This window comes from Phascolarctos cinereus, unplaced genomic scaffold (assembly GCF_003287225.1).
Source record: "Phascolarctos cinereus isolate Bilbo 61053 unplaced genomic scaffold, phaCin_HiC Scaffold_4;HRSCAF=312, whole genome shotgun sequence".
Lineage (NCBI taxonomy): Eukaryota > Metazoa > Chordata > Mammalia > Diprotodontia > Phascolarctidae > Phascolarctos > Phascolarctos cinereus.
In genome coordinates this window covers 136383167-136485732 of record NW_027555847.1, presented here as the reverse complement: position 1 = coordinate 136485732, position 102566 = coordinate 136383167, and the positions used below count along the sequence as shown (strand labels likewise).

Genomic DNA, 102566 nt, shown 5'->3' with positions numbered 1-102566 from the left:
AGGGCTAAGTTCCCTGTTCTCACACTCTTTGGTTCATAAAACCTCCACCCTGGAGCCCTAGGGAAAATTTATTGAAACTTTAGGTTATGGCATCTGTCTAGGATTTCTTCAAATGAGAGTAGAAGGGTGTTTGATGTATAATATGACTTGGACATGGGACAGGCATTTATTTCCTACACACAAAGGAAATGCTTAAACAGAGCACTTATAAGTATGTGTTTAACATATGCAAGCTTAAAATTCCCCCGCCCCTCACTTGATAGTATTTTATTTTTTCCAATTGCATGCAAAAAAATAGTTTTCAGCACTCATTTTTACAAGATTTTGAATTCCACATTATTTTCTCCCTCCCTTCACTCCCCTCTCCCCAAGACAGCATGCAATCTGATATAGACTATACATGTACAATCATTAAACATATTTCCATACCAGTTATGTTATGAAAAAAGAATCAGAACAAAAGGGAAGAACCATAAGAAAGGAAAAATAAAACAAAATAAGAGAAAATAGTATGCTTCTGATCTGCATTCAGACTCCATAGTTCTTTCTCTGGATGTAGACAGCATTTTCCATCATGAGTCCCTTGGAATTGTCTTAGATCATTGCATTGCTGAGAAGAGCTAAGTCTATCCAAAGCTGGTCATTGCACAATGTTGCTGTGTTACTGTGTACAGTATTCTCCTGGTTCTGCTCACTTTACTCAGCATTAGTTCATGTAAATCTTCCCAGACTTTTCTGAAATCTGCCAGTTCATCATTTCTGATAGCACAACAGCATTCCATTCCATTCATATACCACAACTTGTTCAGCCATTCCCCAAGTGATGGGCATCACCTCAATTTCCAATTCTTGGCCACCACAAAAAGAGCTACTGTAAATATTTTTGTACATGTGGGTCCTTTTCCCATTTGTATGATCTCTTTGGGATACAGACCTAGTAGTGGTATTGCTGGATCAAAGGGTATGCAGTTTTATAGCCCTTTGGACATAGTTCCAAATTGTGCTCCAGAATGTTTGGATCAGTTCACAACTCTACTAACAATGCATTAGTGTTCCAGTTTTCCCACATCTCCAACATTTATCACTTTCCTTTTTTGTCATATTAGTTAATCTGTTAGGTGTGAGGCGGTACCTCAGAGTTGTTTTAATTTGCATTTCTCTAATCAGTACAAACTTAAAAATGTTAGTTGCAATTATATTCTCTCCAGAGACTGTATTGTCTAAACCACTCTAGGTAATATATGTTAGTAAAATGCCCAGCCTTGGACCAGTCCTCTTTTGCTGGAGATATTTCCCCTGTTAACCAGCTCCATTCCTTGGACCCAGGACGTGTGGACTTCTTAGACTACTGAGATCACTTCCAGACCTGGACGTGTCCACACCAAGGCTAATGTTTTCCTATTCAGGGAATCAAATGCAAAGCAGAAAAGGCAGCTAAGGGCCTAGGTGGAAACTTACCTGTTGAGTGGGTGTGATTGGTAGATGGTGGAAATGACTACTCAGGGTTTGCCGTATTATAGCAAAAAACCAAGTCCTTTTAGTGCTGGATCAACACATGGCCGGAAGCAGGACCCAAAGCTCCCACATGATTGACTAAAACCAAGAAGGAAAATTCTTCCTAAAGTTTGGTTCTGGCCATGTCACACATCTACTCAATAAATTCTGTTGGTTCAGAGGTGGGGAACCTTTGGCTTCGAGACCACATGTGGCCCTCTAGCTCCTCAAGTGCAGGCGGCCCTTTGACTGATTCAAGAGCAGCACTTGAGGACCTAGAGGGCCACATATGGTCTCAAAGCTGCAGCCCCTGCATTGCAATGTTCCTTACTGCCTACACGACGGATCGAATATAAAATCCTCTGTTTGGCTTTTAAAACCATACCTTGTCTCCTTCCTACCTTTCCAAACTTCCTATACCATATTACCTTCCACCTACTCTTTGATTCAGTCACTCTTTCCTGCTTTTCCTTTTGTAGACACTCCATCTTTCTACTTTGCATTTTCACTGGCTGTCCCTCATGCCTGGAATTCTCTTCTTCCTCTTCTTGATCTCCTGGCCTCTTGTTTCCTTCAAGCTGCAGCTAAAATTCCACCTTGTACAAAAAGTCTGATCCCTCTTTAATACTAGTTGCTTCCCTGTGAGATTTTCTCCAGATTATCCTGTGTGTATCTAGTTTGTGTTGTCTCCCCCTTGGATTGTGAGCTCCTTGAGGATGGGGAATGCTTTTGCCTTTTTTTTTTTTGGTATGCCCTGCATCCCTCTTGCTTAGTCTGGCACATAAGGGTACTTAATAAATTCTTGTTGACCCATCTGTGGCCCTGGTTATGCTTTGATCCTCCTTAGCTCTGAGAGTCTATGGTTCTATGGCAGAGGGGGTGGGAGGAGTGAAGGGTAGGTAAGGCTGTATGTGTGTTGTATTCCCATGGTCCTCTTACCTCCAGGCAGAGTGGCATCCTGATTTCTTACTGGAAAAAAGTGGACCAACCGTAGACTACTAGAGCTCGAGGGGAACTTTTTATTTTTTAAAAACAGTATTTTATTCCCCCCCCCATTACATGTAGAAACCATTTTCAGCATTCGTTTTGAAAATGTTGAGTTCCAAATTCTCTCCTTCCCCCCTCTCTGAGATGGTAAATATCTGATGGAAGGTGTACATGTGCAATCAAGTAAAACACATTTTCATGTTGGTCATTTTTGTGGAAAAGAACTCTAACAAAAAAAATGCATTGTTCTGCATTTAGACTCCCTCAATTCTTTCTCTGGAAGTGGGTAGCATTTTTCATCATGAGTCCTTTGGGATTGTCTTGGATCATTGTATTCCTTAGAAAAACTAAGTCATTTATTATTCATCAAACAATATTGCTGTTACTGCATACAGTGTTCTCCTGGTTCTGCTCACTTCACTCTGCATCAGCTCATGTGAGTCTTTCCAGAGGCTTTTCTGAAATCATCCAGCTCATCATTTCTTTTTTTCTTTTCTTTCTTTCTTTTTTTTTTTGGCTAAGTAGTGGGGTTAAGTGGCTTGCCCAGGATCACACAGCTAGTAAGTGTTATGTGTCTGAGGCCGGATTTGAACTCAGGTCCTCCTGAATCCAGGGGTGGTGCTCTATCCACTGCACTACCTAGCTGCCCCCAGTTCATCATTTCTTATAGCACGATCGTATTCCATTACAAGTATATACCACAGTTTGTTCAGCCATTCCCCAGTTGATGAGCATCCCTCAAGGGGAACTTTAAACATAAACTATTAAGGATGAAGAAAATCTTATATCCAGCCTCTTTTACAGATGGACAAAATGAGGTCCAGAGGAAAGCGACTTGCCCTAAGTCATTCGGTTAGTGGCAAAACTGGGACTAGAACACAGGTCTGCTAAGTCCCAGTCTAAATTTTACTCCAGTATGCCATCCTGACCCCTTGCTTGTGTATAGGCTGTGGTTAAGTTCATGGAACAGAGGGTATTTTTGTATTTTACTCCTTGCCATGGTCATATTATCCTCACCTTTCTCATGGCTCTGGTGGAGATATATTGGTTTTTGCTTTTGCTATTCTTTGACTTTTAGATGCATTTTTTTTTGAGGGAGGAGGTGAATGGGAAAAAAGGAAAGGGGAAAGGAGAAAGTGGAGTTCATGACATTCAAACCACAGTTTAGGGGTCTATTCAACTTTATTAGGCACTTTAGGTTAGAATTAGGAAGCTTTCAGAGTCCCCCAGGGGCAGAACTAGGTAGGAGGAGCAATTCTAGAATTAGGAGGATCCTGGATCAGGTGGCCCTCTGAAGTTGTCAGGAAGTGGGGGAGGGACCCGGATGTTCATCTCTGTTTCTTCCTGAAAGAACCATCACCCAATTTTCCATGCAAATACCGAGTCTCACTTCCCTTCCAATTTCACTTTCCCAGCACACACTGAGCTGAGTTGGTCATTTTTAGAAACCAGGAAGAAATAACGGCAAGAGCTGGTGGGATTGGGGATGACTGGGCTCTTGGTGGGGGGGGTGCAGGGCTGGGGTGCTCAAGTGGGCCTGGATCCAGGGCCAGTAGTGGGCCACACTGGTGTAGACACCTGGGCGGTTGGGCAAAGCACATCCCTTGCCCCAGCTCACCACACCTTCGAGGACCCATCGACCAGACTGGATGCACACCAGGGGGCCCCCAGAGTCTCCCTGAGGGAAGACAACAGCTCAGCTCTTCTGGTGTTCTCTGCCCCCAATGCCTTTCTCAGAACTCAGGCTGTTGCTGTCCCGGCTCGCAACCCCCAACCTCAGCATCCCTCTTCCCTTCCTAGCTTGCCAACTCCTCCTTCCATCTTGGAACCCAAGTGTCAGGTCTTAAGGCTGCTACAGCTGAGGTCTCCACTGCATCCTGTTCACTGATGTATGGGGAATGGGAAAGGATCTGACTACTTGAGCCATTGTTCCTTCCCCTACCCTAACATGGGGCCATTAGAACCTAAAGAAGGCTCCTATATGAAACCTTCACATGATTTCCACAGTTTTTTGGCCAGGTTTGGTGGATCGACTAATATCCTACCCTTTTTGCAATGCTAAAGTGAAGACACCTTGGCAGGGTTCCTCACGATTTCTCATGCACCCAGTTCACATCCCTTCTTTGAGGTGGAGATGGGGGGAGGAGGCCCACCTTTGTGGGCTGGTACAGCTGGGAGGGCTGTAATCCTAGGTCCCAGGTGGGGTCTTACCTGGCAGGCATCCTTGCTGCCTCTGGCATAGCCTGCACATAGAGTGCCAGGCAAGACTATGGCCTCTGAGAGGGGGATGTCGGAGTCCATGTGGTAAAGCTGATCACAGGCCAGTCTGTCTATCAGGGGGACCTGGACGCCCTGCAGGGGCCGGGAGCCAGGCAGTGGTGCTGAGGGAACAGGACAGAACAGGGATGGGGCAGCCCTGGGGCATGGAGAGGAATAGCAGCCTCTCAGAAATACTTCTCTAGTAGGGGTAGGGGAAGGAGAGCAATAGAAATCTGCCAGAAGGGATAGGGGCACACTGGGAAAATAAGAACTGTGGGTTCGATGGAGAATGCGGAAGGGGAGCATTTGGACTCAGTAGTGAGGCGGTAGGTATGCAGTTCCTTCCTCCCCCCCAACTTGGGGGGTAAGTGGATGGGGCAGAATACAGAGTTCTCTGCCAGGAGAGGCCACCTTGGTCCCTCCTTCTCAGCTCACCTCCGAGCTGGAGGCTGCCCCAACCAGTGACCCAGCACCGGGTGCCTGGGGGTGGCAGGGCTCCAGGTCCAGGTAGGCAGACCGGCCGGATACGGGCACTGAATGGAACCGGGCTGTGGAGCTGGACCAGCGCTATGTCGCCCTGGGCCCCGTCTTCCGTAAAGTTGGCGTTGAGCACGACCCGCAGCAGTGGCAAGGAGAGAGCTTGAGGCGAGGGCCGGGCCAGGCGGAACTCCCCTAGTCGTACTCGGTACTCCGACAGCCTCACGGGTCTGGGGGCGAGAGAGCCGGAGAGAGGCTTAGGCGGATTAGAACTGCAACCCAGGGCCTGGGAAGGGAGGAGACAAGTCCCTCCAGTCACCTCTTCCTCCAGCAGCCCGCTTGCTCTGGTTCTTCCCGGGGCCCGAGGTTGGCCCTCGCCGCAGCACTCCACAAACCTGCCCGCGTCCCCACCCTCCCCTGGCGTCCCCCACCCCAGCCTCCACGTGGTGCAGGGCATCAGCCTCGGGCCTCTTTCTGTTGGCCTCTCTCTGCCCGACAGTCTTCGCGCCTCGGCCTTGCAGAGGAGTCAGGCGTCCTACTCCTGGAGAGGTCCCAGCGAAAGTTTTTATCTTCCTAGGGTTTACGGCTGGCGCCCAACCCTCCCATTTTACAGCTGGGGTTCAGAGTAGTTACTGAAGGTATTTATATACCTGTATTAAATACCGGAAGTATTTGACCGAAGGTCATCCAGGCACTAAATAGAAGAGCTGGATTCGAACCTGGGTTCTGTGGCTCCAAAATCAATGTTCGGAACACTCTACACCCAGGCTAATTGGTCCGACTCTGGAACTTATTTCCTTCTGGGACCCAGGTGTCCTCCCCCTTCCCGTCCTTTTTCCTACTCCGAAAATCCAAGTATCCTCTGCTTCTCTTCTGGCTTCTTTTCTGAGTCCTCTGACCTCCTACCTTCCCAAACCGTGTTCTTCCCATCCCCTGGCCCAGAATGAGAGGGGAACAGGAACCTACGAGTCCTGTTCCCTTGCCCCCTTTCCTTTCCTAGGGTCCAGGCTTTAGGATTCCTAGGGCTCCCATTTTTTCCCAACCACTCAGACATCCATTTCTGCCCATTCCCTACTCCAGGCATCAGGCTGTTTCCCCCCTCAGACCCAGCCATTCCCTTCCAGTCTCTGTCCTACCCAGATCCTTCTTTGTTCCCTCCCAGAACCAACCTTGGGAAGCAGTGAGCTGCGGTCAACACCCACTGGCGAGAGATGAGTGAGGCCCCGCACACATGAGACCGATGGTACTGCAGGCTGGCTTGCCATGGCCACTCCCCCTCCCGGGCATCCCTCCCGCCCACGATGCGGCCAGATATCCGGGGCTGCCCACAGCCTGGGGAGACATAGGGGCAGGCCTGGTGAAAAAGGGCATCGGAGTTTTGTGAAAGGGATAATGAGAACCCGGAAGATGGGACATTTCTGGTTCTGGGAATGGGGTGATGACAGGCTGAGAGGCAAGATGCCTCAGAGAGAATAGTGAGGCCAGGAGATAGATCAGGCCAGCGTTAAGTGGGTAGAGAGGCCGGTTCTGAGGGCTTTGTACCTGGAAACATCTGTGTTTCTGCAGCTCCTGGAGAAAGAATAATAATTATAACTGACTTTTATATAGTTCTGCAGTTGATCCTCATAAAACTTTGTGAAGGAGGCAGGCATAATTCTCTCCATTTTGCAGATGAGAAAATGGGGACTAAGAGAAGCAATGTTGTGTAATGGAATGACCATGGAATTTAGAGTCGGTAGACCCAGTTAGGAATCCTAGCTCAGCTACTTACTTCTTGTGTAACCTTGGGCAATTTTTTTTACTCCCCTGGGCCTCAGTATCCCTTCTTTGTAAAATAAGGGTATTGGACCATGATCTCCAAGGTTCTTTCTAGCCTTAAGTCCTATAAATGACCAAAGTAAGGGATTTGTCCAAGTTCACATGGTTATTAGGTGTCAGCACCAGGATTCACACTGAGGTTTCTATCGCACTGCAGATGCTCCACAGAGAAAATAAAGAGATGGGGCTGGTTAACCTGGTTGTGGGTGTAAAATAATACGGAGGAAGGGAGATAACACAGAGAAGGGCTTAGAGACAGTAGGAATCTGACAACCAAACTGGGATGGGATAAGGGGAGTGATTAGGTTAGTTCTCTTGTATTTGGTAGAGTTGGAACAGAAAAGGGGAATATAATTCTAGAATGGGGGAGGGGGTGACTATGAATAACAGAGAAAATGAGTAAGAAAACATGGGATGCAGTGTTTTTCTGTGGTGCTTGGGGCCTGGGCCCCAATAATCAGGTTGTAGTAATGGGAAGATGGGAAAATGCCTGGAGTCTAGACTGGGGAGCCAGCAACTTCTTATATGTCTGGGTTGCAGGGGAACCTCCAGAGAAAAGGGTCTTAGAAGGGAAATCTCCTCTAACCCTTAGGGATGCAGAGATTTCAGAGCAGTGGGGATGAATAAGCCAGAGAGGAAGAAAGCTGAAGGTGGAAAGGCAGATCAGGAGTTCTGGGAGGAGAGAGAAATAGTTCAGTGTGCTAAGAATCAGTGTTCCTCAGTATCAGTTCTCTTCCCACCTGCCAGTCCTGTCTACCCCCCCCTCCTCACTTACCCAGCAATAGCAGTAGCAGCAGAGGGCCCTGTCGGCATGAATACTCCCTCATTCTTTCTCACTGGGTCCTGAGGGAAAGGGACAGAGCCAAGGAGGTAGGAAGGACAACCCTAAATAGGTGTGGAGGAGAAGGTTGAGTGAACTCAGAAGCCTTGGCCCCCACACCTTGGTCAATAACCCCCATTCCTTTTCACCTTGTGTCTTTGAGAGTCCCACTTCTGCACCCTATCTGCTATTGTCTCCCAGAACCCAGGGGTCTGGATTCTTCAGTCCTTACAGCTTTTCTGGAACCCAGGAATGCGGTATCTCTCCCTTCTCACCCATTAGTCTGGGCTCTTCTCAGCAACTTTATGGAAAACATTGAAGGGGGTGGTGCTGGTGGGGGAAGAGTTTAAAATGTTGCAGAAGGGAGGAGGCTGGGGGGTAGGGGAGTAATTAAAGGGGTTGGGGGTAGGCCTGGGGTGGTGCTCTCTGAGGCTAAAGAAACAAAGATGCCTTCAGAAGCTTATTTGTATGCGGTGAGATAGGGAACAGGACACCTGGGTTTCCGGAAAGGAGCTGCTTCTCTGGCTCAGGACACCTGGGTTTAGGGAGGATGTTGGCCTGGGAAGGGGTGGGGTGAGGGCTGGAGAGTCAGATGTCCTGTGTTCTGAGAGGGCAGCAAGCCTGGGAGAATATGTGAGAATCTGGCAAAAAGGTGCCAAATAGGATGAAATCTTTGCTAGACTCCCAGAAACCCCTAGGAGGATAATTAGCAGCTCATCCCTGAGGAGCCTGTCTCCATTCTGAATCCTGTCCCATTCAGTTTCATATTTCACCTTCTAAGCCACTATTGTTTGTTCTGGACAGTTAGCACCACACATAGAAAAACTCTGTTCCCACAACCCCACACTGATCCCTAACCCTGACTCCAGACAGAAACCCCTCCTCAATCCTGGCCCCAGACCAATGTCCATCCCCCAACCCGAAACTGCCTTCTATACCTGACTCTAGACTGCCCACTAACTCTAGTCTGTCTCCAATGTGATGCTTAACCCTGGCCTCCAGATTGACCTAGGATTACAGAATGTTGGAAAGGAGTTTAGAAATCATTTAGTCCCTCATTTTACAGAAGAGAAAATCGAGGTCCAGACTAATAAAGGGACTTAACCTTAACTTATACAAGTTGCTGAGCTGAGATTCAAACCCAGTTCTTCCAGTGTGGGCCCTCATAACCTTAACCTGGCCTATTGAAACTGCCAGCTGATTGGGCTCCTTGCTTCAAGTCTCATCTAACTTCAAACTCTCCTCCACTCAGCTGCCAAAATGATCTTCCTAAAGTGGAGCTTTGACCATATTGTCCACCCTCTCCAACTCCCCCCCTCCCCTAAACCGAAGTAGCTCCATATTGGCACTAGAATGAAATACAAAATACTTTGGCATTTAAAACCTTCACAACCGAGCCTCTTACAGCTTGCTCCCTTTCACCCTCCATTTGTCTACTTGCTCTTCCTTGCATACAGTATTCAGCTTAAAATTAATTTTATAAGCATTTATTATCTCTCCTTCCCATTGTCCCCCCCCATTGAATGGCAAAATTAAAAATTAATAAAAAAAAAAAAGGAAACAGTCATATTGAGCATATATATAGCCCAGCAAAACAAATTCCCACTATGATGTTGTCCAAAAATATATGTCTCAGCCAAGGGGGTGTGGGATGGGGTACATCACAGGGTTAGGGAGTGCTAGTCCCAGTCTTGGCACATGGGAAGAAGGAGGGAGGCTCTACCATGGGGCACAAAGTTTCTGATCCAACCCTTTCCAACTGTTCTCTAAGCCTAGACTTGAGATAGCAGCAGCTTGCTGGAGGACCATTAATCCCTAGCCTTGACAATGACTGTTGCTTCTAAGGAGAAAACTGGTCAGGAGCATCATATGATAGAAGGGAGAAAGTGAAGGAAGCAAGCTTTATCGAACAGAACAACTCCCAAGATGAAGGGGAGATCAGGGAGGATAGAGGGAGAATAATATGTTGAAGTTCTCTGTGAAATGAGGCACCTACAACTGGAGAAGTGAGGTAAATTTTCGTAGGATTCTTATCTGGCATGGGGGGGGCAAGGGAGAGAAGTTTGGAGCTGAGGACTAGTGCTAATTCATGATGGGGGGAACTCTTGGGGAACTAATAGGTCAGTTGATATTCAAATGAAAAAAGAGATTTTAGGCAATTGCTACAGGCCTGACTTGGATGAGGTGACTGGGGATTTGAGTTTCCCTTGGGTTTCTTCCGTTAGCAAAATGGGGAGGCTGCAGAAATCTTTATGCCCTTCATTTCCAGTTTTAGGCTGCTATAAGTGTTTTTGTACATGCCAGTCCTTTTCTTCCTTTGGATTATAGGCCTAGTGGTGGTGTGGCGGGGTCAGAGGTATGCACATTGTAGTGACTTTTGGAACATGGTTTTAGAATGGCTAGACTAATTCACAGCTCCAGCAACAATGCATTAGTGTGCCTGCTTTCCTGCAGCCTATCTAATTTCATGCATTTTCCCTGGTTGTCACACACACACCTGTAATGATCTCCCTTTTCATGTCTGCCTCCTGGCTGACCTGGCCTCTTTCAAACTTCAGCTCAAATACCACCTTTTCTAAGATACCTTTTCCAGTCCCCTTTCCCTTCTAATGCCTTCTTTCTGAGGTTACCTTCCATTGATATATGTTTTATACGCATAAGGTTGCTTACATTATTCTCTCTTTATTAGATTGTGAGCTCTCTGAGGGCAGGGCCTGTTTTTGCCTGTCTTTGTATCTGTAGTGCTTAGCACAGTGCTTGGTACTTAGTAAGCACTTTTTAAGAAATGCAAATCGACTTAGCTGACTGACTGACTTTTTCCTATGTCATCCTTGCCTTCTGTTAAATCTGACACCAGACTGAGCCCTATACAGTCTCTAATCTCGTAACTTCCACATTCTTCATTTTGTTGGTAATCCTTTTGATGGCCACTGTAGGAAATTTTTATCTGGAAGTTTCTTCCCTACCAAACCTGGAATCCTGGAATGTGGTCTGCTTTTGCATACTGTCAGTCAATGGTCAATAAGACTTTATAAGTCACACTGTGTACCAAGTACTGTGTTAAGTGCTGGAGATTTAAAGAAAGGCAAAACCAGTTCTTGCTTTCAAGGAGCTCAGGATGTAAGGAGAGGGACAACAATGCAAACAATCATGTATAAATTAATATATACAATGAAAATGAAAGTTGAGGTGGGGGGGGAAGCATTCCAAGTGTGGAGGACAGCCAATGAAAATGCATGGAGTCAAGAGATGGAGTGTTGTAGGTGAGGCCAATGTGCAAGCAGGCCAATGTAGCAAGATCACAGAATTTGTGGAAAAGAGTCAAGTATAAGGAGGTTGGAAAGGTAGCCAGGGGGCCAGGCTATGAGGAACATGGAATTTTGTTGAGTAAGGGAGTGGCATGGTTAGACTTTAGGCAGTTGAGTGGAGGATGGAGTAGAGTGGGGAAAAACTTAAGGCAAGAAGACCAAAGAGCAGGCTATTTCTCCCCCCCCATAGTATTTTATTTTTTCCAATTACATGCAAAGATAATTTTCAACATTCACCTCTATGAGATTTTGAGTTCCAAATTTTTTTTCTCCCTTCCTTTTCTCCCTCCTCCCCAAGATGGCAAGCAATCTGATATAGGCTATACATATACAATCATACCAAACATATTTCCATGTTAGTTATGTTGTGAAAGAAGTATCAGAACAAAAGGGAAAAACAATGAGAAAGAAAAAAACAAAGAGAAAATAGTATGCTTTGATCTGCATTCAGATTCCATAGTTCTCTCTCTGGATGTGGATAGCATCCTCCATCATGAGTCTTTTGGAATTGTGTTAGATCTTTGTATTGCTGAGAAGAGCCAAGTCCATCAAAGTTGGTCATTGAACAATGTTGCTGTTACTATATTCAATGTTCTCTTAGCTCTACTAACTTCACTCAGCATCAGTTCATGTAAATCTTTCCAGGTTTTTCTGAAGGCTATTTCAATAGGCTAGGTGCGAGATTTGCACCAGAATGGCGGCTGTAGGAATACAGAGAAGGGGGCTTATAGGAGAGATGCTGTAAAGGCAGAAATGATAAGACATTACCACAGATTTGGGATGTGGAGTGTATATGAAAAGGCATGACACAGGGATTGTGAGCTTAGGTGACTGGGAGGATGGTGATGCCCTTGACAATGAAGAGAGAGTACTGGGGAAAGAAAACAAGTTGTTTTGGATATATTGAGTTTCAGAAATCTACAAGGAGATCCAGGTCAAGATGTTCAAGAGGCATTTGGAGACTGGAGCTTAAGAGAAAAGTGGGGGCTAGGTAAAGAGTTCTGAGGGTCATCGGCTTAGAGATGATAATTGAACCCATAGGAACTGATAAGACTATTAAGGGAAATAATGTAGAGAGAGGAGAAGAGAGCCCAGGACAGACCCTTGGAGGTCACCAACAGTTATTGAGCATGACCTCTAGGTAGATCCAACAAAGGAGATCAAGAAGGAGCAATCAGACAGGTAGCAGAAGACCCAAGCATGTCAGGAAAACCTAGAGAGAAGCTAGCATTCTGGAGAAGAGGGTGATCAGCTAGGTCAGAGGCCACAGAGAAGTCAAGAAGGATTGGGACTGAGAAAAGGCCATTGGATTTGGCAATTAAGGGATCATTGGTAACATCAGAGAGAGCACTGTTGAAAGATGAGGTCAAAATCCAGGTTGCAGAGGGTTTAGAAGAAAGTGAGAGGAGATGAAGTGGAGGCATCATCTATTATAGACTGCTATTTCAAGTTCCCCACCGAAGGGGAAGAGAGACATAGGTTAATTGCTGAGGGGAAAATAGTTGGATGGTAGGGAATGGAGGAGACTTCTCCATGAAGCACATCTTGTCAATTTTTTTTAGATGCCTATTTCAGAAGAAATACAGTTTCCAAAGATATCAAAATATATGACCTAAGGCAAGTGATTTCCCCTTTCTGGGTCTCAGTTTCCTCATCTGTTAACATGAATTAGCTGCGCTAGATAGTTTCTTTCAGCTCCCATATTCTAGTTCTGCTCCCATCCAAAAAAAATACCAGCGTTACCATGTTACCATATTACCACGCTAGGGGCTCAGTTCCGCTGTTTATGAGCTGTGTGGCCATAAGCTAGTCACTTTATGTTCCTGACCCTGAGTTTCCCCAACTTTAAAACTGGAATAATAACTCTTGCATTGTTTATGCAGGCATGGTGCTGTTGTGAGGATCCTTTAAACAGGTGCCCAGGAAGGCACTTTATAACCAAGGAAACATCCACCTTTTCCCTGAAGGACTCTCTTCTTTGAGGGGAGCCCACTCCTGCCGGAGACCGCTCATTCCATTCTCAGCTAGCTCTAATTGTTAGTAATTGTCCCTCCTTATATTAAACCTTCATTTGTCTTTTTGTAACATCCATGTATCGCTTCCATTTCTGTCCTAGTAAGTGCCTGAGGTAGGAGGTAAGGTCACATCATCCTGTCTCCAAGTTTAGCACTCTATCCATCACATCACCTAGCTGCCCAGGTGTGTCCTCAACTCTTCTCAAGGCTAAATAGTTCCAGATCCTTCAGCTGCTTCTCATACAGCAAATATTTAGTGCCCTGCACTTTCCTAGTTGCTTTCCCCTCTGGATGCTATGCAGTTTATCCGTGACCTTTCTAAAATGTGGTTTCTAGAACTGAACTGAACAGTGATGCAGATGCTCTGACCCAGGCAGCACTTACTCCACAGTCCTGGAAACTCTGCCCTCTCAGGGCAGCCTAAGATCACATTAAATTGTTTTGGTTGGCACTTTGCAGGGTTGGTGTAATATAGAACTTGTAATCCACCAAATATTCCAGATCTTTTTTGGACAAACTGCCATCTAATCATCCTCCTCCTGCCCTCACCCCACCATTGTACTTGTAAAGCCAATTTTTAAACCTAAATGTACTTTCCATTTATCCCTATTAAATTTCATCTTCTTAGATTTGGCAGTGTTTTAGCTAAGATATGATTAGATCCTGACTCTGTCACCTTGTGTTTGAGCTAGGTAACCCTCCCAGCTTTGTGTTATCTTTGAACTTCCTTAGGGTTGATGCCAAGTTGGCAAATTGCTGCTGCAGCGATCCTTACCAGGGAGCCAGAAGCCATTACTGTTGTTTGAGAGTGCTCTTTCACTTGATAGCGCCTGCGGGTCCATGTCAGTATTCCTTTGAACACGAACAGCCCATCTCTCCTCTTCCGAAAGGGTTTTACATCTCTGTTATTTAGTTCCAGTTCTTCAATGGTCCCTCCTCTTTACTTTCTCCTCTGTCACATTTCTCAAACCTCTGACAGGTACTTGCTGATTGTGAGTTTAATTCCTCTGCCTGTAAGGATGCTCTGTTTTGACTGTTTCTGTTTTCAGGTGTGAATCATTCATGTTTTCTGTTGGGTCCAATTAAATCTAACCTAGATTAAATATTCTGGTAGCTTGGGTGTTTATATGAAAGCTGAAAACCTTTTCCCGTTTGGACAAGAACTAGGCAGGAATTAGGTAAAGAATATCAGGAGCTTCTGATGTTCTTAGGGAACACTGTAGTTGGGAGAAAACAGGAACCAAATTCAAGTGTTTCCAGGGGAGCCCTGTGTTGGGACATAAGCCATAGGCTTCTTTATTAAGAAGCTTCCAACATTGAATCTGGTGGTTTGTGCTTAGACCTGCAATTATAGAACACGGATTACATCTTTGAGGAGGGAGACTAGCCTTCACTTTGAGCATAGACAATTAAATACTCGATTATGTCAGAAAGATGAAGATTGTGTTCCCTATGGGGATTAGTGCATAATTCTTATTGTTATCCATAGTTTTAGATTTTTAAATCTAAAAAGATTTTAAAATCTGTTTGAGGAGCAGATCCTTAGTTCTTTTTGATTCACTGTACGCAAATGTGAATTCTTCTTCTTATAATTATTAACATTACCAGCACTCCTACAAGTATCCTTCCATTAAGTTGAATAATAGTTTATAGCAGGTTTTTTTTTGTTTTCATTTTTAAGCTTTTATTTAGTATTTTATTTTCCCCCAGTTACATGTAAAAACAATTTTAACATTTGTTTTTAAAACTTTGTGTTCCAAATTCTCTCCCTTCCTTCCTCCCTCACCACTCCCCTCATTAGAAAGGCAAGCAACTCGATATAGGTTATACATGTGTAGTCATGCAAAACATATCCATAATAGTCATGTTGTGAAAGAAAACATAGATAAAAAGAAACTCATGAAAAATAAAGAAAAAGTATGCTTCAATCTGTATTCAGACATCATCAGTTCTTTCTCTCGGGATGGAAAGCATTTTTCGTCATAAGTCCTTCAGAGTTGTATTGGATCATTGTATTGCTGAGACTAGCTAAGTCATTCACAGCTGATCATCTTATAATATTGCTGTTACTTTGTGCACAGTACACTTCACTTTGCATCAGCTCGTGCAAGTCTTTCCAGGTTTCTCTGAGAGCAGCCTGCTCATCATTCCTTATAGTCCAATAGTATTTCATCATAATCATATAGCACAACTTGTTCAGCCATTCAATATAGCAGATGTTCTTGACCTTTTTCGTGTCATGGGCAGTCCGGTGAAGCCTTTGGACCCCTTCTTAGAATAATATGTTTTAAAATGCGTAAAATAAAATACATAGGATTTCAAAAGAAACCAATTATATTCAAATGTAATTATCTAAATATTTTTTAAAAGCCACCCCAAACAAAAACAAGTTCATGGACCCTAGATTAAGAACCTCTGGTTTTACAGATTCTCCTCAGAGAGGCAAAAAAGGGAATTGGAAAAGTTGGTTTTATTCGTGTGCTTGAAAACAATCAGGAGTGTTATTTGAACAGCTTTAAGCACTGCCAAGGAACTCAAGAAGGTAATTATTGATTATGCACCAATATCTGTGCTTCTTTCACTGATGCTGATAACAACCGTCTCTGAACTTTAGTAGGTTGTTCATGGTATGCTGTGGTTTAAAAAAAAAAAAGTTACCCTCCGAGCCAACCTGGTGATGAACCTCTCCGCATTGAGGTCGGTTGGCTCTCTGACATAAAGTCTATTGTTAGCCTGTCCTTGAAACATTTCCAACTTGGCGGGACCTGTCAGAGCCTCTCTGTCTCATTCACATAATCTTTAGAAGCCCAGAAGGATACTCTCCATTTTACTTTATTTCCTTTTTTTGGGGGGAGGGGGTGAGGCAATTGGGGTTAAGTGACTTGCTCAGGGTCACACAGCTAGTAAGTGTCAAGTGTTTGAGGCCGGATTTGAACTCAGGTCCTCCCGATTCCAAGGCCAGAGCTCTATCCACCACACCACCTCTTACTCTCCATTTTACACTAAGGAATCTGAAACTTTCTAGAGGGGTGGCATATCTAGAGGTCATCTAGTTCAACTTCCAACCACATGGGAACATTCCTACTTGAGGCAGGGTCCTGTGGTTCCAAGAGAAGAGGAACCATATGGCCACAGTGTCACAGTGACAGAGGACTTTCTAGACAAACAGGGAAATGCATGTCCAAGTCTAGAATAACTTTGAATTCTTGGTCTAAGCTTCCAGGTCACAGATTCCCAACCAAGGCTGAGTTCAGGGATGAAGTGGAGGATACTTGATTGCAGTTCTGGGGACAGAACTACAATATGGAGGAACAAATCTGACCTTGTCCTCCATGAAGAGTTGGATGGAAGTTGTCTCTCTAGCATCCCTCAGCTCTTCCTCCTTCTGAGATGGGACCTCCACCGCAGGGTAGTGTTATAAATTTGGAGAACTGTATAGGTCTGTGGGGAAGGTGGATCTCAGTGGAGGATGAGGGCTTAACTGTCTATTGACCCCATGTGCTTTCTCATTTTGGGGTATCCTCTGCTGGTACCTTGGGTGAGGGCCAAATGAGTAAAATTCTGATGTCCCTAGGGGAAACCTTGGGTGGGAAGCATTAGCCAGAAAGGGTAATTTGTGAAAATGATAGAAACTAATCCATAGAAACAAAAAACTAAGTTTCCAGTCCTTGTAGGGTGAGTGAGATCAGGAAGACGGGTGGAAGATAGGAGAAGGTCAGGAGGGATGGCTTATGGTTTCTGTATCCCACATAACTTCTTGTCATCCTGGGTGGCTGACTGAGGCCCAGTCCTGCGTAATATTAGGTAAAGAAATCTGTTTCTTTTTCTAGACAGCTATACACCCCCGTTTCCTACCTTTCCTGAGCACATCAGTCCCCTTTCCTGATTTCCTAAACTTAAACTCAATTCATGTCCTCTACCACTTCCCACTCCTATCATTATACTCCAAGTTACATAGTTGGTGTGTGTGTGTGTGTGTGTGTGTGTGTGTGTGTGTGTGTGTTGTGGCATTTGTCATTATTTTATCTGAACTGGGTTCCTCTACTGATCTGTTTCTCCTGCTTGATATTTCTGATGAATTTATTCTCTGCTTGTCGAGCTGTTATGCAGCCTTTTCTTCCATGGGAGGAGGAATCGGAGTCTATTTCCTCTTTTAAATAGTAGTCTGAGGGCTATTTTGGCTCTTTGTGATAATGGATCCCAGCAGTCTGTCCCCATCCATCACCCTCTGTAGGAGACCCCTCCTAGTCCCATTCTCTGCCAGTGCTCTTTACTCTAAAGTGACCTTTCATCTTTTTATTTTTGGTTAGGCAATGGGGTTAAATGACTTGCCCAGGGTCACACAGCTAGTAAGTGTTATGTGTCTGAGGCCGGATTTGAACTCAGGTTCTCCTGAATCCAAGGCTGGTGCTCTGTCCGCTATGCCACCTAGCTGCCCCTACCTTTCATCTTCCAGTTGTTGACCAGACAGGAAAAGGGTCTTCAGCTTTCACATAAACACTCAAGTTAACAGAACATTTAATATAGGTCAGATATAATTGGACCCAACAGAAAACACCAAAGAGTATGTACCTATTTATATATACACATTATCTCCTCCGGTAGAACATAAGCTTCTTGAGGGCAGGGACTATTTTTGCTTTTTCTTTGCATCTCCAATGCCTTGCCCAGTTCTTGGCACAGAGTAAGTACTTAATAAATGCTTGTTGATTGATTGATTTGAGTAAAACCAGACAATTTTTTTCAGCTCCTTTCACTCCATTGGCTGCATCCCTATGTCCCTGAAAATAATGCTGGGAATTCCTCTTAGCAAGATTGCAAAGAAGCTGGTAGAGCTATGGCAAGGGGATTCCTTTTGTGAAGGAGGTGGGATGGTTATTAGTGAGCATGTTCTGCACACTGATGTGATCTTTGTGTGGAAAAGGGCGAGGAACCTGCGCTGGAAAGGTGTGAGACCTGCCGTAATGGAAGGATCTTGCTCCCCCAGCTGAAGCGTATGTAGATATTTTATATCTGCTTCCGGGCTGCTGAGCACGTACTAAAGAGAAAGACTGTTGATTAACTACTGAGCCAGAATGGGGTGTATTCAAAGATATTATCCAGCCAAAGCAAGGTTCTGCCTCTTCCCTGTATGGCTGGGTTCAAATGAGGATACAAGCACTGCTGTAAGCCACTTGGTAGGGAGAAGAGCTTCAGCCCTTTATTTCCCCACTAGGAGCAAGGGTGAAATGGTGAGCTAGCAGAGACTGGGGACCTGGAGTTTATGCCCATTTTTGTGGCCAGCACAGGTAGAGAGGAATGAAGTATCTAATACCAATATGACCTAGCACAGATTGAAGACAGCCAAATGAGAACTGTAGTAGTTAACCCATCAGTTATGCTGAATTTGGAAGAGAGCTTTTGGAGCAAATGATATGTAGAAACTTCTTTAAGTTTGAGTCCCTTCTCCTCAGGCACTGAGGTGGTATTGAAGAGAACATATTGAAGTAGGGGCATGTTTATACGTCAATTTTTGCTATGTCTTCAGAATAAATATCCCTTTGTAAAAGTTAATGTTAATTGGTTAAATGATACTGGAGAACCAGTCACTGTCAATTAATATTGACAAGCCAGAATTGGTGTTTGAGCCAATAGCATTAGAGAAAGATACCCTTGACCCCTTAGGGATACTTCTAGAGCCCTGAAAGGGAAAGATATAGCCAAACAGTCTGGGAATCCAGACTGTTATGCCTGTGGGTTGGCATAAGTGCTCAGCATCTCACTACACTTTCCAACAGCACCATACTTCTGATCACCTCTGAGTTCATACAGATCACTTGGGGAGCAAGCCTGAAAAGGGCTGCTGAAGTTGGTAATCTTTATCTTCCTCCTCCTTGTATCCTTCAACCAAAATCTAGTCTCTATGATCGTTATTTATATATATGTAACCTATTCTGGTTCCCCTTTTTTTCCCCTTCTCTTTACATTATTTATGCCAGATATTTCTAGATATCTCATTTGGAGAGACTCAGTAGTATTCCAGGGCTCTATTTGAAGGCAGCTGTAAAGAGGACCATCTAGATCCTTTGTGTGGGACATTTTCCCGATGTGTGCCTTGACACAGGCAAATGACCTGTGATTTTATTGGTATAGGAAACTTCCAGATGAGGAAACTCCCTCCACCAATATAGGCACAGGCAGTTAATATTTGCTGAACAGTTTAACTCAAATGAACAAACACCCATTAAGTGTGAAAGGCACCATACTGGGACAGAGTTTGCAGAGGTGAAAAATAATAGTTCCTCCTTTCAAAGAAGTTATTTTCTAATAAAGGGTATATACATCAAACCCTTTGACACAAAGAAGAAGGCAATTGGAAGGAAAAGAACAAACAGTCTAGACAAAGTGTTCTAGAAAAATGTAAGCGGGTAGAGATTTGACAAATTAAAACAAACCCGGTTATTAGGCACCCATCATTATGCTAGACATAGGGAAACAGGAAAAAAAAGTCTTAGTTCTTGGCCTCATGGAACTTAAATAACTGAGGGAAATCAGTGACTTTTAGTGGAAGGGAATGACAGAGATCTTCATGGAAGAGTTGGCACCCTAGCTGAGTCTTTTAAAGGCTGAGAAGAAAGGATAAAACCAGGGAAAAGTAAGTGATGCAATTTGACTGTGCATAAATGCATCAAGGGAAGTAGTGTGGAATGAGGAAAACCACATTGGAACCAGATTGGTGAGGCTCTTAAATGCCAGACTCAGAAGCATTTTATTTTCTGGGTGATAGGAGGCTAATGAAGATTTCTGGCAGGGGGGCCCCTGGGTCAGCCCTGTGCATTAGGAAGGTCGTCATGACGGCTTTGGAAGGGTAGTTCAAAGTCAAGGAGAGAATGGAGGCAAGGGAGGGGGAGGGGCAGCCAGGAGACTATTGCAATAGCCTGGGTGAGCGGAGAGAAGGGTCCAAACTAGGATGGTACCCATGGGAGCAGAGAAAAGGATATGCTTTGAAAAGATAATGTATTTGATGGACTCGAATTGAATAACTCATACTTCAAGGCAGAGTGGGAAGGTTACCTCTTCAATGAAGCCTTGGAATCTTTATAGTTGTAAATTTTTTTTTTCCTTCTCGGAACTACCATACAGTCAGTGGTTCCCTCTTTATATACTTTTCATGGTCTATTTTGTAATTTATATGTGGTTCTAGCTACAGACCCTGTCTGTTTCACAAGGGCTAAACTAGCTAAGTATGGAAGGTCTTATCATCAGTAGGCTGACCATTTGGTGTTTGGACTTGTCAACCCATGACACAAAGACAAATATAAAATATCCCTGAGTCCAGCGCATTCCCCCTTTGGCTTCTGCAGTTTTGGTGGCAGAAAGATGGAGGGGGTGGGGTGGAGCATTTAGGGTACTAAGACTCAAATGGTTTTTGGACTATAATCATTAAAATAACTATTGGTACTCTATATGTATGAGTTTCTTGTCTCGTAACCAAGATACATACCTACGACTGGAAAAACTGAATCATATTAGTTTTGGTATTCTCTCAAGAAATGATGCCAAAAAAAAAAAGGAAGTTGTTAAATGGAAGGTTGAGTCATGGGTTCTCCCTGGAGAGGCAAATAAAGATTGGTTTTATTGTGCATCGAAAGGGAACAAGAAACATGACTTCCTGGGAAACTTCATGAGCTCACCTTACCGAGCTTATGATCAGTATTTGCATAAAGACTGCCATGAGAATACTTGCAACCTGTGGGCCTGCATCTATTGCAGAGAAATATGACAACTCTGTAAGACTCTAAATTAAATCAACAGATAGGATGACTTTAATGAAAAATGGGTAGATGGAAGATAGGGTTTTGGTAGTCTTTTGTAGCCCCCTGCACTTGCCTATATATCCATCTCATAAGAGCAAGACACTAATCTATGTCTATTGAACAGTATTCTTGAGTGAATGCTAACTGTTTTACTGTACCAATATAGAGAACATGCTTTGGAATCTGGATATTGGCTTGGGAACATCAAGAGTTAACTCAGAAATTCAGGTCTTGTACAAACATTAGTGGTATCTTTATTTCTTTTCTTTGTTGCTATTTGCTGCTCTCAGGTCTAGAATACACAGATAAGAAATGTTTTCCCCAATCCAAGGCCATGAGAACAGATCCCTGTTTCTATGTAGTGAATAATAAGAGTACAAAGTCAGTTGTGGGATGAGCCAGAGTCATTTTTCCCTTTTTATTTTCTCCCTCTTTTACCCCATCAACTAATTATAATGCTCAAAGTTCTCAAGAAATAAATTTGGGAACCAAAATAACAGATAATCCTGTGTTTCCTTACCAACCATTTGCTCTAGAACCAGGATTCCTTAGCCTGCTGTTTGTGAATTTGTTTTAAAAATTATTTTGATAACTATTTCAATATAATTTGTTTCTTGTTATCCTATATATTTTATTTTATGTTTTTAAAAACTTTGTTCTGAGAAGGGGTCTAAAGACTTCGTAGGACTGGCAAAGTTTTTCGGTCTATAACACTAAAAAGGTTACTAAACACTAAAACCCCCTATATTTAGACTCTCTTGGAAGGTGAAGTATCAAACATGTAGGAGATGAAACTACACACACACACACACACACACACACACAGAGACACATACAAAGCAGATATATATATATACCCACCCACACACATATATATATATATATATATATATGTGCATGTATCTATATCTATATAGGCAGCTCAGTGGTACAGTGGATAGAGCCCTGAGCTTGGATGAACTCGGGAAGACCTGAGTTCAAATGCAAACTCAAATGCTTAGTAACTGTGTGACCCTGGGCAAGTCACTTCACCCTGTTTGCCTCAGTTTCCTCATCTATAAAATGAACTGGAGAAGAAAATAGTAAACCACTCTAGTGTCTTTGCCAAGAAAACCCCAAAAGGGGTCGTGAAGAGTGGGACATGACTGAAATGACTGAAGAACAACAAATCTATACACACACACACACAAATATATGCATATAAACTTATTTGTCTATGTAGATATAATTAGTACACATTTCTAATGAGATTATATACGTATGTATGTCATTTTGCAAACCTCAAAATATTGTATAAATATTAGCTATTAATATATAAAGGGCAAGGTGGAGAGCCATTTTTGTGCCATTAGTTCTCAGTAACTGATCTGGGAATGCTAGTGCTTCATGGAACGATCTTTAAACCAGAAACAAGATACATACTTCCTAGAAATTGCTGGATAACCTCCCACAGTACCTGTGTCTTTGGCCTTTGATCTTTTTTCGGAGGCCTTGGTTGTCTATAAAAAATTCCTCAATAAATTTTTACTAGGATACACACGTTTTGTACGTGCACTGCCTTTCATTTCTTGGCTTTGCTAGCATGTAGATATACCACATGATCATCCAATTAGAAAACGTTTGCTATTAAATGATAGAAGATTATTAAGAGGAATTGATTACCTCTTTGATGTTTGAAAAATAACTCCCTACAAGCTAATAAAGTAAAAAAAAATGTTGAGAAAGATGTTGTAGCCCATGGAGAGCTGAGGACAGTGAGAACCACAATGTGGTAGCAAACATAACTGTTATTGAATAGGGATAAGCTCACTTTTACAGAAGCAAGGGGAAATGCTGTATTCAGGGCTGGGCTTGACTTAAGTCAGTCTTCTGGTAGCTTAAGACTGATACTGGAATGAAACAAGATATCTATAGGTCATTCAACTGTTAATAAAGGGAGATTTATTTATCCATAGCAGAGGAAGGATGTTTAACAGGGACATATGTTGAAGGTACTTTGGGTCAATTCAGTTGAATGAAACTTCTGTGCCTCTGAGTTGCCCATGGTGGTCCACCAACATCAATGAGCAATTAATTAAACATTGAGGATGCTGTCAATAACTTTTAAGGAAAAATTAGCCTAACTTATACGGGAGCAGGCAGTTAGGATATTGCTACCACCAACACTTACAACATTTTATAATATTTTGTAAATATTGTGATATTTACCACTTGTTAAAGACTCTGAAAAATGTCTGCCTGGAGAAACTCACCATTACCTCGTACCTGTGGACTGCCTACTTCTCCAAAGGCATCTCTTCTTTGGGGTCATGCTTGGTCTTTGTAGTTTTGAAAAATGCATTTTTGATACTTTTGTGGTCATTCTTTCTATTTATATTGTTGAAGTCATTGTAAATAGTTTTTTCTTGGCCCTGCTAACTTCTGCATCAGTTCATTTAAGTCTTTCCATGCTTTTTTGTACTCATCACATTTGTCATTTCTTACAACACAATGATATTCCATTGACATTCATGCACTATAATTTGTTTAGCCATTTCCTAGTCAATGGGCATCAACTTTGTTCCCAGTTCTTTGCTGCTGTGAAAGCCCTGCTATGATATATTGGTGTGAATGGGACCTTTCTCAGTTGATAACCTCCTTGGGGTTTATAGATGTAGAGCTTTTATTGATGGTAAGCATCTCCCTGAAAGAAAGGCTCATTTTTTCTTCCAGTTATGTTATATATCTCTACGTCATGGGATACCACAGTCTCTGAAGAATCAGAGTTGTGGGAGCACCCAAAAGGCAAAGAGGTTAAAAATAGCTTTCCCTCCTCAAATTTAAGAACTAAGCAAATACTAATAAATAAATAAAGCCAATCTGGAGCCAGTCTCCAAATAATTCAAACTATTCACATTTTGATGACAAAAAATACAAAGCAAAATAAGAACAATAACAACACATTTACTCTGTCCTCCTTCTAAATAAGTTTGTGTACTTAAGATTGAGATATGCTGCCTTTGTCGTTTTAAATATATATATTGGTGCAATCAGTGTGTATGAATTGTCTTTTTAATCCGTTGACCTTGCTTTGTATTACTTTGTCTTTCCATGGTTCTTAATATTCTTCAAATTCCCATTTTTTTATAGTGTCATAACATTCACAGAATTTGAGAGTTGGAAATGGCCGTAAGTCCAGCACATCCATGAAAGGAATCTCCACCAAATCGTACTTAACAAATGGTTGACCAGCCTCTGCCTGAAGACCTCAGAGGAGGGGCCCATCGCTTGGACAACCTGGCCATTCCACTTCTGGGCCATCACATCAAGCCCAAAGTAGCTTCTTTACACCGATTAGTCATTGCTCCTGGCTCTGCCCTCTGGGACCAAACAGAACAAATCTAATCCAATCCCCATGTGAGAATCTTTCAGATGTTTGAAGACAGTGCCCATCCCCACTGAGTAACCTGTCCTCATGTGTCATGACACAAGGCCTTTCACTATCCTGGTTGTTCTCTTCTTCTGTATTTATCAATGCCTTTGTTAAATTGTGGTGCTTAGAAGCCTGAACACAATACTCCAAATGAAGTCTGATGAAGGCAGAGCACAGTATGACTCTCATCTCCCTAATCCTAGAAGTTCTGCCTCTCTTAATGCAGCCTAAGACCAAATTCACTTTTAACTTGTAGGCCACTAAACCACTCATATCTTTTTCAGAATAACTGAAGCCATCCCTTCCCCCATCTTGTACTTGAGAAGCTGGGTGTTTTTTTTTTTTATAATTAATTAATTATTTATTTATAGTTTTCAGCATTCACTTCCATAAGCTTTTGAGTTTTAAATTTTCTCCCCCTCCCTTTCCGTCTCCCTCCCTAAGATGGTGTGCAATCTGATATGGGCTCTACATATACATTCCTATTAAACATATTTTCACATTAGTCATGTTGTAAAGAAGAATTAGAACCCATAGCAGGAACCACAAGAAAGAGGAAACAAAACAAAACAGAAGAAAAAAAAGAGCAAAGAGCAAATAGTATGCTTTGATCTGTATTCAGACTCCATAATTATTTCTCTGGATGTGGATAGCATTTTCCATCATGAGACTTTTGGAGATGTGTTAGATCATTGCATTGGTGAGAAGGGCTAAGTCTGTCAAAGTTAGTCATCTCACAATGTGGCTGTTACTGTGTACAATGTTCTCCTGGTTCTGCTCACTTCACTCAGCATCAGTCCATATAAGTCTTTGGTTTTTCTGAAGTCTGCCTGCTCATCATTTCTTAGAGCACAATGGTATTCCATTACATTCATATACCACAACTTGTTCAGCCATTCCCCAACTGATGGGCATCCCCTCATTTTCCAATTCTTTGTCACCACAGAAAGAACTGCTATAAATATTTTTGTACATGTGGGTCCTTTTCCCATTTGTATTATCTCTTTGGGATACAGACCGGGAAGTGGTCTGGGTCAAAGAGTATGAATATTTTATAGCTCTTTGGGCTTAGTTCCAAATTGCTCTCCAAATAATTGGATCAGTTCACAACTCCACCAACAATGCATTAGTGTTCCAATTATCAGCTGAGTGTTTTTTGTACTCAAGTTTAAAACTTTACACTTAATCAATTATATTTTGTCTTATTAGATTTAGCCCAGTGATCTGAGAGCCCTCCCAGATCCTTTTGGCTTCTGACTCTGTCATCCAGTGTGTTTTCTCTCTTTCCCAGCCTTGTATCATCTAGAAATTCGATGGATATGCCATTTATATGTGTATCCAACTCATCGATTAAAATATTAGGTTGTACAGGGCCAAACATAAATCCCTAGAGTATTCCACTGGAAACCTTCTGCTATATTGATTTCTAAAACCATTAACTAATACTTTTTGAGACCAATGATCCAATCATTTACTTATATGAGACAATATTTGTAAAGCACTTAGCATCGTACCTGGCACATAATAGGCACTATATAAATGCTTGTACCCTTTCTTTATTATCATTTATTTGATCCTTCTCTGCTTGTTGAACATGTAAGTTTTTTCAATTTTTTTCTCTTAAGATGAATAATGTAGGTATGAATGTTCTTGTTCTTTTTTTTTCCCTTTTGAATTAATTTAGGATATAATTCCAGCAGTGGAAACAGAAGGCCAAAAAAGTGCAATCAGTTTTATGACTTTTATTGCATATTGCCACATGTACCATGCAAAAATTTTATGCCAACTGTATATGAGAGCCTAATTCCCCATAGCCCAACCATCCTTGAATTTGACAATTTTTAGCTATTTTCATCCATTTGGTAGATTTATATGGTGTTATCTAAAGGTTGTTTTGATTTTCATTATGCGATTATTTTAAAAATCTAAATCTTTTTACCTTGTATTACTTTAACCATAGGTAGCATGACTGGCATCTAACCCAGTCCTCTTCAATAGAAAGGACACTCTCATGCTCCCTGTGGTTGCTGTGGTGCCTTATCCTTCTGAGGGGCCTGCTGGGCAAGTGCCATGTTCATGTGATTCACAGAGACTTTTCAACACATTCCCCAGCTCTGCATCTCTCTGGGTGGCTGTGTTGATTTAAACTAGGTCTGAGGTTCTTAACTTTTTTTGTCATGGACATCTTTGGTAGTCCAATGAAATGTACAGATCTCTTCTCAGAATAACGTGTTTAAATGCATAAGATAAAATGTATAAGATTATGAGGGAAGCCAATTATATTGAAATACAGCTATCAAAATATAAAAACAAAAACAAGTATGTGAACCCCTGGTTAAGAATCCTTTGCGGGTTATAGTTACTGTGGATTTATCTAAATAGAGTCGGATTCAGGCCCCCTCCTAATGACAGATTTCTGATAGCCCAGCTATCTCTAAAATCATCCAAAGGGGTTGAATTGTTAAGATGTGACATAGAAATTCCATCCTCTGGACAAAATCTAGCTTTCTATCTTTCACATTTACTCATACTAAATCAACGCTTTGCCTTTTTCATGATCTCTGGGACCTTGACTCAGGCCAGTCCAGATCCATATCATCACTAGCTCTGTATCACTATCTCTGCTCCACCAGACTAGGTCAGAGTCCCAGAGAGGAGGCCTTTGATTAACTCAACTGCAACTATATCATCTTCTAGTTAAGTACTCCTTACTTCAGTCCCCCTACCCCATACCCCTTGAATTCCAGGCATCCCACCTTAAACCATATTCCTCTTTTATGATTTTGGGGGCTTTCCCAGCCAAAAGGTCCATTTATAAGCCTGTCCCAACCAACCTCTAGACATAAACCAGTAGCCAAATGCACTTTGAAAAGAGCAGGGAAGAGTGTCATTTGAAAATGACCTCTTTGGTAGCGATTCAGCAAGAGGGGCAGAAAGATAATGAGAAAGGGTCTTGGGCATGTAAACAGAGCCATAACAAAGGATGGAGAATGTCTTTCCAGTTATTTAAGCCTGTGATTCTGTGAGCCCTCTAATGTTCTATTATGCTTGAGACTGTATTTAGATTCTGGTTCCAAAGGCAACCAGAGGGACTGGAATGTATATGAGGAGCACAGAGGACATAGAGAGAATGATCCCCTCTGGCAGTCCCAACAGTGAACAGAGAAAAGGAGGGGTGACTGGAAGCCTGCATTCTCTGGAAAAGTAAAACTTTTACCTTCACCAATCTCTTCTGCTAAGTCATGATTGGGGATAGTCCAACAGAGAAGCCATTTTAGAGGAATTCATATTGCCTTGAAAAAAAAATCTTTACTTTAACAGTCAATCCATGGTAAATAGAGAAAGAAGCTTGTGAGTGCACAAAGAACCTCAAAGTTTTTCTGATCCCCAACCATTGCTACAGTTTGTCTGTTCCTAATGTGCCACCCTCCTTAGGTGTGGGATGGGTGGTGATGGTGTAGGGTTGGGGAGTGTCTTCAAATATCATTTTAATGGGGTAAGTAAGACCTCTGACCTAATCTTTGTCACAACATCTAGCCCTGGGGAGAGATCTTTTGTTTAGTCACACTTGCCAAACCTTGACTAGGATGCATGAGAGATGAACTAAAGGGGCCTAAGAAAACCCAAGGTAGTAGCAGTGGGAAGGTGCAGTAGATCCCTGAGGGACAGACGTCAGGAGTACTTGAGTCGATGGTCTTTAGAATCCAGGGGGTGTAGATGCTGACATTGGTGTAGACACCAGGCAGGTTAGCAAGGTCACAACCTAGTTCCCAGATCACAATCCCAGCCTGACGCCAGGTACCATTAACCTTACAGGACAAGGGCCCTCCAGAGTCACCCTAGAAGAAGATAAAGGGAATGAGACAGATGGAGGGGATGGGTGTAGTTTAAAAAAAAAGTTCATAGGGTTAAGCTGAGAGGGAAAGGGACCTAGAATATGTGGTGGTGGTAGTTGGGGCCACAGGGGTCTAATTTAGGAATCCCAGTGGGAATTTGGAGAGGGTAAGCAGAATCAAATTTTTTTTTTATCTAATTGGGACACCTCACCTGGCAGATCTCTTTCTTGCCACTTGAAGAGCCAGCACAGAACACGTCATCAAATACGAGGCCCACCTGACTCGGGGTGCTTAATTTCTCCTAATAATAGATGTCACAGGTCTTTTGGTCAATGAGGGGCACTTCTATTTCCTGCAGGCTACTTTGTCCCTTCAACCCTAAGGATGTGGGAAAAGGAGAGAAAGTCATAGTTGGAATTAGGGAAGGAAAGGAGGAAATTCAACAAATAAGATGCAGAAGTACCTGACTCTATGAAGGGGAGCCAAGAAATTAAATGGTAAAACCTGGATCTTCAATGTTCACAAAAGGGTAGAATGGTCTAAACATAAAATACTGTGCAAATCAATTTTCTTTTCTATTTTATTGAGAGAAGAGTTTCTTAACTTTTTTTGTGTGTCATGGACTTTAGCAGTCTGGTGAAGCCTAGAATCATATTTTTAAATGCATAAAACAAAATACCAACATCTTTTTGCAAGATTATTAATATGTAATTAATACATATTAATATCTAATAAGCAAACCTCACCAGAGTGGTAAAAGTCTACTCTAACATCCTCACATTTAGGAGTACATGTCCAATTCTATGGGAGATACCCTAATCTAGCAGACTAGGGGTTCCTCTTATCACCGCCACTCCTTCCCAATACATTTATATATCTCCATTCTGCTAGGGTGGCCACACCTTAGATTTTACCATCATCCACACCCTTATGGTGCCACCTCCATGACTTGAACTCTCACATTTCTGTCTAATCACAATCTCCTAGCTTTCTATTTTATCCCTCCTGTCCTTCCTCTTAAAGTGAAACTTTGTTCTCATGGTAACTTCTGGTCCATCTGACCCTCCCTGTTCTCCAGTTTATTACCTTTAGGACTCTGGATAAAATCTATGGAAGCCCTCTAGGACTCAGTTTCTTAGGCTGTTTACTGCAGACTCAAATGAGATAAGGTGCTTTGTAAGGATCTGTAGAAACGATAGGTTTTATTCTTAATAATAGTCCCTCTTACTCATTCTCACATTGTCTGTCCAGCTTTCTTCCCCAGCCGGTCACCCAGCACGAGGTCACATTCTGAAACTCTCCCAAGGAAGTCGGAAGACAAATGGGCTGGATAGTCTTCGTGAAGAGTATTGGGGAGCTCATCTTTGCCAGAGTGATGTCCTTGGATGGATGTCTTTCATAATAAGGGTATAGGATGATTTTTGACAAAGGTCGGGCATAAAACTTGTTCTCATGTAGCTGATTGGGCTTGATTTTCTTGGATCCCAGCTGGACCTTCCAGAGCTGGGGATTTTTTGTTTGACTGTAGAAAAGAGCAAGAGCGGCTGTGATGGCTTTGGAAGCTGCTACGTTTGGGGTGCTTTGTTGCCGGGGGTGGGAGCGGCAGGAGGAGTCGGGGAGCAGTGAGAGTCCCTGAAGCTGGGAGAATATTCTTAGGGTAAAAGTCCAAAGGAATGGCTCATTCTGCTCTTGCGGACTTTTTAGAGGATGTCAGGTCCTGTTTTTATACTTAGAAATCTCTGGTGTTATACTGAGTGGGTGACAATTAGCTCAGTTTAGATGTGCAGTTTCTAAGTGCAGAAGATAGGGCCCGGGGAATGGGGGATGTAGGCATGGGCATCAGATCCAGAGACAAGGAAGTTAATAAGGACTCTCTCTCTATTCCCCTGTCCTCTCCCTCTTGCCTTGAGTGTGATCCTGTAGCTCCATTTACCTCCCCCTGGCCAACATGGGCACTCACTTGCGGAAGCAGTGGGCAGCTGTTAGCACCCAGCTTGGGGAGATGAGGGTGGCCCCGCACCAATAGCTGGTCTTATAGACAAGCCTCGCCTGCCACGGCCACCTGAGCAGGGATGTGTCCGGGCCCTCAAGGATTTGCTCTGAGACTTGGGGTCGTCCACAGACTTTGAGGAGAGGCAAAGGAGATTGGAGTGATTCAGGCATTCTGCCCATCTATAGTATTCCTTCCACTCCAAGCTTGGCCTCAGATGTACCACCCATGTCTACATTCTTCCTTCCCAGAGACCCATCTCTTCTTTAGTCTGTACCCCACCGCCCAATGGATGGGAGACTTACCTTCCTTCATATTTAACCCTTTAATATCTGAGGGAGGGAAACAGGGAGAGAAGATGAGCCTCTGGGGAGATTAACCTGGGAATCTTAGCCTTTCCATAGGCTGGTATCCAACACCCCCCCTCTTCCTTTTACCCTCCCCCCCCCCACACTTCATCCTGGTTCTCAGCATCCCCCTGCCCCTGCCACTCCTGGTCTGTCCCATCCCTGATCAGACATCCCCACCCTCCGCCCCACCCTGCTAGGGCTGGTTCCCTTCCGGCCTCACTGTATCCCTGGGCCCCCACTAGAAGGGGTAGCAGGAGGGCTAGGCTGGCCCAGCACATGGTCTTCTAGCTTGGGAGGGGGCAGGATTCTTGGCTCTGGCAGTCACAGTCTCTGCTCCGCCTTCTAGGGGCAGACTGGGATCTCCCCTCAATGGCTTCCTCTTCCTCCCCCTGCTGCATAGCAGCTGGAGGCTCATAGGGAGGCTGGCAGCCCCAAGGATGCGGGGGAGGGGTCTGTCTGCCCTCTTGACCTTCCCTTCCTCCCTCCCCTCCCTGTGTCTAAGCTTCCAGCCTGGGCTCTCCTAGCTGCCTGAGGCCCCTCTGGGTTCCCCCCAGATTTTAATTTTTATTAGGAATGTAATCATCAACAAACACTAACATTTCAATGTTCAAGAATGAACAAGAGAGGATTGCATATGAACCCAAGAACTCATGTTTTATCCAGTATACATATATAAAACATATTTAAAAATAAACATATAATAGGTATCTATTCATGTATTATATATCCACGATTGCATTTATTATATATGATAATGTATTATATATAATGATAATATATCATTATATGCACATTGTATAATATTATCATTCTATATTGTCAGCCAACAGAGTTTGATCTAAGATCAAAGGAATTAAGTGGTCTTTGTGTTTTATTTTCTCTCATGCTGGTGGCTTGCATGCAAGCTGAGCTACTGGCAAAGGCTGAGCTCCCTTTGGGGTTGGAGCCCCTTCCCACAGGGGCTGAAGTCATTCCATGGAAATACCCCTTCTATCAGACCCCACCCCCACCCCCAATCTGGGTTCTCCAGACAAAAAGAAATCTGTCTCCACCCAAACAATGGGCGCTCCCTGCGTTAGATTAAATTTCTTTCAACTTGGATGGGGGCTCATCAGGATAAGGAGAGTTGCATGATCAGTAATTGTCCTTTTGGATGAAGTTCTGGGGTTTCTCAGTCTGCCTCCTGATTAGAGGGTCAGTTCCACTTCCTCTGGATAGTAAGGAAGCTAAGCAAATCCAAGTGGTTAATAAGGTCATTAACCATCCTTCTTTCTCGGTATTCATAACTTTTACAGTATGTATATGTAATGATCAATTATAAATATATCATAGTACATTACATATAAATATAAATTATGTATATATAAATTTAACTGGGTAGTTTAAAAATTGTCATTTTTGTGTCCTCTTCTGGAAACTTTTTGTTTCCTTCTGTGTATTTTATGTGGGTTTTTTTTTTTTTGGGGGGGGAGGCAATTGGGACTAAGTGATTTGCCCAGAGTTACACAGCCAGGAAGTGTTATGTGTTTGAGGCCAGACTTGAACTCAGGTCCTCCTGACTCCAGGGGCATTACTCTACCCACTGTGCCACCTAGCTGCCCCTCTTCTGTGCATTTCATTTCATTTATTTATTTATTTACTTACTTATCTATCTATTTATTTATTTACTTACTTCTGTGTATTTTAAAAAAACATTTGGTTGGTCTTTTTTTTCTTCCTCCTCCACCTACCCTTACTGGGCATTGCCTCAGACAAACTGAGGCCTGGGAAAGACCTTAGCTTAAAAAGGCCAAGGCCTCCCACTGCATCTGGGTCATCTCCAGTCGTCCCGATCTATATCTGGCCACTGGACCCATGTGGCTCTGAAGGAGAAAGTGAGGATGGTGACTTTGCACAGCCCTCCCTCACTTAAATCCAATTCACTTGCAAGTCATGGCATCACCTCCCTGACTTCACAGTCCTCTCCTGGGGAACATGGGACAAACTACAACAGCCACCACCACCTATTACTTATGGAAATTATATTAAGTGTACTTGTAAAGTCTTAGTGACCGTCTCCTGGGTGTGGTGGAAGAGGTAACAATAAAGCAATCCAAACTTGAACCCCAGGGGAAAGTGGGTGGAACTGGCCATAGGACTGGGAGGGGTGAGAAATGTTACTCAGACCCCAGGAATGCCCCGAGGTGTTAGTCTGGCCCACCCCAGAAATAGGAGTACTGTAATAACTGCTGGGAGGAGGGAAAACCAAAGGCTGTCTTCTGGGTAGGGGGAGATAGCTGTATCAGCACTTCTGGGGCGTGGACCTACCAGAGAGGAAGGAAAACCTCAGGGAGGAACTGAGGTTGGGGCTTCAGCTCTGAGCTCTGAGCTCTGACCTCCCTTCTACTTGGGGCAAATATCACTTCCTGTTTGTCTCAGTTTGCTCATCTGTAGAATGGGAATAATAATAGCTCCTCCCTCCAGGGTTGTTTTGAAGATCAAATGAAATAATCGTAAAGTGCCTAGGAAGGTGCCTGGAACTTAGTGCTATGGAACTGTTGTTATTATTATTATTGTTGTTTACATTCTTCTCAGTCCTTTTCTGTTTCTTCAGCCTTGCAGGAGCTGCTTGTGAAGTGATTATCCCACCTGAGCTCTCCCTTTTGCTAGGTTTGTATCTCCTGACGTCTTGGGAAAAACTCTGGATAAGAGCAAGCACATGCTGTTTGGTGTTCTGGCTCTGTCACTTGCTAGTTGTGTGACCTTGGATAAGTCACTTGGACTTCAGTTTCATCTTCTGTAAGATGAGAGCATTAGACTAGATAGGACAGCTAGGTGTTGAGGTGGATATGATGGGGATGGGATCTGAGCCCCTAAAAGGAAAAGACCATGTCTTTGGGATGTGGACCCTGAAAAGGAAAAGCCCTGGACTGTCCAGCCCAGCCAAATCTCTGGCCTTCCCCTGAGGCTAAATCAACTGGCCTTTCACTGTGGCTAATCTAATTATTTTACCCTTAACCTAGCCTAGCCCTCCATTGTCTTGCCTCCCTATGGCCCCAGGCCACTTCCCACCCTTGGTCCTATCTAGGCTCCATTTCCCTGGAATTCTATTACCTCATAGACTACTTGGCCACTCCTAGATCCCTCCCACAGTCTTTCTGTATATAAGGTCCATCTTGTCTCCATTAAGATGCTCATATTCTTATAATCTAGCCAAAGCTTACTAATGTTCAGACTCCTTAAGAGTCTGCCCAATATGGCGGATGTTCTAATAAACCTTGTCTTTGGCTGAAAGAAGGCTTGGGTCAAATTCTTTCGGGCAGGACCCACGTGTTGAAATATTGGGATTCCCAGCACCCCTAAACCACATCACAAATATTCCCATGTTTGGGGTAGACACCCCCCTAACTCACTGATGGGTCTGAGGCCCATAGGTTACCCTTAACCTGGTTTTAGCATGCCTGCCCAGACCATTTACTAGGGTGTGGCCACCTCACATGCTACAGCTTCTTGGAGCCACCAGTGAGAGTTGAGGGCCAAGTAGATACCAAAGGTGAATGAGAAGTCCTGAAAAGGGCTTGGTAAGCCCTCACATGGGAGGGGCTAGCCCTTCCTGAATACCTCCCCATCCCCCAACCCCAGGAGGTGGGTTAGTAATGTCTTGAAGGACTGGAAAGGATATGAATTGGAATAGATGACAAATATGCTTGCCAATTCACAGTTTTTTGAGCTAATAGCTTGGATTAAAGGGAAAAGACATGGATTTAGGAGATTTGGGGTTGAACTCTAGCTCTGAAACCTGTTATCTGGGTAACCACAGCCAAGACTTAGTTTTCTTATCTGTGAAATGGGGATAATAATACCTGCATTACCTACCTCACAAGACTGTCCTATGGGCATTGATGTATTAGAAGACTGAAAGTTCCTCTGACAATCTGTAAATCTACTCCTCACTGACTTCCCCATTCCCTTCTCTGACAGGGCCCCTAGTGTCCTTGTGATGGGATGTGGTGTGCATTCAAGACATGATTTAGGATTGGGAAAAAGAGAGAAAGTGCAGAGGGAGAGAAGGCGTGGACTTTGGATAGTGAACAGAAGACCTCCCCAGAGCCAAAAGCATGTGGGTAAAGCTGATACCCCCAAATGGCCCTTGATTCCCAGGCCTGTTAAGAAAGGATGTCTCAGGGTGGGATTATTCTCTCCTTGTCTGAACTACACAGTTATAGAGACCCTTTATTCTTGTATATTCTATTATTTAAGTTAATCAGTGTGACTTCCTCAATTTCTATGTTAACCTAGGAACTTATTTTTTACAAAGGAATATTTACTTCTGAAGGTATAATCACAATTATGCAAGCTTCCCCTAGTTTAGTTCCTATTCCAGATCCAAGTCCAACTCTCCCTTCCCCCAAAGACCTGAGTCCCAGGCACCCTGGCTTCTCAGAGTTAAGATGTCAGGAGGGCTGGCCACACTACCAAGCCTTCAATCCTGGCTCCCACATTACTATAGCTCAGACTCCTGGTCCCGTATGGATCACCTTCAACACCTAAAACTAAAGACAAACCACCCAGAACAGAAACAAACATCACCAGACCTGTATCTTGAGCTAGGGTGAAAAGAGAAAGAGCAAAGAAAAAGTATTCTTTTCCTTCCTTTCTCACTGGTTTGGTTCATGGCATCCATACTGGCTGCAGCAGATGAGCTACCAAAAAGAATACCCTAAAAGATGGGGGAAATAACGGTGAAAGGCTCCATCTCACCATTTTTAAAGATGCAAGCAGCCAGTCAAAGGTGGTTACCCACACTCACGTGGCAGGGGACAAAGAGGGCTTGATATTAGACAAAATGGGGATGCTCAGAAAAAGGCTCCTCAAGGATGCCCATCAATTGGGGAATGGCTGAACAAGTTGTGGTGTATGAATGTAATGCAATGCTATTGTGCTATACAAAATGATGAGCAGACAGACTTCAGAAAAACCTGGAAAGACTCATATGGACTGATGCTGAGTGAAATGAGCAGAACCAGGAGAATGTTGTACACAGTAATAACCATGTTGTGCGATGGCTAACTTTGATAGACTTAGCCCTTCTCAGCAATACAAGGATCTAAGACATCTCCAAAAGTCTCGTGATTAAAAATGCTATCCACATCCAGAGAAAGAACTATGGAGTTTGAATGCAGATTGAAGCAATACTATTTGCTCTTTTTTTTCTTCTGTTTTATTTCTTCTTTCTTGTGGTTCCTTCTATTGGTTCTAATTCTTCCTTACAACATGACTAATGTGAAAATATGTTTAATGGGAATGTATATGTATAGCCTATATCAGACTGCATACCATCTTAGGGAAGGAGGTGGGGAGGGAGGGGGAGAAAAATTCAAAACTCAAAAACTTGTGGAAATGATTGTTGATAAATCAAAATTAATTAATTAATTAGAAAATAAAATGTGAGGGTTGGATTATAGAAAAAAAAAAGGCCCCTCAAGGTCATCTCCATGTTAGAACTGGATATGTCCAGAGAAGCCCAGGTTACATATTTTTTTTTAATTAATTAATTAATTTTTAGTTTTCAACATTCACTTCCACAAGATTTTGAGTTCTAAATTTTCTCCCCCTCCTTTCCTTCCCCCCTCCCCAAGCTACCTGCAATCTGATATAACCTATATATATACATTCATATTAAACATTTTCACATTAGTCGTGTCATAAAGAAGAATTAGAACCAATGGGAGTACATCTTTTTTTTTTTACTGCTTGTTTTATATATGTTTGCTTGCAATTTTCTTGCAAAAAAGACTTGGTGGGAGGAGAGCTAAACTGGCCAAGATTAAGCTGTTACTATTTCCAATCTGGAGCAACTAGGGAAAGAGGCTTTTGTTTTGAAGGCCCTAAAAGCATCTTAACCCTGAATGCAAATGTCTGATGTGTGAAAGATAGATATAATTTTAGTCCAATGCCCCTCTTGAAGACAGGAGTGAGAAAGAGGTATTGTGTAGTCATGACCATCATCCTACTTTAAGTAAAGAAAATAAATCTCCCTTGGAGCTGTGGAATAGGTCATTTCAGATTGTATCTATCTAAAAAATTCCTGTTATAATCGTTTGCTTCTTTATTACCTAGTCCAACCTGTTACACTAGTAAATAATTCAAAGGGTACCCAAACACCAGTAAAGAATTGAAAGGGCACCAATGTATAAGATAAGATATGCACGTGTGGCAAAGGGGTATCTCCCGTCTTCTGACCCCAGAATTGCTTTACTTCCTTAAGGGAGTTCTCAGCTGAAGTTGTCCTAGCTGTACCTTTTTGAGGGGCTCTCAGGATCAGCGCCTCTTTAGAGTCCATAGCAAAATTTTTTTTTCTGCCATAAGGTGTCACAGTCTCTGAAGCTACTGCCATCATCAGGGGACTGTCTTCCATCTGTCTCTGCAAGGACTTCCTCTCTTGTCAGCTTCTACTACTCAAATGAAGTCTGTAACTGACTCAAGTAGTCAGTGAAAGCTTTGATGGATCTCCTAGTTGCCTGGACATTCCTTTCTCAGAGAGGAGGAAAGAGGGAGAGAGGAAAAAGTGAGAGAGGAAGAGAAAGTGCAGAGAGAGATATGCATAGATAAAAACAGAGAAGGGAAACATGGAGAAAGAGGGAGGGAGGAAGAGAGAGACAAGAAGAAGGAAGGGAGAGTAAAAGAGAAAAAGCCAAGACAGAGAGGGGGAGAGAGAGAGAGAGAGAAGAGAGGGAGGGGAGAGAGAGAAAGAGAGAGACAGAGAGAGACAGAGAGAGAGAGAGAGACAGAGAGAGACAGAGAGAGAGAGACAGAGAGAGACAGAGAGAGAGAGAGAGAGGAGAGGAGAGAGAGAGAGACAGAGAGACAGAGAGACAGAGACAGAGAAAGAGACAGAGAGATAGAGATAGAGAGAGACACAGAGAGAAGGGAAGAGGGTCCAGAGGATAGATTAAGCGACAGACATAGATGATGATCTAACACAGGAGACTGAAGAGTATGAGAGAGCACTGTTATGAAAACCCTAGAGGAGAGGGAATTCAGAAATGTCTCATTAGGTGAATGTGTTTTGCTCATGTATGAGAGAAGTCTGAATCAGAGGTATATGATAAACCTCATGGAAGGCTCCATTCCTTTCAGGAGACAGAGAAATTCCCTGCTGGAGCATCAAGAGTTTGTTGAAGGATCCAGAAGGACTTTAAGGCAAATGACTTGAGAGAAGATATTTGCCAGCTCATAGCTTTAGGGTAATTGTGCATTAATGGCTCTACTAAGCATTTCCTATTAATTTCATTTTAAGCTTTCTTCTGCATGGGATGAGGTTGTTGAGATCTGAGACCTGAGAGTTAAATGAGGTATGGGTAAAACAGAGAAATGGGGGACGCGGAAATTTCTGTCTCTCCTTTGGTTGGGAGAATGTACCCTTGTGGATCAGGCCCAATTTTTGCAACTATTTTCTTGTCTGTTGAACTTTGCCAACTTTGATTGCTATCTGAGAACATTTCAGGGTTCTCTTTCATGTCAGTGGACTCTTGAATTTCTTAAGGCCTCTAGTATTAGATGTTATCCTTACTCTAATCACAGACTGACTCTTCCTGGTAGAACTCCTAAGACTGGCCCCCAAATGAGTACTAACCTCTGATTTAGACCAATTCCAAAACTTAACCTGAGACTAAACCCCAGTCTTTTGCATAGTGCCTAATTCTGATGACAGATATAACAGTGAGTTCTAGGCATCAGATAGGTTTCTTAACTCTGCCCCAAAATGAGGACAAATCTTAACCTCAGACTGATTCCTAATTTTGGCCAAAGTGTGACCTTTTAACTCAAAATAATTCCTTAGTCCTGATCACAAACTGAGATGTAATCCTTCCGATATATTAAGCTTCTAAAGTGAGTCTCTAATTCTGGCCCTCAATTGACTCCCTAAATTGGCCACGGATTAATCTCCTGACCACAGGCCAATACTGACCACTTGTCTTTGGCCACAGACCAGTCTCCTAACCTTACGCCCAGACTTAGGCCCTTATTTGGCTCTCGAATTGAATTCTTAATCCCCACTATAGGCTCATTCTACTTAACCTATTAAGGCCACAAAATTACACTGAGCTTTAACCACAACCCCATAGTGACTAACCCTGGCCACAAACCTAGTTTGACCTCCACCCTCAAATTGACCCTTAACCCCAGTTACAGAACAACCTCTAATCTTGGCTACAAACTCAACACCCAACCCAGTTTATACACTAAGTATTCATTCCAGAAACCAGGCTGACACCTGACTGAGCTACTGACTGATTGCTAACCTTCACTCCAGGTACAAAGATGCTCAAATTTCATGGCTTTCCTTTCTGCCTTGTCCACCCTGTCTGATACCTCCTTCTACCCCTCACCCTGACTTTCCCTCTCACAAGCCATTATAATTTCCTCTTCCTACAAATACCCATATCCTTCATAATACTCCATCCTTCACATTCCATCATCATCTTGTGCTTGCGTTCTATAATCCTTCCCCCATCTTCCATAAACCTTTCAGCTTCTTCACTCAAAAGGCCCCCTTTTTGATCTGTCTTCTGGGGTCTTTCCCATACCTAGGCATGGCTGGGGAGCCAGCTGTCCTTAGAAGAGGGGAGAGAAGAGCTGAGACTTTTGGAAACAACCCCCTGGACAGCTATTTGCAAGTGAAAGGAGAGGAATGAGAAACCAGGTCACAAGTGTAGGTATGCAAAGCTTGGATCAGCAGAGGATGGATGATGGTGGCCTACCTGCCTTAGGGAACCATAGGGACATTCCTTCCTGCTTTAGACTTGAATGGGTTTCTTATTCCAGAGGGGTAGAGTGAGGGACAGAAACAGCCAGAGGCGGGACACTCAATTCCTAAACTGGGGTAAGACCTAGGAAGCTAGAGTTTGGGTTCTGGAAATTAAATTTTCATTTATCAGCTCTACTCTTTAAAGGGTGAACTCTTGGTTATGATTTCTGAGGCCTAACCCGAAGAGATGAATTGTTGGAAACATTATTATTACCATGGAAAAAAAAATCCTTTATTGAAACAGTCAATCCTTATTAGACAGATTGGTAAGCACATGGAACTACAGAGGAGTGGAGAGTCTCCCTGACTACATCCCCACTCACTTCCCACACTTAGAACTCTGCCTCCTTTGCCATGGGGCTGAAAATCTTCCAATATCCTTTAAAGATCTTTTCAGTGGAGCAAGCAAGGTCTTTGCTCAAGGGCCCAGCCCTGGGCATCCTGGGATCTCCACTCCAGCTCTTCAGTGGTATCCTGGACATACTTGGACATAATCTTCAGCAGGATTTATGAGGAGTGGTCTTAGGGAGGATTAGTGCAGCAGGAGAGGGTGAAGGAGGAGAAGGAGGAGGAAGAGGAGGAGGGAGAGGACATCAGTTGGAAGCTGAGTGGAATTTTTGGACTGAATTACTTGTTGGATCCAGCTGGTGTAGATACTGACATTGGTATAGACACCAGGAAGGTTGTTGCGGCCACAACCTATTCCCCAGCTCGCAATCCCTGCCTGGTACCAGATCTCGTTGACTTTACATACCAAAGGTCCCCCGGAATCACCCTGGAGAAATACAGATAGAGTCAGCCTTAGGGGGTGGAGCTCAGAGGTATAGGGTAATAGAGGACTCCTAAGTCCAAACAAGGGACTTGAAGGGGAAGCAAAGGATGACACTGTCCATGATGGGTCCTGGCTGGCTACTTTACCTGGCAGGTATCCTTCTTGCCATCTGAGAACCCAGCACATGTCATGTCATCAAATATCATAGGAAATTTAATATTAGGCTGTGCCTTGTGGAAGTAGTTGTTACAGGTCTTTTGGTCAATGAGGGGCACTTGCGCCTCCTATAAGGGCCATGGTTTCTTCAGTGCTGAGGATTTAGCAAAGAAAAAAGAAGGTTATATCTGGAGTGAGAGACAAAGAACAATAGCTGAACATAATAAGTATAAAGATGGCCTGCTCTCGGTCGGTGAGCTGAGAAACTGGATGGTCAAACCTTCCATGTGGATGTTCACTGGAGGCTAATGTAGCCTACATAATTCAAAACATTGGACAAACTAATCTTCGTTTAGATGGAGGGCTAGAATATGTATTTTTGTCCTTCCATCGAACTGAATGTTGCCTCTTCAGATTTACTGGGAGTTCACAGCACTTCCAAGAAAAGAGTGAAGATAGAGGATAAGACTCTCAGGTCTTCCACTTGGCCCTTCTAGCTTTCTATCAGGCCACTCCCCAGGAGGCATGAAGTCATTCTTCCAACCAGGAAGAATTTTCTTAGTTACCCTGCATGCCATTCATGTTCTCTCCTCTGAAATGATGTTCAGTGCTGTTGTTTCTCCTGCCTGAAATGTCTTTGTCTTTCATCTCCATTCACTGAAATTCTGTCTATCCTTACCCCAGCCCCCCTGGCCTAGGAGTCTGCCCTGGCTGTCTCAGCCCACAGTGATCTCTTCTTATAGCACTTCCTCAGGATTACACCCTGGGTAATTACCATGTGTTGTTTTCTATTGCTATTTGAAATTTTCATGTGCTTGGGTCTGGGTTCCCCCAGTGAGACTATGAGCTTCCTGAAGTCAGAGACTATCTCTTCCAAGTCTTTATGTCCTGTCCCCCTTGTTCCCCCCACTTCCACCCCATATGCATCAGGTGTCTTGCAAACTGTTGGAGATTTAACAAAATAAGTGGAATAACAGAACAACATATTCCACTGGTACTCAAAGGGTGCTGCAAAAGCATCCCATTCCCCTTTTTATCCAGTCATCCAGAGTCTCCAAATTCCCTGGGTTCTGGGAAAGGAAGGCATTACCTCTCAGATTCTTCATTGTGTGGTAACAACTTGAAGAGAACTGAACTTTTTCCTCTTGAGTTTGCTGACACAGCAGAACTTCTCTGGGCTGGGCTAATTAATGAAGTATTTTGACTATGAAAACCTGTTCTTCCATTTATTGATGGAGTATGTGACACTGGGAAGAAGACTGGGAGTAGGGTAAGAAGGCCTGGATTCTAGCTTCAGCTATTGACACTTGCTAGCTTTGGAAGCCTGAGGTATTGTTTAGTTGTTTTCACTCATGTCTGACCTTGTTTCCTTTTTTCTTTCTTTTTTTTTTTTTAAAGTGAGGCAATTGGGGTTGAGTGACTTACCCAGAGTTGCACAGCTATGTGTTTGAGAATGAATTTGAACTCAGGTCCTCATGACACCAGGGCCAGTGCTCTATCCACTGCACCACTTAGCTGCCCTTTTTGGAGTTTTCTTGACAAAGATACTAGGGTGGTTTGTCATTTCTTTCTCCAGTTCACTTTACAGATGAAGAAACTGAGGGAGACAGGGTTAAATGACTTTCCCAGGATCACAGAGCTAGTAAGTGTCTGAGACTGGATTTGAACTCAGGTCTTCCTGATGCCAGGTCCAGGGCTCTACCCACTTCACCACCTGGGTACAAGCTATTTAATGACTCAGCCTCAGATTGCTCATCTGTAAGATGAGGAGGATCATACCTGTCTCACCTACTTACTGCAGCTTCTAAAGAAATGACCCATGAAGACTGTAACATGCTGTACAAATGGGAGGCATTATTACTATTAGGAAAGAGAGGAAATGGAATTAACCAAGCATATCAAAAAAGGTCCAAAGAAAACAAAGCACAAAATTGTGTCAATAGGAAATTAAAACCAGTATTTCCTTTGTAGTGGGTACAAAGTGGATGATCTGACTTGGGAGCGAAATGAGCTGGCTCTGTTGTAGATGGGGGATAGGTGCAGGGGTCACCAAGTACAATCATTTTTGCCACTGTCCTCACTTGTACCTTCCTGTGTTTCTCCCCAGCCTGTGACCCAGCACATGGTCACATTCTCAAAGAAGGTCCTGGAGGGTGGGATGCAGATGGGCTGGATGGTCTCCTTGAAACGAACTGGTGATCTCAGCTTTGCCAATGCAATGTCCTTGGGTGGCGTACCGTAAAAGTGGGGATGAACGATGAATTTTTCCACAGAATAATGTATGGGACTAAATAAGGGGAATAGCATTGGTAGGAGAGTAGTTGAGCCTAGAAAAATCTTCCAATGTCTGATCTTTCTTTTACTAAAAGGGCAAAAGGAAGAGAGTAGATATGATGATGATTCCAGGGCCACTGTGTCTCAGGTACATAAACTCACAAGATTAAGACCTGGAAGGGATATTGGAGATAATTTAGTTTATGTCTGTGATTTTACAGATGAGAGAAGTGAAGGCCAGAGAGGGTAAGTGATTTGTCTGAGGTATCATAAGGATCCTGCAGTCTTGGAGAGAGCTCTCAGCATAGTAGGGATTGCCAAGGCTATGAGTTTTGGGTAAACCCTGGGCTAGGGGAAGCTGTTTCAGATAAGAAAGGCTGGCCTTATAGAGCTGGTAACCCTGCACCTGTTAGTATTTGAGTGGTCCTAATTAAGTTCCTATCCAAAATTTCTTACCTACATTGCTGTTATAGTGCCTGAAATTACACTTTGTACAATGGAAAGCATGCTGAATGTGGAATTCAAATCCATTTCTGACATTTGCTAGCTATGTGACCTTGGGCAAGTCATTGAAATTTTCTGGCCCTCAGATTCCTCATCAGTAAAATGAAGGGCTTGGCTTAGGTGACCTCTAAGGTCCCTTTCAGCTCAAAATCTGTCATTTGTGATCCTGTGATCCATTTCTTTGGGCTTCAAAGGGTTTGGCTTTCTGGATCCATTCAATAAGCATTGGTTAAGTGCCTACTAGATGCAAGGCACTACTTCCAATGGATACAGAAATATTCCTTTGTAAGGGTTGGGGGGAGTACAGAAGGATTGAGGGAGGTTCAATGACCACAACTTTGTCAGGTAACTGTTTTGTGGGGATTCATTGAGAGCTTACTGAAAGCAGGGGATTATAGGAATTTGGAATGGGAGGGTGTGGGATGTGACAAGGGGTGAAGAAACTGGGGACTTTTCTTTTTCCATTTTTAAGGATCCTTTAGTACTTAGTTGTCTGTGTTTTCAAATCTCCTGAGTCCCTCAGTTCCCTGCTAAATATGAAGTACAGACTGTGGGATTAAGGGGACAGGGAAGGGCATCAGGTGTAGGGATGGAACAGCAAATGGTCTAATGTAGACCCTCTCCACCCCATGCCAGGGAACGGGGTTCCTGGCCCTCTCTGTAGCTTGCTTGTTCTACCCCTCCTCCCTCACCTGCCCCTCCCCATCAACTCCTAGGTCTTTTCTGAGGACAGAGCTGCCCCTGCCCTTTGGGCACCCTCTAGACCCTGCTCAGAAGGAAGACTCACTTTTGGAGGCAATGAGCAGCTGTCATCACCCAATCTGAGTGGATAAGGCTGCCCCCACAAATGTGGCGGTTCTTATACATTATGCTGGCCTGCCAAGGCCATCTGGTTGTGGAGGTCTTCTGGCCCCCTGTGATTCATCCTGAGTCCTCTGGGTGTCCAGAGACTTGTAAGAGCGTTAAGGGAGATTGAAAAGATTCAGACATCCCATCCAACTCCCCCTCCTAACCCTGTCCTCCCCTCTCTCCTATTTAGCAGCCATCTTCCAGCCCTCCCTTCCACCCTGGACCCCCCATTTGGCCCACTCAGTTTTTGTCCTGGCCTCTTCCTTCCCAGAGGTACACACCCTTCTCAATCATCTTGGGGTCTGGGTCCAGGGCTCCCACCTTATCTTTCTTTAATTTCACTTCCTGGAGCCCTGGGGGAAGAAGGCAGGCATGGTGAGGTGGGGGCCTTCTAGGACCACCCCTTGGTGCCCAGCCCCTCCTGATCCCTCTGGGGCCCGACTCCCTGCCCCACCTAGGTAGGCCTGGGCCCCCAGCAGCAGGGGCAGCAGGAGTGTGGGGCTGACCCAGCTCATGGTTGAGTCCCCAGGAGGGCTCCTTGGCCTCTCTCTCTGGCTGGTGGCACTCTGCTGAGCAGGGACTCTCCCTGGGCTGGCACCCCCTAGGGGAAGCCCCTTTCTCCTAGAAGAGGCTTCTTATATGGCGAGATCTCCAAGACCCAGAGAGAGCTTCAATAGCCCCAGAGGGTCAGCCTGGCTGCCAGTGCCTGGGTCAGGCTTGGGCCTGCTGGAGGAGGCACAATTAAGGAGAGGAGGCCCAGGGGCTAACATCATGCCCCTCCCTCTCTCCCACTCCACAGGTCATTCTGTTTCTCTGTCCCAGTATGGCTCTCCCCTAGTGACTTCAGTGGGAAACCCCAGGCTCCACAGCCCAAGTCAGCTCTGTCCCCCCTTAGGCCACTGTCCCCACAGGGTCATAGTGACAAGTTGAAGTGATGCCTGTCTAGAGTACTGGGGAGATCACTGATGTTGTAACATCTTGAAAGATAGAGCAGGAGGTGTCCTGCTCCTGGAGTGGGGGAAAAATGTTTTCTCAGTCCCAGGGCTGTCAGCAGGTCTTCAGGCTTGCCCACCCTGAAAATGAGTACCGATTCCATACGTCTGTGTAACTCATCTGAAAGCAGGAACCTGATAAAAGCAAGTGAAGGGGGAAGGGGAAGAGAATAAACATTTACAGAGTACCTACCATGTGTCAGGCACTACACTCAGGGCTTTTACAAATGGTAGCTTGTTTGATCCTCATAACAATCCTGGGAGGTGGGTGCTGTTATCACCCCCATTTTACAGTTGAGGAAATCGAGGTAAACAGGGGATAAGTGATCTGTCCAGGGTCAGACAACTAGTTAGTGTTTGAGTCTGGATTTGAATTCAGGTTTTTCTGATTCCAGGCACAAAGTCAGCTGTTCAGGTCTCTCCTAGGAGGCCAGGGGGGAACTCTGGAACTGGACATGAAGAGTCCTGATGATAGTAGTAGATAAGGGGATTATCTTGAAAGGTGTGGAATAGGTTATAGAGAGGGGTTGGTGTTCTTATTCTTATTTAAAAAAAGAATGATAAAATTATTAGCTGCCTATTCAACAACCAGTCAAATAAATGTATTAAAAGAAAAGGAAACTCTTAGCCTTTTATCTTTTTAAAAATTTAAAAAAAATTTTTCAGCCCAAAACAAGGTTTGTTAGAACATGTGTCATATTTGGTAGACTCTTAAGAGTCTGAAAATTAGTAAGCTATTGGCTAGATTATTAGAATCTGACCAGTGGTTAGATTTTAGTAATCTGAGCAGTGGCTAGATTATAAGAATGAGAGCATCTTAGACTTTTTTTTTTTAAAGGAAATTGGGGTTAAGTAACTGCCCAGGGTCACACAGCTAGTAAGTGTTTGAGGTCAGATTTGAACTCTTGTCTCCAGGGCTGTCGCTCTGTGCAGTGCACCACCTAGGTGCCGAGAATCAGAGCATCTTAATGGACGCAAGATGGACCTTATATATAGAAAGCCTGTGAGAGGGATCTAGGAGTGGCCAAGTAGTTTAGGGTAATGGGAGGAGGGGCCTAAGGAGATCTGGATGGGAGTGGCCAGTAGGCTAGGGTGAACAGAACTCCTGGGACCTGGACAATTAAGAGTAGCTAGGATTAAGTGTGGGAAATGGCCAGGGGCCTATAGGGAGGTAAAGCAATGGAAAGGAGATTGGGTGTAGCCACAATGAAAGGCCAGTTGATGGGATTATAGCCTCAGGTGGATGCCAGAGATTTGGCCATGTGGGAAAGTCCAGGGTTTTTCCTTTCTGGGGCCCAGATCCCAACCCCATCATTCCCCCTAAAACAAATGGGACCTAAATTCTTTTGCAGTAAGAGGCAAAGGTCTCAGCTTCTGAAACTGCTTCCTGCTGGCATGGGGTGTAGAGCTGTCCCTGCCTCAAGGGGGTCCCAAAGAGGAGGTTGACTGGAACTGAACACAGGTTGCATCCAGGGAACGATGTGGTGACATTGGCTGATATGGCTGTTTGCTACCAACTGTAGGTGAATGGCCCATAGTCTGGAAGACATAAATCTGACAGAAAAAAACTGCAGGGCCCAGATATAAAGCAGGGACTAGATTTAGGGCCCAACTTTGACAGGATAAAACATCCTTAGTTCTATTTGGATTTAGATAATTCCGTTTTCCAACCATGCGGTATGAAATCCACCTCATAGCCAGACTCAGGAATAGCCAGGTGGGTAACATTCCCTTTCAAAGGAACATAATGGGGAAACTGAGGTAGGAGGATCCCATCTTAGACTGAGTCTAAAATTGTCCTCTCAGCTTTTCCCAATGCTGACTTCCCACCAGTATCACCTTATCTTGAGTAGCTTGTGGCATTTCTCTCAGATGGTGGATTATTGATTATAGACGGATTATGACCCATCAGACAACTCCAAATAAAATCCTATGAGCTTTTACCTCAAACAGCAAGTTTTACTAATACAGCTTAGGAAAAACTTTTCCAGGATTTACATCTCAAACTTAAATTTATCCTAATGTAAAAAGCCAATCATTAGAGATTTCTATACACTGGCAAATTCTCAGCAAACCATGCATAACCCAAACGAGCTTTTTGGCTAGTTTACGCATTAAAACAATAACCAACAATAGCCAAATTATTTTAGCGGTAGCCAAATTATGAAAAGTTGCTTGACGTAACTGATACAGAAAGTTCACCATTTTGAAACTTGAAACAAACCCATTACCAATCAGGTGACTTCAATTTAGTTAAGTGCATTTCCAAATTACTGTACACAGAGAATCAACATCTCATCATTAACAGTTAAAACTACAAATTTAAAAGAGCATGCTTACCCAAGTTCAGAGGCCAGCTTCTTTACCTTGAGCAGGATGTGCTGAACCTGGGTGATGCTTCCAGGCAAAGGTTGCCCCAGAGCCCAAGGCCGTTGCCAGTGGCGCCTATACTGTAGCTACTGCCCCTCCCCCCTTCTTCCTTTTCCCCAGGTGGGGGAGGGTGAAATCAAAGGTGAGGGGTAAAGGGTGAAACTCTCTTCTCCTATGAGAGGGGTTAATAGATACTCTCTTGACTCAAGGGAAGGGGGTGACCAGGTTGTACAGGTGTTTCAAAACTCCTTAATGATCAATCACAAAACCTCCAGAATATGCCAAGATATTTTTAGCTGTTCTATCTTTCCCTGTAATCTCCATGAAGGAGGATTCAGAGGTGCAGAGGGAAGGGAGTAAGCAAGCCTCAGGGAACCAAAAAGCAACTGCGGTTTTCTCCAATTCCCTAGCAGCCAGGGAATTAACAAAATTGAACATACATTTCCAGAAAGGGTGTCCATGCTTGTCCTCTATTCTGTGGAAGGTGTACCCAGGTCCATGGCCTAGAACCCAGTGGACCTAGAGCCTGAGAGCGTGAGGCCGAGTTCGAGACAGCCTCGCAATTGTCTGCCAGAAATGCACCTCCAAGCCTTGGTGCTTGGAGAGCAACCCTAACTTCAGGGCAAGAAAGAAGGGGAGGGGGAAGGCTTACATACCTTCTAGTTTTGGCTGGAGAAGAGCTTGGGGTTAGGCAGTTTCCCTGTATGGGCTAACAAAATGATGTGGTTTAGGGGTTCAGGGGTCCTGGGACCTCAAAATCACAATACGTGGATCCTGTCCGAAAGAATTCGACCCAAGCCTTCTTTCAGCCAAAGACGAAGTTTATTAGAACATCCATCATATTGGGCAGACTCTTAAGGAGTCTGAATATTTGTAAGCTATTGGCTAGATTATAAGAATCTGACCAATGGCTAGATTTTAGGAATCTGAGCAGTGGCTAGATTGTAAGAATCAGAGCTGTCTTAGCATTTTATAAGACAGGACCAAGCAAGTTAGTCTTTTTGTACTTTGAGGGCCATCTGTTGTGGAGGTAATGGTTATTCTGTCTTTTTTTTTTTTTGAGAGGAAGGCAGCCGTCTTAATTGTTTTTTCTCTCTTTGGTTTTTTTCTTGGTCAAAAGGGACATAAATTAGATAGTGAAGAAGTAGTAGTTGTATGAGTGGAAAAACCATGAACTGGGCATTTTAATCAAAAGAATGAGCTTGGGATTGTAGAATGAACCAGTTATCAAAGGATCATAGATTGAGCCCTGGAAGGAATCTCAGAGGTCACTGAGTTCACTTCCTTTAATTCACTGAGGAGGAACTGAGGCTCAGATTGGCTAAGTGATTTGCCAAAATCAATTACTATTTAATACACTGTTTTATACAGATAGTAAATAGCAGAGCAGAGATTTGAACTCAGGTCCTCACACCTCAAATCCAGTGTGTTGGAAGCCCAGAAATAAAGATTTGAGTCCCTTACACCGTCATATTATGGGTGGATTCTTCCTAATTGGGATGATTTCCCTTAAAAGGGAGGAGATGCCTTCCTTAGCAGTTGGCTGGTCTGGAGGATTAGGGTCTGAATCATTGATTTAGCCTTTTGTTCTGGGACATGAAGACCCCAGGCTAGGAGGAACTGGGATCTTGGAGTGTTGGTGAAATTCCCAGTGCCCTGCTAGATGTCTTTCTGATGGAAATCTCTGTTCATCCTTGCCTCCTCTCCCCAGTAACTCTGACTGTCTAATCTATTGTAAAATCATGGCATTCCTACCTCCACAAAATCTTTTCTTGATGTCCCCTTCTCTCTACTCACATAGCCACCACCCTAGTTCAAGACTTCATTGCATTTACCTGGACTTTCAAAAGCCTTCTAACTGGTCTCCCTACCTTAGAGCCTTTTCCCACTCAAATCTAATCTCCCCTTAGCAGCTAACATGATTTTTCTAAAGCATAGTTCTGACAATGTTACTTCTCAGCTCAATGAACTCCATTGGCTTTGTATACCTCAGGATAAAAATTCGTATTTAAAATTTTTATAAAATTTCAATTTTATTTAATTTTCAGTACCAAATTCTCTCCCTCTCTTCACTTCTCCCACACCTTTGAGAAAGCAAGAAATACAATATCCGTTATACATGTGAATTCACGTAAAACGTTTCTTCATTAGTCATCTTCCCAGGGGGAAAAAAAAAACAAGAAAAAGAAAGAAAAAAGTTTCAATCTGTACTTTGAATCTATCAGTTCTTTATCTGAAGATGGATAGCATTTTTCATCAGGAGTCCTTTGTAACTGTGGTGGATCATTGTATTAATCTGTTATTAAGTCTTTCATAGTTGATAATCTTTACAATATTATTTGTTAGTGTAAATTGTTCTGCTTCTGCTCACTTCATTTTGTGTCAGTTTATATAAGTCTTCCCAGATTTCTCTAACACTGTCCCCTTCATTTCTTATAGAACAACTTTATTTCCTTCCATACCATAACTTCTTTAGTCATTCCCCAATTGATGTGTATCTTGTCAGTTTCCAATTCTTTGCCACCACAAAAAGAGCTGCTATAAATATTTTTGTATGTGTATCCTTTTCCTTCAATCTTTTTGGGGGTGTATGTGATGGCATTGCTGGGTCAAAGGGGAAGCCTAGTTTTTTTTTGCTTGATGCCCAGTTTTTTTTGTTTTTGATGCCCAGTTTTTTAATAGCGTTTTGGGCACCAGGATAAAGTTGCCTACTTGGTCTTTAAAGGTCTGGGGAGCCTGGCCCCTTCCCACATTTCCAGTCTTCATTACAGTGACCCTCTATGAATGCTAATGATTTGGCCACACTGGCCTGCTCTTGCTCCTTGAGTATGGAAGATATTCCACCAGCTGTCTTTGCTTTTCTTCTAGATATTCCCCATGCCTGAGGTTCTCTGCTCTCTTTCCTCTGCCTCAGTTTTCTTGATTTCCTTGAACACTAAGCTTAAATCTCATCTCCTGCAGGAGGCCTTTCTTAATCTCCCCAGCTGCTAGTGTTTCCCTGCCTCAGATGACCTTCCACACACTTTGTGTGTATTTTATTTTATTTTTTCTTTTTAAATTTATTTATTTTTATTTTTCAACATTTACTTCCGCAAGATTTTGAATTCCAAATTTTCACCCCATCTTGCCCCTGCCCCCACCCCAAATGGCATGCATTCTGAATATCCCTTCCCCTAGTCTGCCCTCTCTTCTTTTATCCCCTTCCCCCTCTGCTTTCCTGTAGGGCAAGATAGATTTCTGTACCCCATTTCCTGTATTCCTTATTTCCCAGTTGCATGTGAAAACATTTTTTTAAAATATGTGTTTTTAAAACTTTGGGTTCCAAATTTTCTCCCTTCCTCCCTCCCCACCCACCCTCATTGAAAAGGCAAGCAACTCAACATAGGTTATACATGTGCAGTTGTGCAAAACACTTCCACAGTAGTCATGTTGTGAAAAACTAACTCTATTTTCCTTAATCCTATCCTGTCCCCCCCATTTATTCTATTCTTTCTTTTGACCCTGTCCCTCCTCAGAAGTGTTTGCTTCTGATTACCCCCTTTCCCAATCTGCCTTCCTCTCTATCATTCCCCTGCTCTCTTGTCCTCATTCCCTCTCACCTTCCTGTCTTTCCCCTCCACTGTAAGAGCCTTTTCTTTTCTGTTTTTTTGTGAGATAATTTACCCTGTTCTACCTCTCCCTTTCTCCTCTCTCATCCCTTATTTTTATTCAACAGATATGACCCCTTCATCTTCAATTCACCCTGTGCCCTCTATCTCTATCTATTATCTATCTATCTATCTATCTATCTATCTATCTATCTATCTATCTATCTATCTATCTATCTGTCTATCTGTCTCTATATCTATATCTATATCTATATCTATCTATCTATATATATATACATACATATAATTTTTTCCCTCCAACTACCCTAATACTGACAAATGTCTCATGAGTTATAAATATCATCTCTCCATGCAGGAATGTAAACAGTTCAACCTTAATAAGTCTCTTATGATTTCTCTTTCCTGTTTACCTCTTCACGCTAACTTGAGCCTTGTATTTGAAAGATACAAGTTCTGGTCTTTTCATCAAGAATACTTGAAAGTCCTCTATTTCACTGAATGACTATTTTCCCCCTGAAGGATTATACTCAGTTTTGCTGGGTAGGTGATTCTTGGTTGTAATCCTATCTCCTTTGCCCTCTGGAATATTATATTCCATGCCCTCTGATCCCTTAATGTAGAAGCTGCTAAATCTTGTGTTATCCTGATTGTGTTTCCACAATACTTGAATTGTTTCTTTCTGGATGCTTGTAATATTTTCTCCTTGACCTAGGAACTCTGGAATTATGGCTACAATATTCCTAGGAGTTTTCTTTCAGGGATCTCTTTCAGGAGGAGATCTGTGGATTCTTTCAATTTCTATTTTGCCCTCTGGTTCTAATATATCAGGGCAGTTTTCCTTGATAATTTCTTGAAAGATGATGTGTAGGCTCTTTTTTTGATCATGGCTTTCAGATAGTCCAATAATTTTTAAATTCTCTCTCCTGGATCTATTTTCCAGGTCAGTTGTTTTTCCAATGAGATATTTCACATTGTTTTCTAATTTTTCATTCTTTTGGATTTGTTTTACAGTGTCTTGATTTCTCATAAAGTCACTAGGTTCCAATTGCTCTATTCTAATTTTTAAGGAAGTATTTTCTTCAGTAGTCTTTTGGACTTCCTTTTCCTTTTGGCCAATTTTTCTTTTTAGGGCATTCTTCTCCTCATTGGCTTTTTGGACCTCTTTTGCCATTTGGGTTAGGCTATTTTTTAAGGTATTATTTTCTTCAGTATTTTTTTGGGTCTCCTTTAGCATCACTCTCAGTTTTTCCTCTACTTCTCTTACTTGCTTCTCAACATTCTTTTTGAGCTTTTCCACGGCCTGGGACCAATTCTTATTTTTCTTGGAGGCTTTGGATGTAGGAGTTTTGGCTTCCTTGTCTTCTGGTTGTGTGTTTTGATCTTCTTTTTGACCAAAGTAAGATAATATAGTCTGACTCTTTTTGTGCTGCTTGCTCATGATCCCAGCCAATTACTTGAGTTATAAACTCTTTGTTAAGGTAGGAGTCTGTTTCCAGTGTGGAGAATGTACTGCCCCAAGTTTCAGGGGTTTTGTGCAGCTGTTTTCAGAGATACTTCTAGGGATCTGGATGATAAAGCCTTGACTGACATTAAAAAAATTTTTTTAAAGAACCAAATGATTCAAAACAGTAAATAAACAAACCTTTAATTATAGGTAGTTGTAGAATGTTTGTTATAATCTTCCCATTATTATGTTGGTTTTTCAGAAAGTCTGAGAATTCAGTCTGATAACACTTTGGACTAAAAAGTGAAGCCACTCATTGAGGTTATAAGATAAATGCCAAACTCTTACTGTACTATGTAAGGCTAATCCCAATATGGTCCTACATCACCTTTCCATCCATATCTCAGGCTGCTGCTATTCCCTAACATGAAGTCACTATTGCAGGCAATGAAAATCAACCCCTTCCCATATTCCCCCACCCAGGTATCTTACAAATTGTTGGAGATTTAATAAAATGAGTGGAATAACAGAACGACATATTCCATTGGTACTCAAAGGGTGCTGCAAAAGCATCCCATACCCCTTTTTATCTAATCATCTAGAGTCTCCAAGTTTCCCTGGCTTCTGGGAACAACCTGAAGAGAACTGAACTCTTTCTCTTGAGTTTCCTGACACAGCAGAAATTCTCTGGGCTGAGCTAATTAATGAAGTATTTTGACTATGAAAACCTGTTCTTCCATTTATTGATGGAGTATGTGACACTGGGAAGAAGACTGGGAGTAAGGTAAGAAGTCCTGGATTCTAGCTTCAGCTATTGACATTGCTAGGTTTGGAAGCCTGGGGTGTTGTTTACTTGTTTTCAGTCATGTCTGACTGTGTTCACTTTTTGGGGTTTTCTTGACAAAGATATTAGGGTGATTTGCCATTTCCTTCTCCAGTTGACTTTACAGATGAGGAAAGTGAGACAGACAAGATTAAGTGACTCGCCCAGGGTCATAGAGCTAGTAAGTGTCTGAGACTGAATTTGAACTCAGGTCTTCCTGATGCCAGGTCCAGAGCTCTACCCACTTCACTACCCAGCTGCCCAGAACCCTGGGTACAAGCTATTTAATGACTCAGCCTCAGTTTGCTCATGTGTAAGATGGAGTTGATCATATCTGTCTCACCTACTTACTGCAGCTTCTAAAGAGATGAGTCATAAAAACTGTAACAAATGGGAGGCATTATTGCTATTAGGAAGGAGAGGAAATGGAATTAACCAAGCATATGAACAAAGGGCCAAAGAAAACAAAGCAAAAGATTGCGTCAATGGGAAATTAAAACTAGTATTTCCTTTGTAGCGTGTAGAAAGTGGACGGTGTGACTTGGGTGAGAGATGAGCTGGCTGTGTTGTAGATGGGGCCTAGGTGTAGGGGTCACCAGCTACAATCATCTTTGCAACTGTCCTCACCTGTGCCTTCCTCTGTTTGTCCCCAGCTCATTAACCAGCATGTGGTTCCTTTCTCGAAGAAGGTCCTGGAGGGTGGGATGTAGATGGACTGGATGATGTTCTTGAAACATACTGGTAATCTCAGCTTTGCCAACGCGATGTCCTTTGGTGGCGTACCATAAAAGTAGGGATGAATGATGATTTGTATCACAGAGTAATGTTTATGATGAAACAATTGGAATAGTGTTGGTAGGAGAGTAGTTGAGGGTAGAAAAATCTTCAAATGGCTGGTCTTGCTTTTACTAAAAGGGAAAAGGAAGAGAGTAGATATGATGATGATTCCAGGGCCTCTGTGTCCCAGGTACCTAAACTCACAGGATTAAGAACTGGAAGGGATATTGGAGATAATTTAGTCTATGTCTGTGATTTTACAGATGAGAGAAGTGAAGGCCAGAGAGGGTAAGTGATTTGTCTGAGGTATCATAAGGATCCTGCAGTCTTGGAGAGAGCTCTCAGCATAGTAGGGATTGCCAAGGCTATGAGTTTTGGGTAAACCCTGGGTTAGGGTAAGCTTTTCAAGGTAACAAAGGATGGCCTTATAGAGCTGGTAACTCTGCTCCTGTTAGTATTTGAAGGGTCATTGGTAGGTTCTTACCCAAAATTCTTACCTACATGCTTTTCCTAGTGCCTGAAATTACACTTAGTACAATGGAAAGCATGTTGAGTATGGAGTTGCAATCCATTTCTGGCATTGGGCAAGTCATTGAAGTTTTCTGGCCTTCAGTTTCCTCATCGGTAAAATGAAGGGCTTGGACTAGGTGACCTCTAAGGTCCCTTTAACTCAAACTCAAAATCAGAGTGATTTGTGATCCTCTGATCCATTTCTTTGGACTTGAAAGGGTTTAGCTCTCTGGATCTATTCAATAAACAGATGCAAGGCACTGTTCCCAATGGACACAGAAATATTCCTTTTTGAAGATTGTTGGGAGTGTGGAAGGATGGAGGGAGGTTCAATGACTATAATTTTCTCAGGCATCTGTTTTCTGGAGATTGTTGAGAGGTAACAGAGAGCAGGGCATTATAGGAATTTGGAATGGGACTTGCATGGAAGGGGCTGGGTGTGGAGTGCGACAAGGGGTGCAGAAAACTGAGGACTTTTCCCATTTTTAAAGGTCCCTTATTCTCAGTTGTCCGTGTTTTCAGATCTCCTGAGTCCCTCAGTTCCTTGCTAAATATGAAGTATAGACTGGGTGATTAAGGGACAGGGAAGGGCATCAGGTGTAGGGATGGAACAGCAAATGGTCTAATGTAGACCCTCTTCACCCCATGCCAGGGAATGGGGTTCCTGGCCCTCTTTGTAGCTTGCTTGTTCTACCCCTCCTCCCTCACCTGCCCCTCCGCATTAACTCCTAGGTCTTTTCTGAGGACAGAGCTGCCCCTGCCCTTTAGGTACCCTCTAGAACCTGCTCAGAAGGGGGACTCACTTTTGGAGGCAATGAGCAGCTGTCATCACCCAATCTGAGTGGATAAGGCTGCCCCCACAAATGTGGTAGTTCTTATACCATAGGCTGGCCTGCCAAAGTCATCTGGTTGTGGACCTGTCCTTGCCTCCTGTGATTCTTCCTGAGTCCTCTGGGTGTCCAGAGACTTGTAAGAGCGTTAAGGGAGCTTCAAGAGATTCAGATGTCCTGTCCAACTCCCCCTCCTCACACTGTCCTCCCCTCTCCCCATTGGGTCCCCCTTCCACACTTCCCCTTAAACCTCCCAGCCCCCATTTGGCCCACTAATTTTTTGTCTTGGGTGTCTTGGTCCCTTCCTTCCCAGAGGTATGCACCAGTCCACATGGTCTTAGGGTCTGGGTCCAGGGCTCCCATTTTATCTTTCTTTAATTTCACCTCCTGGAGCCCTGTGGGAAGGAGGCAATCATAGGTGAGGTGGGGGCCTTCTAGGACCACCCCTTGGTGCCCAGCCCCTCCTCATCCCTCTGGGGCCCAACTCTCTGCCCCACCTGGTTAGGCCTGGGCCCTCAGCAGCAGGGGCAGCAGGAGGTGGGGCTGACCCAGCTCATGGCCAAGTTCCCAGGAGGCCTCTCCCTCTGGCTGGTGGCTGGTGGCACTCTGCTGAGCAGGGACTCTCCCCGGGCTGTCGCCCCCTAGGTGCAGCCCCTTGTTTCTCCTAGAATAGGCTTCTTATATGGCAAGATCTCCAAGACCCAGAGAGCTTGATAGCCCCAGAGGGTCAGCCTGGCTGCCAGCGCCTGGGTCAGGCTTGGACCTGCTGGAGGAGGCACAATTCAGGAGAGGAGGCCCAGGGACCAGCATGATGCCCCTCCCTCTCCCCCACTCCCATGTCACTCTGTTTCTCTTTCCCTGTATGGCTCTCCCCTAGTGACTTCAGTGCGAAACCCCAGGCTCCCCAGCCTGGGTCAGTCCTGTTCCCCCTTAGACCACTGTCCCCATAGGGTCATAGAGAGAAGTGGAAGTGATGCCTGTCTACAGTAGTAGGGAGATCACTGATGGTGTAAGACCTTGGAAGATGGACCAGAAGGTGTCCTGCTCCTGGAGTGGGGGCAAAATGTTTTCTAGGTCCCAGGGCTGTCAGAAGGACATCAGGCTTGCCACCCTGAAAATGAGTACCGATTCCATACGTCTGTGTAACTCATCTGAAAGCAGGAACCTGATAAAAGCAAGTGAAGGGGGAAGGGGAAGAGAATAAACATTTACAGAGTACCTACCATGTGTCAGGCACTACACTCAGGGCTTTTACAAATGGTAGCTTGTTTGATCCTCATAGCAATCCTGGGAGGTGGGTGCTGTTATCATCCCTATTTTACGGTTGATGAAATGGAGGTAAACAGGGGATAAGTGATCTGTCCAGGGTCAGACAACTAGTTAGTGTTTGAGTCTGGATTTGAATTCAGGTTTTTCTGATTCCAGGCACAAAGTCAGCTGTTCAGGTATCTCCTAGTAGGCCTGGGGGCCTCTGGAACTGGGCAAAATAAGACTTGATGATAATGGTAGATAAGGGATTTGTCATCCTGGAAGTTCTGGAGTAGGGTATAGAGAAGGGCTGGTATTGGTATTCTTAATTTATAGAAATGGCAGCTTGTTAGCTGTCAATTAAACAACCAATCAAATAAATGTATTAAAATGAGGCAAACTCTTAGCCCAAACTCTTAGCCTTTTATAAGAGAGGACCAAGCTAGTTAGTCTTTTTGTACCTTGAGGGCCACCTGCTGTGGAGGTGATGGTCATTCTGTCTTTTTTTTTTTTTGAAAATGGGCAGGTACTTTAATTGTTTTTTCTCTCCTTAGTTTTTTTCTTGGTCAAAAGGGACACAAATTAGATAGTGAAGAACTAGGTAGTTGTATGAGTGGAAAAACCATAAACTGGGCATTTTAATCAAAAGAGTGATCTTGGGATTCTAGAATGAACCAGTAATGAAAGGATCATAGATGGACACTGGAAGAGACCTCAGAGGTCACTGAGTTCACTTCCTTTAATTCACTGAGGAGGAATTGAGGCCCAGATTGGCTAAGTGATCTGACCAAATCAATTAATATTTAACTTACTTTTATATACAGATAGTAAACAACAGACCCGAAATTCTAACCCAGATGCTCAAACTTCAAATCAGTGTGTTGGAAGCCCAGAGTTTAAGATTTGAGTCCCTTACACTGTCATATCCTAAATTGGGATGATTTCCCTTAAAAGAGGAGATGCCTCCCTTAGCATTTGGTTGCTCTGGAGGAATAGGGTCTGAAGCATTGACTTAGCTTTCTTGTCCTGGGATCTTAAGGCCCCAGGCTAGGGGGAAGTGGGATCCTGGAGGTTTGGTGGAATTCCCAGTGCCCTGCTAGATGTCTTTCTGATGGAAATCTCTGTTCATCCTTGCCTCCTCCTCCCCAGTAACTCTGATTGTCTAATCTATTGTCAAATTGTGGGATTTGTACTCCACAAAGTCTTTTCTTGATGTCCCCTTCTCTCTATTCACATAGCCACCACCCTAGTTCAAGACTTCATTGCATTTACCTGGACTTTCAAAAGCCTTCTAACTGGTCTCCCTACCTTAGAGCCTTTCTCCACTCCAATCCAATCTCCACTTAGCTGCCAACATGATTTTTCTAAAGCATAGCTGTGACAATGTTACTTCTCAGGTCAATAAACTCCATTGGCTTCCTATACTTGTATGATAAAAATTTGTATTTAAAATTTTCATAAAAATTCAATTTTATTTAATTATCAGTACCAAATTTTCTCCCTCTCTTCACTTCTCCCACACACTTTGAGAAGGCAAGAAATACAATATCCATTATACATATGAATTCATGTAAAACATTTCTTCATTAGTGATGTTCCCGGGGGAAAAAAAACAAGAAAACGAAAGTAAAGAAAAGTTTCAATATGTACTGTGAATCTATCAGTTCTTTATCTCAAGATGGATAGCACTTTTCGTCAGGAGTCCTTTGGGATTGGGGTGGATCATTGTATTAATCAGTTATTAAGTCTTACTTAGTTGATAATCTTTACAATATTGTTTGTTAGTGTAAATTGTTCTTCTGCTTCTGCTCACTTCATTTTGTCTCAGTTTATATAAGTCTTCCCAGATTTCTCTAAAACTCCTTCCATACCATAACTTCTTTAGTCATTTCCCAATTGATGTGTATCTTGTCTGTTTCCAAGTCTTTGCCACCACAAAAAGAGCTGCTATAAATATTTTTGTATGTGGATCCTTTTCCTTCAATCTTTTTGGGGGTGTAGGTGATGGTATTGCTGGGTCAAAGGGGAAGCCTAGTATTTTTTTTGCTTGATGCTCAGTCTTTTAATAGTGTTTTAGGCACCAGTATGAAATTATCTGCTCGGTCTTTAAAGGTCTGGGGAGCCTGGCCCCTTCCCACATTTCCAGTCTTCATTACAGTGACCATTTATGAATACTAACAATTTGACCACACTGGCCTAGTCTTGCTCCTTGAGTATGGAAGATATTCCATCAGCTATCTTTACTTTTCTTCTAGATATTCCCCATGCCTGAGGTGCTCTACTCTCTCTCTCCTCTGCCTCAGTTTTCCTGGCTTCCTTGAACACTAAGCTGAAATCTCATCTCCTGCAGGAGGACTTTCTCAATCTCCCCAGCTACTAGTGGTTCTCAGATGACCTTCCATACACCCTGTATGTATTGTGGATGTAGCTAGTAAGCTTTAATGGAGCACTTTAATGTCTGCAAAACTCTTTACATGCATCATCTCCTTTTTATCTTCATAACAACCCTTTGAGATAGGTATTATTATTATCACCATTTTAAAGATGTGGAAAGGGAGGCTGAGAGAGTCATGTGGCTTGCCCAGGATTACACACCTGGTAAGTATCTGAGGGGAGATTCAACCCTAATTCTACTTGACTCCAGGACCAGTGCTCTATTACAGCAGGTTGCCTCATCACCCTTGCTTACAGAGCACCAATGAGGGGAAATCTACCACCCCTCACCTGAGTGGACAACTGCCCATTTCAAGTTTGAATAAGTCTTATGTAAAGTCTTCCCCCTCCCCACTGATATCACCATTTGCTTGTCTGCACATTTATCCTTTGCCACATATTTGTTGGGAAATGGCAAACTGTCTGGGATGGATGGCTATCTGTGATGTCAGGCCAAACACTTAATATCTTTGGCCCTCAGTTTCCTCATTTTTAAAATGAGGAGGTTAGATTAGATAGCATCTAAGATCCCTCCACCTTTAAATCTATATTCCTATGCTCCTCTTACTTGGTCCTATTATTTGAATCAAATTATTCCATTTCATGGATAAACCACAAGTTATTTTTGGACATGAAATTTGCTTCTAGAGTTTAGAATTTACATCAAATTAGGCAAAATTAATTTGGTTAATTTTTGTGTTTATTTTTAGTAATATTTTGAAGGCATCATCTACAAAATGAAATTGAGTTGAACTGTAGTTTTATGTGTGTTACTTTAACTGTATGGTATTAGTTTTCTCTCCAAAAAATATTCTATAAGCAAGCAAATACATGAATAATGCATGAGTGTACCTATTTCTCCACAACCCCATCAGCATTTAATTTTATTGCTTTTTCTCAGTTTTGCAAATTTCATTGAAGTGTGGTGGTCCCTCAATGGTTTTTCAGTTTCTATCTGTTTATTAGTGATAACAATAATTTTTCTAAGTGGTTATTAGCTATTTGTGTTGTCCTTTTTGAAAATTATCTATTTATGTACTTTAACCATAGAAATAGAAATGGAAGGAATCTCAGAGGCCTTTTGGTTCAGTCCCTTCATTTTGCAGGAAAGGAAACTGAGTGCCTAGAAGGTTAAATGAATTGCCTATCAATACAGGTAGTATGAAAGGCAGGATTTGAACCTGGGTTCCTCAAGGCTGTGATTGGTGGATTCAGAGCTAGTTACCTTTCCAATGTAGTCATGTAGCCTCCCCTTATCATGCAATTTAGTCTAATTTTTTAATAAAAATATTATACCATTTCTCTTTATTTTTGACTCCACATTCTCTTCTCTAGTCAAGTTACCAGCACTACAGAAGGCTCTTGGGAGCACAAACCTAATCTCACAGGCAGTTTAGACTCAGAACTGTGCAATATCTTACTGTGCTTGAGCTGGTTCCTAGCTCCAGAAGGGAAGTGGAAGCCAAGAGTGAATGCCAGGAAAGGATGGTGAGTGGAGACACACTGTGAGTCAGAAGTCCCCGTGATGGAGAGAACAGCAGCTGCATTGGGGCCTGACCTGGAGATCTGCAGGAATAGTCTAGTTTTCACTTTTATATTCCATATATATTTGCCTGCTCTCTTGGTCATGATTGGTGAGCATAGACCCAGGATTGGACATAAGGGAAATCACAGTAAGGACTGGTATTATCATAATTTTTTTTATTAAGATAGTCAACAGAAAGCAGTTAGATAGAAAGAAAAGTATATGAGTACAGAGAGAACATCACGGTCTCCCTAGCCCCCCCACCACTTCTTCTTGCTAGTCGGTATTTTGTCCCTTGCATGAAATTCCTCTCAGTCCAAGACCTAGGGGGCTTCAAACATCCTTTCAATGGAGCGAACAAGAGACCTGAATTAATCTTTACCAAAGTGCCTGGCCCTGGAAGAGCCCTGTCCTCCCCATCTCAGACAATTTGGGAAACAGGCTTAGGGAGGCCTAAGACAGTTGGAGAGTGAGGAGGAAGAGAAGCTTAGAGGGCATTAAGCTAAAGGTGCTTGAGTTAATTATGCTTAAGATCCAGTCAGTGTGCACACTGACATTGGTGAAGACACTAGGCCTGTAGGGTCGACCACAGCCATCTCCCCAGCTGACAATACCTGCTTGATGCCAAATACCTTTGACCTTACATGTCAAGGGGCCTCCAGAGTCACCCTGGGGGAAGATAGAGAAAGTGAGTCACTTTAAAAGTGTAGTTATGGCAAAAGAGATTTCCTAGAGTGGAGCAAAGAGGTGAGGGGAGGCAGAATATGAGTGTCAATAGCTGGTCAATTCATGTATCCAATTTAGAGATACTAACAGAAATGTCAAAAGAAAGGAAACCAATGGCCCATTTCACCTGACAGGCATCCTTCTTGCCCTGTACAAAGCCAGCACATGTCATGTCATCATATATCCTGGATATGGAAGGAGAAAGGTTTGTTCCTATATGATAGTATAGGTCACAGGTCTTCTGATCAATGAGAGGCAATTCCACTGCTTGTAGGTACCAGGATTTTCTTTGTGCTGGAGATGTGGGAACAGGAAAGGTCATAGTTAGGGTCAGAAATGAAGGAGGGCAATATAAAGGCAGGTGACTCTCTGGTGGGGTGCCCTGGATATGGATGATAAGACCTTGATTGATGTTAACAAAAAATTTAAAGGACCAAATGAGTGAAAACACTAAATAAACCAATCTTTATTTATAGTTAATTGTAGAATGTTTGTTTCAATCTTCCCATTGTAATATGTGTTTTTCAGAAAGTGTGAGAATTCAGTCTGAGAACACTTTGGACTAAAAAGTGAAGCCACTCATTGAGGTTATAGGATAAATGCCAGACTCTTACTGTACTATGTAAGACTCATCCCAATAAGGTCCTACATCACCTTTCCATCCATATCTCAGGCTGCTGCTATTCCTTAACATGAAGTCACTATTGCAGGCAATGAAAATCAACCCCTTCCCATATTCCCCCACCCAGGTATCTTACAAATTGTTGGAGATTTAATAAAATGAGTGGAATAACAGAACGACATATTCCATTGGTACTCAAAGGGTGCTGCAAAAGCATCCCATACCCCTTTTTATCCAATCATCCAGAGTTTCCAAGTTTCCCTGGCTTCTGGGAACAACCTGAAGAGAACTGAACTCTTTCTCTTGAGTTTCCTGACACAGCAGAAATTCTCTGGGCTGAGCTAATTAATGAAGTATTTTGACTACGAAAACCTGTTCTTCCATTTATTGATGGAGTATTTGACACTGGGAAGAAGACTGGGAGTAAGGTAAGAAGTCCTGGATTCTAGCTTCAGCTATTGACATTGCTAGGTTTGGAAGCCTGGGGTGTTGTTTACTTGTTTTCAGTCATGTCTGACTGTGTTCACTTTTTGGGGTTTTCTTGACAAAGATATTAGGGTGATTTGCCATTTCCTTCTCCAGTTGACTTTACAGATGAGGAAAGTGAGACAGACAAGATTAAGTGACTCACCCAGGGTCATAGAGCTAGTAAGTGTCTGAGACTGAATTTGAACTCAGGTCTTCCTGATGCCAGGTCCAGGCTCTACCCACTTCACTACCCAGCTGCCCAGAACCCTGGGTACAAGCTATTTAATGACTCAGCCTCAGTTTGCTCATGTGTAAGATGGAGTTGATCATATCTGTCTCACCTACTTACTGCAGCCTCTAAAGAGATGTGTTATAAAGACTATAACATGCAGTACAAATGGGAGGCATTATTGCTATTAGGAAGGAGAGGAAATGGAATTAACCAAGCATATCAATAAAGGGCCAAAGAAAACAAAGCAAAAGATTGTGTGAATAGGAAATTAAAATTAGTATTTCCTTTGTAGTGGGTACAAAGTGGATAGTCTGACTTGGGACAGAGATGAGTTGGCTCTGTTGTAGCTGGGGCCTAGGTGTAGGGGTCACCAGCTACAATCATCTTTGCAACTGTCCTCACTTGTGCCTTCTTTCGTTTTTCCCCAGCCTGTGACCCAGCACATGGTCACATTCTCAAAGAAGGTCCTGGAGGGTGGGATGCAGATGGGCTGGATGGTCTCCTTGAAACGAACTGGTGATCTCAGCTTTGCTAACGCGATGTCCTTGGGTGGTGTGCCATAAAAGTAGGGATGAATGATGATTTTTTTCACAGAATAACGTTTGGGACGAAAGAAGGGGAATAGCCTTGGTAGCAGAACAGATGAGCCTAGAAAAATCTTCCAATGTCTGATCTTTCTTTTACTAAAAGGGGAAAAGGAAGAGAGTAGATATGATGATGATTCCAGGGCCATTGTGTCTCAGGTACAAAACTCACAGGTTTAAGGACTGGAAGGGATACTGGAGATAATTTAGTCTATGTCTGTGATTTTACAGATGAGAGAAATGAAGGGCAGAGAAGGTAAGTGATTTGTCTGAGGTATCATCAAGGATCCTGCAGTCTTGGAGGGAGCTCTTAGCACTGATACAGTAGGGATTGCCAAGGCTATGAGTTATGGGTAAACCTTGGGCCAGGGGAAGCTTTTTGAGATAAGAAAGGCTGGCCTTATAGAGCTGGTAACCCTGCACCTGTCAGTATTTGAGGGGTCCTTAGTAGGTCCCTACCAAAATACTTACCTACATGCTTGTCATAGTGCCTGAAATTACACTTTGTCGAGTGGAAAGCATGCTGAATATGGAGTTGAAATCCATTTCTGACATTTACTAGCTGTGTGACCTTGGGCAACTCATTGAACTTTTCTGGCCTTTAGTTTTCCTCTAAGGTCCCTTTCAGCTCAAAATCTGTGATTTGTGATCCTGTGATCCTTATTTTTGGGTTTGAAAGGGTTTGGCTCTCTACATCTATTCCACAAGCATTGGTTAAGTGCCTGCTAGATGCTAGGCACTGTTCCCAATGGACACAGAAATATTCCTTTTTGAGGACTGGGGGGAGTATGGAAGGATGGAGAGAGCTTCAATGACCATAACTTTCTCAGGTAACTGAAAGCAGGGGATTATGAGAATTTGGAATGGGTCTTGCATGGAAGGGGCTGGGCATGGAGTGCGACAAGGGGTGCAGAAACTGGGGACTTTTCTTTTTCCATTTTAAGGGTCCCTTATTCTCAGTTGTCTGTGTTTTCAGATCTCCTGAGTCCCTCAGTTCCTTGCTAAATACGAAGTACAGACTGGGTGATTAAGGGACAGGGAAGGGCATCAGGTATAGGGATGGAACAGCAAATGGTGTAATGTAGACCCTCTCCACCCCATGCCAGGGAATGGGGATCCTGGCCCTCTCTGTAGCTTCCTTGTTCTACCCCTCCTGACTTGCCAGCCCCTCCCCATCAACTCCTAGGTCTTTTCTGAGGACAGAGCTGCCCCTGCCCTTTGGGCACCCTCTAGACACTGCTCAGAAGGGGGACTCACTTTTGGAGGCAATGAGCAGCTGTCATCACCCAATCTGAGTGGATGAGGCTTCCCCCACAAATATGGTGGTTCTTATAGTGTAGGCTAGCCTGCCAAGGCCATCTGGTTATGGAGCTGTCCTCGCCTCCGGTGATTCGTCCTGAGTCCTCGGGCTGCCCACAGACTTGGAAGAGCGTTAAGGGAGATTAAAGAGATTCAGACATCCCATCCAAGTCCCCCCCCCAACCCTGTCCTCCCCTCTCTCCTATTTAGCAGCCATCTTCCAGCCCTCCCTTCCACCCTGGACCCCCCATTTGGCCCACTCAGTTTTTGTCCTGGCCTCTTCCTTCCCAGAGGTACACACCCTTCTCAATCATCTTGGGGTCTGGGTCCAGGGCTCCCATCTTATCTTTCTTTAATTTCACCTCCTGGAGCCCTGGGGAAAGAAGGCAGGCATGGTGAGGTGGGGGCCTTCTAGGACCACCCCTTGGTGCCCAGCCCGACTCCCTGCCCCACCTAGGTAGGCCTGGGCCCCCAGCAGCAGGGGCAGCAGGAGGGTGGGGCTGACCCAGCTCATGGCCAAGTTCCCAGGAGGCCTCTCCCTCTGGCTGGTGGCTGGTGGCACTCTGCTGAGCAGGGGCTCTCCCCGGGCTGGCGCCCCCTAGGGGCAGCCCCTTGTTTCTCCTAGAAGAGGCTTCTTATATGGCAAGATCTCCAAGACCCAGAAAGAGCTTTGATAGCCCCAGAGGGTCAGCCTGGCTGCCAGTGCCTGGGTCAGGCTTGGGCCTGCTGGAGGAGGCACAATTCAGGAGAGGAGGCCCAGGGACCAGCATGATGTCCCTCCCTCTCCCCCCACTCCCCATGTCACTCTGTTTCTCTTTCCCTGTATGGCTCTCCCCTAGTGATTTCAGTGGGAAACCCCAGGCTCCACAGCCCAAGTCATCTTTGTCCCCCCCCTTAGGCCACTCACAGGGTTATAGTGACAAGTGGAAGCGATGCCTGTCTAGAGTACTAGGGAGATCACTGGTGTTGTAAGACCTTGGAAGACGGACCAGGAGGTGTTGCTCCTGAAGTGGGGGCAAAAGGTTTTCTAGGTCCCAGGGCTGTCAGCAGGACATCAGGCTTACCTGCCCTGAAAATGGGCACCTATCCCATTGGTCTGTGTAACTCATCTGGAAGCAGGAACCTGATAACAGGAAGAGAAAGGGGAAGGGGAAGAGAATAAACATTTACAGAGTACCTACTATGTGTCAGGCACTACACTCAGGGCTTTTACAAATGGTAGCTTGTTTGATCCTCATAGCAGTCCTGGGAGGTGGGTGCTGTAATCAGGGGATAAGTGATCTGTCCAGGGTCACACAACTAGTGAGTTTCTGAGTCTGGATTTGAATTCAGGTTTTCTGATTCCAGGCACAAAGTCAGCTGTCTAGGTCTATCCTAGAAGGCCTGGGGGAGCTCTGAAACTGGGCAGGAGAAGACCTGATGATAGTGGTTGGTAAGGGGCTTGTCATTCTGGAAGGTCTGGAGTAGGGTATAGAGAAGGGCTGGTGTTTGTATTCTTAATTTTAAAAAAATGATAGCTTATTAGCTATCAATTAAACAACCAATGAAATAAATGTATTAAAACAAAAGGCAAACCCTTGGCCCAAACTCTTAGCCTTTTATAAGACAGGACCAAGCAAGTTAGTCTTTTTGTACCTTGAGGGCCACCTGCTGTGGAGGTGATGGTCATTCTGTCTTTTTTTATTTTTGGAAAATGGGGCAGGTACTTTAATTGTTTTTTCTCTCCTTGATTTTTTTCTTGGTCAAAAGGAACATAAATTACATAGTGAAGAAGTAGGTAGTTGTATGAGTGGAAAAAACCATAAACTGGGCATTTTAATCAAAAGAGTGATCTTGGGATTGTAAAATGAACCAGTAATCAAAGGATCATAAATTGAGCACTGGAAAGACCTCAGAGGTCACTGAGTTCACTTCCTTTAATTCACTGAGGAGGAACTGAGGCTCAGATTGGCTAAGTGATTTCCCCAAATTAGTTAATATTTAATACACTGTTTTTTATAGATAGTAAACAGCAGAGAAGAGATTTGAACCTAGATCCACAGACCTCAAATCTAGTGTGTTGGAAGCCCAGAGATAAAGATTTGAGTTCCTTACAGTTTCATATTATAGGTGAATTCTTCCTAAATTGGGATGATTTCCCTTAAAGGGAAGGAAATGCCTTCCTTAGCATTTGGTTGAACAGGAGGACTATGGTCTGAAGCATTGACTTAGCCTTCTTGCCCTGGGATCTTAAGGCCCCAGGCTAGGTGGAAGTGGGATCCTGGAGGTTTGGTGGAATTTCCAGTTCCCTACTAGATGTCTTTCTGATGGAAATCTCTGTTCATCCTTGCCTCCTCACCCCCAATAACTCTGCCTGCCTAATCTATTGTCAAATTGTGGGATTTGTACTTCCACAAAGTCTTTTCTTGATGTCTTCTTCTCTCTACTCACATAGCCACCACCCTAGTTCAAGACTTCACTGCTTTTACCTGGACTTTCAAAAGCCTTCTATCTGGTCTCCCTACCTTAGAGCTTTCTCCACTCCAATCCAATCTCCACTTAGCAGCTAACGTGATTTTTATAAAGTATAGTTATGACAATGTTGCTCCTCAGCTCAATGAATTCCATTGGCTTCCTATACCTCTAAGATAAAAATTTGTATTTAGATTTTTAAAGAAAATTCAATTTTATTTCATTTTCAGTACCAAATTCTCTCCCTCGCTTAACTTTTCCCTCACCCATTTTGAAGGCAAGAAATACAATATCCATTATACATATGTAGTCATGTTCCCAGGGGGGAAAAACAAGAAAAAGAAAGAAAAAAGTTTCAATCTGTACTTTGAATCTATCAGTTCTTTATCTGAAGATGGATAGCATTTTTATCAGGAGCCATTTGGAATTGTGGTGGATCATTGTAGAAATCAGTTATTGTCTTTCATAGTTGATAATCTTTACAATATTGTTTGTTAGTGTAAATTGTTCTTCTGCTTCTGCTCACTTCAATTTGTCAGTTTATGTTTTCCCAGATTTCTGTTAAATTGTGCCCTTCGTTTCTTGTAGCACAATTGTATTCCCTCCTATAATATAATTTCTCTAGTCATTCCCCAAGTGATGTGCATCTTTTCAGTTTCCAGTTCTTTGCTACCACAAAAAGCTGCTATAAATATTTTGTATGTGAATCCTTTTCTTTCGGTCTTTTTGGGGGTATAGGTAGTGATGTTGCTGGGTCAAAGGGGATGCCTAGTTTTTAAATAGCATTTTGGGCACCAGGATGAAGTTATCTGCATGGTCTTTAAAGCTGTGGGGAGCCTGGCCCCTTCCCACATTTCCAGTCTTCATTACAGTGACCCTCTATGAATGCTAACGATTTGGCCACACTGGCTCTTGCTCATTGAGTATGGAAGATATTCCATCAGCTGTCTTTGCTTTTCTTCTAGATATTCCCCATGCCTGAGGTGCTCTACTCTCTCTCTCCTCTGCCTCGGTTTTCCTTTCTTCTTTCAAGACTAAGCCTAAATTTCATCTCCTGCAGGAGACCTTTCTCAATCTCCCTAGTTGATAGTGATTTCCTGCCTCAGATGACCTTCCATACACCCTGTGTGTTTTGTGGATTTAGATAGTAAGCATTTACGGAGCACTTTAATGACTGCAAAGCTCTTTACATGCATCATCTCCTTTTTATCTTCATAACAATCCTTTGAGATCGGTATTATTATTATCACCATTTTAAAGATGAGGAAAGGGAGGCTGAGAGAGTCATGTGGCTTGCCCAGGATTACACACCTGGTAAGTATCTGAGGGGAGATTCAACCCTAATTCTACTTGACTCCAGGACCAGTGCTCTGTCTATTACAGCAGGTTGCCTCATCACCCTTGCTTACAGAGCACCAATGAGGGGAAATCTACCACCCCTCACCTGAGTGGACAACTGCCCATTTCAAGTCTGAATAAGTCTTATGTAAAGTCCTCCCCCCAACAATTTGCTTGTCTGCAACTTTTACCCTTTGATACATACACTTTGGGAAATGGCAAACTGCCTGGGTTGGATGGCTATCTGTGTGATGTCAGGTCAATCACAATACCTTTGGGCCTCAGTTTCCTCATTTATAAAACAAGGAGAGGGGCAGCTAGGTGGTGCGGTGGATAGAGCACCGGCCCTGAAGTCAGGAGGACCTGAGTTCAAATCTGTCCTCAGACCAAACACTAGACACTTAACTAGCTGCGTGACTCTGGGCAAGTCATTTACCCCCAATTGCCTAAAAGAAAAAACAAAAATGAAATGAGAAGGTTAGATTAGATAGTATCTAAGATCCCTCTGCCTTTAAATCTATAATCCTATGATCCTCTTACTTGGTCCCATTATTTGAATCAAATTATTCCATTTCATGGATAAACCACAAGTTATTTTTGGATACTAAAGTCACTGCCAGATTTTTGAATTTACATTTAATTAGCCAAAATTAATTTGGCTGATTTTTCAACAGGTAAGTCTTCCTTGTGGTTTATTTTTGGTAAAGTGGAACTGAGTTGAAGAGTATGATTATCTGTGTTACTTTTACCATATGGTATTAGTTTTTCTCCAAAAATGTTCTATAAGTAAGCAAATACATGAATGATGAATGAGTGTAGATATTTCTCCATAACCCCATCAGCATTTAATTTCATTGCTTTTAATTATTTTTGCAAAAAAGATTCTATGATTTAGGAAATATATGAGTAATGAATGAGTGTATCTATTTCTCCACAACCCCACCAGCATTATTTTTGCCAATTTCATTGAAGTAATGTGGTCCCTCAAAGTTGTTTTAATTTGCATCTCTTTATTAGTGATAATAATTTTTCCAAGAGATTGTTAACAATTTGTGTTACTTCTTTTGAAAATTTTCTATTTATATACTTTAACCACTTAAGAATCACAGAAATAGAACTGAAAGGAATCTCAGAGGCTTTTTGGTTCAGTCCTTTCATTTTAAATTGGTAAAAACCAATTTTACAGATAAGGAAACTGAGCCCCATGAAGGTGAAATTAGTTGCCTAGTGATACTGGTAGTATCAGAGGCAGGATTTGTACCTGGTTTCTTGAAGGCTATGATTGGTGTCTCCAGAGCTAGTGTCTTTCCAGTGCAATCATGCAGTCTCCACTTATCACTTATTGAGTCCTTTTTTTTAAAATGTAGTCGCCTTTCTCCTTATTTCTGACTCCACATTCTGTTCTCTACTCAAGTTACTACCACTACAGAAGGCTCTTGGGCATACAAACCTAATCTCATGGGGAGTTTAGACTCAGAATCTGCAATATCCTACTGTGCTTGAGCTGGTTCCTAGCTCCAAAAGGCAAGTAGAAGCCAAGAGTGAATGCCAGGAAAGGATGGGGAGTGGAGACACACTGTGAGTCAGAAGTCCCCATGACGGAGAGAACAGCAACTTCATTGAGGCCTGAGCTGGAGATCTGCAGGAATAGTCTAGTTTTCACTTTTATATTCCATATATAATTGCCTTTCTCCTTGGCCGTGATTGGTGAGATGGACCCAGGAATGGGACAAAAAGGAAGTCACAGTAAGGATTGGTATTATCATGAAATTTTTTTTAAATTAAAACAGTCAACCAAAAGCAATTAGATAGAAAGACAAATATGTGAGTACAGAGAGAACATCACAGTCTCCCTAGCCCCACCACCACTTCTTCTTGCTAGTCAGTACTTTGTCCCTTGAATGAAATCCCTCTTAGTCCAGGACCTATGGGGCTTTAAACATCCTTTCAATGGAGCATGCAAGAGACCTGAATCAATCTTTACCAAAGTGCCTGGCCCTGGAAGAGCCCTGTCCTCCCCATCTCAGACAATTTGGGAAACAGGCTTAGGGAGGCCTAAGACAGTTGTAGAGTGAGGAGGAAGAGAAGCTTAGAGGGCATTAAACTAAAAGTGCTTGAATTAATTATGCTTAAGATCCAGTCAGTGTGCACACTGACATTGGTGAAGACACTAGGCCTGTAGGGTCGACCACAGCCATCTCCCCAGCTGACAATACCTGCTTGATGCCAAATACCTTTGACCTTACATGTCAAGGGGCCTCCAGAGTCACCCTGGGGGAAGATAGAGAAAGTGAGTCACTTTAAAAGTGTAGTTATGGCAAAAGAGATTTCCTAGAGTGGAGCAAAGAGGTGAAGGGAGGCAGAATAGGAGGGTCAGTAGTTGGCCATTCCTGCATCCAACTGAGGGATCCTAACAGAAACGTAAAGTGAAGGGGAACCAATGGCCCGTCTCACCTGACAGGCAGCCTTCTTGCCCTGTACAAAGCCAGCACATGTCATGTCATCATATATCCTGGATACAAAAGGAGGAAGTTTTGTTCCTATGTGATAGTATAGGTCACAGGTCTTCTGATCAATGAGAGGCACTTCTACTGCTTGTAGGTATCAAGGTTTTCTTAGGCCTGCAGATTGGGAACAGGAAAGTTCATAGTTAGGGTCTGTGATGAAGGAGGGCAATATCAAGGCAGGTGACTCTCTGATGAGGTGTCCAGGATCTGGATGATAAGACCTCCATTGATGTTAACAAGTTTTGTTTTTTTTGGCTAGGCAGTGGGGTTAAGTGACTTGCCCAGCATCGTGCAGCTAAGTAAGTGTCTGAAGTCGGATTTCAACTCAGGTTGTCTGGACTCTCGGGCTGGTGTACTATCCACTCGGCCACCTAGGTGCCCCTTAACAAAAAATGTTAAAGGACCAAATAATTCAAAACACTAAATAAATCAATATTCTGAGATTGTTCTAGAATGTGTATTTCAATCTTCCCTTTTATCATGTGTGTTTTTCAGAAAGCCTGAGAATTCAGTCTGAAAATACTTTGAACTAAAAAGTGAAGCTACTCATTGAGGATCTAGGATAAAGGCCAAACTCTTAGTGTACCATTTAAGGCTCATCCCAACATGGTCCCACATCACCTTTCCATCCATATTTCAGGCTACTGCTATTCCCCAACATGAAGTCACTATTGCAGGTAGACTTGTTTCCTTACCCCTCCCATGATAAGCACATTCCCTCTCCTCAATCTTGGGTTTTTTTTTTGTCTGAAATTCTATCTCTCTTCAGGCTAGACCAAGTCTCATCTCTTCCAAGAGATTTCCTTGGCTTCTCCGGCCCACAGTAACTTCTTCCTATAGTCCTTTCTGCTGTATCCCTTCCTTGGTATTCATCATATGCTGCCTGGCATTGCTATTTAAATTTTCAAATGATTATGTTTCACCTCCCTAATGAGATTTTGAGATTATTATTATTATTATTATTATTATTTTTGGCTAGGCAATGAGGTTAAGTGACTTGCCCAGGGTCACACAGCTAGTAAATGTTATGTGTCTGAGGCTGGACTTGAACTCAGGTCCTCCTGAATCCAGGGCCAGTGCTCTATCCATTGCGCCACCTAGCTGCCCCAGATTTTGAGATTATTGAGGAAGAATTTGTCTTATAAGTCTTTCTGTCTCTCAGAAACTTTTGAACACTTGAGCAAACATTAATTGAATGGCAAAAGAATGTAGTCTATTGTGAGTTAGAAGGCATTACAGAGAGTCTCCATTCCCCTTCCTGACCTATGTATAGTCCAGTTTAGTCAGGCTTCATCCTCAGTGCTGGGGAAGTATGGCATCTTCTCTTAAAACTGTTTTGCAACAGCAACTAGGGCATAGCTTCCTCTTCTCTCCTCCTTTTTTGACTGTTTCATACCTTCCTTATGCTGAACCTGGCAATTATGTGTTTTGGTTATACTGATCTGTCCTCCAGTTCCTGTTGGACTCCGGTGGTAGGGAGGCCACATCATGGAGTGACAAGGGCACTGGACTAAGGAAGGAATCAGAAGCCCTCTGTTGTAGTCCTGACTCTTGCCTTTACAAGCTTTGGGACTCTGGAGCCTTGATTTGCTCATCTGTAAAATAGGGATGGTCATACCTGTCTCTTTTACTTATTGCAGGTTCAGATGAACTGAAGGCTATGTGGATACTTTGTAAACTTTGTAAAATGCTGTACAAATGTAATGCCACATCATTATTAGGGACAAAAAGAAGTGGAATAAATTGAGCAGGTGGACAAAGGGTGGGAGGAAACAAACAAGTAATTTACAATTGAGGTCTCCAGTTTTGCTACAGTGTTGTTGATCCGCCTGGGGAGGCAGATGCAGGCAACCTTGGTGGCTAGGGGCTGGCAGCTAGTTTTATCAAATGCCCATTGTCCTCTTACCCATCCTTACATTCATGTTCTTTTATTCTTCCCCAACCTGTCACCCAGCACGTGGTCACATTTTCAAACTCTGTCGTGGAAATTGGGAGACAAATAGGGAGGATGCTCCTCTTGAAGCGGATTGGTGACTGCAGCTTGGCCAGAGCGATGTCCTTGGGAGGCCACCCAAAGTAGAAGGGATGCAAGATGATTTTGGTCACCCGTCGGGAATGCAAATAGCTAAAGCTTAATTTGTGTGGCCTGGTTGTACGGGAGCCCAGTTGAACTTTCGAAGCCCTGGGATCTTGAGCGTGGCTGAGGAGAAGGAGGGGAGCAGATGTTGGAATTGTCTCGGAGGCAGCTGAGTTTTGGGGTTGTAGGGGTGAATATTTTTGTTATCTTAGAATTGCTTCTAGTCCTTGAGGGTGTGGACACAGGCTAACTAATAGTCAGAGACAGTATAATCCTGTGCCTCCTGAGATTTTTCTTAGTGTGGGTGAAAATATGTGACCTTATATTTAGGAATGACCTGTTGTCATTTGAGGTACTTGGCAGACTCCTACACCGAATTTTTCCCCTGCTTGCTTGCCAAGATGGCTAAAAATTCCACCATTAAAGATTCATTTCTTTGTATCTAAAAGGGTTTTTTTTTTTGGCTCTTCAGTGGTTCAGAGTAGAAATGCAAATCTGTGTATGTTGAGGGAATGACTTAACTTTCCTAGGGATTGGGGGACAGCCATCGGAGAGTAAGCTTCTTCAGGAATTTGAGTCAGTTCTGTAATGGACTGGGTCCAGAAAGGGGACAGGGGGATAGAGAGGAAATTAGAGGGACTTAGGTTCCAAAGACAATTCCTTCCCCATTTGTGAAGGTAGCCTTGTTTCTGTGAAAGTTTCTCCAGGGTCTTTTTTTACTCATTTGGTAAGTCAGGCATCCAAAATCCCTCAGGTCCCTTCTAAGGACTGAGAAAAGACTGGGGAACAGAGGATTTGGGCTGGGGGTAGAGGTTAGGTCCAGAGTGGGGAAGGTAAACTAGGGATGGGGCCCTAATGTTGACTCTGCCTCCCCATCCAATTATACCTTAAGAAACAGAGGTCTAAGTATTTCCCTATTTTCACTTTGGGTCCTTTCACACCCTGCATACCCTGCTTAGAATAGGCACTCACTGTTGGAGGCAATGAGCAGCCGTCATCACCCAGCTGGAGTGGATGAGGGTGGCCCCGCACCAGTGGTGGGTCTTATACTTCAGGCTTGCCTGCCATGGCCACTGTATTAGGGTAGTTTCCTGGCCCCCGAGGATTCGTCCTTGAGTCAGAGTTTGTCCACAGGCTTGGATAAAAGGAAAAGAGATCATGCAAAGGGACTCAGGAATCCTGTCTATGATTGTTCAAAGTTCCTGACTCAGCCCCTCCGTCTCCATTTTGAGCACCAAGCTGCCCTGGCCCTTGCTGCTTCCTTTCCTCCTCCATCTTTTCCTCCATCTGTGAGAACCTGGGCTTCTGGTCCCTAGTCTGGATTTCTTACCTTTATTCAGGCCAGACCATTGAATACCTGCAGGGAAAGGGTAGGGAGGACTGAACTCTTGGGAAGCACAGCGCTCTGCATTTTAGTACTCCTGTGGATTGCCTCCTCCCTGGCCTGGACCCCATCCCTGCCCTCATCCACCCCCTCCCCTACACACGTAACATGCACCTAGCCCTGGCCTGGACCCCATCTCTGCCCTCATCCACCCCCCTCCCCCACACATGTAACGTGCTCCTACCCCTGGCCTGGACCCCGTCTCTGCACTTACTCCTCCCCTTCGACCTATCCCTGCTGAACCACCCCCCTTCACCTCACCTGTAACACTCATGCACTCATGGCCATAGTCCATCCCTCTCCTGTGTATGTACCCCCCATCCCTGCTCCACCTCCCTGCTCCGTCTCACTCTGTCCCCGGACCCTCAGAAGGACGGGCAGCAGGAGGAGTAGGCTGACCCAGCCCATTCTCTTCTAGCTTTGGGACCTCTGCTCAAGCTGGGAAGCTGTTGGAGATCTGGGCTTCTTTGCTTCCTCTCGTCATCTCCCCATGGCAGGCCCAGGGGGCAGAGTGGAGGAGGCTAGCGCCTCCTTGGTGTGGGGGATAGGAATTGTGGGAGGAGGGTGGGGGGGGAGCAGTGCCCTCACCCAAGCCCCAGTCCCTTCCCCTTCATCCTTCCTGTCCTCCCCTCACTGCGTCTGGCAATGGCCTTTATCTGTCCGGTGTGGTGGCCAGGGCTAGAGGAGCCCACTGAAGCAGGGTCGTCATGAGTCAGAGACAGCAGTCTGGGACAAATTCAGAAAGAGCACACCTCAGCAGAAGCCCCTTAGAAAGGAGAAAGAGAGAAAGACAGACAGAGTTAGAGACAGAGAGACAGAGACAGACAGAGAGAGACAGAGATAGACAGAGAGACACACACAGAGAAAGAGAGAGAGAAAGAGAGATAGAGACAGAGAGAAAGACACACACACAGGGAAACAGAGAGATAGAGACGGAGAGACAGAGACAGAGAGCAAGACAGAGGGAGATAAAGAGACAGAGAGAAATAAAGAGAGAGAAAGAGAGAGAGAAAAACAGAGAGAGAGGGGGGTATACAAATATAGAGAGAAACAAACAAACAGAGAAGCCAGAGATAAAGTGGGAAAAGAGTCAGATGGGGCACTAGTGGGTCCCTCTCCTTGCTATAATCAAGATTTGGTCTCTGATTAATTCCCTGTGGGGGATATTAGGATGGCAGAGCAGGAGTAGGGGATTGTGGCCTGGGTCAGGCCCTTGCCAGCCTCAACCTTCACACTCCACACCTCTCCTACCCCTTCTTCCCTCCCTCTAAAACAGGCCCTTCCAGGCCTAGTTCAGAAAAGACTCTCCTGCTTCTCTCAGTCTACTGCTCTGTTCAGGATGGGAGGATAAGACCCTTCCTTTTACTATTCATTTTGACCTTGTAAACATGGGGCAAGTGACATGAAATTTGAGCACAAGCCTTGAGGAAAGCTAGGGATTCTAGCACATGGAGCTAAGGAGTGAGTGAATTTCAGGCATGGGACAAGGCCAGCGTGAGGGCAGAAGGGGCAAGAGAGGGGGGCAGCTATGTGGCGCAGTGGATAGAGCACTGGCCTTGAAGTCAGGAGGACCTGAGTTCAAATTTGGCTTCAGACCAAACACTTGACACTTACTAGCTGTGTGACCCTGGGCAAGTCACTTAACCCCAACTGCCTAAAAAATAAAAAAAAGAAGGGGCAAGAGAAGGAACCCTGAGATTGGGCGACAGCGAAGAAGCCAGTTTGGCTGGAAGATAGAGTGTGTGAAGGGCAGTAATATAAAATAAGGTGACAAAAGTAGGTTTGAGCAAGATTGGGAAAGTCTTTACATGCCAAGCTGAGGAGCTGGTATCTAATCCCATCGGCATTAGGGAGCCAGTAACCTTGGATCTATGGACAGATTCCAGGAAGTCTGCAAACTTGCATAACAAAACAAAACAAAAACCATAACTGTATATCAATAGAATGGATTTCCTTTGTAATTCGACTTACTTTAATTTCATTAATTTAAAAACATTATCTTGAAAAAAGGGTCCAAAGGAGTGCAGGTCACACACACACACACACACACACACACACACACACGCACACACACAGGTACCCTAAAGCTTCCTGAACCCTACAGGTTATGAAGCCAGCTTTTCCGAAGTCTAGCATTAAACAGGGGTGCCTCAAAACGTGGATTTGTACCAACCAAAAGGACAACATCTGCCTCCTCTACACCAGCAATTGTTGTATTAAGTAAATAGTTAGAGCGTAAATCTGTGCCAGCTCCTGCAGTGGGGAAGACTTCTTCAGTACACAAGGAGTCAGAGTCTACTCTATTAAGTAAATCTTTGATAGATATGAGGGCTTCTGCATCCACCAGACCTCCTGCAATTGCTGCCACATCATTGCCCTGAACTGTCTGTAACATTCCAGCTACACGAGAGAGTGCATCCTCCCATGAAGTGTAAGTTAAAAGCCCTTTTTCATTTCTGACCATTGGCTCAGTAAGTCGTTGCCGTTTCAATCCATCATAGGAAAACCTGGTTTTATCAGAGATCCATTCTTCATTGATATCTTCATGCATCTTTGGCAAAATCCTCATTACCTCTCCTGTTCTTGTGCTGAATATATTATTACTTCCAACTGCATCCATAACATCGATAGATTCTGTCTTTCTTGTTTCCCAAGGGCGTGCAGTAAAGGCATAGGGCTTAGATGTAAGAGCCCTTACTGGGCAGATATCAATAATATTTCCAGATAATTCAGACATGACCATTTTTTCAATATATGTTCCAACTTGCGTTTCATTTCCTCTTCCTGTTGTACCCAATTCATCCACTCTCTCCTAACCCCTATAGTCAATCAATTACTTCTTCTACTCAGGTTTGAGTCTTCACTATGCTACTTACTCTCAGTGCGACCTTGGACAAATCATTTAAACTCTTTGGGTCTCAGTTTCTTTATCTATAAAATGAAAGGCTTGCACCAAATGACTTCTAAGGTCTCTTTCAGTTTGAATCTATTACCCCGTTGTATTGGAAGCTGGATTCAAGTTCACCCCATAGAGTATGCCTAGGGGATAAGGAGAGAGGGCATGAACCTGGCAACTTCCAGGGACCCTTGCGGCTCAACACAGAAGGAACTGGCACTTCAGGATAAAGCTACAAACCCTGAGTGACCCTTTGATTCCTCTCCCCTCTGACCCTGATGCCTACACCCCATCACAGCGGCAGTGGGCTGGGGCATTGTGTCATTTATAAAGAAGAGGCAGTTTTTACTCTCCTCCTGCCCTTCTTCTGACTCTTCTCAATGTGTAATGAGTGGCCTTACCTCTCTGGGACACCCCTCACCCACCAGCAGCATGGTGACGGGCACAGGACAGCTACCATTGTGGTTATTTGTGCGGTTCCACTACGATCCTTGAACTCACTCCTGTCCCCTTCTCTACATATGTCCAGTTCAGCACCTTATCCCAAGTACTTGCCTGGGTAGCTGGGACAGCCTCCTAACCGTACTTCTGGCTTCCAGTCCCTCTTCACTACAAACCATCCTCCACATAGTTGCCAAAGTGATCTTTCCAAAGCAGGCATTTGATATTGTTACCTCTGTAGGGTTCAGGAGAGAGGAAAAGTTTGAGTCTTTGAATCAGGGTGACTAGAAGGATGGTGGTGCCCGCAACAGAAATCAGACTTTTATTTCTTTATTTAAATCTTTATTGATGCCCCACCTTTTTTTTTGCATCACTTCCATTTCAATATATCCTTTCTGCCTTCCTCTCCCACAGAATTATCCTTTATAACAAGAATGGTGCAATAGCACCCTTTTCCCCCCTTGGTTAAAAACAGTTCATCATTTTAATACCAAAAGTTTCTTTAAAAAAATTTATCTGTATCTTTTCCTTATTTATCTCTCCCTTTTCCACTCTAAGAGAGCCAACCCTTATAACAAATAATATATTTAAAAAAAAGAATAAAGAAAAAGAGGAAAACCCCCAGTAAAACAGGTCAATGCAACAAAAAAAAATCTGACAATATATGAATTGTTCCACACATCTGAAAAAAGTGATAATTTTGTTTCTTATTTTCTTCTTTCCTCAATTTCTTTTTCTTGCTATTGTTACTACTAACATTTCTAGCACCATCCCAAATAGTAGTGTTAATAAGGGTATCCTTCCTTCATCCCACGATTTTATTGGAAAGACATTAATCTCCGTTACAGATCACATTTTCTGTGTTTCTGTTTCTCCTGGTACCCTATCCCTTCTCTGAAGGTGCTCAGTCTCCTAACTTGACCCTTTATCTTCTGACAACCCTCCCTTGACAGTGTCCAGTCTCCTGGTTCTTTTCCCCAACTACAATCCCATCCAACTTGTTCTCAGATAAAGTTTAACTGAGCTACCCAACAAGAATTTTAATGGGTTGCCTAATGAATGTAGTACACATACTGTCGCAATGTCCTACTCACTGAGTAGCAGGTGCTTATTCCCATCTGGATTCCTGAATCTTTAGGAGCCCAAGAAGACCAGAAATTCTGGGCTGTAGACTTAGGGTCAAATCTACGGTAAAGGGAGCTGGGTCCCTGATAATAGTTGGTGACTTGGGGGCCTTTTAAAGAGTGCAGAGGCAAAACTTTGTGTCTTCCAGCCTTCCAGGGTTTGAACAGAGAAGTCACTGAGGGGGGATCTGACCAGAGGAGCTTTGGGCTCCCCAGCACTAGCCCATGAAGGTAGACTAAATTATCTTTGCCAAAGCTGATAGCCTTGGAGGAAGCTTTGGCCCTTTAGCTGGGCTACAGCCACACTCACCACATACCCATTGAGATCACTCCCAGGAAGGAGAGAATGGGGCTGCAGGAGAGAGGGAAAGAAAAGTATCCCAAAGAGGCCCGTGGCAGAGGTGCTTGAATCATTGTCTTCAACTTTTTTTGGGCTTTTCCAATAGATCAATCAATCCAATAGTGTCAGGGTAGAGACTTGGGTGTTCGGGAATCATATTTCATAATTCTAACTCATAATCTTATCATGGAGCTAGATATCCTTGACCTTATACACTAAGATCTCTTCCTTCCTCCACCTCTATCCTTCAGTCACTTTGAGGATGAGAGGAGGGTCAAATTGGCCAAAGGATTGATCATGAGAAAACATAGTCCTTAGTGAAGGGATGGAAAGTCTAGGGAAAGGCACACAGTGGGGATTCCTGGACTGAATCTAAGGTATGGGGCAAATGTAGATGCTTGAGTTCAGTGAGGAGGTTTTGGGAAGATGGACATATCCAGGTTCAGTGTGAGGTATAGGCAGATGGGGATGTCCCTCCCCTCCAGCTACCTCTTACATGAATCACCCTATTTCTAACAAGAGCAATGTAATTGCTTCGTTATAATGTTTACACAAGTGTAAACCTTGTGATAAAGTAATAGGTCTGGCCTAGGGGAATTCTTTACAATGCTCTCCATATTTCCCACCTTAGTCAAGCCTATCTTCTCACTGTCCTTAGCACCTGCCATGCATCCTGGCCTCCCCATCTTTTCATCTATGCCAACTTTGTCCCTTCTTCAGCTCTTTATCCTGGAAGTACCTGCTTATGTCCACTCTCTTCCATATTGCCTTGTCCTATAGTCCTGTCCATAGTCATCTTCCTTGCCATTTCTAGCTCTCCACCTTTGCTCTCAAAAAGAAGGATCAGGTCACAGCTGGCGTGCTATGTCTGGAGCAGGGTGAGAATAAAGTGGATGGAAGAGGGAAAAGCTCAGTCTTTACTAAGCTTCTGTCCTGCCATGGTGGAAAGGGAAGAAGAGGGACCAAGTTTCTACCTCACTTCCTCACTTCCTCCTTGATTACTCTCCACCCCTGTAGCCACACCTGTGGTAGTTTTGCTCCTGTGTATTTTCCAACTCTACTGCCAAAGACTCATATGAGGGTTTCATCTTTGCAGTTAGATCAATCCTTTTGCCTCTAGCACGAGGCCCATTGAAACTACTTTTGAAGGAAGCTATTTCCCTAAATGAATACTGGGTCATCTTGTAAAAGACCCCAAGTTCCAATACTCTTGCTTGGCCATCACACAACCTTGACTTAGACTCCCCTCCCAGAATTCTCACCAGTGATACCTGGCTTTCTCCTCAGGCTTGGGCATTCCTCCAAGTTCTGTCCCTACACTCCCTACCAGGAAGTTATCGTCAGTATAATCAATGTTGAAATCAATAACATTTTATTGCCACTGTAAGCCACTCTCCAAAAGGACCTCTTGGCAGAAAGACAAATGGTCCTGACAATCTCCCCATCCCTACCTTCTCTTGCACCACTTATTTCTCTGAACCTGGTATGTGTTTCCCCATCCCAGGAAATAGGGGCCCTCATACATCCTTTCAAGTGAGTAAAGGAGGTAAGAGCCCTGGATATGGCAGTCTTAGCCAAGTACTGTACTTAGCTGTACTTAGCCAAGCCTCAAGGAGGAAGAACTAAGCATGTGCTCAGAAGTGCTCTAGAAGAGCTTGGGGTAGAAGCAAGGCAAGGAGAGTGAACTTGAATGGACTCAGCGTGGTGCTGCTGCTGATTATTTTCTCAACCCAGGCACTGTAAAGGGCAAGACTGGTGAAAGTCTTGGTCTTGATTGCTGCCATACAGCCACGGTCCCAATTCATGATCCCAAACTGGTAATAGACATCCTGAATCTGACATATTAGGGGGCCACCTTGGTCGCCCTGGGGAAAGAAGAAAGGCCGGTGAGGAAGAAATTAGTTGTGGTGAGACTTCTAGGTCTATGAAATAGGGAAGCTTAGGTCCAGTGTGGTTCTTAGGGGTGGGAAGACCTGGGTCCAGTGTAGGGTACTGGGGATGCTTGGGTTTCTTTGGAGTCATTAGGTAAATAGGGATGACTGAGTTTTATTGGGCTGTCTCTTACCACACATCTTTCAGCTGGATATAACGGCGTGAGTACACAAAGCATGTCATTGCGGTAGGTTTCAGAGTCTGAGAGCTGCCCCAGGGGACCTTGGACATTTTCATACCTGTCTAAGTCAGTAATTTTCACTCTTCCCTCCCGAAGTTCCATGGAACCTTCTAGGGCTAAAGAAACATGACAAAAAGACATCAGTGTTAAAATAAGGGACACTGAGAAGTAACAAACAGGCTGTTGTCAATTCTTGTGTAACTTAATGGTCCCATCTTGATTGGTGCTCATAACTAAGGAGTGCAGAGTGGCCTAGAGAGCCATGCCTCCTGGTCTCCCCACATCTGTTCTTGTGGTGCCCACTCAGCCACCTCTCCTTTTTTTTTTTTTATGCTGGGATTCCTAACTTCTTCCATGTTGCCTTCCTCTGTGGACTTCCCCTAAATCCAGGAAAACAAAACAAAACTAGGTGTATTCCTTTGTAGCTCTTGTCTTTGTGTGGGTTTGCCTGAGGGTCTGGGAATCAGAATATCACAGATGAAACAGTGAAATCACAGAATAAAAGTCTAAATGCCATATCCTAGCATTCAAGACCCTTCTCAGTCAGCTCCACCTTTCCACTCCTGTGCTCCAATATGGACATTCTTCTTTCCCCAGTCAAGTCCATCTACTCACTGTCCCTATGCTTCTTGGCCCACCTTTGCTCATGCGGTGCCCACTTTGCCACCTCTCCATCTCTCTATCTTGGGAATTATAACTTCAGTCCAATCCCTTCCATAGCTCTACACAGAGTGATCTCTCTCCTTGGAATTTACTGCTGATATCACTTCTATTCTAAGCCACTTTTGGTATAAGGAATCCTACTTAATATTGCTACCAAATGTTCATGTCTAGTCTCCACAGTGAAATGGAAGCTTAATAGTGGCAAGGCTTGTTTCTTATATCTCTTTGTACTGAGTCCTTGCACAGTGCTGGGAAGGTGGCATCCTTTCTAGAGAAGAATCATGGATATCATTTTTAAATTTGCAGAGGACTTTCTATACACTATAGAGAACTGTCCTGGTGTAATGCCAAAGTGCTTGACTGAATCCAGAAGAAAAGGGTTCAGGTGTGTTCAAAGGCACACCTGCCTTTGACGCTTCTGATTCTAGATTTAGAGTTGGAACAGAACTTACAGGTAACTGAGTACAACCCGCTTATTTTTACAAATGAAGAAACCGAGGCCCTGAGAAGTTAAGTGACTTGCCCAAGATCACATGGCTAATAAGTGGCTGAGACAAGATTCAAATCCAGGTCTTTTTGACTTCAAGTCCAACACTCTACCTATTATATACCATGTTGCCACTTATTTGCTGTGTGAGTGGGCAAATCACTTAATCTCTCTCTGAGCCTCAGTTATTTCATCTGTAAAATGGGGATCCTAATAGCACCTACCTCACAGGGCTGGTGTAAGGATCGAATGAGATAATTCATATGACATCCTTTACAAACCTTAAAACACTATATGAACACGAACTCTCATTGTCTCACTTGAACATCACAACATCATATAGTTACTGTTGGTATTATTATCCCCCTAGGAGGTAGGTACTCCAGGAATAATTATCCCCATTTTACAGAAGAGTAAACAGGGGCTTAGAGACGTTGTGACTTGCCCATGGTGACATAAGTAGTAGGGTTGGCAACCAAACCCAAGTTTTCCTTCCGTGAGGCTTCTCTCTCCAGTGTATTGACTCACATTCCACCAGTCTGAAAAACACCAGTTTGAATTGAACTGACTTCCTTCTCCGAAGTCCCTGATAGATTTCCTGGGATGGGGATGATGCTTTGAAATTTTGTCTAAGAGGCATTGTTCTTGCAGTTTCTGTGAGGGTCCAGGGAGTGAACTAAAGAGTAGAGAAATAAATGAGATCTCTCAACCGAGCAATGTTTGGGAGCAAAAGAGGGAATGACTAGTGCTAGCAAGCAGTGGAAATCCAAGGTCCTTCCAGACTGATGGCAGTGGGCTTGGCCTACCTAGTGAGGGAGATGCAGCCAACTTTTCAGTGGTGTCATCCAAGTACATGGTCCTAGCACCCTTAGATAAGGCTTACCTTGAGATTCTCCGAATTTTCCCCATCCTGTTATCTAGCACTGTCTGATTAATTTCAATTCCCAGGATCCTAGTGGGAGGCAGACCGGTGAAATATGTCTTCAGTATGGGATTGGTTGGCTCAGCTTTACTACGGCAATGTCTGCAAACTGGTAAGGAACATAGTCAGGCCTAATGTAGATTTTAGTCACCTTGGGGTAGTATTCTCGGTGCTGTAGAAATGTGGGCATGAAGCGAGTGGTTGGGTAGGCATAGACAGAACCAATCATCACACTGTAATCCCAAGTGTCATTGGACCTGATAGAAAGAAAGCAGATACCCAATGGCCTTGAAGTCAGCAGAGGCCCTCCATTGTTGACCCCGTGGGTCCATCTTGACTTTTCACCAGCCCCACCCCTAAGAGAGCACTTACAATCGGAAGCAGCTGGCAGCTGTTATTATCCATTCAGGCTGGATTAGGGTGGCACCACACCAGTGCTTGCCTTTATACCAAAGGCTAGCTTGCCATGGCCAACGTCCACGCCGGGGTTCTATGGTGAAATCCCGGGGTCTGAGCTTTGGACGTCCACATACTGTGGGGGGAAGTAAAGGTCTCCTAAGAACAGGCCACCAGTCCTGCCCCACTGCCTTCTAATTCCCAGCCAACCTTCCCCTGAAGAGCTTGGCATTCTGGCTCTGTTTTTAGTTAGCAGGTCATGCCCATACCAAGGACTAGGCCTCCCTTTCTTCTGAGGCCCCTGGCTTCCTACTTCTACATCCCACTTCCTCATGTCCCTTACCTGAAACCTGTTCCATTGCCAGGACACCTGCCCCTTTACTCTCCTCCCTCCATCTAGTTTCTTTATTTTCCAAAATTTTAGACTTCTGGACCCCAAGTCTTACCTTCATACATATCTTTATCTCGTTCATCTGGCAGAGGGGCAAGGGAGAGAAGGGAAAGTTGTTATTGGCCACAGACTTGTCTCAGCAATAAATTGTGTGTGTGTGTGTGTGTGTGTGTGTGTGTGTGTGTCTGTCTGTGTGGTTTATGTTGGGAATTAAGTTCTTCCCTCCTCAAACCTTGGGGGAGGTTTACTGCTGTCCTCAGCTCTGTCCCCCTACACTTAGGGGGTCACCACTGCCCTCAGCTCTGCCCCTTATACTTAGGAGTCACTGTTATCCTCAGCTCTGCCCTGAGCTCTGCCCCTTTCACTTGGGGGGTCACCGCTGCCCTCAGCTCTGCCCCCTGCACTTGGGGGTGGTCACCGCTGCCCTGAACTCTGTCCCCTGAACTTGGGGGTGGTCACCGCTGCCCTCAGCTCTGCCCCCAGCACTTGGGGGGTCACTGCTGCCCTCAGCCTGCCCCTGCACTTGGGGGTGGTCACCGCTGCCCTCAGCTCTGCCCCCAGCACTTGGGGGGTCACTGCTGCCCTCAGCTCTGCCCCCTGCATTTGGGGGATCACTGCTGCCCTCAGCTCTGCCCCCTGCACTTAGGGGGTCACCGCTGCCCTCAGCTTTGCCCCCTGCACTTGGGGGGTCACTGCTGCCCTCAGCTCTGCCCCCTGCACTTGGGGGGTCACTGCTGCCTTCAGCTCTGCCCCCTGCACTTGGGGGGTCACCACTGCCCTCGGCTCTGCCCCCTGCACTTGGGGGGTCACTGCTGCCCTCAGCTCTGCCCCTGGCCGTCCCTGCTCACAGGCCTGGTCAATCTGCAGCAGCAACAGGGGCAGCAGGAGGGCCAGGCGGGCCCAGGCCATCTTGTCCTCGGCCTGGCTCTGGGGGCTGGCTGCCCTCCCCTCTCCTTCCCTCAGCTCTGGGTAGCCCTCTAGCGCCCCCTGCAGGTGTGGAAGGCTGCCAAAGCCTGGAGTCTGGCATGGGGGTGGGGTGGGGGCAGGAGCCTACCTGCTGTCTTGAGGCCCTGACCAGCTGCGAAGGTCTCTCCCCAGCCAGACTGGCCTCTGCCTGTGCTCTGGGCTGAGGCAGGGGGCTGGCCCCAAAGACCTGACCCCAGTGCACCGGAGCCCCAGTGCTGGTTCCCAGTCTTCCCGGCTCTTGGGCCCTGTCAGTGGCCCAAGTTTAGACCCCCAGACCTCTTCTAGCAATGGCTTTCTACCTCCCTGTCACACTAGGGTCAGGCAGGGCCTTGGCCTTTTTTGCATCCCTAACCCGAGTGGTGGCTTGAGCAGTTGGCAGCACCTGGTTCTCCCCCGGAGCATGCTGGTAAACGTTTCATAGTGCCATATGTTTAATTGCCAACATTTTCGCAAGTCGAAACAACCAACAAAGCGGTCCAGCCCTGATTTCCAGGGTGCAACAGTCAGCTCTCCCAAGCAGAACTGAGCTGTTTCCAGTGTGCTCCTGAGTCATTGCTGCTGGAGCTGGGCTTTCCAGCATGCTGAGATGGGGGAGTGAATTCTTTAGAGGCATTAGGGATGCCCTGGGTAAATTTATGCAAATCCACGGAGGTAGGAGAGAGCAGGAGAAGATTGGCAAGGGCAGGCAGTCCAGAAAGGCTCCACCACAGTATCTCTTAAGAGGCCTAATATTAAGCAAAGCTGGAAGGTAAGCTGGAGCCAGACTGGAGAATTCTTGATTACTAGGAAAAATTATCTTATTTTTTTAAAGAAATGTCATTCTATGTTTTGTATATTCTATTCTATCTTATAATATGTTTTATATTATATATTATGTTATGTTACATTACACAATATCATGTCATGTCATGTCATATCATATATGATATGATATGATATGATATGATATGATATGATATGATATGATATCCCCATTTCACCCCAGACTGACATTTCACAGACAGGCCTCTTAAACTGATCAGCATGGGAATTTTGACCTGCTCTACTTCTGACTTGGGCAGATTTTCCCCTCCTCAGGCCACCTGGTTGCCTTTGTCCCCAAGGCTTCACTATACTGCGATGGACTTATCAGCCTAGCTCACTACGGCTCGGAAGTCCCAACCTCTAGAGATTCACCAGTTTTAGTTTCCCTTAGTAGCTGAGACTACAAGTGTGTACCACCATGCCTGGTTATTTTATTTTTCAAAAAAGTTTTATTGATGCCTTTGGTTTGCACTTTATAATAATTTTTGGTTATATCCCCACTAATCCCACTTCTCCCCAAACCCTTCCCCACAGAACTGAACTCTCCTTTATAACAAAGAAAAGAAGTAGGAACAACTGATCACAATTACTTAGAACTCAGGTTCCTTTTGGTGTGCCTTTTTATTTCTTTTGTTATAGTCACTATATATGTTCTTCTGATTTTTTTCTGCTTGCTTCCTCATTTTTCACCTGGCTGCACTACTTTGAGACTTTTCTGATTGATTTCTCCACCGTGCTCCAGGAAACTCATTATTGGGATAACTTCTTCATTCTGGAAGATTCCATCAACGTTTGGACTCTACTTCATCACTTCCCTCTATCTCTCTGACTGGAGAGTGGGACCGTGATCTCCAAACTTTCATTTAAGGAGAGAGATCAGCTCAGACATTTCATTTCTCAGGGAGCTTCACTACTTTGGGACTGACCAGCTTCTCTACCATTCCCCTAAGTCAGGTACCTTCTCCTCCTCCATCTCCTCTTCTCCTTTTCAGCCTCCTTTGGTATTTTGTCTTCCCTCATTAGATTGCAAGTTCCTTGAGGGCAAGGACTGTTTTTTTTTCCCTTATTTTTTTCCCTAACATTTAGCACAGTGCCTGGCACATAGTAGGTACTTAACAAATGCTTGTTGACTGATTGATTGGTTCTGCTTATTTTTACTCTATCAGTTTATATCAGTCTTCCCATATTTCTCTGAATTTTCATATAAATAATTTTACTGCACAATAATATTCCATTATATGCATACACTAAATATTCAGTTACTCTTCAACTGATGGGCAGTCAGTTTGTTTCCAGTGGCCTGCTTCAACAAAAAGTGTTGCTGTGCATATTTTGCTGTAAATGAGGCCTTTTATTATATATTCAGTAATAGGATTGCTGGGCTAAAGGGTAAGAACAGTGTAGATACTTTGCTCAGATGATTCCAAATTGCTTTCCAGAATGGTTGAACCAATTCAAAGCTCTGCCAATGGTGTGTCAGCATGCTTGTCTTCCTTTCCAGTTTCTGTCATCTTTTTCAATTTGGTAAGTGTTAGATGAAACCTGAGTTATTTTAATTTGCATTTATCTTATTAATGTTTTAGAGCATATTTCATACAGTCATTGACAGTTTGCAATTCTTGTTTTAAAATTTATTCGTTTCCTTTGAACACTTATCAACTCGGGAATGTATCTTGGGCTTATATATTTGTGTTGATTTCTGATATATCTTCAATATCAGACTTCTCAGAGATGATTGATGCAGATTTTCCCCCACTCAACAGTGTCTCTTATTCTATCTACATTGATTTTCTTTGTGTAAAAATTTTACATACCTGAAATTCTGTATTGTATAAATAACTACCCTCTACCCCTTGTTTAATCAGTAATCCTCTCTCTGACCATAGCTGTAAAGTGGTACCCACTTTTGTTCCAGTTTTTTAACCAGTTACCAAACAGTTTTGATGATTGCTATTTACAATATCATTTGAGGCATGGAAATTTTATTGTCTCTTCCTACCTTTTTTTCTTTCAATCAACATGCATTTTTTGTAAGTTTACCCAGTGCCAGACACTGTGCTAAATCCTAGAGATATAAAGAAAAGGTATAATAGTACCTCCCCTTGTGGGGTAGCTAGGTGGCACAGTGGATAGAGCTCCAGCCTTGGAGTTGGGAGGACCTGAGTTCAAATCTTGTCTCAGATGCTTGACACTTACTAGCTATGTGACCTTAGGCAAGCCTAAGTCACTTAACCCAAACTGCCTCACTAAAAAGGCAAAAAAAAAAATAATACCTCCCCTTAAGGAGCTTACATTTTTAATGGAGAAGACAATGTGTATATGTACATACAAGTTTATCTATAGAACATATACAAAATGAATGCCAGGTAATTTTTAAAAGGGATACCTTAGCCACTGGGAGGGAGTAGAGGGACCAGGAAAGGCTTCAAGAAGAAGGCCATAGTTTAGCTAAGTCTTGAAGGAAAGCCAGAATTCCAAGGAGGTAGTGTTGAGAAAGGAGTACATTTTAGGCACAGGGCCACATGGCCTCAAAGGGGAGGAGTCTCTCTCTTTCTTTTTTTTTTTTGAGTTTGTTTTTGCTAGGCAATGGGGTTAAGTGACTTGCCCAGGGTCGCACAGCTTGTGAGTGTTAAGTGTCTGGTCTGAGACTGGATTTGAAGTCAGGTCCTCCTGACTCCAGGGCAGGTGCTCTTTCCATTGCACTACCTAACTGCCCCAGAAGGGAGGAGTCTCCAAAGCCTCTATGCATCCAGCATCATCTCTTAGTGGCACCAGATGCTATGACAGCAGCTGGCATAACACCAGAATAAACTGAAAGTGAGAATGAACTCGGCCGTTTTGAAGATGCTCCTAGTTCTTCTTAAGGTTCTTCTTAACCATGTGGTTAGCAGACCAGAACCAGTTATAGAATATCCACACATGTTCCCCAATCTCTCTGAAGCCCACATTATCACAACTCCCCACAAAGTGGTCCCCTCAGCTTCTCCATGTAGGGGAGGTGTCATCCCAGGTGCTCTGGGCATGTTATATTTAAAACAGAAAGGGCTTATCATAACACATTAACAAATAGAACATTATCTTGTACTGTCCTGGGTGATGGAGACAATTTCATGGGACTGAAGAACAGATATTTCACATTCACCTCAGATCTGCGCTGTGGGAGCGGTTCATAAAATCTGGATCTCCTGGTTAGCCAGGCATGGCTCTTTAGGACTTCCATGTTCAGTATGACCCTGTTAGTAAGTCATGTTTCTCCAAAAGTGGCAAAGTTGCTGGAAGCATTACCTGCTGGTCAGTGATAACCAATTTAGGAACTCTACGCTCTTGAATTTATAAGATTACCTTTTGGGAAAGAAATGCAAAACAGAAGAGACAGCGAGGGACTTCACTTTTCCATCTCAGGCTCTATCAAATACATTATATTCCGTTCCATGTACTCCAGGGTATAGATGTCATGGTTGCTGGGCCTCTAGCAGAAAAGAAATATCTCCTCTCTCCTCTTCTCTCCATCCTTCCCAATATTTTTCCCTAAAAGTTCATCACCTCTGGTGCTGAATGTTCCCCTTTAACAACAAGCCTCAGTCATATGGACACATAAGGACTAGTCACAAATCATTGTGTCATCTCAGCAAAGTGAAGCCCCTGTCTATCAGTAACAGGCCAGTATGCATCTCCAAGGAGCCAGAGCACATGCCCAGTTCCATGGGATTGCCCTTGTCAAGCAGATTAAAGGATTCTCCCCTTTCCCCCACTACACATATACTTCCCAATTTTAATTGGTAAAAGCTAGATTATAAATCAGATATTGGCTATCTTCCTCCTAAATACTAACCAGCTCTGAGGTTTTAGGTTCTCCAGTGTTTGTATCCTAAGCCTCTTTTATTCTCCCACATAGATGATAGAGTGAGGAGAAGCAAGTTGAACCCAAGGGGGTAAAGTCATTATCTCCTCATTTTTAAAAACCACATTCCTGGGCTTTCCATCTGCAGATGTAGCCAGCCAAAGTCTCCGAGGACCTTTAGGCCCTCTTTTACATATAAATCCTACATGTATTCTGTTGTCTTCCAGATATTTTGCGCATTTTAAAGTTATTTTGCATTGGAAGAATTTGCATTTTACCTAGCTAGCAATTTGGATGTACTGGAAATAGTTGAAGAGGGAATTAATTTGATCAGATTTGTGCGTTAGGAAGATTGCTGTGGTAGTGGTGTGAAATTTATATATAGAGAAAGCAGGGACTGGAGCCAAGGAGACCAGATAGGAAGCTATTATAATACTCTAGGCTAGAGGTTTACATTTTCCCACTTTATTATAATGAAATTGACAAACATGAGCATTTCCACATACAAAAAAAAAGGAAAAAAAAGAACTGCATATAAAACTGTGCCTATTGAGGCACTATTGATTTTATTTTTAATTTTCTTAGCATATTTCAAATTTCACATGGTAGTTCTATCACTGCTCTTTTCTTCTGTATCCCCTTCTAAACTTCCTTCTCCTCTTTTCTGTGTATGTTTTAAATGATTCATTAATTTCCTTCTATAGTGAGATTGAACTGATCTCTATGGGCCATCTCAGGCCATCTCTATGTGCCCAGAGCTTTCTTCTAAGCTGCCAAGGACTCCAGCTACATGGTGATTCAACATACGGACTCTTTGGGAACGTCAGGCTTTTTGGTTGCTTCTGGCCATGTGCTGAAAGAACTTGTCAATTGTTGTAATGCTGAAAATCTAAAGTGGTTTCTTGGTCCTTCCCCATCCCATTACAGTAGCAGGTGTGTGATGGTGTTGCAACAATTTAAAGAAGAGGTGGCTTCTGGTTTGTTTTCTTCTTTTGATTCTCTGGCTGACATCATCTAATTCCTGGACTTCTCATGAGGGGGTGGGGTGAATCCTCCCCATATGGCAGCCAGAGCAGCAGCATTCAATGAGGCAGGCTTGCACTTGAGCCCCTGGGTTATTTTTTTTCTCTTCCAATTTGGGCTTCTTTTTCTGAATAGACAGCAGACTATCAGTCTCCTGGACGTGTCCAGGCTTTGAGGTGACTTTGTTGGTATGAGGAGTCTGTAGGTGGGGCTCAGAAAAGGAACATAAATACCCAAGGATCACCAGTTAGGCAATTTGTTACTCAAAGACACATGAGCTCCTCAGCCCTTAAGTCTCATAGGCAAATATGTATGGCTGCATACAGTGGCATATGTACCTCTGCCAATAAGGAGCCAATTTGGGTCCTTATATCTGATAGTTGTTGCTGGGCAGATTCTCAGGGACCAAGGAGGAGTGGGTGCCTTTGGGGCAGTCAATCAGGTCATAGAGGCTTAGCTTGGAACTCTCCTTAGTGATCACACTGTTGCTGTTTTTCAGTCATTTCAGTTATGTTCAACTCTTCTTCACCCCATTTGGGGTTTTCTTGGCAAAGTCGTTTGCCATTTTCTTCTCCAGCTCATTTTATAGATTAGGAACTGAGGCTAACAGGGTTAAGTGACTTATCCAGGGTCACACAGTAGGTGTCTGAGGCTAGATTTGAACTCAGGAAGATGAGTCTTTCTGACTTCAGGCCCCACACTTTCTCCAGTGTGCCATCAGGTTGCCCTTTTGCTGATCACAACGGCATTGCAATTAGGAAAGTTTGCTAACATTGCCTACGTGGATTGGGTGAAGTCTGATCAACTGATTATAATCAGGGTAGCAATGAATTCATTGCCTAAATGGAGCTAACCAATCCTGTTACAGAATATGTAGGAATTTGCTCATACATAGCTAGGTCATTCAGTGGTCAAACATGGAATCACTTCTGTCAGCTAGGACCTAGCAGTAGGCCAGTCCTTAGAGTGGGTTTGAGAGAAAATAGCACAACTTATTACCTGGCCACATCTGAAGAATTTTCAAGAGCCAAAGACTTTTCTAGGATGTGATAATTCCTACTGGAGATTGGTAGAGAGGTGGGCCTTCACTGTGAAGACTCTTAAAGCCTCATGGGCATGAGGCTTTAAAAAAAAAAAAAGCAGAAGGGCAAAAATAGACAATTTGTTTTGAACCTGCTGGTACCATTTGGAGATTGTTGGAGTAAGAAATGAGAGCAGAACTTTGTCTACTGCTTTATAAATGTCCCAATGTTGGTGTTTGCAGATCTAAGCAAGCCCCTCATGCTATACTGAAGCCTGCTTGGAGTAACAGTTAGTAACCGTTTTATATTAAGAAAGTGATGGCCATCAGAAGCATTTGACGGTAGAGGAATCATTGACCATAAGAGTATCCTATCCACAAATTGGAATTCTTGCCTTTGAAGTCATTGATAAATTCTGAGATTGTATATAGAGTTTAAAGACAGCTGGTGGTTCAGTGGATAGAGCGCTGGGTCTGCAGTCAAGAAGACCTGAGTTCAAATCCAGCCTTAAACACTTCCTAGCTGTGCGACCTTGGGCAAGTCACTTAACCTTTGATTGCCTAACAAAGTGGATCTACTGGAGAAAGAAATGGCAAACCACTCTACAATCTTTGCCAAGAATACCCCAAAGGGGATCATGAAGGGTCAGTCATGACTGAAATGGCAACAACAACATGTGGAGTTCAAGTGTGGGCAGACAATAGTCCATTGGATATTTCATTAGCACTGTTAGATGCTGCCAATCAGTGATGGGTAGGGCACTGACCAAATGGAAATGCAGTGTTCATTACCAGCTAAGAAAAACCAATGGGGATGCAGAGGACCTGCACTATTGGCCAAAGGTTTTCCTTATGAAAGGAGTAAAGGTGATCTATGACAGTTAGGGAACCAGACCACGAAATCATTAAAGGATATGAACATTGTAGTATTGGACCAATCTTTTCTGTCCTCCTTGTCCTGTGATAATTGGCAGCAAGAAAACTTGCAGTATGAAGGCCTTTGAGAAGTGATGGTTCTTGGTTTTGGCTCTTCCCAGACTGGCTGGTGTTGTAGAAGGAAGATGATCTGCTATGGGCCTCTAGGTTGAAGAGGGGCCTTGAGACTTCTCTTAATTAGAACCAGCATGAAGCCAAGAGAGCATGACCCTGCTTTTGTTGTTTCTGTTATCTCTATTGAGTTTATTTTTTCCTGTTTTTAGGTAAAAGAAATCAGATATGATTATGACCTTATAAGCTTCAAAAGGTCAGAATATTGAGTCACCAGAGGTCTGGGAGCTAGAGTCCATACTGGGGATTTCTGGAAGCCAGATGATGAGGAATAAAGTTATCAACAACTGTGCTGACCCAGCCCAGCAGTAGAAGAGATGCAAATTCATCCATCCATCCATCCATCCATTCATCCATCCATCCATTCATCCATCTATCCATCCATTCACCCATCCATCAGCTATACCTTATTTGAAAGTGATCATGGTGGGGTGAATGCTATGCAGTGTGTTCAGCTTGAGCCCTCTTTTCCCAGGACTGGGGTGATATAGAGGAGAATGTGCTTCAGGTTTTGGGGGCAATTATAAATGTAAATCACTGTAACTTTTGTTCCTGTTATTTGTTGGCAGTAAATATCTCTTTCTGAAAGTGTGATAGTGATAGAGAGAGACACATACACACACACACAGATAGGCAGACAAATAGGGACAACTGAGTCAGAAATAGAGAGAGAAGTGATGGGGAGAATGTGCCTCAAGATATTGGGGAAACAATTGTAATTTTGGTTCTTGATATGTATCTTGGCAGTAAATATTTCTTTGTGAAAGTGGTTGTGTGTGTGTGTGTGTGTGTGTGTGTGTGTGTGTGTGTGTGAGAGAGAGAGAGAGAGAGAGAGAGAGAGAGAGAGAGAGACAGAGACAGAGACAGAGACAGAGACAGAGAGACAGACAGAGAGAAGCGACAGAGAGGTGGCAGAGGTCAAGAAAAGAGGATGTGATCCTCAGGGATACAACCTTTCCTCCCCAGAGGGCTCCCTGTTATACAACTATAACTGAGCCAACGTAAAGTAGAAGAAGCTAATTGCTATCGCTACATGGCTGTGACAGATGATATCTGGGGAAATTTGCCAACGCTTCCAACTCTCCCAGGACTTACCCCACCCCAAGATGAGGAGAGATCTGAACTTCATATCTATCTCCTAAAGGAGCATCAAAAGGTCTAAATAATTCTTCATACTTCCCTTGTGGTCACTCCCAGTTTTAAACCCTTTATAATAGGCAGTTAGGACACTCAGAAAATGAACCTCTTAAGGTCTCACATCCTTTAGGAAGTGTAAATGCTACCACTCCAAGTGTGAAAGGGACAACACTTTAATGCTTCATTGTGTCTGTTGCTGGGCAGTTGGGGGGGAGACTCAAATAATGAGCCCTGACTTCTTCCCCCTCTCCCCACACCCCATGTTTAGCAATATTATAAATTCAAAGACCTCCTGTCCTAATAATTTTGCAATTATTTGGATTTCTGAGAGCTGCAACACCCTTATCTCATCCTGGAGTCCTTGATGCTGTGTGACTGATATTGTTTCACATGACTAATGTGTCTTAATTTGTTTTCCCTTTCTGTTAAATGAACAGTCTGTTCTTGAGTTACAACTATAATGTAAGATTGTAAGTAATTATAGATAACTGCTTGGACTTCTGTAGAAGATCCTTGGAAAGGCGCATGAACTACTAGACTTCTATTTTGAGTTGAGATTCTTGGCTTGGTAAAGGAGAATCCCTGCTGGTCAATCATCTACTACGTAATTATGGGATAAATTAATAAATTTGTGTTTTCAATAGATTTAATTACCTAAAACACAATGCAAAATGACTCCGTTTATTTAAATGACCTAAGAGTCTGTTGTATCAGGTTTCCCATGTAGGTTAGGCTAGTTCTTCTGAAAGGTGACAAAGTTTTGCCTCCCTTAATGGCAGCTTCCTGGTAGTCTTTTAGCCTACATCAGTAGCTTCCTCATTGCCTGTGGAGTTAGGACCTTCCAACTTGGTTGATATTCCAAGGCTGCCAGATCACCCCTTTGTCTCCCACTGACTGGATTTGTTTCTGTATGGAGGTGAGGGGAGCTATGTGTTTACTCATGCTAAATGCTGCTATATCCTTATTAAATGGTCTTTTTATGCCATGGTTAAGCAAACCTTCTGGGTAACTATTGAATGATCTAGAGTCTCTCATTTAGGTCCAATACCAAACCTAAACTAATGAGTAGGACCTGAATCAGACCTACCCATTACAGGGGGGCAAGACCTCCAAGGACCTGAGATATCAAGGCCTAATTTCTTTTTATTTTTTTAAATTTTATTTATTCTTTAAAATTTTATTAATTTATTTTGATTTATCAACAATCACTTCCATATGCTTTTGAGTTGAAAATTTTTCTCCCCCTTCCTTGCTTCCACCCTCCCCAAGACGGTGCACAATCTGATATAGGCTTTATCAAGGCCTAATTTCTCAGACATGATTCTCAATCCCTATCCCATGGGATCATCTCACCCCAAGCTAGGGATGTGGAGGAGGGAAGAAAGAACATCATTTTCCTTTCTTTTCTTCTTCTTCTTCTTCTTCTTCTTCTTCTTCTTCTTCTTCTTCTTCTTCTTCTTCTTCTTCTTCTTCTTCTTCTTCTTCTTCTTATTTTTAAATTAAAGAACATCATTTTCCTAGCCTATATCCTGAGGAATAAACACCAGAAGCATTTTTCATTCCAAGGAGAACTTTTTATGAAGGAGAACTCCCAGTGCTGACTGGGAGTCCTTCCCCCTAGGGTTCTGAGAAAGGGAGTGGGAGACAAAGAGAAAGACAGAGACAGAAAGAGAGACAGAAACAGAGAGAGAAAGAGGGAGACAGAGACAGAGAGAAGTAGAGAGAGAAGAAGGAGAGAGAGAGAGAGAGAGAGAGAGAGAGAGAGAGAGAGAGAGAAGCAGATAGATTGCAGCTCAGAATTGGAAGGGATCTCTAAAGACCTCAGGAGATCTGAGTTCATATCTTACATCATTACTTACTAGCTCTGTGATGCTGGGGAAGTCACTAACTTCTCTGTGCCTCAGTTTCCTCATCTAAATGGGGATAATAAATTATACAAATAAACATATTAAATGAGGGTAAAATATGGATAATAATAGAACCTGCCTCAAGGGTTGTTATGAGGATCTAATTACTTAACACACATAAAAGGCTTTGTAATGCTATATAAATACTAGCTATTATTATTATTACTTGAGTGAGTCCTCTTCTGATTCTCCAGTTTTCATGCCCATTCTCATCATTGTGTATTTATTTCATCTCTGTCCCTCTGTCTCTCATTGTTTCTGTTTGTCTTTCTGTCTGTCTCATTTTCTCTCTCTTCTCTATGCTATTTATGAATATCTTGTATTCCCTTAGTAGAATGAAAACTCGTTGAGGTCAGGGCAGTTGTTTCACTTTTGTATTTGTCTATTTTGTAGTAGTAGAGGCTTCATAAATACTTGGTGTTTCATTGAATGATTCCCTCCTCTCTTCTCTTCTCCCCCAGAGGGTCCCCAACTAGTGGTCACTGAGCTTCAACATGAAGACTCCCTGGGATAGGGAAGGTACAGTTTCTCAAGGCAGGCAATTTCACTTCTAGATAGCTCTAATTGTTTGGGGTATCTTGGGGCACAGTGGATAGAGTGCTGGACCTAGAGTCAAGAAGACCTATAGTTATGAAGACTCTCTTATTCTGTTTTGTTAATGTATGTTTGTAGGAATATGATTTTCCCCCTGAGAATTGTTTTAAATGCATGCCAGAAATTTTAATATCTTGTTTCATTATCATTTTCTTTCACATAATTATTAATTGCTTCTATGATTTGTTCATTGACCCACTTATTATTAGGATTTCACTGTTAAGGCTCCATTTGGGTATGCATCTTTTATTTGTGGTCTCTTAATTGATTACTATTTTTATGGTGTTATGGTCTGTAAAGGACGTATTTACTATTTCTGCCTTTTTACATTTGTTTGCAATATCTCTGTGCCCTAATATATAGTCAAGTTTTATAGAAGATGTATGTGGTGCTAATAAATATGTATATTTTTTAGTATTTAGAAGATGCAAAAATTTTTTTAGCTCTACTTTCTCCAGAAATTTGTTCAGTTCTATATTTTCACTTCTTTTTGCCTTTCTGTTAGATTTGTCTAAAGCTGAGAGAGAGAGAGACATTAAAATCTCCTGCCATTATTGTGTTACTATCTGTCTTTTTGTAGTTCAGCTAAAGTTTCCTTTATGAATTTAGATGAGAAGGAATTTGGGACATATGAATTTAATATTGATGTTGATTTGTTGTCTATGGTTCCTTTCAGCATAATGTAGATTCCTTGTTTATGTCTTTTTAGGCTTCAAATGTTTGATTTTGTTTTATCTGATAGCATGATTATAACTTTGGCTTTTTGAGATTTACCTGATCCCCAGGGCTATTTTTCATGTGAGCTGCTACCTAGCTATACTCCCCTCTTTTGTACTTGTAAAGTTTATTTTTTGGCTCAAGTGAGAACTTTATATTTATCCCTATTTTAATATCATTTTTTGGTAGGTTTGGCCTATCATTCTAGCCCAGGGGTGGGGAACCTGCAGCCTCAAGGCCTATTGATATCTTTTTAAATTTTTGACTCTGTTAGCTGTCTTTTCCAGTTTTATACCATGTGCAAATTTGATAAGATAAAAATATTGAGCAATATAAGGCCAAGGAGGCCTTTGAGACACTCTGCTACAAGTGTTCATCTGAATTGACATCATACCATCAGTGATTATTCTTTGGGTGCAATAATTAATGAGGATCCATATTCATTACGTGGTACTATCATCTAGCCTATATCTCTCCATCTAGTTCACATGATTAGTACAAGGGTTTTTATCAAATGACCTGCTGAAGAGGTTAGAGTTAGATCTTCTAGCATGGACTATGTCTTGGACTTAGCAAATATGCTCTGCCCCTTCCCTGGTATTTACCTGTATTCACTTGCACACCATTTCAGACAGAATACTTAGCTACACTTTGACTTGGATTCTCAAGACCCTACCCTACCTTGACATGCCCTGCTTCCTCAGCCTTCCTGTCCCCTTCCCACTCTCCCCTCCCCCCTTGCAGCTTCTCTGACTCTGGGAACGGTTCAGTCCCAAGGAAAAGGATCTGCAGTCGGAGAACCTAGTTTCTTCTCAAGGACCTTTGTGGAAAGAGCTCTGAGTTTGAAGTCTGGCTATATGGGTTCAAATTTCAGAAGTGACCTCTCCTCCAGGCTATGTGACTATGGACAAGTCACTGAGCCTCTTTGAATCTGTTTCCCCCATTACAAGATGGAGAAAGAATTTGGTGTCTCTGGGTAATTGAGCCATGTATGAGTTCAGGACCATCTCCCTTAGCCAGGTTCTAGTCTTCTCTGATGCCTTGCAATCTGTGGTCCATGGTTCTGTCACCACAGCATTTAAAAAATCCCAAGGAAATAATTTAAAGAACTTTGGTGGGTGAATGGGATGTCCCAGTGAAGACTTCTCAGTGTAATTAAGGTAATGAGTTCAGAAGGTAGTGTGAGAAATGAACTCTCAGAAGTGAAGTTTCCTCAAAGGGTCAAATAATTCTTGATTACTACTTTCAAAATCCTCCCCCACTCAGACCCTGTTTTTAAGCACTTAACAGAAAGAATAAGCCCTGCCCCACCCCCAACTGAGCCGTTTGTCCTTGGCTTTGAATTTCGAGCCTGGAATGTAAGCCCCACCTCCTGGTTAAGGGGATAGGAAGAAACTTTCAAGCTTAGAATGTAAGCCCACCCCCAGTTAAGGGGGTAAGGGATAGTGGCGGGTGGAGACTTGTTTTCATGGTGGGCAGAGATTTGCTTTTATAAGGTGGCCCCTGTTAGGTGGTCTCTCTCTCCACGTGTATCTCCACGTGAATAGGAGGAGCAGACAGCCATCTTGAGAGACTGTAATAAAGGTAACCTTTGCTTTCCACTTTGAGAAGTCTCTGAGTTTAATTTGGGTTGGGGTCACTGTCCCACACAGTGGGCATCCACTTTTATCTTGTAGATGCAATGAATCAGAAAGACTTTATTGAATGCCCCCAATCATTTAGTGCTCCATTCTTTTTACCAAATGAGTTAGGGTTATCTTTAGGTGCCCAATCAGATTCTTCTTTTCATATCCCCCCTCCTCCCCTATTTAATGGTAATTATTCTCTGAGTGATTTTGTGCTAAATGGTCACACCCAGGGAGTAAAGAAACAGACCACAGCCTTACAACAGAAGGGTTTATTGAAAGAGATTTTGTACACAGGAAAGGCCTCAGGAGGGCTGGAAAAGGGACAGGAATACTAAGATTCTTCTAAGACTAGACTTTAAAGTGAGTCTCTAGCACCTTTCTGGGCAGCACAAAAGCTGGAGGGTTCAGAGCAGGCTGTTTGTGTTAAGAAGGTTATAACACCAAGGTTGTGTGGTGGTGCTGCAGATGGACACCCTCACACCAAATATGTCTCAGCAGCATTCCTGCTTTGTACTGGAAAGGTCTGCTGGGTGGGATGGTGAGTGTTGGACCAGAATGCTTTTGGGATACAGATGTTTGTTACCTATAGCCCTAGGAACTAGGGTGTTACAAAAATAAAAGGAAACAAACAGAAACGGCTTCATTCAGGCTGAATGGGATGTCCCAGTGAAGACTTCTCAGTGTAATTAAGGTAATGAGTTCAGAAGGTAGTGTGAGAAATGAACTTTCAGAAGTGAAGGCTCCTCAAAGGGTCAAATAATTCTTGATTACGACTTTCAAAATCCTCCCCTACTCAGACCCTGTTTTTAAGCACTTAACAGAAAGAATAAGCCCCGCCCCACCCCCAACCTGAGCCGTTAGCCCTTGGCGTCAGGCCTCTTTCCTTGTCTTTGAATTTCGAGCCTAGAATGTAAGCCCCACCTCCCAGTTAGAATGTAAGCCCACTCCCAGTTAAGGGGGTAAGGGATAGTGGTGGGTGGAGACTTATTTGCTTAGTGGGTGGAGACTTTGCTCGGTGAGGGGAGAATTGCTTTTATAAGGCGGCCCCTGTTACTTGGGTCTCTCTGTCTCTCTCTCCATGTGTATCGGAGGAGCAGACAGCCATCTCACGAGATTGTAATAAAGGTAACCTTTGCTTTCCACCTTGAGAAGTCTCTGAGTTTAATTTGGGTTGGGGTCGCTGTCCCATACAAGGCCTATAGGAGCATTAGTTTAATTTTTTTGAAACAGGGAAAGATCTCAGCAGTAAAGTAACATATCCCAGGCAATAAATTGCCTAGGTAAGCAGAGTGGAAAGAAAAAAATCAGTAGGAAATGAACTGAGTATCTTAGTGTGTCTTTATATCTAAATGGCTTTAATCATTGCCAAGGGGAATGACCTTGAGGCATATTCTTGGAAAAGATAATAGGGTCTTTGTTACCGCCTTCCCTGGATACAGTTTATGTGAGTCTGGACAATTCATTTACTAGGAAAGCATTGCAGCTTGAAAAGTCCTAAACCACAGATGTAGCCTTATATACATCAAGAAAAGGAGTATAAAGACTACCAAGACAAGTGTATATAGTGCATTAAGGCAAAGTTTAGTTGAGTAGAGAAGCAGAAAGTGCTTACTATGTGGCCAGACTTTTGTCACTCACGAGGCAAAGAATGTGGTCCTGAACCTAAAGGGTATTTGAAATTGGGGAGACGACCAGTAAGAAACAACAAGAGTGCAATATATAACTGGACAGGATCCAGGGGTTGGCTTCCATGGTACTGACCATAAATACTATAGGATGCCGGAGAAAGGAGAAATCAGCATAGCCTGGAGTCATCAGGAGGACTCCATCTTGGAGGAGAGTTAGGTTAAGTGAAATTTAGATGGAAGAATGGTGCAGGATACATTCCAGGGTGTGTATGTGTGTGTGTGTGTGTGTGTGTGTGTGTGTGTGTGTGTGTGTGTGTGTGTGTTGTGTGTGGTGTGTGTGTGTGTAGAAGACAATAAAGAGACCAACATAAGTGATTTAGACATCACTTAAGACAAAGCCCACACAGTGAAGGTCTAGTTATTTGCATACTTCTAGTGGCAGGCAGCTCACTTCTTAATATGGTAGCTCATTCCATCATTGGACAGCTCTGAATATCCTGTAATGAACTTCCCATTCTCTTTGCTGTTCCAAGTCAAAATCTGCTTCCTTGTATCTTCCACTGGTTGACCCCAGTTCTTCCTGGAAGGGCCAAGGAGAGCAAATATAATTTTCATCTTCCAAATGCTAACCCTTTGGATATTTGATAGCAGGGATCATGTCTCCTAACCCCACCCCAAACTTGACTAAGCTAGGCATTCTGGTTAGTTGTGTTCGCTCAACTTCTTAGTCACCATCCTCTGTGCCCTTTGCAGCTTATCAGTACTGCTTCTACAGTGTAGTGCTCAGAATTGGACACAGTTCTCCAAATGTAGTCTAATAAAGGTAAAAGACCTCTCATTTCCTGGACACCATTTCTGTCAATGAAGTGTAAGATCACATAGCTTTTTAGGCTCTCACATCATCCTTGTGAACCAACCATCTCTCCTCACCCTAATTAGGTCTTTGTCCACATTAAAAAAAAGCTGGTTTTCAGGTTTATTTTCTCAACTTATCTGGAAGGTATGATGGTGACCCTTAGGTGAGAAGATTGAGATATAGAACTGGGGGTGGGTGGGGTGACAGGTGGAAGACTGACCACACTTTTAGCACATCTCCAAGGCAAGGGAGGGCTTCCCCAATAAAGTTAGAACCGGTAGCAGCAGAAGAGGGAGGAACAGCCTGGTGGGTTCAGCAGCATCTTCTAGGCCTAGGATCCAGCTTTTGTAGACACTGACGTTGGTGTAGACTCCGGGCCTATTGGGGCGGGCACAGCCTTCTCCCCAGCTTACAATGCCAACTTGGAACCAGACTTCATTGACATTGCACACCAGTGGTCCTCCAGAGTCACCCTGAAGAGGTGAGGGGAATGGTTAATTTGGACCATGGGAAAATCTGGGGAGGAAAGGGCTCAGCAGAGGACCACGGGGCTTTCCAGGGCTGGGCTGGGATGCCTAGGGAGGGAATATCAGGCACTGAGTAGCCATGGGAGGGATACTGTGTTAAACTGGTTAGCTGCAGTAGGGCAGAAGATGTGGATGATGGACTCCCAAGTAGGACAATAGAGAGATAGGCACATCTGGAATATTGGAGGTGGGAAGGGGTGCCTGGAAGGGGGCTCAGTGAGCCATCTTACCAAGCAGGAATCCTTCTGGCCCTCAGGGAAGCCAGCACAAAACATGTCAGACAGGATGATGGGCTCAGAGGCAGAGGTTTCTGATCCTATGTGGTAGTAGTCATCACAGACTTCGGTGCTAATGAGGGGCACCTCCAATTCTTGCAGGGTGTAAGGTGAAGGGAGGACTGTGGAGATGAGAGAGGGAGAAAATATTACAGACAAGTCAAGAAGTGGCTGACTTTGAGATGGGAGTAGACAATAGCTAAGCAAAAGCAAAATTGTGCTTACACTTTTATAGATATGGGTTCAAATCCTGACGGCCATTTAATACTTGTGTGACCTTGGATAAATCACTTAATCTCTCTAGGGCTTATTTTCCTCATTTGTACAATAAGAGAGTTAGACTAGATGATGTCTGAGGTTCCTTTTTCAGCTCTAAATTCATGTATACTTTTATGATATTGTGAACTTTTCTTATAATAGTTTTTGTTGTTGTTGTTGTCATTGAGGTAGGTAGTATAAGTTTTTATCTTCATTTTACAAATGAGGAAACTGAGACTCATAAAGGTGAAATGATTTACCCAAGGGCATATAGGGGAAGAGCTAGAAGTTGTGATTTTTAACTCTGAAGCCAGGGCTCTTGCCACCAGTCACACTGAATAGTTAGTTACTTTTTATTTATCTGTAAATCTGGAAGATGTGGGTTTGAATCCTTCCTCAGGCATGTAC

General features: G+C 43.4%; 4 protein-coding genes across 4 annotated transcripts; all 4 read right to left on the bottom strand.

Moving 5' to 3' along the window:
- Nucleotides 1–3654: 3654 nt before the first annotated feature.
- LOC144456509 (serine protease 33-like) lies at nt 3655–7896 on the bottom strand. Its single transcript, XM_078151715.1, has 6 exons — nt 7811–7896; nt 7622–7707; nt 6387–6571; nt 5176–5447; nt 4693–4862; nt 3655–4159 (listed from the first exon to the last, which is right to left on the bottom strand). Exons 1-6 carry the CDS (start codon nt 7860–7862, stop codon nt 3923–3925), a joined length of 1002 nt encoding a protein of 333 aa, XP_078007841.1. The 5' UTR covers nt 7863–7896; the 3' UTR covers nt 3655–3922.
- A 20023-nt stretch (nt 7897–27919) lies between these two features.
- On the bottom strand, nt 27920–34441 carry LOC110214515 (testisin-like). The gene is given in 7 exon segments (XM_078151714.1): nt 27920–28225; nt 28434–28600; nt 29461–29744; nt 30183–30345; nt 30518–30544; nt 30783–30846; nt 34418–34441. Coding segments are annotated over 7 exon segments (1035 nt in total).
- A 5275-nt stretch (nt 34442–39716) lies between these two features.
- Nucleotides 39717–64913, bottom strand: LOC110214516 (serine protease 41-like). Its single transcript, XM_078151713.1, is given in 9 exon segments — nt 39717–40128; nt 40272–40435; nt 42363–42643; nt 43847–44009; nt 44190–44261; nt 62892–63199; nt 64358–64520; nt 64701–64772; nt 64853–64913. Coding segments are annotated over 9 exon segments (1527 nt in total). The 3' UTR covers nt 39717–39885.
- Nucleotides 64914–69422: 4509 nt separating this feature from the next.
- LOC110214517 (testisin-like) lies at nt 69423–74641 on the bottom strand. Its single transcript, XM_078151919.1, is given in 5 exon segments — nt 69423–70459; nt 70643–70809; nt 72612–72895; nt 73745–73936; nt 74509–74641. Coding segments are annotated over 5 exon segments (915 nt in total). The 5' UTR covers nt 74565–74641; the 3' UTR covers nt 69423–70243.
- Between the last annotated feature and the right edge of the window lie 27925 nt (nt 74642–102566).

Coding starts and splice junctions, on each gene's coding strand:
- LOC144456509 (XM_078151715.1), bottom strand. CDS start 7,862: ATGAGGGAGTATTCATGCCGACAGGGCCCTCTGCTGCTACTGCTATTG. Junction 6,572..7,621: donor AAATCTCTGCATCCCTAAGG/GTTAGAGGAGAT, acceptor CTTTTTCACCAG/GCCTGCCCCTATGTCTCCCC. Junction 4,863..5,175: donor GGGCAGCCTCCAGCTCGGAG/GTGAGCTGAGAA, acceptor CTGTTCCCTCAG/CACCACTGCCTGGCTCCCGG.